This window comes from Emys orbicularis, chromosome 6 (assembly GCF_028017835.1).
Source record: "Emys orbicularis isolate rEmyOrb1 chromosome 6, rEmyOrb1.hap1, whole genome shotgun sequence".
NCBI classification, from domain to species: Eukaryota; Metazoa; Chordata; order Testudines; family Emydidae; genus Emys; species Emys orbicularis.
The window spans coordinates 128,954,666-129,090,209 of NC_088688.1; the positions used below are offsets into that span (position 1 = coordinate 128,954,666).

Here is a 135,544-nt window from a genome sequence, read left to right on the forward strand (position 1 = left end):
AACACAGCTGGAGTTACGCCAAAGCTGAGTTTGGCTCCAGGTCTTTGCTCTTGTTGCTGTTTGGAGGAGCACGTGTCAAATGCGGGCCATTTCAGACAGGCTCCATGCCTAATTAGGGTACGTTTTCACTGCCGCGTTAGCCCAGGTGAGCGGTACCCAGGTGTGAGTGGCAACACGGCAAAGCCCTGCCCACATCACTGTGTCCTCACTGGTGCTGCGCTCCCCAGGGGCATTGCTGGAGGTATGTTTGTGCCACAGAAACCTGAGACGCTCTATCATTCTTTCCCAGTGAATTGTGGGAGAACTTGCCTGCCCGCTGGGCATACAAGGGAAATTGTCGGAAGGCACTGGAGGACTATCAGCACTTGAGTGGTTCAGCCTGTGTCCTCACTGCAGACTTGGCGGGCAATCAGCCTGAATAAAACTGCACCTGGGCTCTAGCTCACACCCCCTAGCCAGGCCAGCTAGCCTGGGCTGAAAGCACCACTTAGTGCAGGTAAGAGGTTTTTGTGTGTGGCTGGGAGGACTGTTGGGGCCAACACCCAGGTAGGAGCCTGAGATAACTCTGCAGTGAAGTCATAGCTTCAGAGTCAGGACTGGGGATGTTAAAAACATTCCCTGCTCCAAGGCAAACTGGCTCCAAAGAACAACCATTTAGCTGGCCCATCAAAAATGTGCTGAGTGTGCAAAGGAATATGCCGTGTTTGCTCTGGGTTTCATAAATGTACACCCTCTGCTTAAAGAAGCCTTTTCAGGAGGGGAGGTGAAGAGCTGCTGTGTCATCTCAGAAAGACTTTATAAGCCGCGGTTTTCTTAAATTCCTCTGGGAAAAGCCACAATAGAACAGAAAACATTCCCTGGGCTCTGCCTGCCATGAGATCATTTCAACGCACAGTGTGTTGTGAAAAGCAAGGGGAGCTGCTACTGCTGCCATTAGATGTAGCTACAGGCACTGGGCTTGCTCCTTGTGGGAGACAAAGGTTGCAAAAGGGGCAATAAATTCAGCCGGCAAAATAGCCTTAATGTGGCCAGACTATTGACAGAATAGTTCCAGTACTTCAGTGTGAAGTAAAGAGTTGTTTAAGTCAAACCCAATTGATGTAAGTTGCTGCTTTACTAAACTTTTTCCTTTGTGACTTAAGCTAAACCAAAATAAGCCATTTTCAAACTGAAATAAGAGTTATGCTGGGTTGTCATAATCCATGTAATCCACCTTTCCTTGAACTGGGGTGAGCCAAGACTTCACTGGTGGAATTGATCAGGCCGTAATTTAGCAGTGTCCATTTTAAACAGGTAAGATGTGTTGTCTCTGTGCTGAACCTTAACGGGAGATTACTGTTGAGGACTCCTGGATATTTATTTCTATTGTATCTAATTAGAGTTTTCTTTGTCTTTATAACACTGAACCAGGAATATTACAGGAGTGGTCATGTAGTAAATAAATGGAGAAAATGTTTTGGGGCAAATACTAAGTCGCTAAATAAATTTTCCTATCCCTATTCCTGTGCTGCAACACTGTGTTCCTACTCTGCTTTCTCGGGGAAGGCCCCTTGTCTGTCTGTGTTTGTAAGGCAAAAAGCCTAACAGGGCTCCAATCTTGAACTCTTGGCTTTACAGTAATAAATAGTTAATAATGGCAATGGCTTGTTTTGATGAACCTCATTGGCCTCTTTGGTTTTAATGTTTTGCAGTATACATCTGTTTATAGATATAGGGGGTAAAATGATTGGAAACACCTGAGTTCCATTTTCAAAAGTGAATTAGGCGCCTAGAAGCCCAAGTCGTGTTGAAAGTCAGGTGGGACTTAGGCTCTTAAATCACTTAGGTGCTTTTGAAAAGGTTACCTACAATGTGTCATGGCATACTCCAATGACAGACATAGTGCATGCTCTGGTGGTTAGAGCAGAGGACCGGGCGTCTGGAATTCTGGTTGTACTCCGGGCTCTACCACTGTGAGCCATTGCAATTCACAACCGCACCTTTTTTCTTCAGCTTCTCCCTCTCTGGAATCCTACCTACCTTCAAGGGGCTTTGTGAGGCTCGATCGATTGATGTTTGCGAAGTGCTTTGAGATCACTGGACCAAAGGGCACTGTTTCAGGATGGGGAGGCACTGTCTGATCACTGGCAATGAAGGCTTCATTCTCCTTAGTCTTCCCCCTCTCTTTGCACAGGTGCTCAGGGGAGGATAACCAGGCAGGTCTGGAGCCTGCAAGCCAGTCAGGTTCCACAGGAGGAAGGCAGGAAACTTCTAAGAGTATTTGGTTGGGGGAGAGAGAAGGAAAGGGTGGGTTAGAGCCAGGAGGACTTCTCACTTTGTGGCAGGACATGACAACACATAACTGTATCTAATTGGATCTGTAGGGGGAATTTCAGGAGGCAGGGTGTAATTACCATTAACACCCTGCCCGTTAAGCAAGGTTCCATGGTGACTGCAATGACCACAAGTGACAGTAACCCAAACACCCACGACCAAATAAAACAAAGCAAGAGATGGGTATTTCTATGATCCCGGCTCCTTAGGAAAAAGTACACAATGACCTCAACTTTATGGAGGTATTTGATTTGTAATTTATGGGGACCCACTGGCCTGCGCCGTGAGGAAGTGAAATATCCTCCCTGCGTTTTGGGTTACAGTGGTTCTGCCTGCGGGCCATGTTTAGAACTGTCTGGAAGCTTGTTTTGTGCCAGCACCGGAAGAATGTGTCACTGCTAAAATGAGCCCTGTCATGGACTCCAGTACAGGCGTATTCGCTAACTGTGATGAGTGAGTTGGCGGTTTTTCTTCTGGATGGTTTAACACAGACTAGAATCATTACCATCAAATTAACCCTTATGTTTCTTCTGTGACCATCTCAGAGAGCAGGGCTATCTCTTCCTGAGTTCCCTCTAAGTCCACATTTTCCATACTGTGATCCCCAGGATACAGCAGAGAAATGTTTTGGGGACATACCCCGCTCCATCCTAGCTCCACAACTAGCCATAAAGAAAGGGGAGTTGGTCTTGATCTCCTTGGACCTGTTTGTGATGCCCAGGTTGAGAGTCCATGCTTTAGGTCATTTAGTTAGGGTGGCTCATTTAGTTTGGCTGGGCTAGTCCCCTTTTTCAGCTCTGCCCTGGGCATTTGTCCCAGCTGCAAGGCAGAGTGGAGATCGGTGGCTGCTGCCCCAGGGTCAGCTGAAGGCAGTGCTGCCCGCCAGCGGGAGAGAGGAGAAATTTGCTGCTGGTGGGCAGCACGGCCTTCAGAGCTGATCCCCTCACCCCCCAGGGCAGCACAAAGCTTGGGGGGGTTAACCCCAGCTGTGGGCAGCATCGGACTCGGGGGGACAGCCCAAGCCGTGGGCGGCGTGGGGATCGGCGGGTCAGCTGCAGGTGGTGTGGGGAGGACAGGTCTGGCGAGCCCTGTGCAGAGGGCAAAAGGGGGGGGCAGCTCGGGCGAGTCCTGGGCTGTCCTGTTTTGAGTTTAAGATATATGGTCACCCTACATTTAGCGATGTGTTTTGGAAGTGGGCATGTTAGATTTAAATTTCCTCCTGTGGCTGAGATTCAAGACAGCAAGCACCAGGTAGAGGGAAGACTAACATATATACAAGCTAATGTATATAAGCTACTTACTTACAGGCATAAAAACTATTTTAAAATACAATTCCTGTATTGTGGTGATGACTGTAATGAGTACTGATTAAAAGTAAAGGTTACTGCCAGAGTTCTTTATAGGGGAGTGTCAGCGGGTGACTGCCCCAGCCACACCTGGGCTTTAAATGAATTAGCTGCTTCCCAGCCTGAGAGGGTGGGACTGAGGAGGGCCAGGTGATAGTTATAAGGCCCAGGTGTCCATTAAGAGAGTCGATAAAGCTTTGTTTGGAGAGTGGAACCGTAGGGAGCAGGTAGGCTCTTGTGGAAGGCCCTGCGCCTGCAGAGGGTTGGGGACTCCAGGGGACCCGGCCTGGGGCCCAGTGCTCTATCTCAGAGCAGGGAAGCATGCCAAGAAGAGAACCCAGCAGGGGCTGAAAACAGTACTCCAGGGGAGCCAGCGGGGGCCCAGTGCTGTATTGCAGAGTCAGAAAGACTCTCCAAGGTAGTCCAGAAAGGGCTGGGAACAGGGCCAGAGGGTAGATTGAAGAGAAGCCCTGCAATGCAGAGGAACCTTTTTATTTATTTGGGACTCTTTTGTTTGGATTTGTTACCCTGAAAGGGGGACTGAACTCAGAGTGACCCCGCCAGAGGGCTGTGCCATGTGAACCCTGGGAGAGACAGAAAATCCGGGGGAGGAGGAAACTGAGGGAGGGGGTGTCTGCAGTGCCATGCTCAGCCAGTGTGGGGCGCAATGGGCCACCCACACCCCATAACAGGGGGTCTTTAGTCTAAATGAGAATTTGCCCCAACAAGCTATTCACACAGTCAAACATGTATGTAAATCAGGAGATCTCTCCCTCCCTATCTGGTGTTTTCAATAAATAATACCATGATGTATCTTCCAAGCCTTGGCATTCAGGCAAAGCAAACCACAAATGCTTCCCTGCTGTCTGAGGAGAAGAAACCAAAACGTTTCTTTTGTGTCTCTGGAAAAAGTGATCCAAACCAGTAATGTTCCCTGCTGTGGGAGATGATGACAGAAGATGCTAATCCTTAATATCCGTCAACAGCAGACTATGTTGTAGTTTTCCATGGCTTTGCCTTTTAAAAAGACTTCTGGTGTTGGGTGGCGTTATAAAGGCAGTTTCGGCATCACAAAGTAAAGGATTTTGGCACGTTTTATTAAATTGTGAGGCAGTGATGAAATGCTATTGTCCCTCTGAAACTCATTGTTGGCTGCAGAATCCATGGAGTCATGGTGAGTTTTGGTAATGTAAGTGTTTTCCATATACTTGAATGCACTAGTTGCACAAATGACAATTCATTCCATTGCCATAAAAGTCTGGAGATGGACAGCATAATGCACACTGCACACTGATCCCTCTTGTGTTGCCCTTGGATCATGTGTGAGGGTGGCAGAAATAGATCAAAGCAAGGAGAGGAAATGCTCTTTAGAAGGATTTAAAATACTAATGCCCCTGTACTCTGTTGGCTGGTAGTCATCACAGAACCAGGAAATTAGAGACAGAAAAACCCTATTCTCCATCTATCTGACAATGCAAGATTGCCCCTTATCCTACATACAGAGTGTCAGCCAGTTGTTTTCAATGGCATTTCCTCCGTGGCCCAACTGCCCTCTCTACAAGCCATCAGAGCTGGCTGAGTGTGGGGCTGAGCGCATGCTACTAGCTTTCAAGGCCTGCGTGTTTTCTGCAAAGTCTACATGAGGTTCCAGCTTTGTTCTGTGATGCTGCTAGCTGACCAGCCGGCTAGGGGACCAGGAAGGGGGGCAAGGTTATGGCCCATAGTCTTAGCCTGCCAATGTGGCCTGACTCCCATTAGACGGGAGGCAAAAAGGGAAAGTTAGAAGGAATAAAGGAGAAGCGGACTTTTGATTCATCTCTCAGACATTGCTCAGGACAGTGATGTCCTCTTGCTCCATCTCCTTATCTGCTCTGGCCAAAACATCACTAAGGATTGGAAGGGAGGGCCGCAGGTGTGATGGTAAATCCTTGCGTTCCAGCTTCTGGGGGCAACCATTCTGGCAATGCTGACGATGCCGGTTTTATAGTGAGGGCGATGCTGCATCCCACGCTGAGTAAGCTGCCAAGTGCTCCCCAGAGATGCACTCTCCAAAAGGGCTGGCCATTCTCTCCGGGCACCATTGCCCAATCAGAAGGCATTGCTAATGGGCCAGGACTGGATGCTTCCTCTCACCTGAGAAGACTGGGGTTGCTGCTCTGAAGATTTTGTAACCCCATTAGTAGGGTTACCATATCTATTAAATAAAAAAAGAGAACCCTCCACGGGCCCTGGCCCCGCCCATTTCCCCACCCCCCCAGCCCCGCCCCAACTCCGCCCCTTCCCCGCCCTAACTCCGCCCCCTCCTCCCTCCCACTCCCAGCCACGGGGAAAGGGCTGCCCGAGCACTACCGGCTTCACGGTTTGCCGGGCAGCCCCCAGACCCTGCGCCCCCGGCCGGCGCTTCCCCAGCGCAGCTGGAGCCCGGGAGGGGAAGCGCCCAGCCGGGGGCGCAGGGTCGGGGGCTGCCCGGCAAACCGTGAAGCCGGTAGCGCTTGGGCTTCGGGCAGCCCCCTTGCCTCCGGACCCTGCGCCCCCAGCCGGGCACTTCCCCGCCCGGGCTCCGGCGGCGCAGGGTCCGGAGGCACGGGGGCTGCCCGAAGCCGATAGCGCTCGGGCAGCCCAGCTCTTAAACAGAGCCGAAGAGTCAGGGGAGGAGCAGAGCCGCCATTTTCCCGGACATGTTCGGCTTTTTGGCATTTCCCCCCGGACGGGGGTTTGAGTGCCGAAAAGCCGGACATGTCCGGGAAAAAGAGGACGTATGGTAACCCTACCATTAGTCCAAACACATACTCACTTCACCCCATCCTGCTGAGTCCATTCTGAAGGGTTACAAGGCAGAGGCACGGAGGAGGGAAGAGGGACGTTATTGGGTTAAATCAAAACATGAGACTAGGCCGGGGGTTAAAACAGAACAGTGGAAACCCCAGGTAAAGGGTTAAGAAACAGTAAAGAGGAGCAGCATGGGGCTAAATACATAGATTGAGGGCAGGGTTTTCAAAAGCCCTCAGTGTGGGCTTAGCTCTGCTTTCATTGTGGGACTTCTACCGTTGCCTTTGGTGGGAGCAGAGCTAGGCCAGTGGGAGCTTTGCCGCTGTCTTCAGTGAGAGCAGAGCTAGCCCGACTCAGAGTGCTTTTCAAAATCCCACCCTAAATTTCCTTCCCCACACCCGGGCTTTGTCGGTATGTGGTCTGCTTAAGGCCGGACCCTGCAAAGCCTCAGGCAGGTGAGGACCCCTCACCCAGGCAGGTAGTTTCATTGACTTCAATGGCATTAATCATGGGCCTCCTGCTGACGTCAATAGCCAAACTCCTAGTGACCTCACTAAGAGGAGGCTCAACCTTCTGTGTGAGTGAGGATGAGCCACGCTAGTAGTAATGGCAGGATCAGGCCTTTGACTGAGAGCTCTTCGGGGTGAAGGCCTATTTCCTTCGCCGTCTGTGAAGCAGCCTGCACGCACTTGGGAGCTGTGTCAGTAGTGTTACTACTACCAGTAATACTAGTTAAAGAGCCACGTGCCTCCATTTCCAGGTGCTTATACTATTTCAGAATAATCACCCTTTGCCTGTAATTACTCCAGCATGTTCTCAGCCTAAAAGGGAGTGGGTCTGGGAAATTTGGTAAAATTCTACTTGGTCCTTTTAAAGTTATCCAAGGTTTTTATCCCACAAGTTTAAAAAAAACACCCGTTCAGAAGTATTTTCCTGCGGATAACTCAAACCCATAGTTTGAAACCTCCCAGCATTATTGCATAGGTGGCCTCCAAGAAGAAAGGCCGTCAGTATGTTTGAATAAACTAAGTGTCCAAGTAGCATTTAGCGTACTTGAAGATACCCCACTGCATCTGGTGATGGTTCCCTGCCGCTGTCAGGCATAGAACTGCCTGCTTATCGTGGCAAAGTAGAAGCTGGATGGAACTGAGAGAGTTGGTCTTGTGGCCATAGGACAGGCAAAAAGCAGATAAGTTTGCTGATAAATAGAACAATGCTGCCGTGAATGGGGTGCCAGATCACCCTCATTTATACCCTTGAAGAGATATCACAGGACGGCTCCTTGAGGAATAAATGGCTCCCCAAGAACTTCTCACTAAATCCTTTTACAGCTAGTCAGCATTAATTACCCAGAGCTCTGGCTGGTTCAGCTTCCTTCTTTTCATCTTCTTCTTCTTCTCATGTTTCTTGTTGCGATCCAGAGTATCTGACTTACTGGAGGTAGGGATTGAGTTCAGTGGCACTGCTCCCCTGCTAAAAGCTAAGCATGTGCTTAAGTTCTTTGCTGGCTGGATCAGAGCATAAAATTATTCCATCCCTGGGAGCTCAGTTATTTTAAAGATATCACTGATGATGCAACAACTTGGTTTATGTCATCGATTTGCGCTGCTTAGCAACACCACAACATTCTAGCCCCTATGAGCAATGGGGGCAGGGAGTGTTGGAGAGACTGTCTAAAGTCCATTCCTGTGAGACGTTTGGAGTTTGATGATCTGATCCTTAGCCCCACTGATGTCAATAGCAAAGCTCTTATTGACTCTAACGGTGAAGATTCAGATCCTGAATGAAATGACAGGAGCTAAAGAAGACGATTTGTATCAGTGGTGCCTACACAGCAGCCACTGATCAGCTCGGTAAGAAAGTTTGGTGGTAACAGTCAAATGCCCTCCAGGCTTCTGAACTGCTGCTCCTTGCATCTTGGATAACCTATTTTTTCTCAAGTTAGGGTATTTTATTTTCTGTAAAATTACATGTAATAATCTGAGGTTTAAAAAAACGGAACAACTTCAGGGCAATACATTCAGTATTAGAAATGCAGGAGGTGTTATGCCAAACTGGATTTGTAGAGTGTCTCTGAACAAGTTTTTCGCCTTCCTCCACAGCATGGGGCAGGGGTCGCTTGCTGGAGGATTCTCTGCGACTTGAAGTCTTTAAATCATGATTTGGGGACTTCAACAGCTGAGTCAAGGGAGAGAATTATTCCAGGAGTGGGTGGGTCAGCTTTTGTGGTCTGCATCATGCGGGAGGTCAGACTAGATGATCATAATGGTCCCTTCTGACCTTAAAGTCTATGAGTCTATAAGTGGAAAGTAAATTTATTGGTCAGTTTTATCCTGATAACAAACTGCAAAATGTCCACCCATCTTCCGCAATCTTTGGTGGGGAGAAAAAAAAAAAAAAGCCCTATTGGGCTGAAAGCAAAGCAGGTGCTGACTGAGTCCAAAGGAACATTTCAAAGAAAATTACAGTATGTGCTGCTGAAAATAAGGGTTAGAATGGAAGCGTTTCTATACTGTTGTTGCCACCAGTATGCTGTAGTAGTAAAAAGCATCCCTCTGTCATGGCAGCATGGCACATGCAGACTATTGAAAGGCTCATACCAAAATCCCACTCCAAACACCTTGAACCAGATCCTAATCCCAACCTGGATGGAAACTTTGCAGCAGGCTCCTTTCTGACGTCAGTTGGACAACTCACCGCGCATAAAGTTAAGCATGTGCGTGAATCTTCGCAGGAGCTGGGCGTTCAATGGTACAGTCTTTGGGGCAGTGACAGTCATGTTGTTATGTGTGTACAGCACCTAACATAACGGGGCCCAATCCCCGAGTGGGACATCTCAATGCTCTGACAATACAAACAAATGAGAATAGAATGGGTTACACCAAGATCCCAGATTCACATAGTCCCCAATTTTTGTTTGGATCCGGATCTAAAGCCAGCCCTGAAATGTGTAGCTCAGGCCTGCCTCTAGGTGAAAGTGGATGATAGCCCTGTTTTAAAAGAAATCAAATGGGATACCACTATGACTGCAATGCAATCGGATAGGGCACCCCATGAATTTACAAACCACAGATGAGGTCACCTGTTACTTTGGATCTAAAAAAGAGGGGGATCGGAATGAGTTTGGGACATTCAAAGTGGTTTTGATTGAACATGGGGGCTCCTTTACTAATCCCATGGATACTGTGACTTATCAGCCATTACCATTGATTTAGCTGGATCCAGGATTAGGTATAATATATATAGGGGGAGTCAGGTGTCAATTGTTTGCATTTACCATTCACCCAGAAGAGACGTTCCTGAGATTACAATCTGTACTGTCTAATTACAGTACACCTACAAATGATACCATTGTTTTTTACTATCTCCGGCCAAGTCCTGAGATCTTTGCTCAGTTTTTGCTACAGTTGGTCAAAAAACCAGGAAAACATTATGCAAACGTTCTTAATGAAAAACTCATTCCTTCTTTGTTGTCAGTGTTGTGAATTTCAAAACTGTCCTGCTGGCCGGCTGTTTAGTCAAAAAATCAGGATGAATTTTTCTGTGAAATTTTCTGAAACATTTGTCTTTTTCTTTTTTCACTGAAAGATTGAAATTAGGAAAATTTCCAGCTGCTCTAGTTTTTTCCTCAATTCTTTCCCAGGCAAATGCTTCTGGAATTTCCTGGAGGTCTTCAGGAATTTGCCTGAGTGAAAACTGAGCAAGGATCTCAGAATCTGTCATTAAAATATTTATAATTACTCACCTGGGACCGTGTTGTCCCCTTCATGGACTACTCCCATCTAGGGGACAGGAAACTCCCTGAGTTTCCACACTGAGTTTCCTATACATTTTTCCAGTGTGGCGGGGAGTTGAGGGAGGAGGTGCAGAGAACAGGATGTGTAGTCATCCCTCCTGTTGCAGAAAGGGTATTCATCTCCCAAAACCAGTGGATCGCCAGAGTTCTTTAGAGGATAATAATATAACTATCCTCTGTGAATAATGTACAGAGACCTCGGTTCTATTCCCAGCTCTGCCATCGGCCTGCTGGGTGACCGTGACTCACTTTGCCTCTCTGTGCCTCAGTTTCTCCATCTGTACAATGGGGATAATGATACCAAGCTCCTTTGTAGAGTGCTTTGAGATCTACAGATGAAAAGTGTTATATAAGTGCTTTGTTACTCTATTAATAATAGTGAGTTAAGTCTTTGGGATGTATGTTTTGACAGTGGCCCTTTAATTTAATCTTTTTTTTGTTTTTACAATAAAAATTAATACTTGAATATTTCACTCCATTTTTATCAGGCTTGGCGTTTCACTGGTTCCTCGCTCTCATTTTCTAAACAATTGTTGTTTGATTAAATCCCTTTGGTGTTATTTTCAGATGGGGAGTGGGAATGTAAAACTTTTAACTCTTTACGGCCTGAACTTCCAAATGCGCCTGTCGTTTTTGTTATTTCTAGAGAGCCAGGGTTAACGCAATTCAGTGCTCCCTGTTCTGGTCATGTACTCTCTCTTCATGTCCTTTCAGCGCCTAAGAGATTTATTTTTGTTTAGCTTTCCTTCTCCATTCAAATTGAGATTACTATTATTAAGATGTGTTTAGAGTACAGCATTCCACTCTTTCCTCTTTATTTTGCGCTTCTGGCTGACTACGCGTGATAATTACATGTAACCACTTCACTTTGTAATATATTCCCCATATTTCCCTTCCAGCTGACCTAACACTTTCATACAGTAACATACTACAAAGTTCACTAACCCTTTTTATCTGGAGGCATAATTGGGGCTGTGTGTTTCTGAGTCTCTGAAGTCCACATCAATCCTTCTAAGCAAACTTCCTTTCAAATGCAGATAAAGTAGAGTACTCTTTCTCAACCCAATGAGAAAAGCTCTTTTGCCTCCTTTAGTGCCTGTTTTATGATATCTCTCTCATGATTTTAATAGAAAAATCAGCAAATTTAGCTTTCCGGGCCATGCAAGCAGCACTGTGAATCTTGTTGTGTTTGATTTTGACTGTATCGTAACTTAGCCTGTGGAGCCTGATAACTATGATTTGAATATAATACCTAGACATCAGTGCAGATGCCCTTTGCCACAGCCTCTCCATGCCAGTGCTCTCAGGGTTTGTGTATACAAGAGGGTTTTTTAAACATGACTTAAGTGATAGCCAGTTAACACAAGTTAGCTAAGACGTTTGTACATGACAAACTGGGTACCCCATCAATGTCTGTTCCAGGACACACACATTTGTGATGTCTAGACTGCCGAGTACACAGATGTGTTAGTAACCTCGAGGTAACTGACAATCAGTCAATTCAAGTTAAAAACATAGCGTAGACACATTCTCAGTTTGCACCGAGGGGGAAGTTAAGGCCCCAATTCAGGAAAGTAGTTAAGCATGTGCTTAAATTCATCCTTGTTCAGCAAAACCCTTAAGCACATGCTTAAGTTCCATTGAAGTCATGGAGGTAGCTATACAGGGACAAAAAGAATAAACAAACCCTGGATAGACAGAACCTTAGCAACTTTGGTTTTCCCTCTGTGTTTCCATTAATGACAGTAAACTCTGGCTTTTAACTGAAATACGACACAGTTGTATAGTTTGAAAGTACCTTTTAACACATTTCCTTTGCCCACCTCTTGTCCTATTTTCCACCAGGCAATTCACCATGGATCAATTGCTTTGGAATATACATCCATTCAAATGATACGGCAAGTGGCATTTTGATCTGTTTTGCCCGTGTTCCAGTGAGTTACATGTGCTCCAGTAAGTACTGTTGGTTATTTTATCTTGCCACTTTATACTCACAATTGACTGAAAATATCTCACATGTAAGAAGCTATTTAACCAATTCAGTAGCAAGACTGCACCATACAAGACATTCTTGCAATGTACAGTTTCATCAATTTGGCATGTGACAGTCATGTTGCTCCCAAACCCAGTCATGTAGATCAGATGTGGAGCTGGCTTACTAAACACTTGACTTTCCACCCATCATCTATGAGGGCATTGTTAATGAGGACACTACCACGGTAGGTAAATGTTGTCACAGTATTTAGCACCTGGCTGCTAACGCTGATGATGAGTTTGAAACACTGTTTACTTAGCAGTGATTGGTTTACAGCCACAGTATTTGAAATCCTAATTGCCTAACCAATGTTGCATCTGTGGTTCTTCTTCATGGGTCTAGGAATGCCCAGTTATCGTCCAAAGAGTAGTTCTTTAAAATAAGATCTGTTGAAGAGATTACTTTACATATTGCATGTAAGTTATATCCCTCGTCAAAACCAAGGCTCTTTGCCAGAAGAACACATTGATTTTTTTTTAATGGTTAGCATGATCTGTTGAAAGAGTAATATGCATTTTATATATTGCCTATGCACATAGTTATTTTTATCACATGCACGCTTCCACAAAGCTCAGGAGGAAATTACAACAGAAAAAGTTAATACATACACCTCTACCTCGATTTAACGCTGTCCTCGGGAGCCAAAAAATCTTACCGTGTTATAGGTGAAACCGCGTTATATCGAACTTGCTTTGATCCACCAGAGTGCACAGCCCCGCCCCCCCTGGAGTACTGCTTTACCGCGTTATATCCGAATTCATGTTATATCAGGCCGCGTTATATCGAGGTAGAGGTGTACTTAACTCGAGATCTGAATTGGGCAAGCTTGTGGCAGCTGGTTGAGTTGGTCCTTTTTTTGGAGACCTCCACCTTGTACTCCAAGAGCTAAGCATTCATTACAAAAATAAAGGATGAAATTGTAACCCTGTTGAAGTCAATGGGTGTTTTGCCTTTGACTTCAGTTGGGTCAGGATTTCACCCCAAATCTCTGTCTCTTACTGTTGTGCAGATGAACTTAAAAATGTGAACAGAGCGTCATTAATACAGTGATGTCTGCCTGAGTCTCCAGCCAGCCTGATTCTCCCTTGCCCTGCGCATACTATAGATCAGTGGGAGGTGGGTTTAAAATGCTGCCAAATCAGAATGGCAGAATTCTAGACCCACTTTTGCACTAGTGTAAATGACTGTGCCAGGCACAGGGCATCACAGAGTCAGACCCAGTAGCAATCAGAGAAGTGTGGCAGCCCCTATTCATCACAAGTGGGTATTAACTTCAAAGCCTAATAACCCTCATTTGAAATGTCCACATTGTTAATTCATTACTGATCAGTGCATGCAAAAATGAAGCGAGAGATTATGAAGGTCTGTGCCATCTGCTAAGAATGGCACTGCATTTTGTTGTCTTGGAGCTTAGAACTTGGTTTGTGGATGGAGCTTAGGTATATCTCCATATAATAATCTCAGAGAACTGGAAGGGACCTTGAAAGGTCATGGAGTCCAGCCCCCTGCCTTCACTAGCAGGACGAAGTACTGATTTTGCCCTAGATCCCTAAGGGGCCCCTTCAAGGACTGAACTTATAACCCTGGGTTTAGTAGGCCAGTGCTCAAACCATTGAGCTATCCCTCCCCCCAATGTGACTGACTTACTCACTCACTCCTGCAAGAGACTGGTTTCTCTCACTTTTTTTGGTCTCTAATAAAACAAGAAAAAACAACCATCACCTCTACCCAACAATAGGTTCACATGCTAAGGCATATTGTGGAGTGAGCTGCTGTCCAAGCTTTAAATAAATATATTTAGATTTCTCCTTTATTTGCTTAAGTCACACCAGTTTTGTTGTATAGGAATTATAGCAGCACCAATATAATTAGTTCCTATTATTAAGCTTGTTGAGGGATGTGAAACTTGGCCATTTTAATTCACCTCTGGCTGGAGCCTGGCACGCAGGCTCTTATCTTTAGTGCAATGTTTTTAACCCGAGATGACAGACAGTGTAAAATGTTGAGATTTTAAATGCTTTTGATCAGTGTCAGAGCAAATACGGTTGAACTTTGACAACTACAACATTGCAATAGGTTCTTCCATGTAAAGCTTTTTGAAAGGATCACATTGTTCATATGAAGATTACTGGACTGTCATGGCCAATGGAATAACTTGTCCATGTGCAGAGTATTTCTAAATCACAAAATGATGACAGAGGCTGGTTTCATACTGCAATAATCTGGACTCTTCAGGGCAAGAGTGAGTCCAATGTAATGGCTCCCTTTAGGCTGGATCCCAGGCCAAAAATGGTGGAGTGGAGAAAAGACAATGGAAGAATCATCAAGTTCCAGGAATAAAAACAAGGTCGGCTGAGTTGCAGTCCAATGCACTAACTAAGCCACATTGCTCTCCATAGCCCATGGCCTTTTGGGTGGTATTTATGTCTGGAAGTTGGCTGGTACATATATATGCATCCAGTTTTGGTCCCCCCACTACAGAAGGGATGTGGACAAATTGGAGAGACTCCAGCGGAGGGCAACGAAAATGATCAGGGGGCTGGGGCACATATCTTACGAGGAGAGGCTGCGGGAACTGGGGTTATTTAGTCTGCAGAAGAGAAGAGTGAGGGGGGATTTGATAGTAGCCTTCAATTACCTGATGTGGGGGGGGGGGTTCCAAAGAGGATGGAGCTCGGCTGTTCTCAGTGGTGGCAGATGACAGAACAAGGAGTAATGGTCTCAAGTTGCAGTGGGGGAGGTTTAGGTTGGATATTAGGAAAAACTTTTTCACTAGGAGGGTGGTGAAGCACTGGATTGGGTTACCTAGGGGAGGTGGTGGAATCTCCTTCCTTGGAGGTTTTTAAGGCCCGGCTTGACAAAGCCCTGGCTGGGATGATTTAGTTGGTGTTGGTCCCGCTTTGAGCAGGGGATTGGACTAGATGACCTCCTGAGGTCTCTTCCAACCCTAATTTTCTATGATTCTATGGTTTGAAGATGCCTGCTCACAACAACAGGAGCTGTGTGCTGTTGGGGAACACAAATTAGCCCCCTGTAATCCAACACAGTTCCATAGGTGTTCATCTCAGGGTTCTAACCTACACACTGCCTAGTGTTAGCAGCTAGTGCTTTGAGCTCCTGCAGATGAAAAGGCACTAAAGTAATGAAAAGCACGGTTGTTGGATAGCACTCTCTTTGGCATCCATCTGTGCCGCTCTACCAGAGTTCAATTGCATGAGTTAGGAGCAGCATTGATTTGTAATTTCCTTGCTGTTGTCAGATTAAAAGTGTGGTTTGGGTCCTTTTTTCTCTCTGTTGCGCTGGCAACTCTTGAAGTCCCACCATTATGTTTATTTTTATCCAAATTATTTGAATTTATACTGCATATGAATAATACACCACCAGGACCTTTATGCATTTAGTTTATCTCTCTTGCCCATCTAATGCAGCCACCACACACAGCTTTGGAGAGATGTCACTCCCATCCTCCGCAAGATCACTGCCAATTTTGCAAAAAGAGTCAGTCTTTTATTGCACCCTGTTTTCCCAGCCCCTGTCCCGTAGTTAAACCCTTCTAATACGTGTTCTGTATTTGCACTTTACGTTTTGGTTTGAATAACTCAGAATGTTCTTTGCAAATGAATTGCACTTTTAATGTATAACTCTTCTAACGCTCACCTGTAGCTCAGGTCAGGTGTAATTTATTTTAGTGTTTAGGTCCCAGTCCTGCATGGACAGATGAAGTCCATAAAAGTTGATCACGGTCAGGGCCGGCTTTAGGCCGATTCAGCCGAATTGGGCCCCGTGCTAAGAGGGCCCCGCGCCGCAGCTCTCCACGCCGCCCCCAGCTCACTTCCCCCTCCTCCCCGCCCCTAAACGCTCCGCCCCCTGCTCCTCCCCGTCCCCTGCTTCCCGCGAATCAGAGGTTCGCAGGAAGTCTGAAAAGAAGCAGGGGCGGGCAGGCAGCACCAGGTAAGCTGGGGTGGCGGGGGGTGCGAGAATGGCTCCAGGGAGGTGCGGCCCAGTCCGGCCCCGGTTCCGGCCGAGCACGCCGGCCCCAGCGGCTCCGGCCCAGCCCCCGCGGCGCGGCGCGGGTCCGGCCCGGCCTCCACGGCGCGGCGCGGCTCGGGTCCGGCCCAGCCCCCGCGGCGCGGCTCGGGTCTGGCCCGGCCCCCGCGGCACAGTTTGGGTCTGGCCCGGCCCTTGCGGCGCAGCTCTGGCCCCCCGGCCCGGCTCCCGCGGCTCTGCTCGACTCCGGCCACCGAGCGGCTCTGGGCCAGACCCAAGCCTGGCGAACCCGGCCAGAGCACGGCTCGATTCCTGGGGGCGGGGCTTGCTGCAAGCCCCGCTCCCAGGAATCGGGCCCCGCTCTTGCTAAAGCCGGCCCTGATCACGGTGTATAAAATTAAGCACATGCATTAGATCAGGGGGTGGCAACCTTTCAGAAGTGCTGGGCCGAGTCTTCATTTATTCACTCTGATTTAAGGTTTCGCGTGCCAGTAATTTTAATGTTTTTAGAAGGTCTCTTTCTATAAGTCTATAATATATAACTAAACTATTGTTGTATGTAAAGTAAATAAGATTTTTAAAATGTTTAAGAAGCTTTATTTAAAATTAAATTAAAATGCAGCTCCCTCCGGACTGGTGGCCAGGACCCAGGCAGTGTGAGTGCCACTGAAAATCAGCTCGTGTGCCGCCTTCGGCACGCGTGCCATAGGTTGCCTACCCCTGCGTTAGATTTTGCAGGATCCAGTCCTGAGTTCTCCAGCAGCATGTGTCAATTGCAATCAAATCCAAACCAACTTGTCGCTGCTTTCGCTTCCATATGTTTTGATTCCCCCACATCTTCCCTTGTCATTTCCCTTCCTGGCATTTCAGTTTGATTTACTTGCCCTAGAACTAAAAGACCTACTGAGAAGCTGTAGCTCAGACAGACGTGCTGGCCTTGCTGCAGAAACTGCTGGGTGAGGGTCTCTGGCTTGCATTACAATCTACCAATTTACTCCCCCCGCCCCCTTTTTTAAAATGATTATTATTACTGCTGCCTGAGCCTGACTCCTCCAATGTCGAGGAAGTGCCTGGCCTCACTCCCTAACCGAAAGTCCCAACGCCCCTGGGCCCTGCAGGAGGAAAGGCCAGAGGAGAGCGAGGGGGTGACTAGACCCCCCCAGCCCTGCCCGGCGTGGTGCAGTGCGGCTGGGGGCAGCCCGAAAGCTCCGGGCCAGGGGAGCAGCCCGCGCCCCGGGAAGCCGTGTCCTTCCCCCGGGGTCGGGCTGGGGGCGTGGGGGGAAGTTTAGGGTTAGGCACCTCCTGCGGCCAATCGCACGGAGCGGGTGACTTCGTGCCTCCATCCAGGGGCTGCGGCAGGAACTACAGAGCGGAGCCCGGCCTCCTGCGGGGGAGGAGAGGAGCGGAGCGGAGCGGCCGGTCCCCTCGGGAGGGCTCCCCGCGGCTGCAGAGCCCCGCTCCCCCCCCCCCCCCGGCATGGCGAGCCCCCCCGTCCGCGCGGCACGGGGACCCTTTAAGGGGAGGGGGCAGGGGCTGGGCGGCTTGGCGCGGGGGTGACTCCGCTCCCCTCCGGCTACCGCTCGCGGCTCGCCAGTCCCCGGGCTCGGAGCGACGATGGTGCAGCTCGCCTGGGCTTGCCTGGTGCAAAGCTGCCTCCTCCTGCTGGCCCGGGCCCGAGCCCGCCCGAGCCGGAGCCCCTCCAGCGGGGACCCTGCCGCCAGCTGCGAGCTCCACCGGAAAGTAAGTGCCCGGCACGGCTCCGTCCTGGGGCAAGCCCCTGCGGCAGGGCAGGGCAGGGCAGGGCTGGGGGGACTTTCCCCTGCCCGGCCGGGAACTCCTGGCTGCCCGCGGCTGGGAGAGTTCAGGCGTGGCGGGGACCCGCCCTGCTCCCCTGGGAGCAGCCCGGCGTGGGACATCTCCCCATGTGGGAGAGCGGCAGGCAGCCGCCTGTGCCGCTTGCCTCCCTCCCTGGCTGGTTTGTGGGATGTAGTTTGGGGCTTTGCCTGCGCCCAGCGCAGGGAGAAGGGAAGTCCTGGCTGCCCCCCCCCCCCCGGCTTTCCCTGCCCTGCCTTCGGGGATCTGTGGGGTCCCCCCCCTGCCCCCCTTCCAGCTCAGCTCTTGGGCTCGGAGACACGCCGGAGCAGGGGAGAACATCCTCCCAGAGACGGGAGGGGGGAAGGAGCCGGGCACGCCTGGCTGGCTGGCTCATAAAAGATGAGGAGTAAATAGTGAAGTGATGGGATTTCCAGTGTCCGTAATGAGACCCAGCCAGGGGAGATAAGGAGGAGTGAAGAGCGCCAGGCTGCTGTTTGTGTGGGTCCTGCCGTGTTTACTTTCTGCAGTTCTGATTCCTTTGCCAATCACTCCAATTCCAACCCACCCCTCCCTTTGCAGCCTGCCAGTGATCAGAAGTGTTCTCCAAACATGACCCTGTTTGGTCTAGCTCCTGATCCTGGTAACGCCACCAGTGTTTGCTCTCTCTGCACAGCATGATTTGAATTAAACTGTCTAGTTCAATCGCCACTTAAGCTCTTTTTGTGAAATCCTGCAAATTCATCTAGCTAGGTCCATAGACTGTGCTGGACTTTTAAAGTTGGAATGAAAGGGTGCAAAAGGCAGGCAAATCGCTTCACTAGCAGAGCGAAGTGTGAACATGTTGAAAACTGTCCTAAGCCTGCTCTGTAGATGACCCTTTTAACTTAACTTTAAGATGGAACCTTTTAACTTGAAAATGGTAACAGAACATAGATCCAAACCAAGAGTAAAACCTTGCTCCTCACATTTATTGCTTGAGAATATCTGACTGGTTTTTTAAATGACCATGTGATTCAGTTTTCCATAGATTCTTTGACAGTACGGAAAATTTACAGAAGACTTGTTCTTTTGTCTGTTTCCAGTCCTCTTAGGCATGGCATACCAAGTTTTATTAAGGTACCCATAATGTATTATTCCCTCATGGAAATCTTGCTGTGGTGCTCTCTTTTAATAAGAACTGCTGCAAGAAATGTGTAACTAAAACCAGTTTCTCATAAAGTAGCCACCAGCAGTTTTTTCTTAGCGCTTAGAAAGAGTTCTGGCTAGAGCAGCTCGTAATCTAGAAGAAGGTGCACAGAAGGATTAAATGCCTACTGCGAGCATCATGTGCAAACAGAGAATTGATGGTAATGGACATAATACACTTTTTAGTTTAATTAATGAAGGATGACCTCAGTCTGTGCCTGCCTGGTATGGTAAAGTTAAGCCTTGCTAGGATGGTTGCCTGGAGACAAACTAATAGTACAACTTGGCACTTATATAGCGTGTTACATGGTCAAAGACCTGTACGAACATTAAAAAATGAATCCATACCCTGGGGAGGTAGCTATGGAATATTATGCCCATTTTATGGATGGGGAGAATGAGAGAGATTAAAGTGACTTGCTCCAACCCACAGAGTGGCCCAGCTTTCTGCAAGGGTATGTGCCCCACATGTGAAGTGCCTGTTGTGTGTGCAAATCAGGGATGTGCCCCGAGGAATGGGCATGCACAAATCCCAAACTTCACATCCACAGTGCTTGTTGGCACACACGAGTCAGGCACAAGAAAAGGGTGAGCGCGGACTTGGGAGAAATGGGACTGTTCTCCTGCTTCAGGCGGCAAGTCACTCCCGTGAAACAGATGGGAGTTACTAGTTTGCAGTGTTGTTGTAGCTGTGTTGGTCCCAGGGTATAAGAGAGACAAGGTGGGTGAGGTAATATCCTTTATTAGACCAGCTTCTGTTGGTGAGGGAGACAAGCTTTCAAGCTCCACAGAGCTCTTCTTCGTGTCTGGAGTTATTAGTGTCCTACAACGCAGCTTAGCTCCATGCTGTGGGTGTAGTTTTGAGGCGGGCTGGGGGGGCATTGATTTCCCCCCCCCCCAACTGCAAGTCTTGGGCAGGCACGGAATTTGCCCCCCTTTTCCCCCCACGCACAGCTCTGTTGGCTTAACTGCAGCTGCCCCCACCTCCCAAATATAGAAGTCAAACTATGCCTATGCGCCAAGCACCACCTGAATCTGAATCTGCTTTCATAGTTTGTTTTACCTTTACTAAAGAACTTCTCAGTGTCGTGGCTTCCTGCTGGCTTTCGCCAAGACTTGTCACTTCTGCCAAGGCGGTCCGTTACTTTGGCACGCTGTTTGCCAGAATTGCTATCTGGTTGTGTTTCTGTTACTTTTTATTTTTTATGAGGATAGATTTTTGGCGTATCGCTCAACCCCCAAGCTGGACGGTTGACAACCATACTAATTAGCAAGCTAGTAGCATAAACTTTTGTTATTATTGACCTGTTTGAGGCCATCTCTACACGATTGAATTTGACTGTCTGAACATGATTGTTCCCAGTCGTATTAGCTGATCCATGTTGAGCATGATTAAGCAGCAAGTGAGGATGAGGACAAAGCATGATGAACAAAAGTTTAAGGCCAAGATTTTCAGAAGTGACTAGTGATTTTTGGAAGCCTCAGTTTTTGGGTGCCCAATTTGAAACACTTCAAAGGGGCCTGACTTTCCGAAAGTGCTGAGTACCCACCCTCCGAAAATCAGATGCTTTTAAGGTGTCTCAAGTTCGGCATCCAAAAAATTAAGGCACCCAAAATCACTGGTCACTTTTGGAAACCTTAGCCATTCTTTCTCTAGTTCATTAAGAAGTGTTGCAGTGTGTTGGATTCAGTGCGTGGCTTAGAGGCAACCTGACCTGTTCTCATGTACCTGAGAAGATGCTCGACATGGTTTGCCCCATCTAGGCTCACTCCTATTGTTTAGCCCTGCGTTAGCTAACATGATTGCAGCCAACCATGTTCAGACACAGCAAATGTCATAGCGTAGAGCAGACCTGAAAGGAGCTAGGATCCATCGAAGTGCAGGGCTCCTATACTTAGGGAGGTGACAAATCCACAATTGGCTCATCTCTGTGCACAGTACACCCTTGGTTTTACAATGATTTAGGGATCCTGTGGGAGGATTTAGCAGCTGACCAGTGGGGTCAGGTTGGAGACCCTTGTTATCAGGAGCTGTGTGAAGGTTTGGTAGCTGGGAGAAGAAGGCCAGGGATAACTTTTTATTGCTCTATCCACTTGTGAGCTTCTCTCCCACGCACTGGCCGCAGGGACACCTACCTGCAGCCCACCTGTCTCATCCTGGCTCCTGCTGCCTCCTACTGAACTGTCCATACACCAGGCAGCAGTAGAGTCTGGGGCTTTCCCAGTCGGAATCAATCAGGAATTGGGGCTTTGGAGCACCACAAACTTGACTGTGTGTCACGCTACAGGAAGCTTATCGGAGATGCCAGAGCGGGCCTAGCACAGACGGCGCTCAACCCCTGCCAAGGTGGAAGGCGGTTTGCCAGCCAGTCAATTTATTACTGGAGCCAGGATGTAAACCAGATTTCAGTGTAATCAGTGGCGGCACCCTCATAAAACTGGGTCATGTCTGGAGAGCAGGTGCCAGACCGGGCTCGGCTCCCTTCAGAGCGTGGGGCATAGAAGCCAGGGGCTTGTGTGAATTTGTAGCAAGGACTTTAAACAAAAAAACAAAAAAGTTTGGGGGCATTTGTAAACTTTGGCAGAAAAAACTGTATTTATGGAAAACCGCAAACCTCCGGTGGAAAACCCCAACATGTTTTCACCAGCAGTTGATGCAACAAGACTTTTACCCTTTGTCAAGAAAACCTGAGGTGAAATGTGTTAATGATGTCTCATTATCTCCTGATTACTATGCCATTAAAATGTGAGACCGCCTGTAGTTTTCCATATTGGCAGTCTGCTTCCTCAGGTCATTAGGACAGTGGGAGAAATGACACTATTCAATGATAGATTTTATTTTCAGGTCGTATAAATAGGAGTATCCAGCTATTTTCAAAGGGGTGTTGTGTAGAAAGGAAACACACTCTTGAAATGCCACATGAACACTTCTAACTCCATCTCTTTTTTTTAAACAACATTCCCCATTGTGCCTGAAGAGGATAAAGTTTTTTTTTTTTAAATTCCAGTTCCTCAAATTATGGGATGTGCTTTTTCTTACCTCCCTAAATTGCTTTTACACCTGCCTTCCTCTGTGACTCCCAAACCTTCCATCCTGATGCAAGTGTGTGTATTCAGTGTCTGAAAGAGATAAGTTGCTGTTTGAGGGAATTGGCAAACAATAATTCTTCAAAAAAACAACAAGGAGTCCTTGTGGAAAACTAACACGGTTACCACTCTGAAATAATTCTTCAGAGAGCTTTCTTGTCAAAGCTCCATGTTATAGCTAAAACTGCAGCCAATAATTCTCCCCAAATCCTGAATTTTTGGCACAGTAGAAACCATTCTGTTTTCCTGGGGGGGAAAAGCTTTTAAAAGAATTAATTTGCAAGAGTGTCTTTTGTGAACATTTAGGGTTTTCCCCATTCACGAACGAACTCTTTTGATCTGGTAGTGTATTTTGCTAAATGTTGATGCACGTTTATGTGTTTAATGCCAGCACCCAGGGATTAGCAGTTGTAACTTTTTACTAGTGTATGGAGCATTGTTCATGATAAATGGGCCAATTAATCTAAATGGCTAACTTTCCCCCATTATATTTGCTTCAAAAGAGCATACGCAGTTTGTCCCTTTATGTTCTCTCATCCGTCTGCTGTAAATTCTGGCTTTTCGTTTGAAAACTGATTTTTATTTTTCCTCTCTGGTGAAAAAAGATACTGAATTTGGATTCTTTTAATAGTTGTATGCAATGCAGTCCTTTTCCCCAGGCAAACACCATTAAACTAGATTTAGGATATTAGGTATGTCAGTAATTTAAAGGGGGGAAAATTAAGAGAATATTATTAATAATGTATTTAACATTTGCATATAGGTGCATGGGGCACTTCACTCACTAGTCTCTAAGGTGCCACAAGTACTCCTGTTCTTTTTGCGGATACAGACTAACATGGCTGCTACTCTGAAACCTGTATAAAGACATAGGCCCCGATCCTCAAAAGTCGTTAGGCGCCTAAATACCTTTTGAGGATCAGAGCCACAATCCCTGCTTTGAATAGAATCATAGAATATCAGGGTTGGAAGGGACCTCAAGAGGTCATCTAGTCCAACCCCCTGCTCAAAGCAGGACCAATCCCCAACTAAATAGCTACAAGCTAAGTGGAATGGGACAAGATGGGACACTGAAAGAGATAAGCAGCAGACAAAGGGGATAGAAGGAGTGCAAAAAGCACATGCAGAGTAAGATTTTGGGGCTGCTTGAGGGATGTATTCCTAGTTTTGTATTACAGCACTTAAAAAAAAAAAAAAAAAAAAAAAAAAAAGAGCGAGACTATGGCAGTAAATTCAAAGAGGCCGTGTGGTGCAGCAGATTGGCCACTGGACTGGGACGCAGATGACCTGGATTCTGTTTCTGGCTCTGAATTATTACGGTGATAGAGGCCCTAAATGAGACTGGAGCCACTGTAGGTTCACATAGTGACATTCCCTGCCCTGAAGAATGTACAGTCTAAATATGCGAGTCAGACACAGAGTGGGAGGGAAGAACAGAGGTGATGTGGCTTGCCAAAGATCACACAGCAGGTCACAAACAGAGTTGTGACTAGAACTCAGCACTTTTGATCCCCAGTTCAGTTCTGTACCCACTGCACCACACCGCCAGTGACGAGTCCTTTCCTTGTTGATTTTCTATATTCTCGCTCGTTTGTCACCAGCTTTCTGGTAACCAGGTGCCCACTGTAATTCCACTGGAGATCTTTGTTTCTTCCCCTTGCTTAGCTGCATTATTTATTTTCTGTATCTTTGTAGTGTTTTACTGCAACCAATACAAGGTTCCAACGGTTTTGAAATAACTGTTGGGGAGGGAAATTACAGTATCCCTGATAGATGTGTTACAATAAAATACTTTGTGCGGATGTCATATAAACCTTCCTGTTTGGCAGGTTTTCGCTCTGATCTACCAACGGATCTCTGTCAGCACATGAAACGATATATGTCAACTGACAAATGAAGTAGGAGGTGTATAGTTGGGGACTGAATGTTATGTCCTGTTACGGTCCCGTAAATGCTGCTTGTGTCCTCCTGGAAAAGCAAGCCGGCAATTGCAGCAAAACCTTTCGCTGTCGGTTTAAAATAGCTTGAATCTGGGGGTTGGTCTATTTCATGATGTCTCAAAAATAAATCCATGAAAAAGCTGTTGGAAACACCCCTTAGCAAGAGCATTTGGCACCTCTGCGCTGCTAAAACAAATAAAAGGAAGTCAAGGTGCACACAGAATTGTAAAATTATCTAAAGGTAACTGGATCAGCTAATTTGGGGAGACAGCTTGGCCTAGTGGTGAGGGCACAGGATTCTGTTCCTAGTCGTGCTAGCGACTGTGATTTGGCCTTAAGCAAGTCACTTTGCCTCCCCATTTCCCTCCAACGCTTTTCTGTCTTTTGGGGCTCTTTGCGGCAGGGACATATTATCTCCTACGATATGTGTGTGCAGTGCCTAGGACAGTAGGGTTCTGATCCCTGCTGGGGCCTATCTAGCTGTGGTCGTTATCTGACCCTCATCACTGTCGTATCCGAGCACCTCACAGTCTTTAAAGTAGCCGCACAACAACCCTCCGAGGCAGGGTAGCGCTACTATGCCCATTTTACTGATGGAAACGTAGGCAGCCTGCAAACTGAGCAACCTAGGTCTCCCAAATCCTAGGCTTGTGTCCTGACCCCTGGACCATCCTTCCTCTCCTCCTTCTGGCATCTAGGCACGGTCACAATATACATAATAAATTGAGTAAAATACATTGACATTAGCGGAGTTGCATGCCCCCCTTTGCATCTCTCTGGCAGTGTCAAAGGGCCGTAAAGTGCAATGCCCACTTTAAGGCCCCTTTCTGCTGCTGGAGCAGTGTAAAAATGACCTTAGTGGAATCAGACCCAGTGGCTTTATCTACTAAATGTTCTTGAAATGAGGTGAGAGAGAGAGGCTGCCAACTATTGCATAGCGCTGGGAGGGTGAGCAAGAGTCACCACTGTTCCTGTGTTATCTCACAGCCACTTAGCACTTTGTCGAACTGCTCCCCTTTTACTGGGGGGAGGGGGAAGGGGAAGGGGGGATGTTTGCTTGCTTGCTTTTATCTCTAAACTACATGGAAAAAATACCTAACAATAGAAGAGCTGCACAAGGGCAAGTTAGGATCAGTGCGTGATACGCACAGGGTGGAGTTTTCAAAGGCACTCGGCTTGGGTGTGTGCTCCTCCAAGTCCAGGGCAGTAGAATCAGGCCAATGCAGAATGCGTTTGAAAGTCTCACCCACAATTACCATCTCAGGTGCTTGGGTGGCTGAGCACCTCACACTCTGGAATGTATTTACTCTCTCAGCATCTGGGGGGCAGGCCAGGGCTGTTATCCCCATTGTACAGATGGGGAGCTGAGGTGCATGGGGACTAAGTGACATGCCCAAGGTCACACAGGAAGCCTGTGGCACAGCAGGGAACTGAGCCAAGGTCTCCCCCATCTCAGGCTAGTGCTTTAACCACTAGTCCCTCCTTCCTCTCGCATCACTGCCACCTCGTTCTCTCAATCTGTGCTGAGTAGAGTTCTGGCACAATTAAGGAACGGTCCCTACCTTACTGGACACCTACTAACCAGAGGCCTATAACAAAGCTGTAGATTTGGGGGCGAGAAGAGTGGGTGGAAGAAACATGAGGGAGCTCCAGAGGCAGTTCCTTTGGTGAGCTGCCCAACCTCCCCTGAACACCTTCAGTGGCTGGAAAGGGGGAGGCTGCTGGGGAAATGGGCATAAGTAATAACACCTGCTTTCCTAGGAGAGTGGGGGTGTCAAATGCTTTGAACCCCGGCACCACCTGCTGGCAGAAGATACAACTTCCTGCAGCTACTTCTACAACTCTGCTTTGGCCAGCGGGATTGATTATGTTCAAGTGTTGGGCTCCTGTCCACAGCTGCCTCTGTTGTGCAGTACTAAGGGTGTACTTTCCCGCCAGATATGCCGTCCTTCCAAAGAGATGGTAAATGGAGGCCCATTCTGCCCATGGCTAATGCCTGTTCCTGTGGGAATTAAAGATCCCATAATAGTTTGCAGAGAGAAGTGCGGAGGCCCAGCCTGAAATGTCTGTAATAACATCCAAGTACTCTTTAGGCACCGAGATCTCCTCTGAGACTGGGTGAGAGCCATTGCTGAGTGCGTAACCTGGGCTGGCTTCTCCAACACAGTACATTGTACTTACAGATTGCAAGCTCTTTGGGGCAGAAACTGTCATTCGCTCTATGTCTGTACAGAGCCTAGCATGGTGGGGCCCTGACCTGTTTGGCCTGTAGATGCTACTGCAAAATAATTCTTTGATAATATAATAATTAATAATAAATGTACTTTCAGTATCTATCTGATTGCTTTCTAAAGGACTGCCCAGAGTATGTGAGTATTATGGCAATTACTCTTCTGGTGAGTTTGTTTATGATCCTGGCTGAACCTCACTGTCACCCTTTATGTTCCAGCCAGATAAAGCTCGGCTCTCTGCATGTTGGCTTTAGCCTTCCAGCAGCTTTTGTTCGGTAAATCAGTTGAGCCAATGAAATTTTAAGCTAGCCAGGGGCAACTCTTTCCCTAAGATTCCTTTTAGCTTTGGCTCCGCCTGTACATTGCCTGTCACATACAAGATCAGACCTGTTTAAAGCAAAGGATGCCCTTTCAACCCCATCCGTAGCTAGGGCTGCTCTCCTGGCGTTTTGTTTGCTTGCGGCTAGTAAGTGACACCACTTGTCACTCCTCCTCTCTGGCTTCCATTTGTCTCCATTTGTTTTCTTGCCACATTAACGTCTCCCTTGCATTTTCCCTAATAACTGGTTTAGTCACCTATAACATTAAAATGCTGGTGAATAAAAGGATCTTACACTCTTTAAAGAGACCTCGTCAACTTGAAAATCACATTGATTTTCATGGGAGTGGCTGGTGTTCTGCGCTCTGGAAAATCAGGCCATGTATTTAATGCCTAAATGTAGACACCCATTTAAAAAAAAAAAAATCTTGCCCTCGAAGTTTAGGCCCATGGTGCGTGCTTTGGAAAATCCCCCTACCTCTGAAGTCAACAGTAAAAACTCATAGACTTCAGTGGGAGAAGGGTTAAATCAACAATGAGCGCTCTGGCAAGTCGCACCCTGAGCGTCCTATTCTTAATGAAGGTTAAGACTGTGCAGAAGTTGATGACGCTCTGCCTGGGGAAAGCCTCTGTCCTTACCACAGGTGAGTAGCCCATTTGTAAAGATTTCACATCCTGGATGAGTGGATTCTCATTAAGTCAAAAATAAAATAAATCAAAATGACTGTAAAAGCCCTGGGAAATGAAGCATCAGCAGTGCAGCAAACACCCAGTCAACACTTACTCCAAGCCAAACCTCCCCTGATACAGAACCACATTCCCTTGCCCAGGAAGTTGATGGAGGAAGATGATGTCTGTCTGTATCTGTACGAGTTTTTTCATGAAGTATTCCTGTTCTTTTTGCCCAGGAAGGTCTCCCGTAACCATTTGGGGGATGGGGGAGATTTTCTAAGGCACCGATAGCAGTTAGGTGCCTGTCTCCATGGAAAGAGCTTGGAAGTTAGGTGCCCAACTGCCATTTGTGCTTTTGAAAATCTCTTTGTTGGTCTTCCAGGCTTACTTCTACACAGTTCTCTCTCCTGATATTTAAACTTTTGGGGCTAGATTCTCCTCGCACTAAAGCCTGCTCTGGAAACACAGAGAGACCTTACAGTGGGAGGGACCTAGTGTAAAGGAAAATTCAGTGCTTGTGCCATCAAACTTCCCTCAGATTCATTTTAAAATGACCTCCCTTACTAGTGTTCTTAGTTCCTTTCTGTCTCCTGGCGCAGCTTTTCCTCCAGCTTTGCTTGTCTTTCTCTTTCCTTTGTCTGTTTTGTTTTCTCTGTTTAATTGCGGTTAGCGTTACGTTTCTCTTCCTAAGCCCAGTCTTCTTTACCTCCCCTTTCTATTCACGGCACTTACCTCACTTAGGTCTCGATTCATCAAACCATCCTAATTCAGCAAAGCACTAACCCATGTGCTTAATTTAAAGCCTGTGCTTAAGTTTCATTAAAGTCGTTGGACCTTAAGCACATGGATTCAGAAAAACTTCCCTATTCAGGAAGGGGTCATGGACATGTGCCTACTAAAGTCAGGGCAAGTGCTAAATTGGGCTTTGCTTCATGTCTATTTTCACTCTTCTGTTAGTTATTACTTTACATATTTCTGTCCCTTCCCTGTGTCAAACCTCTCATAGAATCATAGAATATCAGGGTTGGAAGAGACCTCAGGAGGTCATCTAGTCCAACCCCCTGCTCAAAGCAGGACCAACCCCAACTCTCCTGTCTCTATTAAACCATCCTCTCCATCTTCCCCCCTCTACTTTCTCTGCTTGCTTTTTCCTCATTCATGCTCTTTTCCACTTTCTTTTTCCATAGTCACTTCCTCACATTCTTTTCATGTCCCTGCCCTGGCCTTCCTCTTTTCCCCATCTAGCATCGCATGGTCTGTTGTATTTTTCTAGCCTCTTCCTTCAGGCCAGCAGGACCCTTTTGCTCTTGTTTAGCTTCCTGCAGGATGAGGGAATCGAGGATAGAGAAATCCCAACATGACAGAAAATGCTAATTCAGCGATAAAGAGTGGGTTTTGTGGCATGTGTGTCAGTAACATATTCCAATGTGCCATGCCAGCTGTGGAAGGCACCTTTCATTTCTTCGTCATGCATGTAACTTTGCCTCAGACGCTGCAGTCCTCACTTGATTTGGAGACCTAGTCTCTGGGTGACAGTAAAGTGGACTTGCTGGAGTTTTCAGCTGAGGAGTGCTGTGATCTGGAGCTGTGTTTGATAGAGAACACTCTCAGAAAACATTGTCTGGGATGAGCCACTGTGGAATTATCTTTCAGATTAACCCTTCTGGCCCTAGGTTTCCACTAGAAATGCATAGGCAATGTGTTTCCAATAAGTCTTCTAAGGAGCCTGTTCTGCATTTACCAGCCAGAGCAAGGCATCTAAGCTCAACGTCCAAGCACACTTAAATCTAACCCCAGCTCTGGGGCAATCTTTTGGCTGAAAGCTGACCGTATGTTTGAACTGAGTGTCTGGATGCCCCTGTTGGAGCCAGACATTTGATAGCCAGATCTTCCTGCCGGGCAGGGATGGGGTGGAGATTCCAGATGTTTTGTGCTTCCCTGCTTGTGGGCAATCAGGAGCAGCAGCTTTTCCTGCAGATTGCCTCTTACAGCAGCGCTGACCCCATTGTGTACTCTGATTGTAGATTACCTGGGCCCGCTCATCAGCTGGTGTGAACTGGCATAGCTCCTTTGAGTGAAGCCGTGGAAGATGTGGTAACTCCATATATATTTATTGTCATGCCATAGACCACTCAAAGGCTTGATACAACATTACCCTCTAGGATTCTTTGAGCTGTTCTGGTCAGTTCCAGGGGAACACTTTAAATCATTCTCTATTCAAACAAACAGTGAAGTCTGAGAACCAGACACTGAAATCTAAGCCACCACAGGGCAGGATCTTTGCAGAACTCGTTCTAAGGTTTGTTGCTACTAAAGTAACAAAGCTGTGCAGCTAGGACTTTGAAGGCATTTGAAAACAACATTTAAAAAAGAGAAACATTGTTCTCTATTTCAAAAACCATTTCTTGGAACTGTGGGCCAGGTGTGGCTCTCACGCAGCATTCTGGCTTCCTCTTTTGTCTTCTAAAGCGACTGCCTTTTTCTCCCAAAGCTGTGCTGAGGGAGGTTACGCCGAGGGGTCGGGAACGGGCATGTGCAGCCTGTGTTTCCAAATTATTATCCGAGTCTGCTCCTTATCCACCTGCCTGCTACTTTTCATGTTACATGCTGACTCCGAGGCTCTCCAAGGATGCGAAGCTTGGCAAGCGCATTCCCTCACCAAACATATTTGCATCACAGAAAGCTGTGTCCAGGCTGTTTCCTGGATGAAAGTTGTCTGTCTCCAGGCATGTTTCCTTTTTCCTGGAGGGCCTCAGAAATAATCCATGGCCGCTAAAACCACGGGCTTTTCCTGGTGGAGAGGTTGAAGGGTGGAGATAGTGGCAGCGAATCGACTTCACCAAAACAATGGCCGCATTTGCCCCACTCCACGGCTGGGGTGCAAGTGCCTTCCATGGAGGTTGGCTAACTTCGATTCCCCTCCCTGTCCGGTATCTGCAGGCAGTGATGTCATCAAGGGCAGGGCTGAAGTCTCCGTTGTCTGGGTTTTTCTGTGAGATGGAGAGGCCAGAGCCACTAGCTTTATTTTTAAAAAATAATGAAAATGGGGTTTGTGTTTTTAAAAAAAGAAAGAAAATCCCCAGTAAGATGGGGGGGATTTTACTACCAAAGGAGTCTCATAAGCTGAAAAAACAACCATGGTCCCAAAAGCATTGCAGGTCCCCTGTTGTTAATAGTGCCTAGCTCTGATCATCAGTAGGTCTCAAAGCACTTCGCAAAGGAGGTCTGTCTCATCATCCTCATTTAACAGACAGGGAAACTGAGGCATGGTGAGGTGACTCCCCCCAGCTGGGCAGAGCCAGGAATAGAACCCAGGTCTCCTAAGTCCCCGCCCCCATGCTCTATCCACTAGGCAACATTGCCTTCCTTTAAAGAGAGACCATTCCTGTGGGCACCGAGAGTAACTCTACCGGCCAGCAATGTCATGTGGCCCATTGTATTCAGGGTGCAGACTTGCCAGTGTGAGGGAGATCCTATTAAAACAATGTAACTATTTATAGCATATGTCACTTGCCGTGGATATTTCCCTCCTCTCCCCCGCTGTGTGATTTGCTCCCCATGCCCCTCTCCCCTCCCCTCCAGCCTGCAGGCCATTGTTCGTTTACTTGGCTGTGTTTCTCTCCCCTTCAGCAAAGCGAGCTTAACTCTTTCCTGTGGACTATAAAGAGAGACCCCCCATCTTACTTTTTTGGCACCATCCATGTCCCGTACACCCGGGTCTGGGATTTCATTCCCGAGAACTCCAAGAAGGCCTTCCAGCACAGCCACATTGTTTACTTTGAACTGGACCTCACGGACCCCTACACCATCTCCGCACTCACCAGCTGCCAGCTGCTGCCGCAGGGCGAGAACCTCCAGGACGTGCTCCCCCGGGACATCTACCGCCGGCTCAAGCGCCACCTGGAGTACGTCAAGCTCATGATGCCTTCGTGGATGACTCCGGACCAGCGGGGCAAAGGGCTCTATGCTGACTATCTCTTCAACGCCATCGCTGGGAACTGGGAGCGGAAGAGACCTGTCTGGGTGATGCTGATGGTGAATTCTCTGACTGAGGTGGACATTAAGTCGCGTGGCGTCCCTGTCCTGGATCTCTACCTGGCCCAGGAAGCCGAGCGCCTGAGGAAGCAGACCGGGGCTGTGGAGAAAGTGGAGGAACAATGCCATCCACTGAATGGGCTGAATTTTTCCCAGGTAAGAGGAAAATGGTGTTTGATGTGGAGTGACTGACTCTGAGGCTGTCTAATAAGGACAAATATTTGAATACAGGGGCTCTCGACTGGAGAACCTGTGAACACAGATCTGGGCGGTGCAGCCCTCAACTGGGGCCATGGTAGAGGGGAGGGAGTGGCCAGGCAGGCACATGATTCAGCCAGTGCAGTTACTATGATATTCCTTGCCTTCTCTCCCCAGGGTCCCTGTGTGGGACTCGTCCTGTCCCCTCCCTGCACGTATCGGGGAGCTTAGTACCAATGTGGGTGAAAAACTCACATCCCGTCCCTCCTGGCAACTTCTCTCTTCCCGCCCTCCCCCCCCCCCCCCGGGCTGGGCGCAAGGAGGCTCTAAATCGCTTGATGCATACTCCGTAGGCACCACACTATTAACCCCTTCCTTGCTGAGAACTGGCCATTTAGTCTAATCTCTGAGCAATATTTTTTAATTCATGATAGGACTTCACCTATGGCCCCAGAGATGGGGACTTTGTCTGATTGCATCCTTTGTCTCTCCTCTATGCACTGCACTGGTCAAGGTGACGTGCAATGGGGTAAAATCAATTTGTGCCCTTTCTTTGCCACTTTATGGTGAACAAAGAAGGCTGAAAAGTTTGGGGGTGAAGTCAATAGGCATTTCACCATTGACTTCAGTGGGACCAGCATTTCACTCTGAGTATATCCACCCTCCAAAGAAAGTATGTTTTTGCTTGTTTTTTGTGTGTTTCTTCTCAAACATACCATAAACACACAGTCTTTCCTGTTTTGTGGGAGGTTTTTCTTGGAGGGTCCAGCCGTGCGGAGTAGGTGCTCTCTCTGAGCAGAGATGTGAAATCCAGTATTGCCGGGTCTCATGAGTTCATCATGGATCTCATGATATTTCTTCAAGCCCCGGCTGCTAGAATCAAGTGATTCCATGAGAACCTCAGTTTTTCTTAGACAAACACAGTGTCTTTCTAGCCTGGGGGTTGCAGAGAAAAGCTTGACAATGTGACATAAATGTGCCGTGACGGCTCAGATGCCAGAAGACAAAGAAAAAGAAACCCAAATGTATTCTTTAAAAAATAAAACCACCTCATGTTTTTTAAGCCAGTCTCTTGATATATAGATAGATAGATAGACAGATATGTATTTTTGGAGGGGCCTGATGATTTTTGGACCCTTGGGCTTTAGTGATACTGTAAATCTTTAGCACAAGAGCTTTGTTCTGACTGTTTGTTCAGGCAGCTGTGTTAATTGTGTGTTAATTACAGATCTTGGTTTTAACAAACTGACTAGAAATCCCTCCTCCTCTAATCATGTGTCACTTGAATGGGGACGGAGGTATTATGATCCTATTAGTGCTGCAGTTATCCATATAGTCTTCCAGGGGAAAAAGAAAGAAAGAAAAACCCACCACCACCACCACATCTTTATACATGACAGAAAAGCAAATAAGGGCCCACCCCCACTTTTTTTCTTTGCAGGTGATTTTTATTACTTTAATGGAATTCAGGCAGGTCAGAGAGACATGATTTACCCACACAGAAGCCTTGCTAGTTTGTTCATATTGTATTACGCTCCTGTGCAGTCTGTGTTTTATAACCCCCGTTGCTGTTCTCTACTATTTTTATTGCTGTTTGTACGACCCTGTAATTATAACTCCCTGGGTCACCCGTAGCACCTTACTGAAGGACCGGGACGGTGTTAGCCTCTTGTGCCAGAGGGCATTGTGTTTAGTCCTGCGTGTTTCCACACTGTTGTTGTGGCACTCTGGAAGCACAGCAACCCTTTGATGATGCAGTGCTGGCTGGCTTGTTGATGGGGCTTCTGCGAAGAGCCCACCAACTCCAATTCAGCTTCCCTCCCCTAATCCTCCAGCCTCCCCCTCGCCACATCATCTCTCTTCTTCCCAGTAGTCTATGTACTAGGTTTGGCTGCTTCCTCCTATTTCCCCCCATAGCTCCCTTCCCCAGCCTCCTTCAGCTCCCATCCAGTTAACGCCAGCGTTTCAATACCCTCCCTTCCTGATACGTTCTTTTTGGAGTGGCAGATTGGGCCTAGAATCGGGGATGGGGGGGATTCCTGATATGAATTGTACATTTCTAGTAGCTGGGTCCTATGCTCTTCAGTATTCACAGAAGTCTCAGATGAACCCTTCCCCTAGGTACTGGCTTGGTATTGTAATTGAACGTCTGGGGTTGTTGTCCTCTGAGACAGACCTCTATCTCTGACATTGCATCACCTTCACGAACTGCAAAGAGAAAACCTTGGGGTGCAAAGAAATCATTTAGCCCTCACTCTCCGAGAGGTTTTGCTCTTTGGCTGTGGTTGTTCTTCCTACTTCCTCTTAATCGTTATTTTTATGGCTCTGTCATACTGTATTTGCCAAAGGCGTCTGTTCTTTACTAACTTGGGCTGCCTTTCCTGCTTTGAAACGATACTTTTGGCTTGAACATGCTCTGTATAGCGCTTTTAGCCTGGCGGTGGTGTACTGTCTTTTTTATTCCTTTTGCCTTTTCTGAGCGCTGTGTAACTTCTGGAAGTGTGAAAAGACTGAAACAGTCACCATACTTGGTCTGTCTCATTTATTTTCTTGGCCTTCACCCTTCGTGCCATTTCTAACCTCATTTGTTTAAAAGTTCCCCTTTGTGGGTCTTGGTGCAATCCCCTGTAAGGATGCAAACCGCAGTCATTGCAGAATCAGGGCCTGCATTGGGGTGAGAAATGATTTGGATCCAGACAGTTAAACTTTGAAGTGTCAATCAGTGTTGGGCGTCAGTTTTTTTTGTTTTGGATCCATCCATCCAAAATCTACAATACCAAGCCAGAAGAAAATGCTTTTTATCCACTGGCTCCAAAGTGGTATTTTATTAATAAAACATTTGCCTTTAATTTCCAAGGTGGCAAGTTCAACTCTTGTGTCAGTTCCCACTGTACAAGACCACAATGCAAACTTACCTTTGGAGATAACAATTCAAACAAAGGATCTCAGAAAAGGCTAGATCAAGGAGCCATGCATGGCCTGAAGCTAAGGAAGGAATAGTTTAGGTTAGATGTTAAATAAGGCCTGGTCCACACTACCCCCCCACTTCGGACTAAGGTACGCAAATTCAGCTACGTTAATAACGTAGCTGAATTCGAAGTACCTTAGTCCGAACTTACCGTGGGTCCAGACGCTGCAGGCAGGCTCCCCCGTCGATGCCGCGTACTCCTCTCGCTGAGCTGGACTACCGGCGTCGACGGCGAGCACTTCCGGGATCGATCCGGGATCGATTTATCGCGTCTAGACAAGACGCGATAAATCGATCCCAGAACATCGATTGCCTGCCGTCGGACCCGGAGGTAAGTGTAGACATACCCTAAGGGAATGGTCTTGACATTAAGAGAAGTTGGCTGGTGGAATAATCTACCAAGGCTGCTGATAGAGGCCCCTTCACTACGGAGACTTGAGAACAGGTTAAACAGGACACTATTTATTTGGAATGGGATGTTGTAGTGTTCCGCACCTCGGGTGTGGCTTGAAGGTGCATGTATTTTAACAATTCCTCCTTGATCTGATTGGAACATCAGGAAGTAGGGCTTCTCTGCACACAGACTGGAACTGAAGTAACTGAACTGGTTTAATTTACACCTGTGATTATTTCAGTGCATGTCTGTGACACAGATTCAGTTATTTTGGTTGTGGTGTGTAGATAAGCCCGTAGCCTGTATGTCTAGACACAGAAGACAGGGCATTATCTGGGTGTCTCAGCAGGGAAATGGTTAAGTGTTTGTATTTATGTTGTCATACTTAGACTTCAGTTAAGACATTATTAACTAAATTTGACAGTTTGCACCGCTGCCTCAGTGTAAGAGGAATGCAGTCACTGATTTGCAGTCTCTGCATTCAGAAGGGCTAGACGCTTCGTTTGTTTTAAATGAGAGCTTGGATTCTGTGGAAAGACTAAAATGACCAACTCTGCACATTTTGCTCTTGTGCAAATTTGAACTGTTCACATCTAAAGCTGCCAGGATGACATTTGTACGTGTTCAGTTAAGAAACTATTAAGGACTGTATTTCCTGATTAAAATTAATAATTAACTTGGCACGCCAAACACTTGCCTAGTGGAAACACAGTTTTCAGAACATGTGAGACAATGATTGTGTCTGTCTCTCTCTGTCTACCCCTTACATTCCCACAGAGCACCCATCACTGTGTCATCTGACCAACTCCCAACAAGACTGTAGGAGCAGATCAAGATACCGTTTTCTCTTTCTTCTCTGTCATCAGGGCTGGGCTCCACTGGGGGGGTTTTGTCAGCGGAGACACCACGGGGAATGTTCGGTCAGAGACGACATGGCTCAGGCATGTTGCTCTGCAGGCACTGACATTTGGGTCATTCTGATCTCTTCTGGTGATGAGTTCCAGGCTGATGGGCCAGTCAGTGGGAAAGCTCTGTCTGCTCCGTTTACAAGCCTTGCCTTGGGATTGATAGTACCCCAGGGAATGCACAGAGCCGCTGGCTGGGGTGTGTGTGTGTGTGTGTGGGGGGGGGTCATGATGGTACAAGGTGACACGGTCCCTGGGGTAATTTAGGCCTATGCCACAGACGGTTCTGAAGGCGAGGGCTGGAACTTCAGACGTGACCTGTTAATTAAAGGACGCAAGTGATAGGAGCGGAGCATAGAGGCAAAGTGCTGCCGGCAGCCGGCAGTGCTGGGCAGTGGATGATGTGTCCTGAACCAAATGGAGGGCTTTTTAAGATCCGTGCTCTCCTACCTAGGTGCCTAGAATTGCAGTAATCAGTCCTGGAAGTCACTGTGGCTGCGACTGAATTCTACCCACAGAGCAGTAGTTCCTAGCCACCCATAGGTGGGGAATAACAGGAGTGTTTGAGGGCCTGGCTGGTTGGGTGTCCAACAGCAGGGGGCACCAAGGCTGCAAACTGACTGCCCTGACAACCTGAGGGCAGACACCCTCAATAGAGGGTGGCGTTATATATGCGGCGAGTGCTTTAAAGCGCTTTCCTCTCCCCTCTCAGGATCACCTCCACCTTCCCAGCATGCAGCCTCAGCCAGGTGCTCACCCTCTGGGGGCAGATCTCCCCCCAGCCCTCGGAGAGCCGGGAGGCGGTGCTGTTTGTGTGCAGTGAAGGTGATCTAGACTCGGGTATTGTCTGCATGCTGCTGGGAGTCTAGTTCATGCTGATCCATAGCCAAGTGCACACTGTCCCATGCCCTGATCTGCAGTAGATGCAGGTGTTGCTGGTCCTGGGCCGCTGGACGCAGAGTAGCCTTTGAGTCCGGCCTGAGGTACCACCTGCCAGGCCGCTTGTGGCCAGCGTTTCTGTGTGTACGTGGGGGGGAGGGAATGTCAGCTGAGGCTGTTAGTTCTGTGCCAGTGGGAAGCAGGAGGAAGTTGGGTTGTGACTGATCATTGTTTAGAAAAGAAAGGGTCTTTCCCAGAACAGAGAGGAACTCCAGAGTGGAGTGGGAATCTGGATCTCTGCTCCCCATGGAACCTCACTGCCGCGAGGACCTCGCAGTACAGCCACCTTCCCTCCAGCAAGATGCTGCTCTTTCTGGAGCCTCCCCATGGCATTCCTTGTGAGCACCAGAGGGCATCGCGAGAGTGGCGTAAGGGCCTTTCTTCTCCTCTGAGATTTGACCATGCTCCCAGCTCCTGTTGTCTCACGGAAGGAGCTTGGGATCTGGACTTGGCCCTGAGATGGTTTTAAATGGGATTTTACACACTGTACCATGCTGTACTGCCTGTGAGTGTGTCTGTGTGTGTCACATCTGCCTTCTCTTCTGGGCTCCTGTACTCAGACTTGATGTGCTTAGTAGGAAAACAGTTGGGCTGCTTTGAAATTTCACTGAAGTGCTCTGAGCTGAATGGCACAGATAGCTTCTAGGTAACTTTGGTGCCATTTTCAAAAGAATAACTTCTGAGTGGCAGACAAAATGGTGCAAGCACAAGCCCGCAGCTGACTTGTAGACTACATAAAACTAGGAATATAAACACTGAGGCATCAGGTAGCTTCCTGACTCAGTTTACCCACTGGGTAAATGAGAATGGAGCTTAGAATCCGATGAGGAGCATGTCAGTTGATCTAAGCCTGTGTTAGACAATATCCCAATTAGAACTTTCAGAACTCCCCCTCCCTTTGCATGAGGCTTAGCGCTATCTTTGCTAAGCGTACAAAGGTCAAATGTGAACAGACAAGTATTTGGGAGCAGCTTTCTCCAGTTGACAATGCAATTTGAAACCAGTGAGAGGCTGGCGAGGCAATCCACGCCACTTAAATCCAGTCCCGTCAACGACAGCCAAGTGTATAACAATGTTTAGGTTTGAGATTTATTGTAATCACAATCCTGTCATATAACCCTGTTAGGGCAGATTTATGTAGCCGGCCTTGTAAATTTCTCACAATCTGGTTACACTGTTCTAATAGGATTAGCAGGATTGCTACATTTAGCCAGAACTTGAATTAATTCTTGGCTGAAAACCTACTGCTTCAGGTTTGGTTTATGTAGGGCATCTGCTAAAGGCATTAAGGGAACATTCCAGTGAAGAACTTTGTTTGGGCAGCTTTTGTGTATTTCTCTGTTAACCTGTTTTGGGTTTTTTTGGAGGGTTCCCCATGTCTGTTTTTCACAGAATCTGTACTCTCAGTGCACTCACTGTTACATGGCTGATTTTCATCCTGTTTGATCCTCCTATATGTCATTTGCACTTCTTTCTTCAAAGTGCCCTAAAAGAATGAATGCGAAAAATGTTGGCACATCTTTGCATGCCATAAGAGCTGCAGAAGTTTAAACCTTGCTGGTGCCCCAACTGTAGACATTTTGCATTGAATCCGACTGATTTTGTCAAACAAAATTATTTGCTACCAGCAAACCTTATTTTAACCCTTCCTAATGCACAGCCAACAGTTCTGTTTTTGCTGAGATGATCGCGGTCCTTGTTTGGTGTCATCTGGGGTGAGGTTTCATAACTCAAGGGTCTCAGAATTGCAGAGACCGAGACGCTGTTGATGGCTATGGTTCGTGGTGGGAGCAGTGTATCATTCGTCCCTGCTGAGGAGAACCCGGAGTTCCTCAGAGCCCATGCATTGCTTCATCCCTGGAATGAGGAATGCAGCATTCGGCAGTGCTAGGTGTTCTGAACTCCTTTTAAGCAGACACGTTTCAAAGCCTATTTGGTTCAGCTGAGCAAACAGGCAAGTTCAGGACTGTGTTCAGCATGGGGATACAAATCTCTGCGATGTCGTTAGCATGTGCGTAAGGGAATGCAGCACATTCTATCCGTTCTGTTCCATGCTCTTCCACTGGGCTCCTCACTTGCATTTCGAAGAGTTTGGCCTAGCCCTCAAGGAATCGTTCATATCTGGACTTTAAGTGAGGACTGATGGTATTTTCCTGTTTTCCCTTGTTTACGTGAGAAGCTCTGTGAACTAAAAGATAACCATAATCCTGTACAAATGCACCACTGAACACATCAGAATTTTCTACACAACATGCTGATGGAAAACCTTTTTACTGATGTCTGGGCCCAATCCTGCATCTTTAGTGCAGGTGAAACTCCCACTGACTTGAGCCTGTCTGGCCTTTGTGAGTGCTGGATTAGGTTCTTACCTGGGTGTTGCTTTTCACCTCCTTCCCATCTACACACGCAACTCTTTCACCCAAGTTTAGTGATGCTTTCAGCCTGAGGTAACTGTTGTATCCTGGGGGTGTGGGCTGGAGTCTGGGTGCCTCTTTAACTCAGGTGGGTAACCCGCCCGCTTTGCAGTGAGGATACACGTAAATCACTTGGGTGCTGACTCTTTTCCAATGCCTTCCCACAATCCCCCTCCCGCCCTTGTGCCCAGATAGATAGACAGGGTCTCCCACAATTCACTGGGAAAGAATTCGCTTACTGCAGCACAAAGACTGTGGGATGTACCCCCAGAAGTCCGAGCAACATCCACAGAGGAGCGCAGGACAGTGAGGACAAAGTGATGTGGGTAGGGCTTTGCAGTGCGTCAGCTCGCACCCAGGCTAGGCTAACGTGGGTGCTCAGACCTGTGTGCCGATCACCCAAGTTATCCCTGCAGTGAAAACGTACCCTTTGTTAGCAAACACCATGTAGTTAGGAATTGGAGTAGTTCGCTGGTGGTGTGATGCACTCTGAGCTCACGTGTAATGCTGTTACCTTTTTCTGGGCAAAGCATGTTCTAGGAGCAGTTTGCAGATCTTTGCCTACCTGTGCATTCCTGCTAACAGCCTGTGCCTCCCTGCCTACTCAAGCAAAACCTGAGTCAGGTGTTCAGGACTAGTCTCAGGGCTGGTCCACACTAAGCCCCCTGTTCGAACTAAGATACGCAACTTCAGCTACGTGAATAACGTAGCTGAAGTCGAAGTATCTTAGTTCGAACTTAAAGGTACTTACCGCGGGTCCACACGCGGCAGGCAGGCTCCCCCGTCGACTCCGCCTACTCCTCTCGCAGAGCAGGATTACCGGCGTCGACGGCGAGCACTTCCGGGATCGATTTATCGCGTCTAGACAAGACGCGATAAATCGATCCCAGAAGATCGATTGCTTGCCGCCGAACCAGCGGGTAAGTATAGACGTACCCTCAGAGAGGAAAAAATAGTAGAGGTGGGGGCACTTTTAGGTCATGGTTTTACTACTACGTGATTGGCCCCAGGTCTGAGCTCCTGGGTTAGCCTAACCCGGAGGCAAGCATCCGCACAGCATGTCTGGGGGTGTAGCCCATGGTTCTTTGTGCTGAGAGGCACCAGAATGCTTTCTTAGTCAGTTGCAGCCAGGAGAGCTTGTCCGTCCTTCAGGGGGAATTGTGGGAAGGCACTGGAAGACCATAGTCCAATTCTCTCTCTCTCTCTAAAACTCAGCTGTCATTAAGGACAGTCCAGCTTGACGTGTAGAGCTACAATTTCCAGGCTGGATTCTTCAGTCTGCACTGAATCCTGGCCAGTTGGATCAAACCAGGATCTTGAGCTTGTTACTGTGATGACAAGACAGCTTTCAAAATGCCAGCCCAGCACTGCGGTTGGGGAGGGAAATTTCCCCCAGGTTCTGGATGAAGAGTGAACCAGTGACAACTCAGCAATCCAGCAGCCAGCCCTGCCTGCCAAGGCCGTTTTAACTCTGGTAAGGTTTCAGAGCCACTTGGATTCTGAAAAGGCTGCTTTGAATCCGACGGGGTCCCTTTCGGTTTGGATTAGTGAAGACGTGCCATCAAAAAAGTAGCCTATAGTTTGTGCTAGCTGGAGTGTAATGTTTTCATAACTTCCAGTAATTATGAGCTTGCTATGGGCTCCCTGATAAAGGCATTTTTTCGTCTCGTCGCTGCCATTAGTCATAGCATGTGAGCACCCACAACCGCTCCTCCGGCTTCGGATACTTGCAGGGATTACACATTTTGACATCTCGGGATCCTGTGATGGTTTAGAGGCCAGTCGCCCTAGCGCCGCTTCGGAGTTTGGGGGATGGTTATAGTCCTGTTGCTTTAAAAAGAGGTGCATGCGCCACGCTAGTGAGAAAGTAAATGGAACCAGTGGCTAGAGAGGGGGTCTCTCTGAAAGTAACCAGCCTGCACATCCATTGCTCGAGACTCTTCTCTCCAACGGGAGTGCCTGACTCATGATCGTGTTTGAAATGAAACGTACCCACATTTAAATAAGGCAGGTTCTTATCTGAGACAGTCCAGTGTTCCTTGTTCTAGAAAGTCCAACTTGCTGTTGCCTGCCAGTCATTAGTGCCCAGGATTGTAGCAATCTGCTTGATTTTATTGACTATTCTGATACGAAACGTACATGCTGGATGATCTCCCATGAGGATGTTGGACCAGACCCTGACCTCTCTGTGTGCTTCGGCTGTGCAAAGGGTCTGGAAAGCTGGCTTAACGGTCCACCCAGGATTCCCCCTAAGTAAGGGGATTCGCCAGATGGCACTGTAGTGACCCCACACCATCCCCTCCCAGACCACTGTGTCGGGGGTTGACCGGGAAAAAGGGGGTGTAGGAATAGCACTGCTGTGCTCTGGCAGTTCTTGGCTGCTAGAATAGCCCCTTGGGGGCGTGGGCAGCTAAGCAGAATTTAGAGCAGTCCCCAAGCTGCTCTAAATTAGGGTGGGGGGCCTGCTGCAGGACTGGGACTTGGAGCTACCTTTGCATCTCCCACACCTTCTCAGCTGCAGCTGAAGAACTAGCCTGTTGACTTTGGTGAACCGAAATGGTTATCTGAGGAGAAAGGTGCTTCAGACCAACCATGCGGATGCTCACAGCTTCTAATGCACATCAGGAGCAGGCAGTAGTGTATGGGCTAATGCCACAGTAAGAACCCTGTAATTGTTGAGTGACTGTTACAAATATATGGACATTTTAGGCCCTGATGGAAAGAAACAACGTAGTAATTATCCTTTAGATTCCCTTGTGCATATAGGTACAGCCAGCCCTTCTTGTTAGCTTTCAAAATGTGCCTAGCTAGCTGAAAGCCAGAAAGGTCCTATTTGGAACTGGCCTTAATAATAGCAGTGGCTTCATACAGGGGTCAGACTAGCTTGATTCCCAAGTCTAAAGGGTTGGGACCAGGTAAAGGGCTCATTTATGCCACTTTAAAATCTCTCTTAAAGAACCAGTGGCAGTAAGTGTTGCTAAACCTTCATAATATCTGACTCTAAAATGCGGTTTTAATTGTTTGAGCGGGTTGAGAGGTACATTTATTGTGAGAGGAAGATGCTGTTCAGTATTCTGGATTGTAGCATTTTGCACTTGAAAACATACCTTATATTACAGTAGCACCCAGTCAGGATCAGAGGCTGTGCAAATCTATCGTCCCGGGCCTGAAGCGTTTCCAGTCTGATTTGGCCTTAGAATCGGTGAAGCTCCTCTGATCTCAAGGGAGCTCTGCTTTTTTACCCCGTAATCCCAGTTTTGTCTCTCTCTTCTCCTATCTAAAGCTCTCTGCTCCATTTATTGTCAGCTCAGTTGTTCTGACCTCACTGCTCCCAATTTAACAATATCTTTGTATTGATCAGCTGCCCCTGAGGAAAGTCAGACCTCAGTGTATTTCTGTTCAGCCCAGTGAAATGGAGACAGGGTTCCTTTTCCCCCTGTTCCAGGCTGTCGACACTGGCTCACATGCAGCGAGCGGTCTTCACATATCTTAGAAACCGAAATGCTGGGTCAGATCCTTAGCTGGCGCAAATCCGCATAGCTCCGTTGCTTTCAATGGAACGATGCCAATTGAAACCAACTGGGGACCTGGGTCTTTGCTTTTAAGTGAGAGGCTGCATCTGAATGTGTGGTGCAGGCTGGATAAGTATATCAGGTGGGCCAGAACTAGCCCTAAAAGGCGAGTTGCTTAGCACCACTGGTTTATAGCTATTAGAGATGTCTTGACACTATTTTTCTGTCTGCCAGATGATAAGCTGTGGCAGCAAGTATTCCACTGATGGACCTACACCTTAGTTGCTCCTTTTAGAAGAACTGTATAAAGAGTTAAGCCTTGGCTCTCTAGCACTTGAAAAAGTCCTTTAAAATTCTACCTTCACTTTTTCCTCCATTTTTTAGTTGTAAAACGAATGCCGTCTAGTGCAGTCTGCTGACATATCGGCATAAGTGTCATTGTGCACTCTCTTTATCATATTTATAGCAACAGTCCCGAGAGGATGCGGGGAAATGCAAGCAGGGCTGGTCCCAAGTCCATGGCTTTGATCCTAGCCTTCTTTCCATGGCGGACAACTCCCAGGCTGGTGGCTCCTTTCTAGACTCTTAAAACACCCTATTGGGTCTGGCATGTTTGTCCCTTCAGGATCAGATTCTACTCTTGTCCTGCAAATCATCTTCTGACATTTACAGGTGTCAGCAAGATGCTGGAGGGATTCCAAATAAACCGCAGGAAATTGAACAACATGGCTGTTCTATGGAAATTATCCAGATTCTAAATCTTTGCTGATCAAGTAGATCAATTCAGATCCTTCAACTACGAGCCATTTATTCCTCCCTACACTACCCCGTGTTGTATTTGGTTGAAAAGTGTGTATCTCAAGTAGCAAGTGTATTAAAGGGACATTATCATCTTGTTTAGATCTAAAATACAGTTCCCATTAAAGGTGAGCTGCAGGGTTTTATATATGTTGGGCTCATGCCCTTTTTTTGATTAAGCACAAGGGGGCAGAATCAGAGCTGAGTTTTCAGGTTAACTCTGCATTCCTGGCTTGATTTCTCAGCTTGAATGTTGCATTGATGCTAGTTCATTTGCATGGAATATGTAGACACATTTATTTACAGCACCGACTGTCCTCATGAAACCAGTCTGGGGTTCCTGGGAAATAGCGCTAAGCAAGAACTTTAGTTTCTCCACAATTTTTTTTTTTTTTAAATCCAAAGGCAAATACCAACAAGTGAACATGTAGGACCACTAAGGCACAAGATCTTCGCCTTCTGCTTCATGTGAATGGCAGTCCTAGGGCCGGCATGCATGCACTTCCTGCTAGAGCTCCACAAATCTTTTAAGAGCACAGAGCCAGCATTCAGCCGGCATATGTTAGAGCTTAACTTTGGTATCAGCCACAATAACGTGCAAAGCATGAGGGGAAAGGTGAAGAGTTGAATGAAAGGGACGTTCATCTGTCCATAACACAATCTGCACTACATCTCCATTGGGCAGTCGTTTTAATGTGCAGTAGCGATGAGAGTTTGAAGAAGGAGAACCGGGACAAATTCCTGTCACTAGGGGAAGTCACAGCTAGGAAGAGACTTACAGTGCAAAACTGCATCCCCGCTCCTTCAAAGCTCCACACGCTCTGCCCATCTGCCACAGCCAGAGCTGTCGAGGGGGCAGTCCAGGATAGAGCTAGGATCAAGGGCTCGCCAGTGGGGAGGGTCCCAGAGCCTGGGCTCCAGCCCGAGCCTGAATGTCTACACCACAGTTTTACAGCCCCGCAGCCTGAGCCCTGCGAGTCCAAGTCAGCTGACGTGGGCCAACCGCGGGAGCTTAACTGCAGGGTAGACATAGTCTAAGAGATTGCTCTTGCCTCTGGCCGGGATAATCTGCAGTGTAGTGGGGAGGCTGAGGATGGGGCTTGACCAGGTCAGAACACAGGCTCACGTCAACACTGTTGTTGCCGTTTTAATACACCTCTACCCCGATATAACGCGGTAAAGCAGTGCTGGGGGGGAGGGGGGCTGCGCACTCCAGTGGATCAAAGCAAGTTCGGTATAACGCGGTTTCACCTATAACGTGGTAAGATTTTTTTTGGCTCCTGAGGACAGCGTTCTATCGGGGTAGAGGTGTATATACCAATCCCACACGCAGCTAGAAGGGTCAGGGTTTCTAGTTCCCGTGGCCATCCTACCTTTCTGTGGGATTTTGCAGATAGGCCAAAATCCATCCCAGTTCTCATTTCCACCACAGAGGGCAATAGCAAATCCTCCATTCTCATCGCTGTTTTTAAAGACTTTCTTTGCATCTTCCGCACCTCTCTTGTTTTTCCTCTCACTTTCTCACCAGTTCAAAGGGGAGTCCTAACATCACCGAGCTTTGAAAACATTTGCTGGGAAGTTGGGATCAAAATCTGTGCCTTAGGTTTCATTTAACACCAGCCAAGCAAGAATGCCTGCTGCTGTGTTCACAGTTAGTTCACTAGTGCTTGTCTGCTCAAATTCTGGTTTATTTTCTATTTCCGTTGCCCCTTAATCCTCATCCGTCTCTTGAGGCCAGCCAATTCATCATCTGAGATCTAGCCACAGATCTGGGTAATGGAAACCTGGAGACTCATCATCGTTTCAATCTTCCCCTTAAGTGCTATGAGTATTATGCGGTGGTTTTAACATCCTGTACATAACTTGGTCAGTTTCCAAATTGCATTTGCCCCAACTAATAGTTCCTCCTTCCTCTCGTGCACCACAGTCTCGGGAGCAACGTAAGTGGAGATTAGCCGCAGATAACACCTTCTTTATCTTGGCAACCGAACATTCCAGGAGAGATTTTTATTGACAGGCTCTCATAGCTGAGCTGAAGATTATAGTTAATGCTGTTGGAAATACCCCTTCCTGAAAGCAGGGCTGTTTTTAGTGGGGGTGGTGAATTGCACTTGCTTCAGCCTGATTTATATATATATATATATATATATAAAAGCGGTCCCATACCTTATTTGCTACAGTTTCTGATAAGAGTGGCAGGGGGAAATAAGGTGTCTTCCTATTGCCAAACTACTGACAGGAATAAAAACCAGTTAAAGCCCCTCTGAGTCTCAGATGGTGGTCTTTGAAGCCAGCACATTTATCTGTGTCAGCTAACTCAGAGCAACTCCTCTTATTTTCAGTCGTGTGATTTTTTTTTTTTTTTTTTTTTGAGTAGAATGAAGATGGGGAAGAGATCCATCCGGACATGGGTTGGGCTGTAAAGGCTTTTCTTTTGGAGGATTGCTCAAGCAGGCTTCAAAGCCATCCAGTAGCAGCTACAATGGAGAGGGGGCATTGTAAAGTGTTTGGAGCAGGGACTTGGGAAAACAAATTCCACAGGGACATAAACGGGAGAGTGTGAGGTAAAGTGGATGTGGGTGAGCTGCTTCCATCCACATCCGCATTGCTTTTCCTGTCACGCCCCCTCGATGTGTAAGTTACATTCACTTGGCATGTCCACTGGAGCCAGATTGGTGCAAGTTATGTTACTTTGCAATGCATACTTGCTCCTAGTTTTTGACAAACTTGTAAATAACATGTCAGCCCCTTCTCTCCGCCTCCCCAATGTGTTAGCCCTGGCTTTGGCCCAGGGACTTGTAGGGGGGTGGCGCCAGCTTACTTTAGGCCGAGTTCACTCTCCTAGCCCTGCCACTGATTCACTATGCAACCTTGGGCAAGTCATTTAATCACTCTATTTAATCAAGCCTTTATGTAGTTCTACAATTGAAGGGTGGGTGAGAAATGCCTGTCGAATGTATATTTATTTGACCGTCTCCCTCACCCTTCCTATATTTCTCAGTGTTATAAGGTGTCCAAGTCTTCTGGCACCTCCTGGAGGGGATCCCAAGCCTCATTCCCCTCTGTGCCTATGAGGGGGGGCTTTGCCCCGCTGGCCGAAAGCAGTTCCAGGGCTGAATCCCCGTCTGAGGCAGCTCTACCAGCTGAGCTAATGAAGTGCAGCTGAGTCTCTGTAGGCTCATTGCCTTAAGAAGGATGTGCTGGAGAGAAGTCCTAGGGTTGTGGTGGTAGGGAACTGGGATGGGACATAGTGGGGAGCTGCCTGGCACCGTGTGTAGTTCTTGATTTGCATTTACTGATTGCAAAGCTGCATGGCAGGAAATGCATGTGAAGCTTGAGACAAAGATGCCCTATCTGGAGAGGGTGCCTGGGTGTTTAAACATTACTCTGATCTTTCCGCTCCTGGCCCTGCAGCACTCACTCGCTCCTCTTTTCTGACTGTAGGTTTGCCAGTGCGGTCCCTGGGTCTCCTCAGGGCCCGAAACGTTAGAGGCTCCAATCTGCACAAAGCCTCCAAGTGCTTCTGTCCTATTGCTATTTAATTTACAGTGCAGTGTTCCAAAGTATTCAGCCAGTTCGAGGTCAGTCACCTGGCCCGTACGCATCACATGTCCTAACACACAGAAGAAGGCAGCGTTGGCCTTGCCCAATGCTCCACCCAGACCAATTCACAGACTAGAATTCCCTTACTTCGCCTGCCGTACTGCGTGGATGCACTACCGCCCTATGGCATCTGCCTGCTAACTGGCTTATGTCAGATGGTCTCTGTGAACCAGAGCCATAGAGCTGGGTTCTGGCTGTCTGGGGAGAGACACAACAGCCTGGTCAGAAAACACCTGCTGCTGACTGTGGGTGGAGCTGTGTTAATGCTATGGATCTCTGGCAGTTTACCCCCTTACATGAAGCTGCTTCCAAGAATCGTGTAGAAGTCTGCTCTTTGTTGCTTAGTCATGGTGCAGATCCATCACTGGTCAACTGCCATGGCAAGCGTGCTGTCGATATGGCTCCAACACCTGAGCTAAGGGAGAGACTGACGTGTATGTGAAAAAATTATCAACTGTGAAATAATTATTAATATAAACTGACTGACCTTTCAGCCCAGTTCCTTGTTAGTAATGGGAAAATGCAAAACCACAGGATATAGAGGTCTCCATTTCTCACTTCTAAACTTGTAGACATCTATACATGTTCTCCTTCATGAAACTGCCTTTATTCATAGAGTTTAAGGCAGAAGATCTTCTCTGACCTCCTGCACAACACAGGCCAGGGAATTTCACTTAGTTACCCCTGTAGTAATCCCTATAACCAGAGGCGGATTAAGGTTTCCTGGGGCCAGAGCAACTGCGGGGGGGGAGGGGGGCCCACCCCACCCCACCCCTTCTGCCTGTGGCCATGCCCACAGCCCCACCTCTTTCTGCTCCTTCCCTGGGGCCCACCCCTGTTCCACCCAAGGGTCCCCCCATTCTCCCCCTCCACTGCAGCCCTGCAACCCCTTTTCCTCCTTTCTCCCCTTTCCCCCCTCTGCGGCCCCAAGACCGGAGAAGCTCTGTCCCTGCACCATGGCCCTGGGGCTCAGCAGGGAGTGAGAGCTCCTCTAGTCCCAGGGCTGCAGTGGGGGTCTGGGTGATGAGGGTCAGGGCACTGGGGTTTCTCCCCCCTCACCCTCTCCCCGGCATTTCTGCCAGAGAGCAGGGTTCTGCTGTGAACATAAGAACATAAGAATGGCCGTACTGGGTCAGACCAAAGGTCCATCCAGCCCAGTATCCTGTCTACCGACAGTGACCAATGCCAGGTGCCCCAGAGGGCGTGAACCTAACAGGTAATGGTCAAGTGATCTCTCTCCTGCCGTCCATCTCCACCCTCTGACAAACAGAGGCTAGGGACACCATTCCTTACCCATCCTGGCTAATAGCCATTAATGGACTTAACCTCCATGAATTTATCCAGTTCTCTTTTAAACGCTGTTATAGTCCTAGCCTTCACAACCTCCTCAGGCAAGGAGTTCCACAAGTTGACTGTGCGCTGTGTGAAGAAGAACTTCCTTTTATTTGTTTTAAACCTGCTGCCCATTAATTTCATTTGGTGGCCCCTAGTTCTTATATTATGGTAACAAGTAAATAACTTTTCCTTATTCAGTTTCTCCACATCACTCATGATTTTATATACCTCTATCATATCCCCCCTTAATCTCCTCTTTCCAAGCTGAAAAGTCCTAGCCTCTTTAATCTCTCCTCATATGGGACCCGTTCCAAACCCCTAATCATTTTAGTTGTCCTCTGAACCTTTTCTAGTGCCAGTATATCTTTTTTGAGATGAGGAGACCACATCTGTACACAGTATTCAAGCTGTGGACGTACCATGGATTTATATAAGGACAATAGGATATTCTCCGTCTTATTCTCTATCCCCTTTTTAATGATTCCTAACGCCCTGTTTGCTTTTTTGACCGCCTCTGCACACTGCGTGGACGTCTTCAGAGAACTACCCACTATGACTCCAATATCTCTTTCCAGATTAGTTGTAGCTAAATTAGCCCCCATCAAATTAGCCTCCTTCATGAAACTGCCTTTATTCATAGAGTTTAAGGCAGAAGGGACCGTTAGATCTTCTCTGAGCTCCTGCACAACACAGGCCAGGGAATTTCACTTAGTTACCCCTGTAGTAATCCCTATAACCAGAGGCGGATTAAGGTTTCCTGGGGCCAGAGCAACGGGGGGGGGGGAGCCTGAGCCCGAGCCCGAGCCCTGCGAGTCCAAGTCAGCTGACGTGGGCCAACCGCGGGAGCTTAACTGCAGGGTAGACATAGTCTAAGAGATTGCTCTTGCCTCTGGCCGGGATAATCTGCAGTGTAGTGGGGAGGCTGAGGATGGGGCATGACCAGGTCAGAACACAGGCTCACGTCAACACTGTTGTTGCCGTTTTAATACACCTCTACCCCGATATAACGCGGTAAAGCAGTGCTGGGGAGGAGGGGGGCTGCGCACTCCAGTGGATCAAAGCAAGTTCGGTATAACGCGGTTTCACCTATAACGCGGTAAGATTTTTTTTGGCTCCTGAGGACAGCGTTCTATCGGGGTAGAGGTGTATATACCAATCCCACACGCAGCTAGAAGGGTCAGGGTTTCTAGTTCCCATGGCCATCCTACCTTTCTGTGGGATTTTGCAGATAGGCCAGAATCCATCCCAGTTCTCATTTCCACCACAGAGGGCAAGCTGGGACAGTCATTTAGTCTGTTTGTGCCTCAGTTCCCCATCTGTAGAATGGGATGAATAGCACTGCCCTACCGTATGGGTTTTTTTTTTTTTTTGAGGATAACTCCATGAAAGATTGTGCGGCACTCAGATAGCACAGTGATGGACACTAAATAAGCACCTTATCTAGATAGACAAGGTCATTCTGCTATGCCCCTAGCCTTTGAGTACACATCACCTTCTCTGGAAAGTAGACAGAGTCTTAGCGTGAAACTGCCTCTTCAGCACTGCTAGTCACCAATGGCAGTGCTGGATGTGGTGCTGCTCTACAAGTTGTTTTAATGCATTAGTAATAATGAATGTCAGGTAGGTATTGTTACCTGTGATCTATTTCACAACTTGGTAATACCACAGTTATTGCTGCTGTGGCGTCATCACAGCTTCTCTTCTGTAGGACTGGCCATAGAAGTCATCCTGGAGGTTCACACTGGATCAGGAACTTAGTTCCCTAATGCTGCCACAATTTGCAGGGGGGTGAAGTGAGGGCCAACCAGTGCATCGAATGCTGTTGACTAAGCAGAGCCAATAATAGAGAGAGTAAGAAAAGGAGCTTTACAAATTCTTGCAGCCACTTCTGCAAGTTTGCTGGGGTCAGCCTGGTCAGCCCATGTGACCTAGACCCAGCCAATCACTACTTTGGTAAGAGGTGGTGAGGGGAGGACCATAATCTTGACTCATTCAATGTAGACCCCAAGTGGAGACTTCCATTTGCTGGCCAGGAGCTCACTGAGTTTGTGGCCTCTCAGCAGAATTAGCAGTAGGGTTGTTCAAGTGAAGTAGGCTGAGAATAAGTGCTACTAGGCCTAAGTGTGAATCACTAGGAGTACATTTCTCCCTCGTGTAATTCCAGTGAACACCTGGCCTTTTCTCAGTTGTGGAGCTTAGAGCAGAAAGCAATTTAAAAATGTCTTATTGTTCAGGCTAAAGCAACCTTTATTTTCAAATGGGAAAAGAAAAAAAAATTAAGGTATTAAAACAGATGTTGGCATTTCTTAATAAAGGTGATTGGGATTCTACCTCATCCAAAAATCGCTATTAATTTACTATGTTATTCAAACTTTAATACCTTGTTTCTCTAAATATTAATAAATAAATGATCTAGAAGAAAAGGAATGAGTGTGCTTTTTTACTATAAAAGAAAGAAAAGGAAAAGACTGAAAGATTGCTTTAAATTTTCAGTAATGCGTGATGTTCTTTTCTTTTCCTCTTTTTTTCCCCCTTACTGTTTAGTGAAGGAGGGTTCTGATAATTCATGTCGGATTGGTGTATTTTTAGAAACGCTTTCCGTAGGATTGACAGTGCTTCCCAAGACCTGGCTTTTGAAATAAAAGGATGATAATTATTTATTACTTCTCCAAATAAATGCCGTTTCTCCAACAGGAATTCGATCGCCACATTTGACTAAGGTTCTCTCATCTAACGCTTTGTTAGTTCAGAGCATAAATCTGCAGCAGAATAGCTCTCTGCATGCGTCTTGGAATAAATACTGCTGTCGAGAGGGTATTTTTCATTTCTCTGTGAAAGGGCACTGGGCTAACAGCCACAGTAAATGAAACGGTTCTGGAAATTGGGGAAGTGATTGGCATTTTGTCTCCAGCAGGCTGATTCTAAACAGATTAGCAGGAAAAGTGTCCGTTTACATCAGTTTAGGAAAGGAGAGATGCCCAAACATCAGCCAGTTTATTGGTGAATACTCCGAAGTGGTAAGTGGTCATTTACCATGGTTAAAGGAGGGTAGGATTAAGTCAAGGTAACTTTTATTTCCAAGCAAGGCTAATGCTGGATTTCTTTGTGCTAATTGTAATGAGCAGAGCCCCGACAGGCTGAGAGGAGGCTGAAGTACCTGCAGGTGCTATGGCAGAAGCAAAGTCGAAGTGACAGCCACTTCACAATGTCTGCAGAACACCCGCTTGGGGAACCAGTTTGCAGCTGCCAAGGCTCAGATCCAACATTTCAGAATTCACTCCAGGCCCTTTTTGTGCACGTTTAAAGTTTTCCAGATGGTTCGTAGGCTTGTTACAGAACTTGGCCGTGTGCATCCTTTTCTGCCATGCTGGGTGCTTGTGAACACTGCTGCACTTTATGCAGATACGCACTGGCTGGGAGAGACTTCCAAAAGTACGCATGGATTTAGGAGCACAGGTCCCATTGACATCAATGAGACTTGTGCGCCTAAATCTCCTAGCCACTTCTGAAAATCTTTCCCCATTGGGACTATCTGGGCTATAGACCCAGTGACCTATATATCACTAATTTAAAAAGTTAGTATTTAAGTTGTTGTTGCTTGTGAATCAAACAGCTAGCAGGAAAACTTTGTGCCTGACTCCTCCTGTTACAGCCAATCTGCTCATGTTGTGACGGACATGTCACGCCTGTCACAGCAGGAGAAGCTGTATGTGACTGATTTTACCTGCTATATCAGTACAATCCAACACATCTGGCTTATGGGCGTGTAGGGGGGAGGAATATCTCGGTGTTTTCTGAGCTGTCATACTATTTTAAGAAGCACGCGAGTGAAAGGTTTCAGTGCGATTGTTAGCTACTCGAAGTACAAGTTCTTATGCTCCGAGTTACAAGATTGCCAAATACACTGTCAGTGGGGTACGTTAATGAAAGGGAGGGCAGGCTGGACACAGCTGGATACATGCAAGTATTTTCCAACTCGACTATCTTTGATGGGTACTTGAAAGCACAGCATCTGCAAAACCAAACTCTGGGTGCGGCTTGTACTGTTGTACACCTTGTATCCATGGCCCCCCCATTGTATGTTCTTATCCAAACCTTGTGCAGAACTGCAGGAAAAGAGCTTAATCCTAAAGGAAATAAAACAAGAGAGGAGTCAAAATGGAGGAGAGAAGCCAAATAATTGAGCTTTGCAGCTTGGCTGGTTTCTTACCTTCTTTGCTGTATTCTCTGCCAGCATCACTGACCCACTTCCTCCTGTGCACCTGGCATCTAATCTAGGGATTGCAACTTCCCAATTTTTCAAAACTGGACACTACAGCATCCCCACACGGCCGACGACACTCTCCCCTCCCCCAGGACTCACCTGCCACCTGCAGAGCCGGGCTGGGGGGAGCCGATGAGGAGCCTGCCTGCCCAATCGGGCATGGAGGAGCGGAGGAGGGGTGTCAATCCCTGGAGCTAAGGGCCGGAGAGAGCGCCATGAGAAGCCCCGCCAAGCCATCATGGGCAGTGAGCCCGGCCGCCAGCCCCGCTCCTCAAATGCTGCGCGCAGTCAGGATCCCTCCCCTTGGCAGCACCAGTACCTATCTCACTGCTGGACCTGCGAGCCAGTTCTTCAGATTAAGCTTCTCTCCATCAGCTGAGCTTCTCCAGCAGCAGTTGCTCTTCCCGCCCTCCTGGCAGCGGAGACCGGTTACTGTGGTAACCGGACTTTTGGTGTCCGATCAGCAGTACTGACCGGACACTACACAGGTCCCCTTTCGACCGGACTTTCCAGTTGAAAACTGGACACCCTGGCAATCCTAATTTAGTCCCTCTCTAGCTTGGAGGGTGTGCAGGCTTGCCTGTATATTCCATACTATGGCATAATATCTCCCCAGCCATGCCTTACAAAGGTCCGAGTTAGAGCTGCATGGGAAATGGTTTTCCCATCCTGGGAGAATTTTTGAGATTTTGAAAATTTTTTCCCATCCTGAATGGGAACAAAAAATTGAAATGTGGCAGGCACATTTTTCCAAATGGAAAGTCTGAAAATAATTTCATAAGGGGTTAATCAAAAATTTATTTTTACTATAAATTAACTTAAATTTCTAGACAAAAATTCATTTCAACCTGAAAAAAGGAACTTTTTCCATTTCCCATTTTGAAACTTTTCAAAATGTTTTCGAAACTGGAAGTTTGTTGAAAGCAACCTCTTACTGTATAAATATTTTCAGTTTTGACAAATTGGCATTTTCTGACCAAACACCCCTCCCCCTAAACACTTCATTAAACCATTCCCCATCTGCTCTTGTGTCAATGTTCTCTCCATTTCAACAAGAACACCACCTTTTTGGGAAGTCAGTATTGGGGCCCTATGCACATCAAAGTTCTTTTCTATGAAGGTAAACTGCAAAGCAGTGCTAAAAATTGAGCTGACCACATAATTTGGGACTGAAAGGCCCCCGTCTAGCCAGTTTGGGGTGGGGTGGAGTGGGGGAGGAGAAGGTCAGCTCAGAAATAAGCCTCATCTAAACTTTAAAAAATCTTCTTTTTTGCTGTAAAGTTTTTTTTTGTACCTCCTCGTTTGCTGGAAACGTTTATATTGCAGTAACACCTAAATGTTCCAATCCAGTCTGGGACCTATTGTGCTAGAGACTGTATTCACATGATCTATACCCTGTGGACTTTCCCTTGACTATGAAAGTGTCTGAGTCTAGGTCAGGGTTAGCTAATACATGCTAGCTGAGGTTGTCCTAAACTTTTTCCCCAGTGTAGATGCTGGGTAACAGCCTGTAGTTTAATCTAGCCGGTTGAATTGTAGTCAAGACAAGGCCATGGAGTGTACAAACTGAGTTCCCAATCCTGCATGTGCATAGGTTTAAGTGTCCACATAGTCCTGTTTCTCTCGGTGACACCACTCAGGTGCATATGCAGAAGTGCTTGCAGGATTGGGACCTGAGAATGTGTAAAGTCTGTGACATCACAAATTCCGTGAATTGCAATGAGATCTCTGGCATTCGTGATGCTGCATGCTGGGATATCGTCTGTCCACTGTGCCCACCTAGCAGTTATATAGTGCACAGTAGCCATCCATAGGTCTCAAAGCGCTCTACTAAAGTGGGGGACAGCAGGCATGTTGTTGTTTCTGTTAACAGAGATGGAAACTGAAACACAGGCATGTTGAGAGACGTGTTCCATATCACACAGTCAGTGGCAGACTCAGGACTAGAGTCCAGATCTCTAGAGCAGGGGTCGGCAACCTTTTTTCACTCTAATTTAAGGTTTCGCGTGCCAGTAATACATTTTAACGTTTTTAGAAAGTCTCTTTCTATAAGTCTATATAACTAAACTATTGTTGTATGTAAAGTAAATAAGGTTTTTAAAATGTTTAAGAACTTCATTTAAAATTAAATTAAAATGCAGAGCCCCCCGGACCGGTGGCCAGGACCCAGCAGTGTGAGTGCCACTGAAAATCAGCTCACGTGCCGCCTTTGGCACGCGCCATAGGTTGCCTACCCCTGCTCTAGGTCAGGGTTAGCTAATACATGCTAGCTGAGGTTGTCCTAAACTTTTTCCCCAGTGTAGATGCTGGGTAACAGCCTGTAGTTTAATCTAGCCAGTTGAATTGTAGTCAAGACTTAGTCTATACCCTGTGGACTTTCCCTTGACTATGAAAGTGTCCTCTACTCTGTCTAAGCTAGGCAGTACCCAGAGGGCTTCCCAGAGAGAATGCAGACCAGTGTTTTCAGACATGGGTGCATACCATGAAGTTAGTGGCCGGATTGTTTTTCTCAAGGGTATTTAGAGCTCAGTAGCACCCAGTGACTTTAAGGGGATTTGGGGTGCTCAGAACTTCTGAAGAGCAGGCCACCTTTATCTAGAAGCCGACAGCTGGAGGTAGACTAACTGTAGGCAACTACCTCTGAAAACTCTAACCACAATTTGCAGAGAGATGGTTAAATTTATTTCTGTGCTGAATGCTGACTGGGGGTAGGAGGATTCGGGCCAGAAATCTGTGCCCAACTGTTCTCAATTTTGTCTTGTGGTTCACCTTTTAAACCTTCTCCTTGGCATTGCAGAAGAGTAACTCCAGCTGTCTCAGTCATGTCCAATAATAAGGATTAGTTTTCTGTAATCTTCCTAAAAACTTGCGCAATATTTCAAAGGCTTCAGCTTCCCAGTGCCTGGGGCATCTGACCTCCTTCCCCTGCACCTTTGATCCGTTCTTTGGTTAAAGTTATGAAACCCACCTGTTGTACTGAGCATGTTTCCCTTAAGGACCTATGTCACCAGTTAGAATGCCACCAGCTCCTCTGAAAGATACTTCCCGACTATGAATTGCTCTGTAAGTCAAGTCTGTACAAGAAGAAACAAAGTTTAATTTTTCTCTTTTATTGAACGAAAGGAAGTTGTGATATGGGAAGCGAATCTGAGTATCTTTCTGCAGTGTTGGGTGTTCATAGAAGTATTGTGGCACAGATCTCTCTGCTTATCCTTCTCTCTCTGCTTTTCTTTCCCATAGCCTTTGAACTTCTGTGATTCTTGGGAAAATAAGACATGCTGATGTCGCTATTCAGTGGCCTAAAGAACATACACATGCATCAAGTTTATATGCACAGGACCTGTTAACAGTATTTGAAATCTATCTACCAGAATTTAACCCTGGCCCTTGTTTCCACTGTCTTTTTTCCATTCTGCCGGGTGGGGAGTGTTGTGTAGCACACTCTGAAAGGCCCAAAAGCACTCTTGTATTCTATTGTCCCCCTTTTTTCTCTCGTTTTGGAAACAGATTTTAAATCAGCAGATCATTTTCCTGGCCATTCTGGAATCCCCACTGGTATTTCATGGCCCAGCTTAGTTATTAGTGGGCCTGTCGTATTTCTCAAGGTCTGCTGCTGTATTACACAGGTAAAATCCTTCTTATTCCTTTTTAACTGAGTTGAACTCGGGGTGGATTTGATTTAAATCATGATTTAAATAACTAGTCAGAAGACTCAATTTAATCATGGATTTCTACATAAAAGTGCATTCTTGTTGGTTATAACCTTAATACATATTCTTCACAACTCAGAGATAATGTAGGTTTCATTTTTAGAAGGTACACACTATACATTTTTAAAGGGATTTATTTTGAAAACTTTTCAGATTAGTTTTACAGCTATATCAGAAAATGAAGGATTGTTTGGTTATTTCATTTACCAAAGGTAATTGAAGCAGATATTTATGAAGTCATTGGGAGGTGAACTATCTCCATTTCAACAGGCTAATCGTTAATATTTGGAGGATTTTCTTGCCATGCTGTATTAGAAGGAGAACATCACCAGACAGACATTTAAATTGTTTTATTTAACTAAAACAACAACGTTATGTATTCTGGATTTTTATTTTAACAAAACAAGCATATGAATTTTTGAATTTAGTTAAACATTCAAGTTTTTTTAAATCAGGTTTGTTTTTGTTAAAATTGTGTTTAACTATTTTAGTTAAATGATATATTCAAAAAAAACCCCAAAATTAAATCCACTATGTCAGCCAGGTCAACACGAGAAACTCAAAATATTGGCTTCTGCAGCTAACTCCGTTGTCTTCACCTTCGTTTTCCTGTTTGTTCGTAATCTGGAAAAGTTTAAAAAAAAGCTTTCCTACTTTTATGGGTCCCAAACGATTTCTCAATTTGGAATGAATTAGTCCAAAGGAAGAAAATATTCTTTCTACACCAGCAGAAGAAGCTACTGCTGTTAAAAGTGAGATTATCACTTCAACAGTCTCTGAATCCAAGTGCTTAGGTGACTTCCACCGGTTCACTGGTGTGACTTTCTTTAAAACATCATCAGCAAACATATATTTCTTGAATGGTTCTTATTCTCAAACTGGGTCTCTTTTATGACTAGCTGCCATTATAGGTTTTTCCTTCTAGTGAGAGAATGCTATGGTAGATCTCAATTCAATGAAGGCTATACTCAGAAAGACCTCAAGAATTCTGGAATATGCTGTTCAAACAGTTTCGCTTTTGTTTCTACTGCCTGTCCCTCCCTTCTCACATTTATCTCCAGACTTCTTCTCCTTGTCCAGATCTATTGCGCCCCCAACAGTCTTCTGTTCATTGTACATTTTGAAACTTTGCACTTTTAGAGAGAGGTAAGGGATTGACTCTGTGTACACAATTTTGAAGAGGGACAATAGGGTTGAGATCTGTTATTTCTCACCTCTATATATTATTTATTTATTTATTTTAAAACATTTTGGCTGTTAACAAGCATGTTATCTCTGGAGACACAAATCCACAGTTTGAGAACTGCAAAACTAAGTATCTCTGATGGTATCTTCTAGACTGAGCACTGAGTCCCATTGGGTAGATAGAAAGATTAACCTAAATAATCTATACAGAAGCCCCTGGAGCCCCATAAGATTGGGTCCCTAATCCATGAACTATTGGAACTCATTTACAAAACTTTTCTTAAACATTACATGAATACACCGTCTCATACTATAGAATTAGAATTTATAATCCCTATTCCATGATGAGATATCTTTGAGCTATAATGTATCTTAATTAAAACTATCTTTAGATTGCTTATTGAAGAAAAAACCTTTTTATAAAAAAAATCCGATTTTAAATTTAAAAAATCTGATTTTTTTTTTTAAAATCATTGATTTTTATCCACCCCGGTTTAGCTGTTTTTTCTGCTCTTTGCTACTCCGTGTTAACTAACACTCTCTATGTTCTTGTTTGCCTGTACAGTAAAAGTTGTTTTCCCCCCTCATATCATTGCTCACCCTGTCTGAAGCCACATTGTTACTTGTTCCTTCCATTCTTCCTTTTCAATAGGACTTGAGGCCTGATTCTTTACAATCATCCATGTGTTTTTCTTCTCTCTCTCGGTAACTGGCTGATACCATCTCTTTCGCCTTTCACATGCCACCTCCTGTTCTTCCCATTTGCTCCCTTCTCTGTAATAGGAGCATTAGGTGGTTTTGTAGCATTTAGGTTACTCGGTGTTTCTCTTCTGCACTTTGCAAGCAGTCTTGCCTTTCCAAGCACACTGTGGTTAGTTGGCTGCATCTGTGGCAGCACGTCTCAGGGACAGTCCTGGTAGTGCCATTTCTTCTGTACGTGTGCTTGTACAGGCAGGTGTTTTTACCATTGTGTCGTCTAAACCCGCTCACAGCAAGACTTAGCAACGTGCTACTACAAATGACAATTCTCAGCAGCCTGCACCAGGGATCGCAACATTGGGGCCACCGAAAGTGTTAGCAACAGTGGGAATCCTCTGGGAAAGAAGCAAGGCTTTTCATTGGACCCAAGTTCAGCTCTGGGTCAGCTGCACTGTTGCTAAGACCTGTGGCCAGCATTGGGTGAATTGACCTACTGTGGTCAAGGCTCGAAAGGCAGATGAACACACCAGCTTTCCCTTACTAGTGAATCGTGCTGGTGCCCTGGTGCTGAAATACATGTAGACTTCTCTACAATGTACTTTTAGAATGAAAATGAAGGAATCTGGAAAAGTAGAGACAGACATGGCATCTGGGGAGAACATGGGCAAGCTGAAAGATTGGAGAGGAAGAGAGAGGTGCCTGAGTCCTGGGAAATTTGCTTCTGTGTGGGGGCTTTTCCCCCAAAGGGTCATGGGCCAGATCCTCGCCTGGTATATGTTGGTGTAGTTCCATTGGCTTCAGCTGGCCCTTTAAGCCTAGTGGAAGGGGCCTGCGAGTAGCATCCTCCTAAAGTTTGTCTGCTGTTGGAATGAGTGGAGAACTGCCCTGTTATACGCATGAATGGTCTGCGGTTCCCGCTCCTCCAAGCTCCAAACTGAGGAGCTCTTTGGAATAGTTTCATGCAATCACAGTGTGGCAATCCCTTCTCAGCCTCTTGCAGGTGTTGTGATTTTTGTTGTCTTCAGATGACTGGACCGAGGGCAGACTTCTCTAAGCCTCTGCTGCATGGAAGTCCTCAAAGAAAGAGAAACCGTGAAATGAACCTACTGTGTGATCAATGGAAGCATTGCAAACCCAAGTGTTAGGTAGTGAGGCTAACCAACTTACTGTGAACGTGCAGTCTCCCGAAGCTTATTTAATTAGAAATGAATTATCCAGAACATGCTATATTTTTCTTGTAGACATTGTTTCTCTCCAAACCGCATTTATTTTTCCCCTGCTAGATTGTTCTAAATCAATAAAGATTATTTTATTGAGTGTATAATATTGAGTCCTGAAAAGACTCTTCTACCAATTTCAGCTTAGCAGAACATAACAGCATCTAAAACTTTTTAGTAAAAGGAAACAAGTATATAAAAAAGATGAGTATAGATTTGAGCAGCCTGCCAATCAGTATTAGCTCATTGACTTCATTTGAGCACACAGTCTACGTGCGGGAGTCTTAAGTGTTCCCAGACAAATAAGTCAAGAAGCCTTTGGATGAAGAAACTAAATTTAGAAGATTGAGGGTCATCTCAGAGGCAACACTTGCAGAAGAAGGCAATTTAATGTGAGTGCATTAAAACAGTGTTACAGCGAGTCACTAGGATGTTGGGGTGATGAGGGACATGTAAGTACTTCAATAGATAACCAAGTCAAACCCTCAAAGTTAGGAAATACCAGAATTAAGTTTCTCTTTTGCAATCTTAATTCTGTTTCTTTTTGCACATGCCTTCTGGTAGTCTCTAATTACATGAGAACTTACTGTTTTCCTCTCCACCAGACCCCTTGGCACAAATACCTATTTTCCACTAGCTTCCTTCTCAGAAATAGTTGAATCATTTTTGCATGGACTTCTCCAAAGGGCATAAACTGAGACAGGTGCCAAGCATGGAAAATGCCAGCCCAAAATGTCAGTTAGACTCAGCCATAAACACCCAGCAACAGAAGATTATAATAGAAGGTCTTGGCAGATCCAGGTCAAGGCAGTGCGGGACTGTAGGCCCACCCCCACGTGGGGGCCCTACCAGGGTCACTACCCCAGCGAAGGGGGGTGGCCCCCTGTCAGGTGCAGGATCAGTGGAAGGGTGACCTCCTCCCTTAGCAGCAGGGGCCTGGACTTCTGTGGTGGAAGGTGTGGAAGCTGGTGGCTCCCTCCATGGCTCTACTAGCTTTTCCTCCCTCTGCTGGATGCTGCCTGCAGACTTGGCAGGCATCCCTGCCTCACTGCTCTCCGGGCATGCTTTCAGCATTGCCAGACCCAAGCATTCAGGTTCCGAAACAGAGTGAGATTTTACAAGATCATAAATGCGGGGTTCTGTTGATTTATCTTCTGTGGTTTCATCCTTTAAAGTTCACGTTTTTCAAGCTTTTCTCTGCAACCAAGCGGGCTAGAAAGTTGCTTTGACGCCAGGAGTTGGGGCTGTAAGAAACACACACAATGTCACGAGACTCTCTGCAGAAGGACGAGAGTTGGCCATGCTTCGTTGTCAAGCTTTTCTTCACAACTGCATGGCCTAGAGGCTTTTTTTAAAAATGAAAGCTGAAATTCGGATTCTGGGACTCTAAGCATGTATGTATTGTTCCTGTGCCTTATTTCGGCCCCAAGTATTAAACACCTTTAAGCAAGACATCACTCCTGCTCCACCGGTAATCGGGTGCACATCACATAACTGTGATCTCTATAAAAAACTGCAGAGCTGTGTGATATATGTCTCTTATCATGCACATTTGATCACCGTGCCTGTATTCTGCCCCAGTGCAGCGCTTTATGTCAGGCCAGCAGCTCAGCTGCTGTAAACAGCCACCCTTTTAAACTCAACCTGCAACCAAAATGTTTTCTCCTTTTACTTCCTACCCCAATGTGGAACTTTCCAGCAAACTTACCAGGATGGGTTCTGTTCAATCCCATGACCCCATAAAGGTGGATTTTCAAAGTCAGCTGACGGATCTAGCCACACAGCTCCCCTTGGAATTTATTGGAGTTGTTTGGCAAAAGAGCCTTGTCCGCTTGGAAAATCACAGAGCTGGAAACAGGGCCTTGCTGCTGTTGGAATGGCTAGAACCTCTGCTTTCCACCTGAACACACACTGCTCGCCTTGCTCCCCAGGGAGCTTGGCTCTGAAAGACAGGATATTTTCAGATGTGTTAAATTCATTCATTGTATCTTTCGCTCTCTCCCTTGGCGGCCTGCAAAAATTGACACACATGGTAACAAGGATATGTCTACATTGGAGGCATGCACCCAGCTGTCCCATGTGGTGTTGTCCAAATCCCCCAACCATCCATACTCAAGGCCCTTAAATGCCTGTCTAGGGGCACAGGGAACCCGAGCTGGCATGCTCCGTTGAGGATATGTGGGACAACGTGTGTTGAACTGTGACCCACCCACTTAGCAGTGTGGAGGCAGCAAAAGCATGGGCACCTGGCCTTGTGTTTAGACAGTCCTCCTGTGCCATTCCCCTAATTCCCTGTGTCTGTATCTTCCAGACCTCCTGGCCTTGGAATCTATGAAAGAGGCACTCAGTCATGGGCAGAGGTATAGCAACCTAGAGGGATTATTTTTGGTTATTTGTATTGTGCAGATACCTAGAGCCCAACCAACATCAAGGTCCCCTTGTGGGAGGCAGTTCACAAAGAGGAGTAATAGAATGCAGCTGTCCCAACCCAATGTCAATAAACCCTTCATACTGCACTCTTCCATCTTGTATTCCATAGATAGAGTCTAAGAGTTCACAGGTGAATAAAGCCAAGAAAAAGAAGTGTTCATCCATATAATGAGGTGATGGAAAATGGTTAGGTGTTTACAGGGCTGTTATTATCTTATAGTTATATTACAGTAGCACACTGGTATTTCATGGCCCAGTTTGGGAAAGTATTTCATGGCCCATGTTCGGGAAAGGATTCTCTCTTACAATCTTATACTCCTCCCCAGTGCTTTTCCCAATTAAGAAAAGGAAAATCTAGACTGAGCATGAGGAGCAATATGCTCATGGTGAGATGTGTTAATGACCAGACTAGTTTCCCATAGGAGGAGGTTTAAGGGCAATTATATGAAACTTTTAAAACCTAGAAACCATATGGTGAGGACGGGAGTAGTCCTCATCTTATGGGGGTGATGGAATAGCTGCCTAGTAAGTCACGTGTAACTGACTTGGTTAGACCTCCCATGTGTGGGGTGATTGCTTCTAGGAGGGTTGGACCAAATGCAATCCCTAGTTTATCCCGGAGCTAGGCACATAACATCTCATGGCAATAATACCTCAGATTGCCTTTAATCTCTTCTTTGCAGAAGAAATAAGTTATTTTAGTTCAATGCAGAATAGTTTTTGGATGAAGGTAAAGTGTAGAAAATACAGGGATCTGTTTGACTCTAGGTATAACAGGTGAAATATTTGTCATAAAAATATATCCATCCCCTGCCTTGATCAGAACTCGTAGCATTTGTAGTTTACACTTTATCTGCTAAGCTACATAGGCTCATTACTATCCAGTGACACACACACATGTTAAATTTGTTATTGAAGTTAATATTCTGTAAACGTCTAACTCAGAAAGGGACTTAAACACGTGCCTAGATTTAAGAGAGACAAGGTGGGAGAGGTAATATCTTTTATTGGACCGATGAGAGAGACAGCACCTTGGCTCTCTAATATCCTGGGACCGACACAGCTACAACACTGCCTAGATTTAAGGCATTTTAATGGGGTTACTCACATGCCCATGGCCTGAATGCAATAGAAACATACAGTTTATATCGTACTTATGTATTTCCTGTTTACTGCTTGTGCAGCACTCCAAGAGGCCTTTGTTGGAGAGACAGCATGCAATGATTATTATTATAGCCTATTAAGAATTAAAAACAATGTAAAGGCTACAAAGTTTGGACATGAATTTTAATCGTTCATACAAAGACCTGTTGCAATCAAAATGTCGTGCAAATCAGACAATTTAATGTATGTTTATTGTTCGTCCGTTTATTGAACAAGCACATTTTCCTATAATAGAGCTGTAGACTTATGCCTAAACAGGGCCTCTGTCTAATACTTGTTGATCATGGTGTTACTGCAAGTTGGTTAGCAATGGGAGAGGACAAAAATACCACCGTGAGCACAATCAGATTCTGAGACAATCTTCTCCAGTCATCCAAGGGCACAGATACCATGGTGAGGGGCTGTGTTAACAACTCAGTGGATAGATTCTTTACTCCTCTCATTAGTGACAACAAATGTCAATACATAACTTGTGCAATGGTTAAAGGGAAAGGACAGATCCTTAACAGGTGTAAACTGTCATAGCTGCATTTGGAGCTGTGACCGTCTACACCAGCTGAGGAGCTTTTCCTAGATTGTCTGAGTTTCAGGCTGTTCTCGGGGCAGCCCAAGGGGAGCAGAGTTAATGTGGTCTGAATTGCCTTACCCATGTACATGCTTTTGAATAGTGGGAGGAGTGAGGGGGGTCGTGTAAATTTGAACCCTAAGCTGGAATTTCTAGGTGTGCCCAAGTTTGTTTTCTTGGAAGGTGTTTTCACTGCAGAACGTGATAAGATTTCTGTCAAAGGTCCTTGATTTCAATAGAGATTTTGGAAATGAAGAAGAGTTCTGTTGGGCAAGATCCCAGGGAGGCAGGAAGAGGAAGTGAAAGATGGAAGGTCATAGAGTGATATTGTAATGGAGGCAAGGTAAAGGGAAATTCCACTGCAACAGAAAATTGTGATGAGGAGCAATAATAGTGACACGTAAAAGAAGATGAGGTCTAGGCTTTGGTGCAGATTTTTGATATTACAAATGGCAGTTGAAAGTCAATAGAAGCTAGGCATCTACCTGCCATTTGTGCCTTGGAAATCTTCCTTGTCTGTGTTGGAAAAGTTCACTGGTTTCACTAAAATGATCTAACAATTGCTAGTTAAACCACTGCAAACTCTTAATGTAAATGCACTTTCGCTAACCCAATATAAGCAAGAATTAAACCACTATAAGTCCATTGCATTATGGATTTCCACTAGTTTAAATATATTATTTATTTAAATAGCGAAACCTGGAGCATATATCTAATGCAGACCATTCTGTAGAGCTGACCAGGGAGGGTGGGACAATGGAAATAATCAAATATTTGATTTTTTTTTTTTCATGGCAACAGAATCTTGAAGAAATCTGTGCAAGGGGTGTCTTTATTTGTGAAACACACCCAAGGCTTTGGAAATATCAATAATACGCCTAAAACATAGACACACCTTTTTGTAAAGAGACAGGAAAAAAGTGTTATAACGATATCCGGGGGAAAAGAAACCCCCTGGCAAGAACAGCACGCAAAAGGGACCAAATATGAGTGGATGATGGGAAGGATGATCAGTATATGACGAAGCAAACCGCTTTTTAATAAAAAGTGCGTGAGCGTGTATCATCAAGAAGTGGTTAGAGCCGATGTTGGTTAGCCAGGGAAAGTTATTGCCATGGAGAAAAGAATATCTGGTAAAACTAAATATTTCTAAATCAGCAGGACCAGAGGACACACGTCCAAGACTTCTAAAGGAACTAGCACAGGATACAGCGGAACTGCTAGCCATCATTTTTGAAAATTCACGGAAAACAGGTGAGACCCCAGAGGGTTGGCGAAAGCAAATGTAGTAACAACCTTTAACAGGGTAAAAAGGACAGTTTTTAGGAAGTGACTGACCAGTTAGTCTGACTTCAGTAGAAGGTTACAACATCGTGAAAAGGAAGGATCCAATTTGTAAGCCCTTGTATAGCGAGCTGCGTGAAATTTTTCAGCCAAAACTTCTTTTGGCAAAAAAATTGGTAACATTGAGACATTTCTTGCATTCCTGTCAATTTTGCCAAATTGTTCTGGTTTGAAAAAAAACAAAACCCTACATAAAAGGATCTGAAAAATCGAAATGTTTTTTGTTTCAACATTTTTGTAACAACAAACATTTTTGATTTTTTTTATTCAAAATGACTTTGTTTCAAAATTTCCTTTAATTTTATTTTTAAAAACCCAATGAAAAATGTTTAAAAATAGTCAAAGTCAAAATATTTTGGTTTTGTCAAAATGAAATGTTTAGTTCTGTCTGATTTTTTTTCCCCCAATGTTTTGATTTGCTGAAAATTTCAAAAACATTCCTTTTCAGTTTGATTCTTATACCAATTGTTTCCCCCGAGTTTTTTGAAATTGCTAGCAAACCAAAAAATCTGCTCTTTGCACAGCTCTACTTAGGTAGACCATCGTGTTGTTACACCAGGAAATAAATACAGCTCAGTGAGATGCAAGCAGTGTGAGTTCATTTAAAAAAAAAAAAAAAAAAAGATTGTCCGTGGGCAAAGTGGATGTAATCAACTTAATCCACTTGGCCTTCGGTAAGACTTTCAATACGTTCTTGCCTGGAAAAAGAATAGGGCCGTTAAGGGAATGTTTAAAAGGTATGGTAAAGTACCAACAAGGGCTGGATCTCCCCAGCACACAAGCTAAGAAAAGGGTATTCAGCCCATTCCGACCTTTGAATTTACCTTATGTGATGATCATTAACTATGCCAGGATAGCCAACGTGGTACAATCCCTGTAGTGTGGATGCAATTACACTGGTATCAAGGTGTCTCATACTGGTATAGCTTATGGCTATATTGGTTTAAGGCACCTTTATTCTGATATAAATGAGTCCACATTAGGGGTTATACCAGTATAACTATTTTGGTAAAAATCACCCCCTAACTTGAATAGTTGTCCCAGTACAAAAACTGTGTAGACCAGGTCTTAATGTTTGTAAAGCGCTTTGACATCATCAGATAAAATGTGCTAAATAAGCACATCTGATTATCACTGTGGAAGCTGGCTGCTCACGATGGAGATAGCCAGGAGGAAAAGATAGAAACCAAGTGTGCTTTTCAGATGGTCTGATGTGGGCTACATGCCGCTCTCCTGGTGGTTGGGAGTTGAGCAGAACATACTGTATTGATACATTACTGGCCTTTGGCCTTTGCAAGCCATTTTTAAAGGAAATTAGCCAATGAAGCTACTGAACCATTGACAACTATTGCTGAAGAGTCTGGGTGAGTCAGGGAGGGTTCAAAAGACTGAAAATAAAAAGCAACTGTGATCGCAATTAATGTGTCGCTACGAACCAGACACACTGGGTGATAATTGACAAGGATGATTTCTCCTGTCCCCCCACAAATGATACTAAACTGGGACGTGTTGGGGGCAGGACTGTGGGTCTGAGTTGAGCAGCTCCAGGTGAGCTGAGGGGACATGTTCAGTGTTCATCACAGTGCCCACCACTTCAGTTGAACAAACCGGCAGTCAGGAAGGAGGCGCTGGGAGGAGGAGAGGGGGGGAGTTGACTTCCAGTGGGTGATGAGCACCCACCAATTTTTTTCTGTGGGTGCTCCAGCCTTGAAGCATCCACGGAGTCGGTACCTATGGTGCCAGGAGCTGTACAGACACAGCACAAAAAGTCCCTGCCCCAAAGAGCTTACACTCCAAGTCATGGGGTTACTGCACGGCCTCCCTACAGAGCAGAGTTAAGGTTGTTTGGGTCACTTAACTGAGCATTTCTTACCTTAGTGTGTTGGGATTTCTTTCGAGTTTAACTCTGAATTTCCTGGGTTTCTAATACTTGGTTTTAGGATAAATATGCCAGCTTGTGGTGGTTTTTTTTTTTTTTAACCAAAAATTGCTGGATGACATGCACTCTCCACCTTAACACCTTAACCATAGATTTTTTTGTTTATTAATTCTATAGAGGCTTGGCTTAGCATGGGATTTTTCTGTCTTGCTCTGAGTCAGGAAAAGAGGGACAGTGAAATGGGAATAAGATATCACAATAGTAATACCGACATGGAGGTTGTTTCATGAGTTTAAATGTTCTAGTGTTGTGTCCCGTGAGTTGTGGACGCATTCACCTGGAGAAAGGTGTGGTCAGTTCAGCAGCTGTGCCAGTAGGAGGCGCTTTCAGGTGTTTGTGTGTGCACATGTGTATACAGACAATGAAACCTATAGTTACAGTTGCCTGATCCTTTCCATTATGAGACTCTGTTTGCAGTTGCTTAGAACACATGGGCAACCTTTAATTCTGGTATTTACTTCTGAGTGATTGACTTTGCAGGCTTCATGTCCTTTTAATGTCGCTTGTTTAGATGTATTTAGCGAGAGAAAGGTTCACTGATAGAGAAAATAAATTATGTAATTTCTTTTCTCCATCAGTTATGTTGTAAGCTTAAAGCTTGTAAAGCACTTTAAGATACTGGGACAAAAGATACTGTATGAATGCAAGACCAGGGCTTTGGAGGTGTACTCCGGCTCTGCTCCAGCTCCAGGCAAAAACCTACTGCTCCACACTCCAGCTCTGGGCTCGGCTCCAAAGCCCTGTGCAAGACGGTAGTATTATTATTACAATTATTAACATGAGGTGTACTTAGGGCTAGTCTACACTTACTGTGGATCGATGCTGCCAGGGGTCGATTTGCCGGGTCTAGTGAAGACCTGCTAAATTGACTGCAGACCGCTCTCCCGTCGACTCCGGTACTCCACCGGAAGGAGAAGCGTACGGTAAGTCGACAGATAAGTCGAGTTTCTCCCGTCGACCCAGCATGGTGTAGACACCGCAATAAGTCGACCTAAGCTATACACGTAGCTGGAGTTGCGTAACTTAGATTGACTTAACCCCGTAGTGTAGACCTGCTCCTAGAATTGATTTCAGGACACTTACTACTACTTTGGCATAGTCTGTTTTGTATTGTGGACAGACCCTTAAGGGGTCTTTCTCTCTCTCTCTCTCTCTCTCTCTCTCTTTCTCTTTTTAATAAATCGGATTCTAACCCTGAAAAACAAATTGGATAAGGGAAAGTGTTGCTTTTCTCTCAGCTCTTCTCTTTGTTGTCAGGGTGGCAGCGGGGTGTATGCCATCTGGTGCGATATCCCACATGGTACATCAGGTGCAGCATAAGGCCAGGGAATGGTTTGGAAGGGGATGGTTAATAGCACGCTTTTCCTCAGACCCCCTGCAGAGTTCCGGTAGCTCTCTAAATGAAACTCCTACACAGACTCCTGCTGTCTCCATGCCTTGAGTGGTTTTTGCAGGGTTACTTGCTGTCGCTGGAAAGTTCAGGTTCCAGGCTTTGAGAAGGGCCCTCCCAGCCTTTTGCTTCAATGGGAGTTGAGATGCAGCCACAGCACATCTAAGAAGTGTGTTGCATCTAAGCGAGGAGCCCTGCTTTCTTCTCAGCACTCAGTTTGAACCATTACCATGACAAAGGAGGATTATTGACTTTCATTGCCACGATGCCTTTGATTCGAGGCTCGCTTTGATTTGGGGCGGCTGTGCTCACTTGCACAGAGGAACCAGTCCCCTTCAGGTGAAGAGGGAGAAGAGAAATGAGCTCTTAAAGCGGAGGAGAGAAAGGAGTGCGGGACTCAATTGAGTGGGTGATGGCAACCAATGCCGTGAGTTGCTGAGAAGGGACACCAAAGCAGCCGCAATGCCTTAAGACAGTTAAAAGCAAATTGTCTGGCTGAGCGGGCCTGTAGCAAGGAAGATGCTCCCCCAAACTATAATTCAAGGGGTTGAATGGCCCTCAAAACTGAGAGCTGAGAAAAAACCCCAGAAGATGAGGCAAATGATCGAACAGATGTGAGTGCTTTTGTTGCGAAGACTTGGAGGCTAGCGGGATGGCGATAGGCTAATTTGAGTCGCATAATGCCAGGTTCCTTTCATATGCAGAGCAGCGCTTTGATCTGGGCTGGATGAAAGTGCTGAAAAGTAGAGAGGATGGCAGGGGGTCTTTTGTCTTTGACAAAAAAGGCATCTGCCGGGCTCTAACCCCCTCTTCCCCACCCCTTTAGCCTAGCAGGCTGTTCCAACAATGCCCGCAAAGGGGACAAGTGTCTCCTGACAGCTGAAGAAATCTCAGGGAGGAGAAAGAGACTTGCAGCAATATATATACCAGAGAGCTTAATCGATTTTTTCCACAGTACAAAAAGAGGGGGGACGGGGGGAGAGAAGAGAGAGATCTCAGTGGAAATGAGAGGTGGGAGGGGGGGAAAACCTTTCTAATAAACTTGTTACTTTTGTTCTCGGAATACATCTTTTCAGGAGATGCTTTGATGCTGGTGTGAATGCACTTAATGGAAAGCGGTGTTTGCGGGGGGTGGGGGGGAAGAGGAATATTTCTGAAAGAAGGATAAACTTGGAGTGATTTCCTGTCGATCTCAATGCAAGGAAGATTTCTGAGTTAATATAATACAGTGTGACGCAAGAGACACTCGGAGAACAGAACTCTACCTTATGTACCATTGGCTTGCAAAATCAAGCTTAACACAAACAGCTGGCTTAATTTAAACACTCCCCAGCCATGCAGAATTAATTGTAAGGGTCTCTTGCAACTTACTGTTGCAAATTTCTGTCGGGCTTTTCCCTCTTTGCTATTCTCGTCTCCCTTTTCTAACAGTGTACAGTAGCTCAGTTTCCTGCTTGCTGCAGGGGGATTTTCACTTGGTGCCAACATCCAATTCAAAGGCTCTAGATCAACTGGGGGCCTGATTCCAGTTGCTTACTTGTCTGACCCCGTGTAACTCAGCAGAACTATTCCTGCTTTAGTATACCTGGTAAGTGAGATGGGACTAATTACTGTGGGCTTCCCAGATCAGCACTTTGTCATAGGACTAACATGTTCTCTTAGGGCATGGCTACACTTGCAGATATAGAGCGCTGTGAGTTAAACCAGCCCTTGGACAGCGCAGTAGGGAAAGCGCTGCTGTGTGTCCACACTGTGAGCTGCAAGCGCAGTGGCGTGGCCACATTTCTGGCACTTGCAGCGGCATTGGGAGTGGTGCATTATGGGCAGCTATCCCACAGAGCACCTCTTCCCATTCTGGCGCTGTGGCTTGTGGGAAGGGGGCAGGAGGTGCGGGGCATTCTGGGTCCTGTCTCAACGCCCCATGATGCATCGCTTTGCATCCCAGCAATCCCTGTGCTTCCGTCCACATTTGGCGCCATCTTTCAACATTTCACGCTTGTGCGCTCTGTCTTCCCTTTCGGTCTGCGGGAATGGATCCCGAACTGCTGAGGAATATGCTGATGGGTCTTGCCAGCACGTCACGAGTTGCAGTCGAGTTACTCCTTAAGTTACAAAGTGACAGCGATGAGTCCGACGATGATATCGACTTGCGTAATACATACAACATGAGATTGCTTGTGGCATTCACGGACATGCTCACCACAGTGGAACGCCTCTTTTGGGCTTGGGAAACAAGCGATGTGGTGGAATCACATCGTCATGCGAGTCTGGGATGATGAGCAGTGTCTGCAGAACTTTCGGATGAGGAAAGCCACTTTCATGGGACTGTGTGATGAGCTTGCCCCCACCCTGCGGCGCAAGGACACAAGATTGAGAGCTGCCCTGCCAGTGGAGAAGCGGGTGGCTATAGCAATCTGGAAGCTGGCAACTCCAGACAGCTACCGATCGGTCGCTAACCAGTTTGGAGTGGGGAAGTCGACCGTTGGAATCGTGTTGATGCAAATTTGCAGGGCCATTAATCGCATCCTACTCAGAAGATTCGTGACTGGGTAACGTGCATGACATTGTGGCTGGCTTTGCACAAATAGGTTTCCCTAACTGCAGAGGGGTGATAAATGGGACGCATATTCCAATTCTGGCACCAGGCCACCTAGCCTCCGAGTACATAAATCGGAAGGGGTATTTCTCTATGGTTCTCCAGGCGCTTGTGGATCACCGTGGGCGTTTCATTGACATTAACGCAGGCTGGCCCGGAAAGGTGCACGACGCACGCATCTTTTGGAAAACTGGCCTGTTCAGGAAGCTGCAAGCAGGGACTTTTTTCCCAGATCAGAAGATCACTGTAGGGGAAGTCGAAATGCCCATTGTGATGCTTGGAGACCCCGCTTACCCTTTAATGCCGTGGCTCATGAAACCCTACACAGGGAGCCTTGACAGCAGCAAGGAGCAGTTCAACAACAGGCTGAGTTGGTGCAGAATGACAGTTGAGTGTGCCTTTGTCCGTTTAAAGGGCCGCTGGCGCTGTCTGTATGGGAAGCTGGACCTGGCCGATGACAACATCCCCGTGGTTATATCCGCGTGCTGTACCCTCCATGACATTTGTGAAGGGAAGGGTGAAAGATTCACTCAGGCATGGAACTCGAAGGTTCAACACCTGGGGGCTGAATTTGAACAGCCGGAGAGCAGGGCTATTAGAGGGGCCCAGCGCGGGGCTGCAAGGATTAGGGATGCCTTGAGGGAACAATTTGAGGCTGAAAGCCACCAGTAATGTTTGGTGCCCTGCACGGGAGTGAAGTGCAGTGGTTCCAATGTTAGTAGGAATCTCTGCTTGCTACACTGACTTGCAGTGCCTGTTGCTTTCCTGGGCTAAGGTATCTTTTACTTAGTGCAATGATAAAGAAATGTTTTCAAAGCCAAAAAATCCATTTATTTAAAAGAAAATTTTCATTTATTGAAAAGAAACACGACTGCTTGGGAAACAGAAAGGGCATGGGGGCGGGGTGGGGAATGGTTCAATCACAGATGTGCGTATGTCCTGTTATCATATTCAGCTTTCCTGGCTGGAGTGCCGCACAATGAGTGTGGCACTTCAGGATGGCTATATTGCATGGTGATGGGGGTTGAGTGCAGAGGGTAAGGGACGTAGTTTTCGGGGCTGGGTGGTGAAGCTACAGGTGTTGGAGGCAGCTGGTGGCGATAAGAACCCGGATGTTGGGGAAAATGGGTTGGAGGTGACATGGGGGCGCAAGGGAAAGAGTTTTGGGACAAGGGCTGCAGGGGGGTCGGGCGTGGTAGTGCTCCGCCTGGATGGCTACAAGTGCCTGGATCGAGTCCGCTTGGTGCTCCATGATGCTAATCAGCCGCTCAGTGCTTTGCTGCCGGAGCTCCGCATTCTGCTGGCGGATCCTCCTTTCACTCTCCCGCCACTCTGCACTTTTAGATTCTCGTTAAGTGACTGCTGCATTACTTCATGCAGCAGGTCCTCTTTGCTTCTACGTGGCCTCTTCCTAATTCTTTGCAGTCTTTCGGCCATTGATAACAAGGACGGCTGAGATCTCAAGGTTGCATCTGTAAAGGCAAAATGCAACACTTAACAGAGGCAGCATTGTTCCCACCAGACAGAGCAATGATTCGGCCGTACTTAAAGACAAGCACAGTCTACACAATAGCAGAAATTGCCCGTCCCAAAGCGAGCGCACATAACCCACAGGAGCCCCAAAATGGTGAGTAAGCACAGGGGCAAGGGGGACTGATTCTTTCACGGCCGTACTGTCCTCCGGGTTTCTGTGCCTTGGGGAGAGCCAACAGCTGCAGGGGGCCCCTATACTGAACACTGTCCCCACATTTTCCACAGGACTTGGTCCTGGAAGATATCTCGCTGCTGAGGGTGACCTGGGAAGCAAGGGAGGTCTTCTACTACAATGTGGCTTCCGCCCTGGCCCATATGCAGCTTGCCTGTGTGCAGCAATGGTCCCCCCCGCCCCTCACGGCACAGTGGCGCGGACATGTTAGCCTGACTGGGACAAGGAGCACAGTGGCTCTCCCAAGGAACCTGCGCAAGCGCAATGCCCAAGTTCTGGATGAGACCTTTGAAGAGCTCACTGAGGCCGATTACCACGATGTGAGAGAGCACATCAACGCCCTATTCCGCATCTAGGCATGCATGCAGCCCTAACCCTCCTCGCCCCAAGAGCCTGCACCGAATAACTTCCTTCCCAAAATAAAAGCCGCTTACCGGGCACCTCCCTCTGGTGTTTGTCCTTCCCCAAGCACCGGCCGCTGTGACTGGCTACCTTCCTCCTGGCTTGAGAACAGCTCCTGGCTGCATGCATCTAGGGATGCCGGGGTGTCTTCCTCCTCCTCAGCACCCTCGCTCCCGCTTTCCTCCTCCTCCTCCTGCCTTGTTGAACTGGGCTCTGAAGTGTCCATGGTGGTACTCGGAGTGGAGGTGGGGTTGCCCCCCCGGTATCGCGTCCAGCTCTTTGTAGAAACGGCAGGTCGCGGGGACAGCACCGGAGCGGCTATTTGCCTCCTGTGCTTTATGGTAGGCATTCTGCAGCTCCTTCACTTTAACCCTGCACTGCATTGCGTCCCGGTCATGGCCCCTTTCCATCATGTCCCTTGATATCTGCCTGAAGGTATTGTAATTCCTACAGCTGGAGCGCAGCTGGGACTGGACAGCTTCCTCCCCCAAACACTGATGAGGTCCAGCACCTCGCCATTGCTCCATACTGGGGATCGCCTGGCGCGTGGAGGAATGGTCACCTGGAAAGATGCGCTGAGAGCACTCCACGCCTGGCTGAGCAAACAGGAAGGGGAATTTCAAAATTCCCAGAGAATTTAAAGGGCGGGTCTGACAGTTGGTCACCTGAGGGCAGGGCAGTAGAGTTCAAAGTGATGACCAGAGTGGCTAGAACAGGCATTGTGGGACACTTCTGGAGGCTGATCAGAGCGCATTAACAGACCAGGGCATCCACACTGGCACCGTGGCGCTCCAGCCAGGGTGCACCAAGCGGTATGCCTCTCATGGAGGTGGATTATCAGGAGCGCTCTAGCCGCAGAGTCCGGGAGCTCTACGTGCCTTGAGTTAGAGCACAGGGGGCTGATTTAATGCGCTCTAACTTGCAAGTGTAGCCATGCCCTTAGTAGGAACACTAGATAAGATTATCAACTCTGAACCAAGTCAGTCACACAGATTAAACACCTTGAGCACATGAGCTCAGGAATTCTCCTTGCTATGAAATCCCCAGGACTATCAATCATTGACTGTTTACTGAAGATAAACTTTTCAACAGAGGCACCGTTTGAAGCAGCATCTGGTATCACAAACAGCTGAAATGACACCATTCGCTAACATAATTGTGTGGGTTGAATTTTAGGGGCTGTTCCTAAATGCAGGAGTGCCTTTACAAAGGCACACCTGCTACTACAAGATAACGAAACCCTAGCTTCCTTTGGCAATCCGTGCTGTGCGCTAGCTGCATTGTAACCGGACACGCTTCTTTGATAAACATGCCACCTTCTACCGCCAACAAACGCCCTCACGCAGCTTTAACAGCCTGATGCTGTGAGTATTTTTAGCGCTAGCATCGTCCGCCCTGCCCTGCATGGATCCTGGTGCCATGAATTACTGTACGAAATTGGGACTCTGTTGATTCCTACGCATTTGGCATAGCTTGATGTTTCTACCTCTCAGTGCTGCGGACTTGACCTTGAGTTCCTTTGGCTCCCCCTGATGACAGCGAAGGAGAGCTGAAGGTACAATTGGGTGCCAGGCAAGCAGGAGAGCGCACCTAACTAATGTGCAAATGTTGGCTCAGAAGTGGTTCTTACTCGATGTCTATCTCAGGGCTGTGCAGCGCTGTAGCTTAGATGGTTGGAACTAAAATGGGGGTGTTGCTTCCTGGAAAGTGAAAATTGGGAAGGAACTGTTTAGTCCCTAAATGCAAACGAAAGCAGCCAATCGAGGTCAATGTCCCCAGCCGCAGAGTTGGTTTCCAGTGTTCGATGAAGCTGTACTTGCCTGGGTGCCTTTTGCAGAAAGGACAAGGCACGAGACACCTAATTCCCATTAAGATTGAATGGGAATTGGGCATCCAAAACCTGAGTCCCTTGGGTGGCTTCGAAAACCTTATCCCGGAGCTTTAGATGTTCTTCTAGCTGAAATACGGAATATCTGATTAGAACAGCAAAAGGGCTTTTCCACTCCTACAACCCCGTTACCTCTTTGACTGTCCGGTAGCCCCTTGCTGATCTTCACACTTCTGTGGTGGACAGCTCCCACCTTTCAGAGAAGAGTAGTGAGCCAAGGGTTGTAGTGAATATTTATATTAGTAAGGCTTTGTGAAGTACATCTCAGTGTCCTGTAATAGGTTTGAAAAGATTAAATCTTTATTCTGACAATTGTAGTTTTTAGTTTTAAACTGCATCTTTATGGCACAATGTCCTCACTTTGTTGTGGTGGTTGTGTGTTTGCGATCTCACTGATTCACAAAATTTAATAAGGCCTCCTAGTGGAGATGCACCGTATACCGGCAAGAGTGCTTTTGCTGTTACTGCGTATACTAGATCCCTGAACAAAATAAGCCATACCGGCCAAAGCACTTTTTTGCTGGTAAAATCGCATCTACACTTGGGCTTATGCCAGTAAAGATCACACTCCAAACTGATATTTCTATACCAGGAAACGTTTAAATCAGTGGCTCTCAACCTTTGCAGACTACTGTACCCCTTTCAGGAGTCTGATTTGTGTTGTGTACCCCCACTTAAAAACTACTTGCTTACAAAATCAGACACAAAAATACAGAAGTGTCACAGCCACACTGTTACTGAAAAATTGCTGCCTTTCTCATTTTTATCATGTAATGATAAAAGAAATCAATTGGAATATAAATATTGTACTTACATTTCAGTGTATAGTACATAGAGCAGTATAAACAAGTCATCTGTATGAAATTTTAGTTTGTACTGACTTCGCTAGTGCTTTTTAGGTAGCCTGTTGTAAAACTAGGCAAATATCTAGATGAGTTGATGTACCCCCTGGAAGATCTCTGTGTACCGCCAGGGGTATGCATACCTCTAGTTAAGAACCACTGGTTTAAAGTGTAGAGCTGGCCTTTGTCTCAGTAGGCCCCTTCTAGTCTTTAGCGTCAATTAGGGCTTGCCTATACAGGAAATTAAACCCAATGAACCAGAAGTGTGAAATTAAAGGACCTTAGTTAAAGCTCCTGAAATCCCAGTGTGGACACACTTGTTCAGAAGTGTCCTTAATCCACTTCAGTTTAATGTACTTCCAAAGTGAATTAAGTGAAAGGAAACTAAGGCCATTTAACTTCTGAATGAGAGCCTCCATGGCGGGGTTAATGCATTTTAACTACGGGGACGTCTACATTACAGCCAGGGGTGTGCATGGCAACTCATGTGGACATACCCATAGTTATAATCTAGCTAGTTATACTCTAGCTAACCTGCTAAAAATAGAAATGAGGATGCCCCATCTCACTCCCCCTCCCCCAACCCCACTGGGTATGTGCTTGCTTGTGCAGCTCACACGGAAGTCCATGCCACAGCGTCCTCACTTCTATTTTTAGCAAGCTAGCTAGCGTACAGCTACCGCAGATATGTCTACACGAGTTGCAAATCACACCATGGGTGCAGTGTAAACTACCCTGAGGCACTTTAAATTCAGGCCTTTAGTTAACCCGGTTTAACTGTGTTGAACTTCCCCAGGTAGACATGCTCTTAGTGGGGTGCTATTGGCGTGAGAAACAGAATTCCTGCAGTACCTGAAAAATGTGGACGTTAAGTGCTGTTTTTGTGTCTTGAGGAGATTGAAACCGATTTTGTCTATATAGACGAATACACTGACGTAAAACGTTCTTTGTGGGTAGGCAGTCAGGTTTGGTTGTAGTGAAGGCAACATCATTTCACATTGTGTGAACATAGCTCTGTAACCTCTGCACTCTCCTCCGTTGACCAGAAGGCAGGCGCATACAATGGGGAGGGACAAACTGACATGACCTCCTAAGGTCCCTTCCAACCCTGATATTCTATGATTCTATGATTAAATCTCATGTTCCCAATGTCTTATAATCTTGACATTTGGTATATGCATCCATGGACCTCTGAGCACAGGTTGGGGAAACCTTTATATTTTCCATCAAAGGTCACCAGTCCAACAGTTTACAAAAACAATAGTAATGTCTTCTGTGAGGCATTGATGGTGCTTATGAGATCTCTAGTTTGGAGGAATTAAGGCCACCTGAGGTCACTGGTTCTATTAATAGAATCATAGAATATCAAGGTTGGAAGGGACCTCAGGAGGTCATCTAGTCCAACCCCCTGCTCAAAGCAGGGCCAATCCCCAACTAAATCATCCCAGCCAGGGCTTTGTCAAGCCTGACCTTAAAAACCTCTAAGGATGGAGATTCCACCACCTCCCTAGGTAACCCATTCCAGTGCTTCACCACCCTCCTAGTGAAAAAGTTTTTCCTAATATCCAACCTAGACTGCAATATCCCACTGCAACTTGAGACCATTGCTCCTTGTTCTGTCATCTGCTCCCACTGAGAACAGCTGAGCTCCATCCTCTTTGGAACCCCCCTTCAGGTAGTTGAAAGCAGCTATCAAATCCCCCCTCATTCTTCTCTTCTGCAGACTAAACAATTCCAGTTCCCTCAGCCTCTCCTCATAAGTCATGTGCTCCAGACCCCTAATCATTTTTGTTGCCCTCTACTGGATTCTTTCCAATTTTTCCACATCCTTCTTGTAGTGTGGATTTTAACCAAGGTAGTTGTCGAAAAGGGAGTAATGGTGCTGCATGGGCCAATGCTGGTACCCACTTCCATCTGAAAGGCAGACTGCTGTCAAATAGCATTCAGAGATCACTATTTACATACTGCCATAGTTGGGCATGGATAAAAAATTTCCTCTGGGCAGGGACATTTGTAAAAAAACAATCTCTCTGTGGCATGCATGGATATATTTATATACATGGATGCATAGACACCAAAACTCATCCCACAATACTCAAATTATTATTTGTATTATCATGCTGCCTCAGAACCCTAGTCCTCGACCAGGACCCTAGTGTGGTGGGAGCTGTACAAACACAAAACAAAAAGACAGTCCCAGCCCCAGAGAATTTATAAGACAAGTGATAACAGATGGATACGGAGACGAGGGAGTACAAGGAAATAGTGAAACGATACTGGGCAGCCTGATCAGCAGTGGTCAGAATAACATTACGGTCATGCCAAAGTCAGGAGCTGGACAAGTTCTTTCTCTGAGTGGTGTTACACTTCACCACCTCGCACATCCCGTAGACTTGATGTTAACAATATTAATATTTATTCTAATCCTCTTTACTTACTTTGTATTCTGATGAATTTGGTATTTTGGTACATTTGTTTTATTTGGAAAAAAAAATGAATAAAAATGATAAAAACACCCAATATTAATATCTATATCTATATCTTTAGTTCATGTTGTTGAAAAGCACCAGTAGCTCTAGATGCTTTTTGCAGTACCTGAAATAAACAATAAGCAAGAATAAATTCCACAAAGCACATGGCACAAAGCCACCCAGGCTGGAATAATTCTCTCCATATCTAGCCAGGTACATCCTTCAACCCGCCTTCTGCTCCGAAGGCAGAGAGGATGAACTTTGCAGAATGTCCTGGAGGCTAGCAAATCTAGCCCCTCTCACCGCAAGGGGACCAGTTCCAGAGTTGATTTGTCCTCGTGGGAGAAGGCCCCACCCCTTTAAACCAGGGGCCTGTCAGCTTGAGCACCTCTGCTAATAGCAGCTGCCCTGATGTGGGAGGAAAGGGAAGGGAAGGGTGTTACAGGGGCGTCATAGGTTCTGAGGATGCTGGCTTTTTGTCTTTAGCTGACTTGCTCTTATTAAAGCTCAAGTCATTCCTATTGGGTACAGCAGAGGCGTGTAAAGGGCTGAGTGTCTCTGAGGCAGAGGGATTTAGGGACTGGGATAAAGAGATCTTGTACAGGGAACCGTAGGGAACAACCAAGCTTGGGAGCAAAGTAAGGCTGAAGATAACCTTTTCTTGGTTATATTAACAATAAAGGCAAACCTCCAGAAGAGAGGAATGTTTTATCTTACCCAGTGTGTATGCACTGTGTTCAGAGCAGTTAGCACCGTCCTGCTGAGATAGAGCGTCTGTCCGGTGCCAAATCCATTTAGGGCTTCTAGAGCCCCAAACCACCAACTGAAACTCAATCAGGCAGCCAATGCAGACTGTAGGCACTGTCGTTACGTGCTCTCTACGGCCCTAATTCAGGAAAACATCCGTATTAAGGACAACTCCTAAGCACGTGTTTCTGTCCCATCAAAGTCAGTGAACAGGGTTGGGCTCAAGCCATATTCTTCAGTGCTTTCCCGAATTGGGATTTAAGTGAAGCCCTGCTTGGTGCAGAATACTACTTCTTACTCCTGCTTCTGAATGGCTCCAAGCGGAAGCCTGAAGCAGAGAGAATGTGGTCTAGTCGTGAGGTGGTAAAGGCATGGTAACGGCAGCGAGGTCTGCACCCAAAAGACCCAGTAGTCCTCTTCTCACCAGGTGCTCTTGGCCTCAACTGCTGTTTGAGCAGCCCAGGATCTAGAAAGACACCACCCTCCCAAGTTGCATACCTGGGTAACAAACGGTCCTTCAGTCTGCAGTGCTGGCCCTTCTGCTTGCTGCCTGCTGCTCTATCTCCATGGGTTGCACCTCAGTCTGCTAGCCCTTACCCTGGCCCCGATCTCCTTCAGATACTGAGTCACTCGTCCTATTGCATCCCCCAGGGATGTGTAGAGATGCCACAGTGTGCATCTCCTCTCCTAAGCCCAACAGCCTCCTGTATTTGGGTGAGCAGGAGGGGAAGCAGGATAGATCTACCCCCCACAAGGGAGGGTACCTGTCGTTTCTGATCTGTAACTAGCCGTAGCTCTGCAGGAAGGGTGGGGGGTGAAGTATGTGGATTACCACACTTGGAGTGGGCGTAGAGTTGAAGGTTCTTGTTCATATTGATCTTCAAAACACGTGAGTTAAGCACTTCTAAGGAACTTTGTCTTTTCCTCCTTCCTCCCTCCCTCAGGTGATCTTTGCTTTGAATCAGACTCTCTTGCAGCAGGAGAGCCTCCGAGCAGGCAGTCTCCAGACCCCCTATACGACAGAGGACCTTATCGAGCATTACAACTGTGGGGACCTCAACTCCATCATCTTCAGCCATGACACTTCTCAAGTGAGTCTTGCCGCCACACCCCCTCGTATTTCCCACCTGTCCCCGACGGCCAGAGAATTCCCTGATTCTGCTAGCGTCCTTCAACGGACAGCGCTGCCTCCACTCCAAAAAGGTCCGAGTATTGTTTGGTGTCATAGAAACGGGAAGGGGGGGAAATGGGGGGGAATGTTTCAAATGATTGTGCCAGCCTTCTTGTCAGGCTGTCCCTGATTTGGATTTTGGGGGGGTTCCGTTCCTCTTAGTTTGAACCTTTCTTTTCTTGCAACATGAGAGAGTTAAAAGCTTTGCTCAGGAGTCCAGCCAATCCAAGCATACAAACTAGTGTAAGGGCTGGTCCACGCTAACCCCCCCCAGTTCGAACTAAGATACGCAATTTCAGCTTCGTGAATAATGTAGCTGAAGTCGAAGTATCTTAGTTCGAACTTAAAGGTACTTACCGCGGGTCCACATGCGGCAGGCAGGCTCCCCCATCGACTCCGCCTACTCCTCTCGCGGAGCAGGATTACCGGCGTAGACGGCGAGCACTTCCGGGATCAATTTATTGCGTCTAGACAAGATGCGATAAATCGATCCCAGAAGATCGATTGCTTGCCGCCGAACCAGCTGGTAAGTATAGACGTACCCTTAGTGTGACCGGGTACAGCAGCAACACCTGGGCTCCCGGCATGCAAGGGGTTAACGCTGGCTTCCCTAGCATAGGTGTGCTGAGGAGGGGCTGTACGCTTAACAGGGTTCGCCAGGCTGGATATACAGGTATATCTGTCGTCCTCCCCTCTCCGCCCCCCCGTCGCCCCCGGTGGAGGTGCAATTTATAGTGGCAAAAGCACGCAGTAGAGCATAAACCATTTCCCCAAACAGAATTAGCTATACTGGCAAACAGACATTGTTGCTGGTATAACTGCCCATATTGTAGGGATTTAGCTGTGTTGGTCAGGGGTGTGATTTCTTTCACCCTCCTAACTGACACAGCAATGCCGGCAAAACCTCCTGGTGTAGACCAGGCTTAAGAGGGTACGTCTACACTGCAGCTGGGAATGACCCTCCCAGCCCAGGGAGACAGACCCGCACGAGCTAGTCTGCTTCAGAGAGCCGTGTGGATGTTGTGGCTTGGGCGGAGACTTGGTCTAGCCGCCCGAGCTCAGATCCAGGGGCTCGGGTGGGCACGACAGCCCGAGCTCTCGCCCAAGCTGCAATGTCCACGCTGCTAATTTTAGCATGCTAACTTGTCACTTAGAATCATAGAATATCAGGGTTGGAAGGGACCTCAGGAGGTCATCTAGTCCAACCCCCTGCTCAAAGCAGGACCAACACCAACTAAATCATCCCAGCCAGGGCTTTGTCAAGCCGGGCCTTAAAAACCTCCAAGGAAGGAGATTCCACCACCTCCCTAGGTAACGCATTCCAGTGCTTCACCGCCCTCCTAGTGAAATAGTGTTTCCTAATATCCAACCTAGACCTCCCACACTGCAACTTGAGACCATTGCTCCTTGTTCTGTCATCTGCCACCACTGAGAACAGCCGAGCTCCATCCTCTTTGGAACCCCCCCTCAGGTAGTTGAAAGCAGCTATCAAATCCCGCCTCATTCTTCTCTTCTGGAGACTAAACAATCCCAGTTCCCTCAGCCTCTCCTCATAAGTCATGTGCTCCAGACCCCTAATCATTTTTGTTGCCCTCCGCTGGACTCTTTCCAATATTTCCACATCCTTCTTGTAGTGTGGGGCCCAAAACTGGACACAGTACTCCAGATGAGGCCTCACCAATGTCGCATAAAGGGGAACGATCACGTCCCTCGATCTGCTGGCAATGCCCCTACTTATACAGCCCAAAATGCCATTAGCCTTCTTGGCAACAAGAGCACACTGTTGACTCATATCCAGCTTCTCGTCCACTGTGACCCCTAGGTCATTTTCTGCAGAACTGCTACCTAGCCATTCGGTCCCTAGTCTGTAACAGTGCATAGGATTCTTCCGTCCTAAGTGCAGGACTCTGCACTTGTCCTTGTTGAACCTCATCAGGTTTCTTTTGGCCCAATCCTCCAATTTGTCTAGGTCCCTCTGTATCTGATCCCTACCCTCCAGCGTATCTACCATGCCTCCCAGTTTAGTGTCCTCTGCAAACATGCTGAGAGTGCAGTCCACACCATCCTCCAGATCATTAATAAAGATATTAAACAAAGCCGGCCCCAGGACCGACCCTTGGGGCACCCCGCCTGAAACCGGCTGCCAACTAGACATGGAGCCATTGATCACTACCCGTTGAGCCCGATGATCTAGCCAGCTTTCTATCCACCTTACAGTCCATTCATCCAGCCCATACTTCTTTAACTTGGCGGCAAGAATACTGTGGGAGACCGTATCAAAAGCTTTGCTAAAGTCAAGGAATAACACATCCACTGCTTTCCCCTCATCCACAGAGCCAGTTATCTCCTCATAGAAGGCAATTAGGTTAGTCAGGCACAACTTCCCCTTGGTGAATCCATGCTGACTGTTCCTGATCACTTTCCACTTGGGTGGTTTGTTTTATGCTGCAAAGCTTTGACCTGGTTGAACACCCCTTTGCTGCTCCACTGCCATGTATTCTGCTGAGCTCTCCCTCCCCCAGGTTGCAATTATTTATCTGTTAACACTTTGCCCCCTTCAGCCTAGAACCACAGGGTCCGCTTGCCCTCTCACTGGGGCGGTGGAACCAGTGCAGTGGAGAGGAGAATCAGGCCATAATCTTTCCTGGTGGTGAGTTCAGAATTATCACCCCCATCCTACAGATGGGGAGAATGAGGCAGCAAGAGATTCATGGCCTGCGTTTCAAAGGTGCTGAGCAACTTCCGACTCCCCTGGATTTGATTTGCACTCGTGGGCTCTCAGCGCCTGGGAGAATCAGGCCCTGTGGCACTTGCTCAAGATGACACAGCAGGTCGTTGGCAGAGGACCAGATTCTGCGTGTGAGAACACTGCTGTAGATCCAGAGAAATGTCATTCGAATTACAGCTGGTTTACACTGGGCCAGATGCTGATCCTGGTTATGCCAGTCAGAACAGGACAAAGATCCTCTCGCGCTCAGTCTGCTTCTCTAACCGCTAGCTCACACTGTCTTTCCTTAAATAGGCCCCTTCGCAAATGTAGGTAAAGATTGCTAACAGGCTGACTTGAGTGGCTGCTTTTCTCTCCAGCCAGGACCAGAACATACTCTGTCCTGTACTCTGGCTTGTTGCCTGTAGACAGCGGAGTCTTCCCTGGCCTTTCCTTTGAGACAAACAGGATGTCTGACGGTTTAATTTTAGCACCAAAGCTCCGAGAGGTCACTTTTATTTTGTAAAGGCCCCTCTGGCATCAGGCTGTATAAGGGAAGAGTCAGTTGAGTCCCAGTGGAGCGCAGGCACAGGCTTTTTGTGCTAATAGTGACACGTGTGTGAGCCTCACTTTGGCACCTATGTAGCACTGGACAAATCACAAGCATTTTAATGCCTGTATTTCCCCCATCTTGGCAGTGGGGAGGGCAGTGACCTCCTCACAGTGGTGGCTCCATGGATTGGCTACTCCATGTTTGTCAAGTCCTTTGAGCTCCTTGGATTGTTTGCACTTCTATAGCACGTGCAGTTTTTATATATATTCCTATCGCTGTTGTGTTCATATCGGAGCCCTGTCTCGGGACGGGTATGCTTTGCATTTAACCCTGCTCTTTCGTAGCCTAGTTATTTGGGGGAGCCTTGCAGCAGCAAAGAGGTGTCTAAGAGGAAGTGTTGCAAGCATAAGGGGGGGAGGGATTACGTAGGAGGGCAGAAGGGTGTAGATGGCCTGATTTGTGTAGAGTTTTTGTATTGGTGTAACTGTTAGTTAATCTGTAATCTGTTAGTTAATAATTATCCCAGTGCAATCCTGCATGCAACTAGAACGGGTGTATAAAAGTGTTTTATAGCAGTATAGCCGTTCCACTTCCCATATGGGAAGAGCGATATTGGTATAATATGTATGTGTGTACATACCTGCATCCACCTTCCGGGGATTGAGTTAATGCTGTACAGCTTTGTAGGGCAGACAAGACCTACGTAGGAGAAGTGGGATGAAACAAAGAAAGATTGGGTTTAGAGTGAATATCAGGAAAAATGTATGAAGCCACGTAGAGTCCGTTGTGGGAACAGTCTCCCAAGCAGCACGGTGGAAGCCCCAGTGCTCTGATACTATAAACAACAAGAAAATGCCCTGTAGGGAATCATTTGGCCTTGTCAGGGTGGTGGCTAGATAACCTCAGACATTAGACCTCTGATTACATCTGAGTGTGAGGTTCTGCCTAGCAGAGCTGAGTGAGAGCTCGGTGGTGGGACGGGTGCCCTGCTGATCTGACATTTCCCTCTGTGGCGGAGCACGTTCAGTGGGGGGCGCTGCGGGACTGGAGCTACTGTCACGTTCAGTCCATTGTGCCACTCTCCTGGCACTGAGCGTTGTGTGCGTGTCACTGTCTCTTTGTTGTTGTGCACGCCTCACCATCGCCCCAGGTGCATTTGCAGCTGAGTGAATTGTTGGCAGTGATAATAATAAATAACACCTAGTTCTTATGTAGCATTTTTCCTCCACAGATCTCAAAGCGCTTTACAAAGGAGGTGAGCATCATTATCCCCATCTCACAGATGACCATACAGCTTAGACACGATTATTTTATAAGATTACTACAGACGATTAACCTTGCTTCCCGTCCCAAGGCGAGAACTGCCCTGTTGATACTATGCCACATGTTTCTGAGGGACAAGTTGCCCTTCACCTACATCAGAGTCCTTTTTCTCCACCACATAAAGCTCGCCATCAGAGACGGATTCTATGTGAGTTAGGTCAAAGAGGGACCTCCCTGCGGCCCTAATAGTCTAAATCTGTTAAAACAGCAATTCCCAACGAGTTGGACATGATCTGGGAAGTGCTCACACCCCTTTGGCGGAGAAATGACAAACAAAAAACAAAACCTGCCAAATTCTGTGGGACCAAGTGGGAGCTAACGAGGGGAAGGAAAGAGCAAGACACTGTCTTCCTCCTGGAACTCCTCACTCTTACAGCACTTACTCCCCCCCGCCCCCCTTGAATCTCGGAGGTTTTGTTTTTTAATCTCCTTCCTCTGAAGTATCAGGGATGGCCTCAGCCGGAGATGGGACTTGGATGGGGCGGGCCGGGGCTCTGAGGTGGCACCGAGCATTCTCTCTCTCAGGTGCTTGGCAGGCTGGTTCTTTCTCGCATGCTCAGGGTCAAACTGATCACCATATATGGGGTGGGGTCAGGAAGGAATTTCCCCCCAGGTCAGGCTGACCGTGACCTCAGGGGGTTTTCAACGTCCTCTGCAGCGTGCGGGTGCGTTATCTGGGTATGTCTCGTTTCATCGTTTCCCTGCCATTGCACTGGTGCACCTTGGTCCCAAAGGATGGCAAAGGATTGGGGGGGGGTTGCAGCAGGCAACCACAGATGGATTTGGGGCTAGTGTGAGGGGACTGGGGACCACCTTGTAAATGATGCACATGGAGCTGGTTGAAAAATGGGAACATTTTTAATGAAAAAAATTGTCCCTTTTTTGGAAAAATCTTGAATTTTTTTAACCGACTCTAGTTGCTTGGTTATTATTCTCCCCCAGCCAGAGCGACTTGCAGGACAGCAGGCAAATGGCTCATGTGACACTGTCCCTATGATCTTAATCTTGTAACGCTTCGGTGGGGTTAAGGAAAAGGTATGAAGCTAAAGATAGCCAGTGACAAATACGGATTTCCTCTAGCCGCACAAGCAGGATTCAAGAGCTACCATCTGACAAACCCAGAAAGTCTGTTTTCTTTGTATCAAGCTAAAACAAATTCAGTTGCACAGGTTGTAAAATCACATACTTGGAGAAATGGAGCATTATTAAAAAGTCACTGAGAGGGGTGTTTGTCCTGCTGTACGTGCTTTTTGTGGGGGGCAAGGGGGAATGCCAGGCTCCTCAATGCCTCACCTTGACAATCTTCGTCTCCTTGGAATACACCAGTGAAATAAAGTCATTTCCCACAAAGATTTTTCTTTCTTGCCTAGGTCCCAAATTTCATTAACGCCACCCTGCCACCCAACGAGCGCATTACCGCCCAAGAGATAGACAGCTATTTCCGCCAGGAGCTCATCTACAAGCGCAATGAGAGGATGGGAAAGAGGGTGAAAGACCTGCTGGAGGAGTACCCCGACAAGAGTTTCTTCTTTGCATTTGGAGCCGGTACGTGCTAGACGAGCTCTTGAATTTGATTACTTTCTTCCTGCATTCCCCAGACCCAGTTATGAATCCCCAGGCATAACTCACTGCAGGATCAGCCCTTAAAGGCATAACAAACCCTCTTATCTTAGTTGGTTCTTTAGACATAGACAATTCAAATTAAAGATAAATGTGAACTCTTTGAAGCTCGCCCTGTAGGTAGGCAGGGTTGTTGAAGGTGCATACTTGGTTTACTGTCTCATGCTAGCTTAAGTCTGAAAAGTTAGTTGGTTGATGGGTATCTAGTTCAATCAGTAGTGCCAAGACACTTCCAATGAGATTGGGGCCCCATTGTGCTGTGCTTTGCATTTGTACTTTCTAGTTATTTTCCTAAGGAACAGTTGATTCTCATTGGTTGGTAACCATTAAAACATGTTGATTTACAACTAAATAGAACCCTGACACTAAATCTGATACTTCTTTTTGCTAACCAGGAGGATACAGTATATCTAGACACATTTATTTTTATTGTCTTAGAAAATGGTGAATTTTCTTATTTACTAGATGAGTGATTTTCTACTCATGATTTGTGTCAAGGTGCATTGGGATTGAAATTGGTATTCAACTAAAAATGCCCCAAATCAGCATTTGCGATTTTTAAAATTACTTGAATAAAACTACATTAACGATGCTGGATACTAGTTTCTATGTAAGTTTACCAAAACACATTTTGCATTTAAAATTAACTGATTTATTGCAACAAAGTATTCTCTGTAGGTAATGTGTTGAACTAACTGTGCTCACCACATCCTTCAAGATTTTAGAACTACTAGACCACACTTTCACACCTAGTTTTTATTCATAGACTGGAAGAGGAAAACAAGCCTTCCTGCTTTTTCTTAACTTTGAATGAACTAGTCATTGAACTGAACTAGTTGAATAAACTGAAATGAAGAAAATATTCTCTCTGCATTTGCAGAGGAGGCTACTGCTGTCAAAAACTGGTTTAGCACTTCAACCAACTCTGGTTCCAGTTGCTGAGCCAGTGACTTCCACCAGGACAGTGGTTGGACTTTCTTTAACACTTGGCAGCAAACATGTAGTGCAATATTCTTTTTGCATTTAATTTAAATGATGTTATTAGATTATAGAGGTGTAGGCCTTAACATAGGTTGTCAATTTCAAATTTAATTTTAAATGTTTATTTTTAATAATCAACCTGTATTTAATTTAAATAAAAATCTGATCTAAATAAAAAAAAACCTCTTCATTTTCATACACCCTGGTCCTTGTGCTGAAGAGCTGACAGTCTAAATAGACAAGACAGGCAAAGGGGAGTGCAGGGGGGACAGAAGCACAGAAAGGGGAAATGACTTGGACCAGCCAAGAATAGAGCCCAGGTCTCCTGATTCCCAGTCTAGTGCCCTACCCACTGCCTCCCAATTAAATTGGTCTCTAAACCTTAATGGCCACTGAAAAGGGAAATGCAGCTAAAACCACGCTCAAGGAGAGCAGCATCCTGTCAAGCATGAGATGCACATGACACATTCATCTGATCAGTGGATGTTGCTTCAGTGAAGGTGGAAGGTCTAGATAAGGAAAGGGAAATATTTAGCTAAATGCAGTAACAGCATTTACAGTAAGGAGAAATCCCTACACATGCACCAGGTAGGTCTGGTTACGGGCTATCTGCTTAGCATAACAAGGATCTCTCACATTGAGTAGGGTGGTAATGAAAGGTAGCTGATAGTATCTGTTCAGGCATGCATAAAGATTGTATACATACCATCCTTCTGCACTAATACACTGCTGCATACAGCTCTCCACCACGGAGAAAAGTGAATCAGACACAGGTTACTTGGGTTAGGGCATTCGGGGGTGTGACCAACTTCAGACTTTGATAAATCAGCTGCCAACACCACTGGCTGAACTGTCATGTCAAAGCAGCGTGTGAATCCCTGATGGGTTCATATTGATCATGACAGACCATAGATAGGAAACAAATGCCAGCCACAGAAGAAGAGCTAGTCCCTGCCATGTGCTGCTCCAGGGATTGGGTCATAACTGAACACTGAATGGCCGACATTCAAATACAAACAAGGTCACATGGACGCAACGGTGAGCATGAAACTAGCCTGTCCTAGAAGCACTGTCCTGGAAGGAGTAATGACCTTCCAGCAGCAGCACACGCAATGAAATGGGCAGGTATAAACCAGAAATTTAAAGATACCTATTCCTGAGTTTTCTTCCCTATCTTCCATTTTGTTAGTTTATTTTTTCTCTCTCTCTCAAGAATTGTCTACACAGCAGCTTACATATGGCACGCCAGGGTGTGAATCTACAGCAGGGGTGGGCAAACTACAGCCTGTGGGCCACATCCGGCCCGTGGAACCGTCCTGCCCGGCCCCCAGCCCCTCCCCCGCTATTCCCCCTCCCCCGCAGCCTCAGCTCGCTCCGCTGCCGGCGCAATGCTCTGGGCGGTGGGGCTGTGAGCTCCTGGGGCAGCGCAGCTGCAGAGCCCGGCCTGGCCTGGTCTCTGTGCTGCGTGGTGGCGGCGGCGTGGCACGGCTGTAGTGCCGCCAGCCACCGGTGCTCCAGGCAGCGCAGTAAGGGGGCAGGGAGCAGGGGGAGTTGGATAGAGGGCAGGGGATTTCGGGGTGGTGGTCAGGGGGCGGGGGTGTGGATAGGGGGCGGTGGGGTCAGAGGGCGGGAAACAGGGGGTTGAATGGGGGCAGGGGTCCCAGGGGGCAGTCAGGAAGGAGGGGGGGTTGGATGGGGCAGCAGGTGGCAGTCAGGGGCAGGGGTTCTGGGGCAGTCGGGACAGGGAGTGGGAGTGTGTGGATGGGGCAGGGGTCCCAGAGGGGCTGTCAGGGAACAGGGGGGGTTGGATGGGGCAGGAGTCCCAGGAGGGAGGCAGATAGGAGGTGGGGGCTGGGTCACAACCCCCTCCCCTACCCGGCCCTCCATACAATTTACGAAACCCGATGCGGCCCTCAGGCCAAAAAGTTTGCCTGCCCCTGATCTACAACATAAATGTGCATCAGGTTGTTTGAAACGGGAGTAAAGCAAAGTGCACTACAGAACTTTTAGTGCGTGATAGCAGGGTCCACGCAACCAGTTAGCGTGTGGCAAGCTGGCATGCTGTACGTTCATTTCACACCCTGGCTTGTCATGCAGCAACTTATTATGTAGACCACCCCTGAATGTATTGGCCACTGTCGTCTTCACAGACAATCTTCTCTGGCTTGCTCAGTTCTCTGTCTCTTCCCTCTTTGGCACCTGCCGTAGATTCTTAAAAACCATTCCAAGATATTCATCCTCTTCTTCTCCTTCCTTCACTTCACCGTTCCCCTTGCTCTCTCTTCTCAACTGCCACGCTCCCTCCTCCAGTCCCCCCCCTGCACTTTCTCTTCTCCCCCACCCATGCGGGAAGAGCTCTTGTACTTCTGCAAGGAAATGATGCAGTGGGAAATATCCAGCCCTGTGCCTGTTGAGCTCCAGGTGACAATAGACGCTTTGCATGCAGGCTGCAGGAAGTACACTGCTGCCTCTCGCTCTCCACACACCCGTCAAAACTTTCTCAGTGTTTCCAGCCTACTTTCTATGCCCCACCTGCTGGAAGTCTCCAGGCCATTAGCATTGTTTCTTCTCTTCCCCAGGGATACACACACAGGCCTGGTCTACACTACGGGGTTAGGTTGAATTTAGCCGCGTTAGGTTGATTTAGAAATGAATGCGTCCACACAACCAACCCCGTTCCGTCGACCTAACGGGCTCTTAAAATCGACCTCTGTACTCCTCCCCGGCGAGGGGAGTAGCGCTAAAATCGACTTTGCTGGGTCGAATTTGGGGTAGTGCGGATGCAAATCGACGGTATTGGCCTCTGGGAGCTATCCCAGGGTATGTCTGCACTACAAAATAGATTGATTTTATAGAAGTCAATTTTTACGCAATCGACTGTATAAAATCGATTTCTATGTCCACACTAAGCGCATTAAGTCGGCGGAGTGCATCCTCACTACCGTGGCTAGCATCGACTTACGGAGCGGTGCACTGTGGGTAGCTATCCCACAGTTCCCGCAGTCTCCGCCACCCATTGGAATTCTGGGTTAAGCTCCCAATGCCTGATGGGGCAAAAACATTGTTGCGGGTGGTTTTGGGTACACGTCGTCAGTTGCCCCTTCCTCCGTGAAAGCAACGGCAGACAATCATTTCGCGCCTTTTTTCCTGGGTTACCCGTGCAGACGCCATACCACGGCAAGCATGGAGCCCGCTCAGCTCACAGTCACACTGCTGTTGTGGGCAAGTCTACTGTGGGGGCTGCTGTGATCCAAGTAGCCAATGCAATCATTGACATTCTGTTATCAAGGGTAGTGACTCTGGGAAATGTGCGGGCCTTTTTAGATTTTAGGGGCATCATATTCCTGTCCTTTGTCGCTGGTGAAGAAGTCTTGCAGCCGTACATTCCAGTCCGGTTGGCGCTGTAACACCCCATAGCACCTTCTGTGGTTGACACATGTAACAGCTCCAGGGCTCTTGCTCTTTTGCCTTGGCCGAGGTACCTTGCCCTACCCAGACCTCCAAGCATTCGACACAGGGGCACCTGCAGCAGCTGGCATTGCTACACAGCAGCAGGTCCTTGCCTTCACAGCAGATGGTGCAGTAGGACTGCTAACCGTCGTCCTCCACTGCTTCTGCTGCAACTCTGCTCTCCTGCTCCCCAGCGACGAGCTCCAGGGATCCGTACTGGTCCTCCTGGGTGCTGCTGGCAGCAGACAGTGCAGTAGGACTGGTAACCGTCCTCGTCTGACATGTAGCTTGGCCGGGGGTTCTAGGAACGTCTTCCCTGCCCGGCTCCTAGCAACCTCCAGGACATGGTGTACGGCTCCATCACTTCCCCTGCAACTCTGCTCTCCTGAAGCCTGGACAGTAGTAAGGAGCAGTTCAACTATAGGCTGAGCAAGTGCAGAATGGTGGTAGAATGTGCCTTTGGACATTTAAAAGCTCGCTGGCGCTGTTGGTCGGACAGCACAACCAACATTCCCGTTGTTATTGCTGCTTGCTGTGTGCTCCATAATATCTGTGAGAGTAAGGGGGAGATGTTTATGGCCGGGTGGGAGGTTGTTGCAAATCGCCTGGTGTCCGATTTTGAGCAGCCAGACACCAGGGCGATTAGAAGAGCTCAGCAAGGCGCGCTGCACATCAGAGAGGCTTTGAAAACCAGTTTCATGACTGCCCAGGCTTCGGTGTGACAGTTGGGTGTGTTTCTCCTTGATGCAAAGCCGCCCCCTTTGTTGATTTTAATTCCGTGTAAGCCAACCACCCTCCCCACTTTGAAATAAAGTAACTATTGTTTTGAAACCATTCTTTCTTTATTAATTAAAAAAAAAATAATGAGATAATGGACAAGGTAGCCCAGGTGGGGTGGGGGAGGAGGGAAGGACAAGGCCACATTGCTTATTGTAGCGACACTAAAAATTAAACTGTTTGAATGACAGCCTTCTGTTCCTTGGGCCATCCTCTGGAGTGGAGTGGCTGGGTTCCTGGAGCCTCCCTCCCCGCGTTCTTGGGCGTCTGGGTGAGCGGATATGGAACATGGGGAGGAGGGCAGGCGGTTATACAGTGGATGCAGCAGGGGTCTGTGCTCTTGTTGGCTTTCCTGCAGCTCCACCAGACGCTTCATCATGTCCGTTTGCTCCCCCTTTAGCCTCAGCATCGCGTCCTGCCTCCGCTCTTCGCGCTTACTTAACGCTTTCCTGGACTCTGCCACTGAATGCCTCCATGCATTAAGCTGTACCCATGATTTCCAAGCTCATGCAGTCCTCCCGCACTGATAGGGCACAGCTTAATGCATGGAGGCACCCACAGTGCACCGCTCCGTAAGTCCATGCTAGCCACGGTAGTGAGGATGCACTCCGCCGACTTAATGCGCTTAGTGTGGACATACGCAATCGGCTGTATAAAATCAATTTCTAAAAATCGACTTCTATAAAATTGACCTAATTTCATAGTGTAGATAGAGAGAGAGAGACACAGACACAGACTCACTCACTCTGTACAGGGGCCAATTTGGAAAGTATCCCATTGTCATGTCTTTCAGCGGTATTTATCTGGCCCCATCTGAGTACTTTTACTCTTTTAATGTATGTATTCTCACCGCACCCCAGCGAGGAAGGGCAGGGCTTTTACCCCCTGGGGAACTGCGGTACAGAGAAAGGATAAGTGACGTGCTCAAGAGCATGCAGGAAACCTCTGGCGGAGCAGGAAATTGAATGCAGGTTTCCCAAGTCACATGCTAGTGCCTTTAGCCATCTTTGTATTTGGGTGCATGTCTTTGCTCTTCTCATTTATCAGCCCTGGGCTTAAGGAAGTTCAATAACGCCACTGTAGATCATGCAGAAAGCAGTACAGGCTCCAGATCATGGGTCCTGTAACTCTGGCTTGTAGTTTAAAATTCCCTAGGTCTGGCATTCAGCGTAGATTTTTATAATTGCCCTGCACATTAGTTTAGTGCTTGGCTCATCCACAATGCCTTATGCAGTAAATGGTGTCTTCACGGAGGTTTATTTGGATAACAGCAAGCTGGGGAAGAGGATCACTCTGTGTTGCAGTTCAGTGTTTGCATTGCTTGAGTATTTTCCTCCGTTCTTGTGCTGAAGTACCCGGAAATGTGCTTGGCACCTCATAGACCGAGGCAAGGCACAATCCCTTCACGAAAGAGCATACACAAGCCAGGGCCATAAACAGATACAGGAGTGGGAGCGCAGAAAGGGGAGATAAAGAACAGGATGATGAAAATGGGGCCAGATCCTCAGCTGCTAAGAATAAGTGTATTTACACCAGCAGAGAATCTGCCACCAGCAGCACATTTCTATTACAAAACAAAATAAGGGTACGGGGCCACCCGGGAGCCTGGGTGCATCCTCAAGTTGCCAGCTCGTGCTGAAGCTCACGCCACCATGTCTACACACCGACGTCACCCCTGCAGGTTATGCTGGCCCGTGTTGTTATAATCACACTTTCACTTACAGTGTAGACATCTCCAAAGAGGGCAAAGTTAAGGTAAATTGGGTGGGGTGCTAGTGAGGGATGCAGGATAAGTGCTCATTTCCAGAGGTTTAAAACATTTGGTTTTTAGCAAGGTGTAGTATTTTGTAAGGAAAGCGTAACATTGTTTTTTGGTGTTAACTGCCCTCCACTGAAAAACACTTTCATTTCCTACTCTCTTCTAACGAATCTTTAGTTTGGGCATGGATGGGGTGCTATTAACCTTGCCTCTTTTACCTATCTTTCCTTTGTATTTGTATTTTTATCAAAACGTCATCAAACCAGAAAAAATTGATAGACCGTGTGGCTTTCAGTGGATTCAAATGCAGTTTGATGCTTTATTTAGTATAGAAGTTCGTGCAAAAAACTAGCATTAGTGCGGTGTTGCGAGTGAGACTAAAGCAGTCAGAAGAGAGGAAATGCAGAGTTAATAGGAAAAGCTTAGCTTTAGCTCTTCTCTCTGTATCATGCCGTAAAATATAATCTCACCTTGTATTATGAATATATTGTGATAGACCCAGACCAGTTGGGTACAGCAGAGTAGCAGAAGGGAGATATACTGGCCACTGGATAAGTAGTTTTCTGTTCCCTGAGTGACCAGAGCAGGGGCTGCTCCAGGCTAATAGACCACCTGACTCCAATTAACCTGCTAAGAGTCAGGTGAGGCAGTTAAGCACCTGACTCTAATTAAGGCCCCTCTGATGCTATAAAAGGGCTCACTCCAGTCAAGCCAGGGGGAGCGGAAGTGTGTGAGAGGAACTGGGAGCAAGAGGTGTGCAAGAAGCTGAGAGTGAGTAGGCGAACTGCTGGAGGACTGAGGAGTTACAAGCGTTATCAGACATCAGGAGGAAGGTCCGGTGGTGAGGACAAAGAAGGTGTTGGGAGGAGGCCATGGGGAAGTAGCACAGGGAGTTGTAGGTGTCGTGCAACTGTACCAGGAGGCACTATAGACAGCTGCAGTCCACAGGGCCCTGAGCTGGAACCCAGAGTAGAGGGCGGGCCCGGGTTCCCCCCATACCTCCCAACTCCTGATCAAACACAGAAGGAATTGACCTGGACTATAGCTTCTACCAGAGGGGAAGGTCTCTGGACTGTTTCCTGACCCACAGGATGAATCTGTGAAGCAAGCAAATCCGCCAATAAGCGCAGGACCCACCAAGGTAGAGGAGGAACTTTGTCACAATATGTTGACCTTTTAATTGCATAAGCCTTGACGGAGGGTAGGGGGTAAAGATGGACCCTGCACAGCTTCACTGATGTCAATGGATTCTGCACAGGTCAACATTAGCCAATCTCCATACAAAATCATGGCTGTAAACTCCAATTTCTTATGCTATGCCACATGTTGTGAGTTAAGGTATAGTAGAGTCCATGTTCAGACCTGGCTTATTTTGTAGATTTCATTGAGAGTTTAGAGAAACAAACACTTGTCCTATATATTTTAGTGAGACATTTTTCACTCATCATTCAGTTACAGAACCAGTTTTTTAACACAAACATAAATGTAAAAACAAAACAAAATAAAAAAACCCAAACCACCAAACAAACTAGCTGAGCAGATTTTGATGAAACGTTCCAGAAAGTCTTGCCTCTTGCCAAGACAGAACTTAGAAGGGGAAGCCTGTGTTTTGGAAGCTGTTAATGAGCTCCCCCCATCAGTCCATGCCATCCATACAGTTGAGAGATTTCACTGGGGGGCAGCTGATGAGAGTTAAATGCTCACCTGTGTGAGTAAAAGGTGGAGAAGGTCCCAGCCTGCCCCCTTGTGCACAGAACAGTTGACCTCAGTGAGAGGTTTGGCCCACTGAATTTTTTAAACCCTGGGACAATTCCTTTTTGTCTCTGAGGTGTTTCCTTTCTGTTCCTACTGAAAAAAACAAGGGCTGTATTATTCTGAAACTATTAACACAGACTGAATGTTGGCAAACTGTCAGTAAGGCTACAAAAAGAAGGGCTATGGTCAAAATTTCTTCCTTTACCAACAAAAATCAACCAATTACTTAAGGAAATAAAGAAGCTGTTTACTTACTATGACTCAGATTTGTATGATATTAAATCTCCAGGGAATGCTATTTTCTTTCCCTAAGTTTTTGTTTTGTTTTTGTTTTTACAGACTGCCCAGAAAGGGGAATTGGTATGAACAGCCCGATTAGCCAATGTCTGAATTAACAATTCCGCAAGACTTTAGAGACTTAACATCTCAGAAACACCAGGTCTTACTAGTTTTCCTGCTGAATCAAGCAGCTTAGTGACTTAATATGCTCTAAATTCAAATTAATTCACAGACAGTCCAGCACCATCTAAGACATGTACTGAAAGGAGCAGTTGCGACCAGGGAGAAGGTTTGTAGGTTATCACAGAAGCGGGATTGTCGCTGACCAAGTGCACAACTGGTAAATAGGTGCTAGGTTGTAATAGGAGAGGGACTTGGTTAGAAAGAGAAATGACAGCTGCTGTTTAAGCCAATGCCTACTGGAGTCAATGGAAAGGCTCCCACTGACTTCACTGGGCTTTAAATATGACCATAAGGGACTTGGCAGACCCATCGGTGTGAAAGACTCTCTACCATGCCATGGGAATTTTAGATGGTCAGCCCTGTGGGGCAGGAATTGTCATGACCTGTATATTTGTCCAGCACCTAGAGGAATGGGGTCCCACCCTGATTGGCCTCTAGGCATTACTGCAATAGAAATGTTAATTAGTGTCAGTTCTTATGATTTGTTTATTGTTTTGAAAAAAAGATGCAATTTAGGCCAAGAAGCCGGAAGAATCTAAATTAAAAGGGAAAGTCGTAATTGTGACTGGGTTTACAGCCTGCGGGACAGAGGAGATTGATGACATGAGCTAGCAGAAATATTTGTAAAACAAAAGAATGAATTCAAAGCCAGGATACATTTGTCGTACTTGTAGGGAGGTTTTAAAAAACACTAAGGAACATACGGTAGGATTTTCAGTTACCTAGGCAAATTGGGAGCCTGATTCCCTTTGAAGGTCAACTGGAGTTAGGAGGGTAACTTGCTCAGGCACTTTTGAAATTCTCACCTACAATCTAAATAATCAGAATTGGGACTCCAGGAGTAAATAGGGAATGCAGCCAAAGCTACTTTGTGTAAAGGGTGCTAAACTTACGCAGTAAGTTACTGGAAAAGCCAACAGATGCAAAGTAGAAAGCCATTCAAGAAACACACTCGGGCCTGAAAAAGAAGAGCGATTTGAAAAAAAACCAAACCAACCCCCAAAAGGAGCAGGCAAGTAAGATCACGATAAACCAGATTAAGTCAATTTTGCCTCTCCCTGTATGTGACGGGCCTGATTTCCCCCCTGTGCTACTCCGCTTCTGGGATGCGGGCTCATTTTGAGCTCCATGAGTGGAATAGAAGGGCGGATTCCCAGAAGGGGTGTGAGATCCGATCCAGGAGTGGCCGATCCAACTTGGCAGCTTTTCTGTCTGTTTACTCAGTAGCTTCTGGAGACTACAGCTAGTGTAGGATTAGCATAATGACAGTCTCCAACGGGGATGTAGGCTGTGGAAGCAGGAACCATTTCCAAAGCCCCAGGGGTCACACGAAGGGCACTCGACCTGGAGTCTATGACAAATATATACAGTTGAAGTTATGAGTGTGCAAAAATACCCCTTCCAAGGCATCAGTGAAATCTTCAAAATAAGGTAAGTCAGAAGAGAGAGCGAGCTGCACAGAGCATATCTCGATGGTGGTCAGCTGACAGCTCCTTGTCTGTGCTAGAGTTCCCTCATTGGTAGCAGTGGTGGGAGATGGTTTCTAAAAAAGGCTAGTGTAGACATGTCCCCAAAGCCCTTTCTCTGGAAATCTCCCACCACTGGGCTACCACCAACACAGCTCCCTCCAGTGATAGCAACCGTGAGAACACTCATGCAAAACAGGGCGTAGGTGTTTTTACCACCATATTTCCTAATGATGCCGGTCTTGCAGTCATGGTGATAAAAGCATGAGCAGCCAGTTTACACTAATACCTCCATCACTGATAGGGCTGGTGCAGCTGCAGCTAGGAGATTTCCAGCAAAATGCCAGTGCAGATACACCATTGATAGGCAAGCTGCCAGAATGGATAGGTGTTCTCTCTCTCTCTCTCTCTCTCTATCTATCTATCTATCTATCTATCTATCTATCTATCTATCTATCTATCTATCTATCTATCTATCTATCTATCTATCTATCTAAAATAAAACCTTGGAGATCTCACTAATATTTTCTTTTGTGCATTAAACTTGGGACCTGATCATACAGTCTTTACTTGGGAAAATCTTCCTTTAAGCCATGATTTACTTAGTTGTCCGGCATTCAGCGTTTAAGACGTGTTTTGAAATAAGTGACCCACACATTGGCCAAGGGATCTAAATCTATCCACAGAGACTGCTTGATCTGATTTATGACTGTGTTTTGGATTAGGGGAATTGCAGCTTTATTAAATCAATTTTGGAAATAATATGTAACTGCATCCTCTGTATTGTACAAGGCCTTAAGCACAACAATTCCGAGAAAGATTCATATTCAAATAAGTGAACCACAATCCAAGTAAATATAGAAAGACTGCCAAATCTGCCCATATGAATGCCAGCAATCGCCTATGCATTAGTTGTTTGCATGGGAAAATGTAAAAGCAGTAAAATGTCATTTTTTTTCCCCACCCTGCTAGTAGGAAACACAGGCCACACATTTGGGGTTTTCTTTAACTCTTTCAGTGAAACAAGTATATAGGAGGTGTACACTGTAGGGATGTCAGAGTATAAAGAATGCATTTATTTATTTATTTGTTTGTTTATTAGGGTTTTTATTACTTTGCAATAAACAAGAATCCATGCAATGCCTTGGATGCCTTTGATACACTGTTAAAATGACAACCCAATAAGCAGATCTGTTAGTTACCCCAAGATCAAATCAAATAACCCTGCAACAACATAAGTATAACAAAAACTAATTAACCTCCCCGGCAGAGTCCAACACCACAGTTGCTCAGTCCTACCCAGTCTAGCGGAAATAAATCCAGGAGGCACTCGATCTGCAAGGAGGATATATTCCTTTGGGATTTGCCTTGATGATGATGAAGAAGAAGAAGAAATATGGTGGCAAAAAAGCCATGTGACCTTGGTCTGCGTCTGCAGAAGCATCACAACATGGAAAAGGAAGGCTTTAAATGCAGCTCTAATATCTAATCTAAAGAATCTTTCCATTGACTTCAGTGGGCTTTGGATTGGGGCCCTTGTTTTCCTGTCTCCAGCAGGTGGAAACAACTCTTGCAGCTGGTTACGCCAGATTTGTATTTTTCTTATGATGAATTCTTCCCAAGTCTTTCCTTTCTGTCCGGATTAGATTCTAGAGTATGGTGCTTCCTGGCAGTCCATCCCCCCTCCTCCCCCCACACATTAATCAGGTCAGTCTGTGAGAAGGTAGCCCTCTCTGGTTCTAAAAGACCCCTGAGCCTAGAGCCCAGCCCCAAACTCAGCTGAACTAAATCAAGAGTGTGGGACCTGGTGAGATTTTATTTGTCTTGCACTTTTTCTTTTTTCCACTTTTCACCCAATTGCCTGAAGGCATCTTGTGCATCTGCAGCTGGCTGGCACAGCAATTTCCCAAATTTAGGAGGAGGCCAGGAGAATCCAGGCAGGTTGTTGAACGGAAGTAGCTACATTTCAAAAGAGCATCTTAATGGTATAAACTTTAAGGGCGAGAATATCAAGAACTCTCAGGACCTGTTGGAAATAACAGCAAATTCCCCCACTGAAAACATTGGGAGCTGAGCTTTTGAAAATCTGGGTACCTTCATTTAGGGGCCTAACTGGGAGCTGTTGGATACTGAGACCTTTCTTGAAAATCTGGCCCTGAAAGTATTAGATCAAAGCAGCAAAAAGACTTGACTGTAAAATGTGGCTTTGGTCATTGGAAAAAGCAGCATTTTTATAAATTTATGGAACTTCCCTATTACAGTAAATGGACTGAATACACGAAAATATTTTGAAGGTAACTTCAGAGAAAGATTCTGAGAACTTCTCGTCCAGGAACAGAGGTTAATAAACAACTTTGACAAGAGTCCACAAGTCCTGCTACACAGGTATTAACTGAAGAAGCAACCGAATCTTGTCCATAAGGAAGTGAGCCAATGGAGAAGTGACAAACACGGATACCTGAGTCCAGCTGGACTCTGAAAGTGTGTTCTCTGCTTTCAGTAAATTGGGTGAGAATGAAAGTAGCTCCTATAAATTGAGGCCTGGAATTACTTTCAGTGAGGGTTGTGATTTTTTTTTTTTTTTAAACTGGAATAGTTATACCAGTACAACCCCAGTGTAGATGCAGTTATACCGGTATAAGGCAACTTATTTTCCTTCCTGAATAGGAATAGTATATAAAGCACCTTTATACTGATAGAACTGGTGTATTAGGAAGGGGGCTGTGCACTTTAACTAGACAGGTATAGTTAAACCTTTACAACTTTTGTGTGGGGACAAGCCCTTAAACAACTTAGAGAAAGGATCTTGCTCCTCAACAAAGGACAGAAGCTGCAAAATGACGTGAGAAACTTGCAGCAACAGAAGACACTTCAGCATAAAGCAAAGACCAGCAACAAGAGCCAGGAACAATCCCTCAGCTCCAGCATGGCTTTGCAAATGTTGGTGCCCACGCCCAGCCACACCACCACCACACGCTAGGTTAACTCTGTCACTGCCATTGACTTTGGTTGGCTGCTGAACTGTTATGGTCACTTAAGGTTTATTAACAGCGTCTGATGTTTAAACACTGACTAGTTGGATAACATATGTCTGGAAAAGAGACGTGGGATTTAACTTTAAGATGATTAATTTTCAATCATTTGCCTGTCTTAAACCACGGTTCAAAGCAAGTTGATGGATTAAAAGGCATGAATACTCTTTGAGCAGTTTCTTTAACTGAATTAAAGCTCTTCTTCAGTTTCTGAATTTCATTGGACCTAGCCAGGTCATCCTTTCTATTTAAAAAACCCACAGTTTTAGTTTAAAAGGAGATGAATCCTATTCCTTTTACCAAACTTCCCTTTGCCATCAGTACATTGTTTGGAGAAGCTAGGAGGTAGCTACTGAGGATCCACCTACTGAGTTTGGGAATAATTAATTTTGAGTTTAGCTCACCTAGAGAGCAGAATACAGGAAGTGGTTGTAGGAGCTGTAACTTCTGTTGGAGGCGTGCCTCAGGAAAGGTGCAGCAGACGAAGCTGTAACGGCACGAACTCCTTTATTGCCCGTTTTTGCTGCTTTTCATTGTAGACTAAATTATGCAGGGTTCATAACTTAGTGCTGAGTTACGGCATCCGTTAGGCACAAAAAGAGCCTGTGTTGATAGACTGTGGGTTCACACATCCTTGAATTTGTATCACAGGGAACAATAATTCAATTTTCCTGATCTTTGTTTCTCCAGGCTATAATTTTAGTAATTTGGGGGTTAAATTACTCTGCACACTACATCCTAACTTCTACACAAACATACCCTGGTGAGCTCCCATGGGTGGAAACCGGTGGGTCTGTGGCCCCATGCAAGCCTGTGCACTGGGATTTCTTGCACTAACAGGGTGACACTTCAGGCCAGTATGGAGGCAACCTGGACCAGAGCTAGTCCTCCCTCCATTGGATCCTTCGCTTAAACCCCTCTTCCGTCGCAGCTCTGGTCGCAGTCACGTGGCAGCATTTCTTTCATCCTATTCGTTTTGTGAGGCTGATTCTTCCGTCTCTGCCAAGTGGGTAGCAAGATTCCATCTCTGTAGTTTAGGACAGTCTGGGTAGAATGGCTGATGATGCCAAGACAGATGGGAAATCTTTTCCAAGTGTGCGCTGGACACTACCCAAGTTAAGCTCGGTAAAAGGCATATGAAGCTTATTACATCAGGGATTGTTTCTGCTATAGGCTGCCTTTGTTATGCTTTGTCAGGCTTTGTCAATATAGAATAGGAAGGTGACCCCACACAGGTCACTCTTGCCTCCCAGATGGTCAGCTGTTTTGTGGCCAATCTTTTTGCAAGATCGTTAATGGTAGATGAAGTTATCAGGGGACACACTCCTACAACCCTTTCCCCTGCTCCAGGTTATCATGTTTCATCCAGTTCAGCTCCTTTTAGGGAAAAACAGAGATTGGTATTGACAGAAGAACCTCTGCTTTTGGAAGTCCCTGTACATGAAAGCATGCTTGTCTACAATCACCATCCCCTCCTGGAGAAGAACTCCTCTGCCTTGCTTTGGTGTATATCTTCTCCGCATTGGGTCCTAGAAACTGCATCTTGAGATTACTCCCTTCCAGTTGGCCAGGAGGCCATGCTTAGGTTCCATTTTTATTACTTCTTCCCCACTGCACCCCACTCTGCAGGGAAGTCATTTGGGAAAACATGAGCCCTGTGGTAGAGATCAGCCCAGAAGTTCAGGTTCCACCTCACGTAGTAATCTCAAGAGAATACAATGCTGTATTTTGCACTGTCCAGGTCATTCAGCGGGGTCTGCCTCCTCCTGGATTTAAAAAATTCAAACTCTCTGGTACAAGTGCCAAAACCGGTGCTCTGTGAGCTGGGTGATCAATCTGCGGGACTAACCCGTGTGATGCCTTCCTACATCTCCCCCATGGACCTGGTCTGCCTGGAATTTCTCCTTGTGTTTGTGTTCCTTTGGGTTACTGGCAGTTCAGGGCCCTTCCTCGCACCTTCACCAGCTGTTGGGAGGAAAGGACTCTTCACCTATCGGTGCCTTGATGATTGATTTGGTGGGTGAGTGAAACTCTAAAGGGAAGCAAGCAGAGGGTGAGTTGCTGTTCTTCCTGTCTCTCAGCTGTCTGAAAAATGGAGCCAAGAGCTATCCTTCATGCTCACAGGACATAGTCTGTGAGGTGGAAAGTAGATAAAGGAGAGTCAGGCTTGATCATACAAGTAAACTTAATTCAGTTAACCAGGTTTCGTCCTGGGCATATCTGCAGCTGTCATGGCAACTGTTCTGGATGTACTTCCTATTATTTTAAAATGTTTGACATTTCAGGAGCATTTTAGGAAAAGTGGTTACAGATTCTCCCTCCTTTCCTAGATGATTCTAAAAAATTAGAAGCCTGTTTGTCTAAGATATTTATAATGGCTTGTTTTAGCAATCCATAAATCACTAGCCCACAAAAGCCATCTGAATGTTCCTAACCCGGTCAGAGAAATAAACATCCTGATTTAGGATATCCCAGCCGTTAGGACCAGTTGCATCACTCTGTGGTTGCATCACCATAATCACATGCTATAGCTGCTCTTACCGCTACTCAGAGGGCATCGATCTAAAATGCATTTCCTGATAAACATTTTTGTTCACCCATATATATCCGCTGGTTTGTTATTGTGGGACAACTTGCAAGTTATGGGTTATGCGGGAGTTTGAGGGAAAAGTGCTGAGATATTTCTGCTAAAGAAATACACTCAAAATTAAATGGACTTCAAGTTTTAGTTTCTTTTTTACATGGACTTTAAAGAAAGGGCTGATCAAATTATTGATCTATCAGCATCAGATAGAATGTTTTGCTGAAAGTCTGACAGCGGCATCATTTACAAAATGCATTCTTGCGACATATAATAATTAAGAGACAAATTCTGGAACACCAGTGAAACCGCTACTATCTGGCATTTCCTCATTTGCTTGGCTAGAATTTTACAAATATCCAAATTCACAATGTTTTAATTTGGGTTCAGCAGTCGCCTGATGAAATGGATATTCTTGACTTCATTATAAAGAATAGAACACCTTTGTGTGTGTTCAAGGCAGGAAAGGCTGCAGACCAGAGAAACTGAGCATGTTGTGAAGAATTGTGTCACTTAGGATACTACAAAAAAATAAAGAAACTGACCCAACTAAAACCCCTTACCCAATAGAATCACATAATGCAGAACATTTGAGAGGGATGTTAGGAAGATTTGAAATTCAGGGGCCAATACTTTGACTGGTTTGTAAGCGCATGTTGGTCAGACAGCTTTGTTATTTGAGCATATTGCCCATCACAATCCCTGCACTCCACTTCCTTTCAGTACAGATTAAAGGCTTGGTTTTATTTACTCTCCAGTAGAGAGTATGGCTGAGCTGGTGCACACAACAGCTCCTCAGTTCCCTTTTGAGTCTGAACACAGAAGAATAGAGATTCATGGCTCCCCACCCCCTGCCAGAGTAAATTGACCTCTCAAATGCATCACTTCACCTAGTGGTATGAGGATAATGGAGAGCTGTGTACAGAAAGAAAGGAGGAGGCTTTCTGATGGGACAAGGGCCTGGGGCTTTTCTTTTGGGGGCATTCAAGTGTGTTAGGCCAAAATAGAAAACAGGTGAAAGAGGCCTACTCCCTGTCATGCTTCTGTGGACTCATTCTCTCATACAGCACGACTGTTTGATCTTAAACCTTGGGAGGGTGAATCCCCTCTCTTGTTGTTTATAGTTGCTTTCTGTGAGTAGATGGATCTGGTATATATAACCAGGGCTCTTACTCTAGAGGGGGCTTGGACTATATGTGTGCCCAGAACAGAAACAAAGTAGTTAGTAATGACAACTTCACCTAGCTCTAAATAGGGGAGAGGCTCGCTATCCCGAATATCCATGAGATCCTGTGGCTGCGGCCCTCTCTCCTCTCCCCCTTCGTCCGCTACTTTCGCACGCAATATCACATCTAGAATGAGTGTGTAGGCTCCTCGGGGCACAGGCCTTCTCTTTCTCTTTGGAGTGAAGAGCGTCTGACACGCTTTTGGAAGTTGCATAAACAAACAATATAACTATCTCATATGCATGATAGATACATGAACAGCTGGGTGGTAGTGGTGTTGATTTCTGGTGGTTATCACTGTTGTGAAAGGAGTTTTTGAAGGCCTCATCACATGTCTGGGCATGTTTGTGAGCACAGTTGTGTTTTCACACATACATTTTTTTTCTTGTTCCATTTCTCTTTTGCCGAGATTTATTAGCACGTGATTTCTCTCTGACAGTAGAGCCGTGTCCATTTGCTCATTGATGTCCGTGCAAAGGCTCCCATTGACTTCAGACTTTGGATCAGGTCCTGAGTCATTTTCTTAAAAGAAAACTTCAGTGTAATATAAAAAATGTTCTTAGCACGCCATCAAATTACAAAGAAGAGTAAGGACTGATTCAGGAAATGACTTAAGCATGTGCTTGGCTTCAGTGGTACTTAAACAGTGACTGCTTTCCTGAATGGCAGCCTAAATCACTATTATTATTTTTTGTAATTTTCATAAACAATACAAATTACAAAAAGGAAAATGACTTACAGCTTGTCTATGTTACCTAACGCTGCACATTTCACCAGCTATCCAGTAAAAGTATGCAATTGTGCAACTTTACAACTTGTCAAAGGTTCAAGACCAGGCAGTACAAAATCAGACAATATTACACAGATATAACATGTTCGGGTGGGGGTAACAATGACATAAACTTACACAAATAGGAAAAAGAGGGAAGGAGAAGGCTGGGGTGGAGGGTGGGAAGAGGGAGGGAAAAAAGCAGAGAGGTGAAATTGAATGGAAGTCTGGCATTATTTGAGCTATCTCAGCATTCTTAAGTCAAATGTATCATGAAACCTATCATATATCAGATTTCTTTGAATTCCTATACTTGCTCTCTACGTGGATAAGCTAATCTTTCTTTAGCTGCAAATGCAGACAGGTCCGAATACCACTGCTTTATTGTGGGCATAAACCTACTCCTCCATTTTGGTCAAATCACGCACTTGGTAATCATTGCGGCCCTCAAGAACCAACGTCTTTGTGGTGGAGTGAAACCCAGCATGGTCGGTCCATAACCTACGATATAATTTTCAGATGAGGATTGGTTGCTGAAGCCAAGGGCTGTTTTCACTCTTGTGTCCACCTCTTTCCACAGCTGCCTGGCTGGGAAAGGGGTCCCAGAGTATATGCATCAGGGTTCCCTTTTCTTTACTGCCGCACCAATGAACCTAAATTGCTGTTAGGAAAAAGAATAATTAAAACTCAGATAGGGAGTTGCCATTTTGACAATGTGATATAGATTAGGACACAGAAAATATAGCTTATTATTGAAATGTCTGAGAACCTGAGATTTTTAACACCTATGGTAAGTGCTACTGTTTTAAAAACATAGATGGCTGATAATGAAATAAAACTTAAGAACCTTGGTATGGCTTTTGATCGCTCCGTTTCCATGGAAAGTCGTGTGTCCGACAGAGTACATCACAAATGCGGTGTCTTGTTTTATTCCAGATGAGCACTTTGCGCAGGCTGTGGCCTTACGTATCCCAGTCTGACCTTGCAACAGCAACTCATGCTTTAGTGATCATAGGCTTGATTATAGTCACTCCCGATCTAGCAGGGCAGCTTGCAACTCGGTCAGAACACATCCTCGTGTTTGTTCACTCATTAGGCCTGCCTTGCCCGCTTGCCGCACTGTTTGGTTCCTAAAGTCCTTTTGGTGACTTCTCTTCAGACCCCAGCCTGTCAAGTATCGGAGCTCAGACCACACCATCCTTTACAGATATCACCATTTCTCCCCAGCTGGGAGGTAAACTGCTATAGTGAGCCTGGGGGTGTGGGACTTTGCTGCTCCTGGACATCTGTCTCAGTACCCCATCCCCATTTTGGGGGATATACCTTAAACCTCATTTTTCCATACATGATTTTTAATCTGACCCTCTTGGTTAGTTTTATTCCTATGCATTTAGGAGGGTGTTTTTGATTGGCATTCTTTTTTTTTAACTGCTTGTGACAATTTTAACACCAAGTGCTTCTGCAGGAGGAATGGAGTTCGCTACAAATTATCATTTTATTTAATAGCAGGCGGCAAATGACAGAACAGGATAGAGCTTTGAAAGTCTGTGCTGTACTTCCTGTGTCTCGGTCTCCTTCCCAGAATCTCTCTCTGAGGTATGAAAACAAACCTGAAGTCACAATCAGTCTGCATGCAGGAAGAAAGGTCCTGGGGAGGAATTTCTTTTCCCATGCTGGTCAGCGTTTATTATAATAGACTGTCACAATTAATTCATTATGATGTCAGCCCACAGGCAAAGCAGCATACACATCTGGCTGAAAATGGAGTGGACTTATAAATCACTGGCAGAATTATGCCAAAGCCAGCTAAATCCTCTCCAAAGTTTAGTGGATTTTACTGAAGTTATAGGTGAATATCTGTCTCTAATTGCTTATTTTAAAGGAAGTGAGAGATTGAATTCTAGCCAGGCCAGGGCAGTGTCTGACCCAAGTCCAGAGCTATTTTTAATTCACCACTGTTGGGTGCCTCTTAATTTAATAATCACAACAAAAGGTTTATGATATGATATTTAGGGCCTTTCTGTTTGCAGAGCACTTTGGTTATGTGCACTGAAGTAAATGCTGTTGCTCCATGTTGATACCAGTGTAACTTTATATCTCTGAATGACCTCATCTGTTATGAGGTCAGAGGGCAGTACCTGTTCACACACGTGCTGGTGCTTGAAGTGGTTTCCATCATATACAGGGTTTACAGTTTGGTTCAATGGCTCTCTGCACCCACACTGTACAAACTGTTCCAGCGTCCCTGCCTGTGTGCCAGTGTGCAGGAACACTTGGGAACAGTTTGGGATAGGAAGTGAAGGGTACTTTATCCAGTTGAATCTACAGGAGAAATGTAAGGAGGACAGAATCATTTATTTACCACAGTGGCATATTGGTGGTGATTAGCAGCAGGGAACTTCAGAATGACCCAATGAGAACATTCTGGCACCAGCCAGATCACCGGTATTGACACTTCTCCAATAATTTGGTGTATGATGTACTTTTTCAAGACCTCATAGAAGAGAAATGGAAACCAGTTGCTCTGACAGATCTTCTGCTCCTAGAAGTGCGGCTATGGTGGATTGTCGAGGGGCGTTTTTCTTTGGGAGGGGTGAGGATGGTTACTGCTATTCTTGTTTGCTTTGCTCCAAAGTTTCTAATTTTTTTTCTTAACTGCAGGTCATTTCATGGGCAACAACACAGTGATTGATGTTTTGGGAAGAGAAGGGTATGAGGTAGAACACACTCCTGCTGGACAACCCATCAACAAGTAATATATTCATGTTTTTATCATATTTGAATAGCCATTGAGATAGATAAGCTGTAGACGACCATAGAGATACTGTGGAAATAGACAGACATCATTACACATAGACTGCTCTTCTTTGCTATTTCCCAGTACAATTCCTTTGCTCTGTTTATCTTCTGGGAGCTCATTTGGAAATGTGGTCTGCATGACACTTGCCAGGTTGCTTTTTCACATTGACTTGGACATGTTTTTCCCATCACTTCTAAAGCCTTGAGTTAGCAGGTAGTTATGAACGGCAAGTTAAATCTGTTTGGGCGGGCAAGCTGGCTTGTCGTAGTGCAGCACAAAAAGGGAAGGGCTACTGGTTTTTCTGTTTTATAGTCCCTTTTCCCCACCCCAACCCCAGCTTGGCACATCTTCCCCCACGTCCTGTGCTCCTAGGACCCTTCTCCCATTCCTTCCCTCTCGTGTGTTTAACCAGTCCCTCCCCTTTGCCTCTTTTCCCCTTGTACACAAGTACAGTGACATATCACTTATCCTGAAAAGTCTTCCCTTGGTCTCACCTGTCACCCCACCCCATCCCCTGTACTCTCTCTAAACCCCCTGAGTCTGCTCTGCCTTGACTCCTTGTGCAACGCTCTCCTTGACCTTTCCAATCTGACTTCCAGCCTCTCCACTCTGGAGCTGGCCTCACCAGCATCCTCCAGGACCCTCTTTGTACTAAGCTGTACTCTTTGTACTGCTGCCACCAATACCATTGATCACTCTCTCTTCCTCCATTTTATCCTTCTTTTTAGACGAGGACACTTTTCTATTCTGCTTCTCCTTGCTGAGCACTCTTTCCTCATCCTGCCTTCACTCCTACCTATGGATAGCCTTCAAGGTTTTCTCCTCAACTCACCTTGGTCTCCCTCTGTGCTCTCTCTCAGGTGTTCTCTAGTAACTGAAACCATGGCAGAACTGCTCCATCTCCCCCTCAGTCTAGCCTTGCATCTCCCTCTGTCTCCATCTCCTTCTGGACTTCCTGCCAATATTTCAGACTCCAAATCTCTGATCTCCCTGCTCTGCCTCCTTTCTCCATCACAACTGATCATTTCATTATTCTCCCTGCTTGGCTTGCCATCTTGGCCCCCATCTTCCATTGCTCTCTCCCCTGCTCCACATACGGGTACTCGCTAAATCCCATGTTCTGGCCTAGTATCTAAAATAAGCCCGTTCCCTTGTATTCTCACTGCTAAAACCTTTGTTCGCATTTTGGTCATCTTTCACCTTGACTACTGTAATATTTCCCTTTATATCTCCTTCCCCCACATACCTCTTCCTTGATTATTGTCATAGTTCCTTCTCTGAGCACCACAGTCACCATACCTCCTTCCCAAACACCTCTATTAAAGGGGCTCGCTGGGGCTGGGACCATCTTTTTCTTGTGGTCTAATGTAGGAACTCCTAGGCACCACGGTACGACAAATAATATTAATGAAGTCACTTCCTTTCCTCCTGACCACGTCACCTTCCTCCTTGAATCCTTTCACTGGTGTCGACTATTACCACAAGGGATGTAAGCTCCTTGTCGGGCTACATTTTAACCTTGGCTTCTCACATGGTGCTGAGGATGCTTTGTCATGGTCTACACTTGCCCTTAAACCAGCCTCAGCATGGGTTTCAGCCTCATGCCTTGCCATAGCCCTATTGTCAGCAGTACTCTGTTCTCTAGAGGTTCTTGTCCTGCACTCATCACTGTAGTATCTGAACACCACTGGGTAGCTCCCTGTGTAGGCGAGCCCTCTATGCTCATCCATAATAGCCAATCCGCATCTAATACTTGAATCGCTTCTTTTTTCAAAGAAAAAGTGCATGGTTTAAAAACGTTTCCTAGAAGGATGAAAAGCCTGGGGAAATGAGGTTTCTGTTTGAGGAGAGCCTTTCGGCCAATCATTCTTTACAACTGCTGTGGCAACTTCTTACGCTCCAGAAAAAGAGAGCTCATGCCGTCCTAAATCCCACTTCACGTGGCCTCGAGATGGGAATAAAAACAAAGGCTAAAGAAAAGTCACAGAGTAAAATCTTGACCCCATTGAAATCAATGGCAAAACTCCCCTTGCTTGGAACAGGGCCAGGGTTTTGCCCATAGTATTTTATACATCGAAGGAGGCAAGGGTGGGTGTCAAAGAAACAGTCCCCTAACTCCCACTGACAGTCAGGGAAAGTTCAGTGCCTAATTAACTGCCATTTGTGCCTTCGAAAACCTCCCCCTGAAATCAGAACTTGCTGCATTTTATGATGTGCAGTGAGAGAGCCGAGAATGAAGCCCTTGGTGGGGCTGTGGCTGAAACCTGCTGAACGAGGAAGGTGATCAGGGAGACAGAGATTAATCCTGTATTCAGAGAAAAAAATGAAGATAAATGGCTCTGTTAAAATGTTCGGAATAGTCATCTCGGACTATTTCAAAGCAGGGTTAAGATGGGAAATGAGTTTAGAACAGAATGAAAAACAAAGGAAGGAAAATCCCTCTTGGGATGATTTTGAGGCTCATGACAGGATAGCTCAGAGGCCTGGTAATGGGATACAGAGGCTTTCACCTCTCGGTCACTGGCTTGAACCTGCTTAGACTCATAGACTTTAAGGTCAGAAGTGACCGTCAGTCTGACCTCCAGCACATTGCAGGCCACAGAACCTCACCCACCACTCCTGTAATAGACCTCAGGCTTAGTTACTGAAGTCCTCACATCATGATTTAAAGACTTCAAGTTGCAGAGAAGCAACTATTTACACTAGTTTAAACCTGCAAATGATCCGTGCCACATGCTGCAAAGGAAGGTGAAACCCCCCCGGGTCTCTGCCAATCTGAGCTGGGGGGAAATTCCTTCCCGACACCAAATAGACCTTAGACTCTGAGCAAGTGGGCAAGTCCCACCAGGCAGACACCTGTGAAAGAATTCTCTGTAGTTACTCAGAGCCCTCCCCATCTAGTGTCCCATCTCCAGCCATTGGAGATATTTGCTGCGAGCAGTCGCAGATCGGCTACATGCCATTGTAGGCAGTCTCATCATACCGTCCCCTCCATAAACGTATCAAGCTCAGTCTTGAAGCCAGTGGGGTGGTTTTTTGGGTTTTTTGCCCCCCCCACTGCTCCCCTTTGGGAGGCTGTTCCCGAACTTCACTCCTCTGATGGTTAGAAACCTTTGTCTAATTTCAAGGCTAAACTTGTTGATGGACACTTTATTTCCATTTGTTCTTGTGTCCACATTGGTGCTTAACTTAAATAACTTCTCTTTCTCCCTGGTATTTCTCCCTCTGATGTATTTATAGACAGCAATCCTATCTCCCTTCAGCCTTCTATTGGTTAGGCTAAACAAGCCAAGCTCTTTGAGTTTCCTCTCATAAGGTAGGTTTTCCATTCCTCGGATCATCCTAGCAGCCTTTCTCTGCACCTGTTCCAGTTGGAATTCATCTCTCTTTAAACATGGAAGACCAGAACTTCACAGACTATTCCAGATGAGGTCTCACCAGTACCTTGTATCCTGGTACTAACACGTCCCTGTCTCTACTGGAAATACCTTGCCTGATGCATCCTAGGATTGCATTAGCCTTTTTCATGGCCGCATCATATTGGCGGCTCAGTCATCCTGTGATCAACCAATACAGTCAGGTCTTTCCTCTGCTCTGTCACTTCCAACTGATACATCCCCAGCTTATAGCAAAAATTCTTGTTGTTAGTCCCTAAATGTGCACCTTGCACTGTGCACTATTAAATTTCATCCCATTTCTATTGCTCCAGTTTACAGGGTCATCCATAGCTTCTTGTATGATACAGACGCCCCCCCTCCCACCCCACCCCTGGGTTATGCAAACCCGATTTACGCAAATCCACACTTACAGAAAAAATTCTGTAAGCTAGAAATAGGAGGGTTTTTTGGTTTGTTTTGCATAAGGGTCAGGTATACGTTTCTGACTTACGCAAAATTCGAGTTACGCAAGGTGTTCCGTAACAGAACGCTTGCGTAGGTCGGGGAGCGTCTGTATTCCGGTCCTCCTCCGTATTGGCAATATCTCAGAACTTTGTGTCATCTGCAGATTTTATAAGCACACTCCCACTTTTTGTGCCAAGGGCATTTAATGAAAATGTTAAATAAGATTGGTCCCAAGACCAATCCCTGAGGAACTCCACCAATAATCTCCTTCCAGCCTGACAGTTCACCTTTCAGCATGACCCGTTGTAGTCTCCCCTTCAACCAATTCCTTATCCACCTTTCAGTTCTCTATTAATCCCCATCTTCTCCAATTTAATAATTTCCCATGTGGACCTGTATCAAATGCCTTACTAAAGTCCAGGTAGATTAGATCAGCTGATTTTTTTAGGCAAAGGAAATGCAGTAATCTTCTCAAAGATTGGGCTGGCACAATCTACCTTTTGTAAAACTATGTTGTATTTTATCCCAAGTACCATTAACCTCTACGTCCTTAACTACTTTCTCTTTCAAAATTTGTTCCGAGTCCTTGCATACAATTGAGATCAAACTAACAGGCCTGTAGGTCGGTAAATGGTCAAAAGTGATTCCCAGATGATGGCAATCTATGACATATGATCTCAGCCCAGCCCCAGTGGACATGTAAGCACATTCCCATGCCCGCTATCCTAGGAGGCTGTCTCACCGTAAAAGACCTGCATGAATATGGGAAGTAAAATGTCCCTTTAGCTTTATGTCCTATCCCTGCAGGTCAGGGGAGACTTATGGGGAAGTATCTTGGCATCTCAGTCTGGCACTGTTCATTGGCCCTGAAGTCACTCGTAACATTATTGTAAAATGGGAAGATGAACATAAGAGACGAGGGGAAGAACAGCAAGTGGCTGAAGCAAACGCTTCAGAGTGAAACAGAAAGGAAGCCAATCTGCATCACAGGGAACAGAGCAGAGTGAAGGGCTGTCAGGTGAGGGGGGAAAAGAGAGGAGGGGGAGGATAAATAGAGCTGCACATAAACAGCCTGCCCTCCAGAGGTGTGATATTGTGTAGTGGCAGCATCCTCAGCTTCCCTCTTAGGTCAACCTGAGGTCCCCTTTGAGCCACCGTCGTGCAAAGGGAACATACAGGGGCCATAGCCCTGACTTGCACGCTCACTCTCTGTGTGCATGCGCACGCTTTTCTGTGAATGGGGAACCAGACAGGAGACCGAGTGAGTTGAGCTCACAGCTCTGGGAGGAACCGGCAGAGCCAGCTGCGGCAAGGGCACCTTTGAGAGGGGCACTCTATGGAGGCTAGGATGTTGAAAGGGCAGGAGCTTGAGCATGGAGGGGGAGGCAGGGCTCCTGCCCTAGCAAAGGGCGAGGAGGAGAGAGACACTGCTCCAGCCCCACAGCAGAGAGCACTGAGGACAGTTTTTTATATATATATATATATATATATATATATATATATATATATATATATATATATATATATATATATATATATATATATATATATATATAGTGCCCTGAATTTAATTAAGCTCCCGGTGTCTCTATTTTGAGCTTTTAAATGTTATCCTGATTTTAGGCTGAATATGTATTTCATAAAATATTCATCATACAATCACAGCTGTGATGAGTGCGACTCCCGCTCCCCTCTGCAGCTGCCGCGCTCAAGGAGAGTTCTGCCGGGGCGACCTGGCCCCAGGGGAGGGGGATGCGCCATGTCTCCAGGCCTCTGACTATCCCTGGGTCCCTTTGGATCTGGGATCTGCTACCATTCAAAGGCCTGAGATCTGCACCTGTAATAACGGGGTCACTCTAAAAATACGAGGATGATGTGTGTGAACAGTGAATAGAACAGGTGCCCTGTGCTATTTGAATAGGCGCCTCCTATACTCACCAAAGGATTGGATTCCTAAATCTCACTGTGATGTGTTTGTGGCAGTGCCCATGAAACGCTAGGTGCTTTCCAAACTCTCACAAAGGGGCGGTCCTTGCTTACAGTTTCTGGACAGATGGGATGACAGAGGTTGGGGGAAGGACAACAAAACAGGTCCACGCAGGTTGCTGTAGGCAGCACAGTAGCAGTGGGTCTTTAAGAGGGAATTAAATGTGGAGGAGCTCAGCAAGTTTGTAGCATGCCCAGGACCCAGCGGTGATGCTATAAGAAGCTGAGAGAAGGGCAGGCAAGACTGGGTGGAGGGAACCAGGGCACTGTAGTGCTTGAAAAGGGAAGAATAGCTCAGGATCTGTTTGCATTCCAAACCCAGCCATGTATTATGTGTCTCTATCTGAGATCTTTCTTCAGAGGGCCTTCTCCTTCTCATTTCTTGGCACTGCCTCTGTCCTCTCAGTCATCCTGGCTCAGAGTTCAGTTCTCAGTTTTCTTCGGGAATTGATTGCAAATTCACTCCTAATTTCGTTCTCCCCTTCCAACGGGGACTCGCATTCCATTCCACGTCCTCTCGCCTTTGATCTGTTTGACTGAAACTTGCTTTAAATTCCATCACAAAGTTCAGGTTCAGTGACCAGACCAGTCTGGAAACTCCAAACTCTCACTGAAATCAGCCCATCTCCTCTCTGGGAGCCTGACTCTGCCATTGCAGCAGGAGAAGGGAAATGCTCATTGTACTCCCAGGGAATGGTCAGCTGGTGAAAGCAACATTTTTTTGTTCACTCTCTTCCTTTTATATTTAAGAACACAAGAACAGCCATCGTGGGTCAGACCAATGGTCCTTCTAGCCCAGTATCCTGTCTTCTGACAGTGGCCAATGCCATATGTTTCAGAGGGAGTGAACAAAACAGGGCAATTATTAAGTGATCCATCCCTTCTCCTCTAGTCGCAGCTTCTAGCAGTCAGAGGTTTAGGAACACCCAAAGCATGGGGTTGCATTCCTGACTGTCCTGGCTAATAGCCATTGATGGACTGATCCTCCATGAACTTATCTAGTTCTTTTTTGAACCCAGTTACAGTTTTGGCCTTCACAGCATCCCCTGGCAATGAGTTCCACAGGTTGACTGTGCATTGTGTGACAAAGTACATTCTTATGTTTGCTTTAAACCTGCTGCTTGTTAATTTCATTGGGTGACCTCTGATTCATGTGTTATGTGAAGGGGTAAATAACACTTCCTTAGTCACTTTCTCCACACCATTCATGGTTTTATTGATCTCTATCATATCCTCCTTCAGTTGTCTTTTTTCCAAGAGGAACAGTGCCAGTCTTTTAAATCTCTCCTCCTGTTCTAGACCCCTAATCGTTTTTGTTGCTATTCCTTCTACTTTTTCCAATTCCAATATAGCTTTTTTGAGATGAGGCAACCAAAACTGCATGCAGTGTTCAAGGTGTGGGCGTATCATGGATTTATATAGTGGCATTATATTATCTGTCATATTATCTATCGCTTTCCTAATGGTTCCCAACGTTCTGTTAGCTTTTTTTGACTGCCGCTGCACATTGAGCGGATGTTTTCAGAGAACTGTCCACAATGACTCCAAGATCTCTTTCTTGAGTGGTAACAACTAGTGTAGACCCCATCATTGTATATGTATACTTGGGATTGTGTTTTCCAATGTGCATTACTGTGCGTTTATAAATATTGAATTTCATCTGCCATTTCCTTGCCCAGTCACCCAGTTTTGTAACTCTTTGCAGTCTGCTTTGGACTTAAACTATCTTGAATAGTTGCAGCCAAAGACAGTCTCCAGCCTGTCTGCTGCTTCTCCTCATGCTAGAAGTTAACCTCCAGATCACTCAGGTATTCAGGCTGTGCTCCAGCTTTGAATGGAATGCCGTTAAAAAGATAGATTGTCCAGGTGCTTAAGAGGAATTTGCTTGGGCTCCACTTGAGGGAAAATACCCTTTCTTAGAGACACCAAGGATTGGGTTGTAGCTTTAAAGCTACTTCCCTGCATCAGGCATGGTGCAGTGCTGCAGTGCCCCAAAAGGGGCACCAGGCAGATAGTGTCTGCTTGAAGATGAGGCAGATTTCTTCCCTGGTTGCACCAACTCCTACTTCACCGCCAGCATGGGTGGCGGGTGGAGCCCCCCGGCCCCACCTGTTCTGCCCGAGGTCACCCTCGTGGCTGGAGGACCCCTGCCCTTCTCCCCCCGCCCAGAGGACCCCTGGGCCGGCCGAAGCCGCCCCAGCAACGCCGCACCTCCCCTCCTGAGACCCCAAGCCGCCCTGTGGGAAAAACTTGTCTTTTCTTGAAGAACCTGAGTCCAGGGAGGAACCCGAGAAGCTGAGTAGCACATACTGCCTCCTCAGCCGCCCCGGAACCTGCATGGGGCATAATGATAAGCAAAAACTTCCCGTGCAAACCGCACAACCAGTGCCCAGCGGCTGCAGTACACCGGGGAGGCTTAGCTTGCCCTGGCCTATTATAGCCACCGCCTATGGCAGCCAGGTTCAGAGGAAGAGCAGCAGGCCCATAACTGCTTTTTGGAGGAGGGAGTGGTCCCTGTGCTCCCCAGAGCCAGCCTTGTGGGGGAAAGAACCTTCCTTGCCCCAGCACATGGCCTACCTGCAAGTGTCTCCTCTCTGCAGCATGCTTCAGCTTTGCTATCCTAGGGGCCTCCAGCCTCTAGCGCTGGCCTAGATCCCCCCTGAATCGATGGGATCTGCTGCCACCAAGCGGCAGGCTGACCTGACCCACATCTCCCATTAAAACTCTCCATCCCATAGGGGCCCCTTACTGTAGTGCCTGAACATCTCACAAGCTTCCATGTATTTCTCATCAGCACACACCTGCGAGGTAGGGCAGGGCAGGTCTCTCTTTTGACAGATGGAGAGCAGAGCAACGAGAGACTAAGTGACTTGCCAAGGTCACCGGGAGAGTAGGGAACTGCACGCTGGTCTTCCAGCTCTCAAGCCTGTGCCCTAACCACTGGACCATCTTTTCTAGCTGCCAGTGAGTACTTCAGAACTGGTGTTTAGATTCCCCAGTGGAAACGGCAGCATGGCCGTGAGTGTGAATTAACCCTGTAACTAAGATTCTATCAGAAGCTGTATCAAACTCTTCATTAAAAGGCCAGTTATAGACCATCTCAGATGCATTCTCTGCTTCTGTTTGTCCCATCTCTGAGGGCCTGCATGGCTCCAGGGATTGCTAATGACATATAGAGCCTTTCGTCGCTAGATCGCTTATTTACAAGATGCAGATTTGGAACGGTGAGGGTAATTCAGCTTACCCCAAGGGATGTGGTAAATTGTCCATCCTTTGGAGCCTTTAAACCTAGGCCAGGTCTACACTACGGACCTATATCGGTATGACCACATCGCTCGGGGTGTGAAAAATCTCTGACCAATGCAGTTATACCAACCTAACCCAATGGGTAGACAGCGCTGTGTCGATAGGAGACAGAGCTCCCTCCTCTCGAGGAGGTGGATTAACTACGCCAAGGGTAGAAACTCTCCCATCGGCGTAGGAGCGTTTTCCCTTAAGCACTGCAGCTGTGCCGCTGCAGTGTTTGAAGTGCCGACCTGCCCCCAGACTGGCTGCCTTTCTAACAGATCATTCCACCTCAAGCTGGGCCGGATGCAGGAAGAACAGGGCTGTGCTATGGAGGAGGTCAGACCAGATGAGCATCATGGTCCCTTCTGGCCTTAGAATCTCTTATTTTTTGGCTTGATTCTGAGAAACGGTGAGTATCTGCCAGTCTGACTTCAGCAGGCACTCAGCGCCTCTCAGCAGCGGTGTTTTGGCAATGTCGTCAGCCAAGTGTATTATGTTATCCTTGAATGATCTTTTCCTCCTGAGCTCCGCGTGTGCATTGCTCAGTGTCAGAGACGCTTTTTCCTTAGGCCCTCTGAACTGAAGAAACTCTGCTTGACCCAAGGTGTGACTGGGGGGGGAAACAGAGGATGGGTAGATGATAAGATTTAAACCAGCAGAACTTCCAGGGGGAAATACTTGTTGACGTAGGGGATCAGGAGGCTGCATGGCATCTCGGTTGCCATGGGGCTGGACCAAGACCTCCACTCAAAGGCGTTCCAAACATTCTGGTTTTCTTTCCTCCCAGCGGGAAGAATCAAAAAACCTGGTCAACCTTCTCATCATCCTCACCGGCGTACACCCCCTATGTGATCGCCCAGGAGCTGCACCGCCCACCGCATCCTCAGAAAGAGGAAGAGGAGCTTCTGCCCCACCTTCTGCTGCCCGAGAGTGTCGACCTGCTGGAGAAAGTGGACAGGAAATACAAGAAGAAGAAGAAGAAGCAACAGAAGAAGCAAAGGCTGCGCCAGTTTAACGACCTCTGGGTTCGCATTGAAGAAAGGTACCAACCGGTGGGGGAGGGAGGGCACTCCGCTACATTAAGATTGGCTGTTTATCGCGGCTCATTAACATACCACAAACCCTGTGTTTTAAACTCTGCTCACTTCCTCTGGGGCAAATCCAAAGAGCAGAATTCGGCCTCTTATCTCCTGCAATTCTTATTTATGCATTTAGATTTAAATAATAATAAAAAGGCACCTGTTCATGTCTCTAGTGCCCTAACACACCATTAACAATGCAATTGGTTCTGTCTGCATAATTGGGTTAGTATCAAAAATAAGGTGGGGTTGGGGTGGGGAAGAGGCGACTAAGGTGGTTTTCCCGACCAAGAGAGCTGACCCTCCTAGGACAGATATGACCACGAGAACCATAGCCGCCTTTTGAACTGTGTGTCATTCCTCAAGCACCTTCCATCTGCCACTGACCCACTGCTAAATGTGCATCTGTAGATTTACTTATTTCCTTCCCATCTGATAAAATGCAGCTCTGATCCTCCATCACCTTGTGCCAACGTTTCCCCCTGTGCAATGTGCTCATTCGGACTGGGAGCGTTCCACTCCCACTGTGTGCTGTTTAAATGACTGCCGAAGGGGCAGGGCAATGGAGAATTGGCCCCTATGAATTTTGAACAAGTTTCTCAATTCAATTCAGTGGGACTCCCTGCATCATTATTCATAATCATTATTTTTCATCAGCCTCAAGGTAGAGAACACTTCAGAGCACCTGCACCGCCTTGATACATTACATCAATATATCCTGGCTTTTCCATCCCTCTGAGTGATATATTACAGGGACAGGTTGGGGGAGAACTGCAATGGCTGTTCTTGTCTGAGTTTAAATGCAGAGATGATCATTCTACTGTTTATTACATATGGTTGCATAGGTTGCTCTAATTTTCGTTTACTGCAGGTAATAAAGTTGATGTTAGTTATAGTTGGTGGTGGTTTTTATTGCTATAGCTGGTATTAGCTTGACCTTCGGCAGACAGTCCTAAAGGATAACGCAGAGCCTTTACCAGTGTAGGCCCTGACCCTTCATACACCAACACACGTTTAACTTGAGGCATGCGCTATTCCTGCTGAAGGCAATGGAACTTCTCGTGCTAAGCCTACTCCTCTGTGTTTGCAGGATCAGCTGAGGTAAGATGGGAGGAAGTGTCAGTTGAGCATAACCGGGGGTAAGGGCTGTTTCTCCAATTTCCACTTCAGGAATGCGCTAGTCAGACCTCCAGGGAGAAAGTTCTGTTGGTGGCTACTGTCAGCAACACCCTCCTGACTCCAGGTGTATGTGCCTTTAGGGCCTCGGGACTGGCAGAGACCAGATCTCTCGTTTTTTGCTCCTTTGCAGTTTTCTTTCCACCCATGAAATGCATCACTTGAACCAGAAACAAAGTCTGATTTTTAGTAGTGACCTTAGCAGCAGAGGGAGTAAATGGCTAGAGGATGAGCCTCCCAAACATCTTCTGTACTGGGGGAAAACAAGCTGAGTGATGTTTATTTCTTCTTGGTTATCTGCCCGGTGTCTTCCAGCTAGGGAGAACTGTAGGACGCCACTGTATATGCACCATACTGTCACTAACCTGCCCATTACTGCCCTTCAGGTTCGATTCTTTCCATTGCAGAGGTCTCTGCCCTGTGTTTGAATGTGTGGCAAATTAATACTAACTTTACGCACTAGATATCCTACATTATCTCTGGGTGATGGACAGTTCCCGAAAAGAGCAAACAAACCCCTTTGCATGCTTCTGTTGTGCTAACTACCCCACCTAGTGGTGCTGTTTCACGTCACTGATGAAATTCAGTCATTCACAGGAGCCCTTCAGACATAAATACTCAGTGCATCTCGGAAGTCAGAGCCCTTACTCCTATATATCCATTCCTGTCCGTGGGTAAATCTGTTGTGCTTGGGTCTGGGCCATTCATAACTTAACTCCTGTGAGCACATAAACATGAAAGGCCTAACTCAAGTGATTTCATACAGTCTTGTAGTGGGCTTGGCCTGAATTGCTCTGGTCTGTGCTCCTGTATGTATCTGCTGTCTGCTTTGTTGCACTGCCAGCTGGCTTCTGTCCAGTTACTGTAGGAGCCACCTGCGGGGGCTTTTGGATATGGAGTGGTAAGTGTTTTCAAAAAGCAGACTAATTGCCTTCAAATTCCCCAAGCATTTTTGCTTAATGCACTTGGCCAGCGTAAAGTAGGAATAGTGCCCAGCAGCCGGAGCTCGCTGGTGCAAGTGAAATGAATACGCTTGTACTGTTGGGCAGGTGGGCTTGCTGGAATTTATTTTGGTTTCCACCTAACAATGCTGGGCCAGGGGATTTGAGCTGTGTCCACTTATAGCCTCAGGGTCAAATCTGGCTCCAACCTGTTATCCAGAGAGCAGTGCCCACAGCTCACACTCTTCTTTGGGACAGGCTTTTCATGTGGACCTTTGCTTCTCGGTCTCTAGACTGAGAAGCATTTCTAATAGATGCCTGGATTTTCCTCACTCCCACTGTCCCATGTATGGCCTATGTGCTTTCTCCACCTGCCAGTGGTGCCCTTTCACGTGGAGCATCACTTATATGGAGGCTGCAGAGAGGCTTGGTTCATGCTAACATGCACGTGCAAACCGGGGAGAACCTGGACGGGGTTCAGGCTCAGCTGTTGAAAGCAGATGCATCAACCCTATAAATTGGTGCCACGTGTGCGGCAATAATGCTGGTCGGCAAAGCCTTCTCTGTGGCAAGGCGAGATTTGCTTATCTGCTATGGTTGCTGATCAGCCGAAAGACTGGCTGCAGGGGCTCGGGAATGTTGCTAATACCTCTCTGCTCCCCTGGGATTGACTGTCCCGTCTGTGAGTAAAGGGGAGTCTAATCAGGTAGATCCCAGCTCAGGGACAGGAGTAACAGCTGTCAGTGGGGCTAGAGAGGTTCAGCGTGGGGAGAGTGAAGGGCTCCCTTTCTTTGTGGATCCAGGGGTCAGGGAGGCCAAACTCACGGCCTCATTCAGGAACCCACAAGATCTGCAGGCAACTCCACAAGTTGCCCGTGGACTCTCCTGTGGGCATTTCTGTGACAATTTGACTCCTGGTCCGTGGTGATCATTGACCCTTGTGACTAACTGCTGACCAAGATTCTTCTCTGTTTGCCTTGCAGTACCACTGACCCACCTCCCCGGATTCGCATCATTAATGGCTACATTACAGTAGAACCTCAGCCACGGGGACACGGGCGATCCAGTCACCTCCACACAGAAACTAGCAGGGCCCACGTGCCTGTTCACTCTCTGCTCATCTTGCTATTGACACGGGCGTTGCAGACATTAACAATGCTGCAGTGAGACGTGGGGTGAAACTGCAGGGTCTTTGGCTAAAAAACTTGTGGGGGGAAAAATAGAAGACCAGACTCTCCAGGTGGGATGCCTGTTCTTTGGAATATCTTTAGACTCCTCCTTTTCCTGAATCTGGACCACTAACACTATTAACTGGCTTGACATGCCCAATACAGGAGAAGATATTTTTAATGAAAGCCATTATTTATTCTTCTCTTGCAGAAGAATTATTGCAAGGTATCCCATAATGCTCTTGGGAGATGTACAATGTCGCTGTAACATAGCTGTTGTTTAGCTGTATGAACCCGACTAAATATATTTTTTTGCCTTCACTGCCTCACTTGGTGCAATACGTTAAACGCTACTAACTCATTGGTGACTTTGGCCAGAAGAGAACGTTTTGGCCACATCAGCACAGCTGAGAGGAAGAGGTTGGTATCTGATGTCTGTGTTGGTATCTGCCACTTCGATTTCTCCCCATTTTGGGCCCCAAATGATACATTTCATTTAGGGGAAAATGTTCAAAAGCACCGAAGTGGGTTGGGAGTTTAAAGTCCTGTTGAAAGTTGCTTTTGACAATGTTACTCTTAATCAAGACTGGCCTTCTCTGAGCAGAGAAGCATTGCATGTAAAACGTGCGCTGAGGGAATCCGGGCCCTTAGTGCTTAACAACGTTTCTGAGGGGAGAGACGCTAAGCCAAAATCACATTGAGTCAAACCCCTCTATTGGCTGGGCTTTTCTGTAGTGCAGCCCTATTTCTCCTCCCATTCAACTCATTTTTACTCAGGCCTGGTCTACACCTATCTAGGTCACTCAGGGCTGTGAAAAATTCACCCCTCGAGGGGCAGAGTTAAGTCGACATAAGCCCCGGGGTAGACACTGCTAAATTGACAGCCTCTCAGGAGACCCCTTTCCGTCACGCTAGTAAGTGTCTGGGCCACGGGGCTATGGGGGCGTAGCTGCAGCACTGCTACTGTGCCGCTTGTAGTGTAGACATGGCCCAGAGTGCCCAGAAATACGAGCTATTGGGGTACGTCTACACTGCAGCTTGGAGCCCCAGTAGACACACATGCGCCAGTTCTGCTCTAGCTACTGCACTAAAAATAGCAGTCTTACCAGGGTGACTCAGGCTCGCCATCCGAGTACCAGCCCATCTGAGATCCCAGGTACGTACTCGGGCGGCTGGCACCCAGATGTCTCCCCAAGCTGAAAATGACCCCTTCCAGCTCCTGTGTAGATGTACCATTAGCTGAGGTGGCGTGAAGCGGGTCCAAAGGGCTCCTGGCGCCTCAGAATGCCCCCCGACTGTGAGACAGGGCAAGCCTTTCACTAACCGCTGGCAGCTGGTTGGGGAAATGAACTGAACCAGCTACACTTCCCATTTTCTTTTAACTAAAGCCCCAGCTTCCCCTTTCCTCCTCTGGTGTGACCTCTTCACAGTCGCCACTGCACAAACCAGTCAGTGCTGGCTTTTCTCCCCGCTCCCCACAGGCTCATACCTGTGCCTCTGCCGCTGTTCAGAGCTGTTCCCCAGCAGCGCTAACAGGAGTGAAAAGGCCACTGGGGAAGCTGGAGTTTGACCCTCCACTGGGTCTCTTATAATCCCTAACAGTCCGTGGCCTGTCAGGCATCAACGTAGCTGAAGCAATAATCCTGTCAGGGCTACATTCAGCCTTTGTTCATGTAATACTTGCTTTGGGGTTAATGCTTGAGTCCAACCAAGGACAGAATAGGGCCCTTACTGGTTTATTTAACCACATTAATTGTTCATCTATGTAAACTGCATCCTGAGACACAATCTTACCGAAATATAATTGCTTTTCGTGGAGGCTGGCATACACTCTGTGCATGGGCGAGACCATGGGTCCAACAGAGCTGTCACCTTTGCTCCCAGATTCCAGGGCTAGCAAAGTTTAGCCCTGGCACCAGTTCAGCCAGCCTCAGGAGCCGTCCCAGCAGCCATGGGTAGTCAGAGGTGCTCAGACTCCGGGGTGTGGCTATTTTGTTGGCCTTTGGGGCTTGTGTCCACTTGACAAGACTTTTGGAAGATTGTAGTGGAGCTCGGCGGTAACAGAAAAGTTCCCTGAACCCGCCTAACGGACCTGAGATCTGCCTAAGGGACGTCTCTCCACCTGTCTGTCCAAAGCAACTGGGATAGCTTCGGTTGTCTTGGCTCATTGTCCTGAGGTTCGGTCTGCATTGGGGTGGGGGATCTTCTAGGTTCTGGAATCCCATCTAAGGCCTCCCTTACCATGTTGGCCAGAATCCCTAGGCCGCTGTCTCCAGAGCCAAGTGTAAGGTTGTATTTGGTATACTTGTACATCTTGGCCCCCTTTTCTTTCACTCTTTTTTCCTTGTGCACTTGCTGACTAGCTGCATCTGGGCTTAATTCTCCCCACCACCCCTTAATTTTTTTTTTTTCGTACAGTGTCCCAGATATTTTACATGAAATCTGGTCTCTTTGAAATCAACGTGACTACTGCCATTGACCTCAGTTGGGCCAGGATTTCACCCTCGATGGGGGAGACTGGTACTTTTCAAAGTAATAAGTGAAAGAAATAGAAATTAAAGCTCATTCATTTGAGAATTCACTGGTTAGGTAATATAATCCTGTCTGAATTAGACTACAGCCTCGTGGAAGCAGGGGCCTGTCTCTTTGTTTTATTCTGCTGAGTGCCATGTGCTTAAAAAATAATGACACCCCAGATCAATATTCAGTTTGTACCCCAGTATTACAGTGCCCAGTATGCTTGTGTTGCTTGAATAATGAAAAATTACATGATCATGAATGTGATATTTAAAAAACGTAACATTGGTTAAAAAAACAACACCTGGACATCATTCATGGACATCACTTATCTTGAACCTGGTGCATCTTCCAGTCAGTCACTTTTTGTTATTTCATGGGTTTTCTCTCTGCTGCTTGTGGCTTTTCAAGTATTACATCTTACTTTGTTTTCTCATTTATTTCCAGTTCTGTTAACGACTGGGATTTCTTCTGGAGCTTTGTAGGAGGCATTACACAGCACAATGATCTTTCTTACACATTAATGTTATACTCTTCTCTCACACTGCTTCTCTGTAAGCTATGAATACCCCCCCCCCAGAGTAAAAGGGGGATTCATTACTAGTTTACTTTCAACCCCCCTCAGAGCATAATCCTCAAGATAAAATTGCAGAAAGGAGCAAAAAATTGCATGTTCTTCAACCTGGTTCTCAAAAGCTTATGTGCAAAACCATGCCAGTGTTCATGCTAACAATATGAGCGGGAGTAATGCATGCAGCTGTCTGCCTACCTCTCTATTCTCCAACACCCCCTCTATGATCTCACTTGTTTTGATTTTCTTAAAGGAGCAGCAGCACAGAAGAACAAATAGAAACAAAGCACTAAAAGTGGGACTTGGGATTTTTTTTATTGTTAAGTTTATTTTTACCATTAATAATGCAAAATTAGATTTCTTCAGATCAGAAAAGTGCAAGGCTCACAGAACGTGAAAGATAAATAGAGATGAAAAAACATAAGCTTTTGTTTCCTTTATTCTTTGTGCTCCGCTTGATAGAACTTGTTCCTTTTGTAGGGTCCACGATGGAACTCTGTAGGAGAGTGTAGCACTTCTGAATTGACGAAGAGGGCCAAGACATTCACAGTGCTCAATTTCACTTCAAACGCTGGGTTAGTCTTATGACTGGTCCCATTTTCTTCCCTGTTGAGTTTAAGCTGCAATTACTCCACAAGCAAGGTACACATGCTGGTAGAGTTCACTGGGTTGTTATAGGTTCTTTTGATCAGCTATTTAAAATACTGTGACATAGACTGTGTAGAAATCACATTCAAAGCTCCCATTTAGACAGCCGTGGAATGCACTTTAGAAGTTAAATTTCTCCAGTAGTTTGATCTCCGGAAAAAACGGAAGAAAGCCCATAATTTACACTGAATTGATTTTATCAGAATAAAATGTTTAAACCATTAAACTAGCCCAAAGAAACTGTGAACTTGGTATATTCCTGCTGAAATTGGTTATACAGCCAAAAGGGTGTTTGGTTTTGCTCGGTATGGGCCCAATCCTGTAACCCCTTATCATGTGTACAATCTTGCCCTATGCAACTAGTCCTAATGAAATGAGACTACTCCCATGAAGGAAGGGTTGGAAAGTCAGGCCCTAACTACGGGCAGGTCCACACTTAAAACAGTGCAGCTGTGCCACTTTAGCAAAGAGGTTACTATGCCAATAGAAGAGCTTCTCCCCTCGATGTAGTTAATCCACCTCCGCGAGAGGTGGTAGTTATATCGACGGGAGAAGCTCTCTCATCAACGTAGCGCTGTCTACACTACGGGGGTTAGGTCAGCATAACTGCCTCGCTCGGGGAGGTGGATTTTTCACCCCCCCCCCCCGAGTGACGTAGTTTTACCGATGTCAGTTTATAGTGTAGATCTGGCCTATGTAATAAAACTCCAGTATCTGAATGTAGTGTGAAAATAAAGTGGGGAGACAGGTGGAATCAGATGGAAAAACGTGCACAGCTCGATACACTTGTGTAAACATCTCGGGCTAGTTCTTCAACAGAGCTCCACACTCAGCTACCATCTAGGCACCTGAATTAAGGGGGAGAATTTCCAAAGCATCCAGCAGCTGCCATAAATGTCACTGGAGTGCTACCTCACACACATAAAATGGCCAAAAGTCTGGGCTCCGCAGTGCTCAGAAAATAGCCCCAGAAAATGTAACGTTTCACTGGCGCAATGTCTCCTTGTATTATATAGCTTGTCTTGGTGACTAAGGCCTGGGCTACACTAGCGGGGGGGGGGGGGGGTGTTGAACTAAGACACGCTACTTCAACTTGAAGTATCTTAGTTCAACTTACCTGGCCGTCCTCACGGCGGTGAGTCGACCGCCGCGGCTCCCCCATCGACTCCGCTTACTCCTCCTGCCGAGGTGGAGTACGGGCATCAATTCGGGGATCGATTTATCGTGTCTAGACAAGACGCGATAAATCGATCCCCGATACATCGAACACTACCCGCCAATCCGGCGGGTAGTAGAGATGTACCCTGAGTTTGTTTACCTGTAGACTGACAATAATTGAACACCCAGAATAATAAAGCCTTAACTTGTATGGCTCCTTTCTAACATCTGGAATAAATAGCTACAGGTGCACTGTCTTTTACTTTCTTTTGTAATTGCTTTCTCTTAGTTTTTAACCAACTTTTACAAGTTTTTATGGTGAAAGAAAAGTAACTTTTCATTTTCTTTTCAATCCGTTCTCTCCCTGAAAGAGGTGCTGCTTAGGGCACATTCTGTATCTCTAGAGTCCTCTCTATTCTGAGGTAGTGGGAGTTTTGCATGTATGTGGGGGCAGCTTTTAAGTTCTGAAAATTGCAGCAAGTCACATTTAAAAAAAGAATAGAGTGCCCAAGTGACTTAGGGCTCAGATCCTCAAAGGTATTTAGCATCTCACGCCCATTGACTTAGGAATTGACCTTAGAACTAATTGGGAAAGTAGAATTATTTACAAAATTCAGAAAACGCCATGAATTGCACTGTTATAGAACATGAAGCCCCCAGCCCCTCTCCGCCACATAGCATCAAAGGTAAAGCCTAAGTTTCTTAAAGCCCTCACTTCTTTCATTAAAAGAGTAGTACCGGTACTTAGCTTTGATCCGACTTAAAGTGCCACGTTCCTTCACATTCTGAGCTTCACTTGCACTGACTCAAATAGGAGATGCGGGGACTCAGCACCTCAGAAAACTGGCTGCTAATATTCTCACTAAGTTAAAATGAGTAACACAACAAAATGCATCACCAACACTGCCATAGGCTGCATTAAACAGTCCCATTGCCAATGCATGCACAGTCGCGCATTTGGTGTTTGACGATGTGTTGAGCACAGTTGGCGCATGGCTTTTGAAAATGTGCCAGGTAATAGGTTTTGTAGTGTGGCTCGTTTTAACAGACTGGAATTTTTTTAACAAAAGTGAAAACTTACGGACCTGCCTCCGTGTTTTCTTGTGCCTCAAGATATTCTCTGACATGTCCAGAGGGCCCAAGACCTACATTTTACTCTGAAGGTATAAGTGAGACTGAAGTGGTGCATAGGCCTTGTCCTGAACGTCTGCACTGAGGTGAATTTCACTCCTTGTGGTTAATTATTTGAAAATGTAGCCCATAGGATTAACTTGCCCTATTAAGCAGATCAAGGTGCTAATGGCTATGAAAGGAATTAGAGCAGGAATGTTACAAGAAATCCCTCTGCTGAGCTTGGAAGGGCATCTATGAAAGGGAGTCGGTAGGACGGATGTTTGAACCAGTGCAGACCTCCAGTTGGGGCAGTATAGCCATCCGAATGCAAAGAACCCTAAAATTCAGGTTTCTGAGCTACCAAAAGATCCTAGAGAATCTGTAATGTCGTAGGACTCCATTAACCATCTATATACAGTAGGCCCTCATTTTCAAAGTTAGCATTGTACACAATGGTACATAGCTATGTACAATGTAACATTTAGTTACATATTCCTACCTTGTTCACACGAACACGGAGAGTGTGTGCAGATAAAGTATCTGTACTCACATGACTGGTTAGGCAGCTAATTAGCTGATGTGCATGCACAGTTTACTGATTTATGTGTGTGCACTGGCTGTCTTCACTTCTGTGTTAGGCTTACACACATGTATTTGTGCATCTTTGAAACCTGGTCCATTAGATCCCCAATTAGCTGTGTCGTGCTTGCTTTTCTTTTTCTGCATTGGGGGAGGGGGGGGGAGGATGAATCTATTTACTATCACCATTCCTCAAATACTGGGTCTGACTCTCATGGAGGGGGAGGGATATGACACATGATTTCTGAATGGTAGAGGTCGGCAATATCTGAGACTTTACTTTTGTTCTTTAATGAAGTGAACAACCAGCTAAGAAGGAACATTTGGATTCAAAGTACTTGTTTGCTCTTTGGGTGAAAACACACAATAGGCAACAGCTTTAGAGGCATGAACAGCTCACTGGGGTACCCCCCTCTCCAACAGTGCAGAGTGTCCTTTGGGGCCTGCGTTAGACCCCTGTGATTCTGGGGATCTGGAAGCGTCAGGGATATACTCAGATTGGATTATGGAGCAGCGTAGTTAAAGCTCCAGCTAAATTTCTGTTTAAGGCTGAATTTTGCATCCTCTGAAATCCATAAAAACGGTCAGGTCAGTCTATACACTGGTAGGTATGGGGCTGGGGTAGAGTTTATGGTGAAAATCTGAAGTCTATTGAGACAGAGCATCGTAAAAAGGAGGCATTTGCACAGTTGTAAATGTTTTTTAATTAGGACTGTCAAGCGATCAAATTAATCACGATTAATTGCATGATTAAACAATAATAGAATACCATTTATTTAAATATTTTTGGATGTTTTCTACATTTTCAAATATACTGATTTCAATTACCACACAGAATACAAAGTGTACAGTGCTCATTGTATACTTATTTTTGATTACAAGTATTTGCACTGTATAAAAACAAAAGAAATTGTATTTTTCAATTCACCTAATACAAGTGCTGTAGTGCAATCTCTTTATCATGAAGTTGAACTTAGAAATGTAGAATTATGTACAAAAAAACTGCATTCAAAAATAAAACAATGTAAAATTTTGGAGCCTGCAAGTCCACTTAGTCCTACTTCTCATTCAGCCAATCGCTCAGACAAACAAGTTTCTTTATATTTGCAGAAGATAACGCTGCCTGCTTCTTGTTTACAATGTCACCTGAAAGTGAGAACAGGCATTCTCATGGCACTGTTGTAGCCGGTGATGCAAGATATTTACGTGCCAGATGCGCTAAAGAGTCATATGTCCCTCCATGCTTCAACCACCATTTCAGAGGACATGCGTCCATGCTTATGATGGCTTCTGCTCAATAACAGTCCAAAGCAGTGCGGACAACGCATGTTTCATTTTCATCTCAGTCAGATGCCACCAGTAGAAGGTTGATTTTCTTTTTTGGTGGTTCGGGCTCTGTAGTTTCTGCATCAGAGTGTTGCTCTTTTAAGATTTCTGAAAGCATGTTTCACACCTCATCCCTCTCAGATTTTGGACAGGACTTCAGATTCTTAAACCTTGCGTCGAGTGCTGTAGCTATCTTTAGAAATCTCACATTGGTACCTTCTTTCCATTTTGTCAAATCTGCAGTGAAAGTGTTCTTAAAATGAACATGTGCTGGTCATCATCCGAGACTGCTATAACATGAAATATATGGCAGAATGCAGGTAAAACAGAACAGGTGACATACAATTTTCCCCCAAGGAGTTCAGTCTTAAATTTAATTACCGCATTTTTTTTAACGAGCGTCATCAGCATGGAAGCATGTCCTCTGGAATGGTGGACGAAGCATAAAGGGGCCTATAAATGTTTAGCTTATCTGGCACCTAAATACCTTGCAAAACCAGCTATAACAGTGCCATGCGAACGCCTGTTCTCACTTTCAGGTGACATTGTACATAAGAAGTGGGCAGCATTAATCTCCCATAAATGTAAACAAACTTGTTTGTCTTAGCGATTGACTGAACAAGCAGTAGGAATGAGTGGACGTGTAGGCTCCGAAGTTTTACATTGTTTTGGTTTTGAGTGCAGTTATGTAACAAAAAAAATTACATTTGTAAGTTGCACTTTCAGGACAAAGAGATTGCACTACAGTACTTGTATGAAGTGAACTGAAAAATACTCTTTCCTTTATCATTTTTACAGTTCAAATATTTGTAATAAAAAATAACATACACTTTGATTTCAGTTACAACACAGAATACTATGTGAAAATGTGGAAAAACATCCAAAATATTTAATACATTTCAATTGGTATTCTATTGTTTAACAGTGCGATTAAAACTGCCATTAATCATGATTTTTTTAATCGTGATAAATTTTTGAGTTAATTGCATGAGTTAACTGCGATTAATTGACAGCCCTATTTTTAATTATTTTTTTCTTTGTGCAAAACTAAGCCTGTGGCAGGCGACATGACATTTATGCCACAGACTCCTTTTGCTGGGAGCTAGTGCCTGGCATGAAAAACAAGGTCTAAAATTTGAAAAGTTCTTCGACCTTCATTTTGGAACGACAGAGTTGGCTGCCCCAGTGCAGGTGACCCAGGAATGGACTGTCAGTAGTGCGCACACACAGTGCTTAGCTGATCTGAACTCCTGACACAGCTGTAGCTACCAGCACTTCCTACTTAGTCTAACAGGCAGCCTGGAGATGATAGGGAATGGGGAACTGGTGGTGCTGGTGTCTCAGGATCTCAGCTAAAAACTGGACTCCCGCTGCAGCTGCTCTAGACAGCAACCAGCTGCAGTTCACTGTCTGAGGGGCACGGCTGCTAGCGTAACTCCTGAGGCAGCTTCAGGGACAGGTCACCCTTGGGGGGGCAGTGAGAGAGGGCATTAGATCCCTGAGCCTTTCACAAAAGTGACTCATACAGCTGTGGATCACCCACAGAGGGAGTGCTGGGCTGGCAATCCACAGGTGCCTCCTCAGACAAGCACTGCCTGGGACATTTCTTGGTGGGGGTCAGCTAGGATGACCAGGCAGCAAGTGTAAAAAATCAGGACGGGGGGAGGGGGAGGGTAATAGGTGCCTATATAAGAAAAAGCCCCCCAAATTGGGACTGTCCCTATAAAATCAGGACATCTGGTCACCCTAGGGCCAGCACTGGGATCATGGCTGATATGGGGGCAGGGAGATTTTACCCTCTGGGACCCCTCCATGCAGTGGTGGGGGTCCCTCGCCTGTAAGAGCCCTAGAGCGCTGAAACTGCCATGCTTCACAGGGTACCTTCTTCAGTGTTGGAGCTGCCCTCTGGTGTAGCCACCTGCTGCTTGCCCTCCCTGTCCACCACCCAACCTGCAGCTCTAGGGCATCCACGCATTGGGAGATTCCCCACCCTAGCAGCCTGAGGGGCATCTATCCATAGCCCCATGCTCCCCCCTCACCCCACCTTCCCCGCTGCCATCCCCAACATCCCCATACAGTCCTTGCAGGCGGCAATCCCTGCCTGCCCAGTATGCCGCTGGCCTGGAGGGAAGGGATTCCTTGCCTCTTCATCAGCACTGTCTGAACAGCCTCCTGCCGCTCCTCAGACTCCACCCCCTTGCTGGCAAACTTGGTAGGTAGCTACTAGAGACACCTACGTGAAACTGCCTCCATTGGTTTGCATTGTGCACCCCCAGGGCAATGGGCAAAATGAACAGGCAGCAGAACGTTAAGTAGTACAAACTGGCTCCCACCATTCATGTTTACTAATCTAAGATGGTGTCAGGGATACGAATAAGGCACTGTTTCGGGTTGGAGAGCTTTCCAAGTTGACACTGTCCCTTTAAATCACTTTCCAGCTATAGCTAATCAGCTTTTTGTAGCTAAACCTGAACTTTTGCATGGATACTACAACAAATAATCAGTAGTAAATTAGGGCAAACAGGCAACAACTGGAGAGACAGCAGCAGCATACCTACACTGTGCCTTTTGAGAAGACCTTGATTGAGCTCTCTGGTATCACCTGAAAATTGGGGGGGAGGAAGAGGGCAGAATAATTTGATAAAAACTCTTTTATGGTCACTGATAATAATTGAGTGATTCAAAACATTATGTACAACTAAATAATGTTTAACTTGGAGATAATGCATGGACCTTTCCAAGTATGCAATATCCCTACATTGACACTAGGTGTTGCCTATGTACTTTAGAAGCAGAAAGCACATATTAGGAGAGTACCAGGCACATTGCATGCTGGCAAGGGTTTGGAGACTAGTCACCTGAATAAAAGGTATGTGGATGAGCTAGCACTATCTCTTTTAGAAACATTCCAAGAAGCATTTCAAAAAGGCACCTTCCCTGACTCACTTTATTTGACACCTGTTTTTCTTGTATTTGGCAGACTAAACTAACCCCTTCAGAAATCGGCATTTTCTGGGTGCTTGGCAGCAAATACTGGGCGCTTGGCAGTATGATGATGACGGATGCCAGTCATAATATACTATCTACTGCCAAAAGGCAAGGGGTTGCTGCTGTGTAGCAATGTAGCCCCACGTCTGCCAGCACCCAGATCGCCCTCGGCCTCTTCTGGGTGCTTATGGCCTTTTGGCAGTAGATAGTATATTATGACTGGTATCCATCATCATACTGCCAAGCGCCCTTCAGAAATGTGAATCTTATCTACAGAGAGCACTTCTAAATTGTCATCTGAAAATATTTGCTAAATTGCTTAATAGATATACTGAAAGTAATCAGGGTGAGTTAAATTAAAATCAAACTAATATGACAAACACAAGCAAACAAAAACATAAGAACTCAAATAAGCATTCAGGTCTCCAAACAACCCACTTAAGCCTTGCTCTGCCTTTCCCTTATCCTTCTTTGGGGTGTCATGATTTATTTAAGCCATAAACTCTGTGGATCCGGGAGAAAGTTTGTAGTTATGGCACTGAACCAGGACACAGGAGGTCTAGATGCAGTTCCTGGCTCCGGCACAGATTTCTTATAGGACTTTGGTCAAGTCACTTTCTCACTTTGTGTCTCAGTTTTCCTTCTTTAAAAAGGAGTTAATATTGCTTCAAGGATATACCCTTAAAGGTGTTCAGATACTAAGTTGATAGCAGCCACATACGTACCTAGATTGTGCTTAGCATATTTTAGCTGTTAAATAATAAATAAAAACCATCTGTATTTATGACGGGAAGTTTCACATAGGGTATTCAGTACTCTATTATATGCAATGGACTCAGAAGGAAATTAATTACTAATGTGCAATATTTGGCCATTGATTTCTTTTGAATAGAGGCTAGACCACTCCCCCACATCTTGTCAGTGAAATCTACACATTCAGTTTATCTGCTAAAAATTCCAAACATTTCCCCCCCCCCACTTCCCTTTTAAAGTCCTTTGGAGAGAATGGAACCACATGTGCTCTGGATTCCATCCTGACCGGCAGCAGGAGGCAGGCTGGCTGTTTCCCCATGAGACTGACTTAAAGAGACCCCTGGCTTCCCACTCCCAACATGGCAAGAAGCTCCTTCCACTCTGATCTCTCACCACCCAATCCCAGTCCTATTGATTTCCATGACAAAGAATACATTTTCTTCCTGATAAACTGAGATGTTTACACATGTGGCTATTTGTTTTGTTTTTATGTTGAGTGGTACAGGAATGCATATCAAATGAAATCACAGTGGTGCCAAACACAGCCTGTCTGAGAACTGTAGTTCTATAATTACACCCTCAGGGATGCTCCAGGCCTCCTATATATTCTATAATATATGAATTTCTGCAACTAACAGCAAAACACCTCTAATATCTGCTCTCCCCCCCAGCAGCAAATTGAAGCAGAGATATGGGGTCCATGTCTCTTGGCCTATGTTATTACCGCCTCACTGTTGGTTTGGATCTCAGACAGGAAGCCATCGGGATGCGGGATGTCTTTCGGCCTCCTGATGCTGCAGGGCTCAAATCCTCCTTTCCTTCGCAGAGCAAATGGGCAGGAGTGTGATGGCTGGTCCCACTCAGGCCAGCTCCAGAATTACACAAACCTTCGGCCAAATCCCCCCGAAGAAATAAGGAGGATGGGAAGTTTCTTTGGGGATTCTTGTGCTAAATTAATCTATTTAATGTTTACAAAATAGCATTTTAAAAAAAATCACCTTCGCAAACGGCTTCATTGTGTTAATTTGGATTGGGTGAGTTTGTCGCTTTCCTTCTTGGAGCCGACAAACCTCCACCAGAAAAGCAAAGGTGTCCCTGTAAACCCAGGTGTTCGGCGTAGGCCCGGCACGTGGGAAGAGACTGGGCTCCAGGGGCCAGGCTTAGGCACGGGGCCGGGGTTTCCAAAGCATCGAGGCACCTAAAGGTGCAGCTAGGAGCCGCGTGGGATTTTCAAAAGCCCCTAAGCAGGGTGGGCAGCGACCTCCCCCAGGCACGTCTGAAAATCCCACTGGCTCCAACTTCAGGGCCTAAAGACCTTTAAAACCTGGCCTGGCCCGGCTCGGCTCGGCTCCAGCAGCCCCCACGTGCTGGGTGCGCGCGGGCCCAGGGCTGCGGAGACCCCGCTGCCTGGGAGCGGCCCCTGCTAGCGGCACTGGGGTGAGCCGGGGGCCCCAGCCTGTATGCAAATGACCTACGTAATACATGCAAATATCACCCCGCGTTATGCCAATACAGGCCTCGGGCAGGTCAATGAGCGGCTCGGGGGCGCGCGCGCGCGGCGGGCAGGTGGTTTGACTCCCCCCAGCGCGCGGCGGGAGGCCGCCATTGGTTGAGGCGAGCGGGCTCCCGTTACCGTAGAGACCATTCGCCCCGCCCCGGCCTGCGCGGGGGCAGCTGGGGCTAAGGCGTCGGGGCTGTTGCCGGGCGACAGGGCGCTCGCTGGGACAGGAGCCGCGAGCCTGGGGAGAGAGTGAGTGAAATGCCGCCTCCCGGCGCGAGCGGCTGGGACCCCCCAGGAACCCCCTCGGCGGGACCCCCCGCATCCTCCCCCTTGCATCCCCCCGCCCGGGACCTGCCCGGGACCCCCCCTGCATCCCCTGTCCGCCCCGGGACCCCCCCCCCCCGCATCCCCCCGGCCGAGACCTGCCCGGGACCCCCCCCCTGCATCCCCTGCCCGCCCCGGGACCCCCCCTGCATCCCCCCGCCCGGGACCTGCCCGGGACCCCCCCTGCATCCCCCCGCCCGGGACCTGCCCGGGACCCCCCCCTGCATCCCCTGTCCGCCCCGGGGACCCCCCCCCCCCCGCATCCCCCCGCCCGGGACCTGCCCGGGACCCCCCCCCTGCATCCCCTGTCCGCCCCGGGACCCCCCCCCCCCCCGCATCCCCCCGGCCGAGACCTGCCCGGGACCCCCCCTGCATCCCCTGCCCGCCCCGGGGACCCCCCCCCGCATCCCCCCCGCCCGGGACCTGCCCGGGACCCCCCCCTGCATCCCCTGCCCGCCCCGGGACCCCCCCCCCCCGCATCCCCCCCGCCCGGGACCTGCCCGGGACCCCCCCCCTGCATCCCCTGTCCGCCCCGGGACCCCCCCCCCCCGCATCCCCCCGCCCGGGACCTGCCCGGGACCCCCCCCTGCATCCCCTGTCCGCCCCGGGACCCCCCCCCCCCCCGCATCCCCCCGGCCGAGACCTGCCCGGGGACCCCCCCCCTGCATCCCCTGCCCGCCCCGGGGACCCCCCCCGCATCCCCCCGCCCGGGACCTGCCCGGGACCCCCCCTGCATCCCCTGCCCGCCCCGGGACCCCCCCCCCACATCCCCCCGGCCGAGACCTGCCCGGGACCCCCCCCCTGCATCCCCTGCCCGCCCCGGGGACCCCCCCCGCATCCCCCCGCCCGGGACCTGCCGGGACCCCCCCCTGCATCCCCTGCCCGCCCCGGGACCCCCCCTGCATCCCCCCGCCCGGGACCTGCCCGGGACCCCCCCTGCATCCCCTGCCCGCCCCGGGACCCCCCCTGCATCCCCCCGCCCGGGACCTGCCCGGGACC

General features: G+C 46.7%; 1 protein-coding gene across 1 annotated transcript; it reads left to right on the forward strand.

The window, feature by feature from the left end:
- The first annotated feature begins 17,860 nt into the window (after positions 1 to 17,860).
- TRABD2A (TraB domain containing 2A) lies at positions 17,861 to 121,065 on the forward strand. Its single transcript, XM_065406878.1, has 7 exons — positions 17,861 to 17,986; positions 31,126 to 31,686; positions 80,099 to 80,245; positions 86,279 to 86,453; positions 107,448 to 107,538; positions 117,490 to 117,744; positions 120,882 to 121,065. The coding sequence occupies exons 1-7, from the start codon at positions 17,861 to 17,863 to the stop codon at positions 121,063 to 121,065; spliced, it is 1,539 nt and encodes a 512-aa protein (XP_065262950.1).
- The last annotated feature ends 14,479 nt before the right edge of the window (positions 121,066 to 135,544 follow it).

What these genes read in the sequence shown, in the direction of transcription:
- TRABD2A (XM_065406878.1), top strand. Translation starts at nt 17,861, where the DNA reads ATGGTGCAGCTCGCCTGGGCTTGCCTGGTGCAAAGCTGCCTCCTCCTG. An exon ending in GCTGCGAGCTCCACCGGAAA is followed by an intron (nt 17,987 to 31,125) that starts GTAAGTGCCCGG and finishes TCTCCCCTTCAG; the next exon opens with CAAAGCGAGCTTAACTCTTT. An exon ending in TCAGCCATGACACTTCTCAA is followed by an intron (nt 80,246 to 86,278) that starts GTGAGTCTTGCC and finishes TTTCTTGCCTAG; the next exon opens with GTCCCAAATTTCATTAACGC.